This window comes from Podarcis liolepis (assembly GCF_965112155.1).
Source record: "Podarcis liolepis genome assembly, chromosome: 7".
Taxonomy (NCBI): Eukaryota; Metazoa; Chordata; class Lepidosauria; order Squamata; family Lacertidae; genus Podarcis; species Podarcis liolepis.
In genome coordinates, this window is record NC_139561.1 from 81,020,328 (window position 1) to 81,164,506 (window position 144,179).

The 144,179-nt window shown below is 45.1% G+C and overlaps 2 protein-coding genes across 3 annotated transcripts; both read right to left on the reverse strand.

Annotated features, from left to right (window-relative positions):
- Positions 1–2,354: 2,354 nt before the first annotated feature.
- On the reverse strand, positions 2,355–40,761 carry LOC310711765 (protein RoBo-1-like). Of its 2 annotated transcripts, none has more exons than XM_083514015.1 (5): positions 40,595–40,761; positions 39,921–40,028; positions 36,115–36,261; positions 3,163–3,294; positions 2,355–2,794 (listed from the first exon to the last, which is right to left on the reverse strand). In XM_083514015.1, exons 1-5 carry the CDS (start codon positions 40,641–40,643, stop codon positions 2,631–2,633), a joined length of 600 nt encoding a protein of 199 aa, XP_083370141.1. In that variant the 5' UTR covers positions 40,644–40,761; the 3' UTR covers positions 2,355–2,630. The 2 variants fall into 2 exon arrangements, with proteins under 2 accessions (XP_083370141.1, XP_083370140.1); XM_083514014.1 differs by lacking the exons at positions 2,355–2,794; positions 3,163–3,294 and adding exons at positions 32,564–32,940; positions 33,309–33,440.
- A 66,772-nt stretch (positions 40,762–107,533) lies between these two features.
- On the reverse strand, positions 107,534–120,176 carry LOC310712522 (phospholipase A2 inhibitor gamma subunit B-like). Its single transcript, XM_083515671.1, has 6 exons — positions 120,085–120,176; positions 118,250–118,350; positions 117,236–117,355; positions 112,073–112,216; positions 108,400–108,531; positions 107,534–107,860 (listed from the first exon to the last, which is right to left on the reverse strand). Exons 2-6 carry the CDS (start codon positions 118,296–118,298, stop codon positions 107,697–107,699), a joined length of 609 nt encoding a protein of 202 aa, XP_083371797.1. The 5' UTR covers positions 118,299–118,350; positions 120,085–120,176; the 3' UTR covers positions 107,534–107,696.
- Positions 120,177–144,179: the final 24,003 nt, after the last annotated feature.

The following is a 144,179-nucleotide window of genomic DNA, read 5'->3' on the forward strand; positions in this document are numbered from 1 at the left end:
ATTAAACAGGATTTACACTCGGCACTAATAATCTGAGGGATCTTGACAAATTTCATTCACTCAACAGAATAGAAAAAATATCACAAGAATGCTTATCAATTGCCCTCATTGACTCCCATTGCCTTAGCAACCTTCCCTGACAGATCACAGCATATGTGACTTCACGCCTTAGCGAGAATGTCAGTGGTGTACTATACAGAAGTGTACTATATTTTTGGAGCCTTATTATATAGGAAAACCCTTTAAAAAACAAAGCATTTAGAATACATTCCCATTGATAAACCATTGGTTCATTCATAAAAGCAGGGTAAAATGGCTATTTCTGAAAGCATGTGATGCTCCATGATGAGGCTTGCTACAAGGTAAGAAAAGGTTTCTAGATAATCTTTGGGTACAGTAGGAAGACTGGGATGGAAGTGTTTGTTTTAAACAACAGCAGAGATTTGAGTAAAGCGGAGATGGAGGACACTTAAAAGAAAATGGAGGTAAAAGAGTGATGGAGAGACACTGAGGATTTTAATAATGATGATAAGGAGGGGAAAGGGGAGGGGGAGGGGGAGGAGGATGAATACCAGAGATGGGTAACACACAAAAGATAACATGAACAAAGTAACACAAGACAGCCTTTCCAAACTCCCTTCTTGCTGCATTTGAATACAGTGGTACCTCGGGTTAAGTACTTAATTCTTTCCAGAGGTCCATTCTTAACCTGAAACTGTTCTTAACCTGAAGCACCACTTTAGCTAATGGGGCCTCCTGCTGCCGCCGTGCCACCGGAGCATGATTTCTGTTCTCATCCTGAAGCAAATTTCTTAACCGGAGGTACTATTTCTAGGTTAGCGGAGTCTGTAACCTGAAGCGTATGTAACCCGAGGTACCACTGTATTCTGTTCAGTTGCCACATCTCTTTATGGAAATCTGTGACAGTCTTCCAGAAGCCCCTTCCATGCCATCCTGCTCTCACTTTAATAACACAGGAATTGTAAGTCAATGAGTGCCTTTCTGGAACTCCATGAAATTTCACCAAATGCCCTTCCAGTCTACAACCACCTCAGTTTTACCACAATGGCCATGAGGCCAAGAGGTTCACTGTTAGGTACAAAGTCACAAACAATTGGTACATCACATGAACGTATATTTATCTTCCCAGTGATCTTGTGATGCTGGAACCTGTTTACATTGCTGGATCCAGCGAAGTTTACGTTTTTCATTTTATGATCTCCATAGTTTAACTATGCACACTTTGAAAACCTTCCTTGATCTGTCCTGAATATTCCAGGATTCCATTTCCTTCTGTGTCTAGCATTATCAGAGAAGCTGAAGAAGTCTTCTATATCCCTTTTTTCTGTGGCATGCATAATCTTAAATAGGTTTCTCACCTTTCTTTTTTGTCTTTCCTCTAAGCTAAAATGTCTCAAATTTTGTAATCTTTCCTTGTGTGGGCGTTATTCCACCCCCTTCAGCATCATGATTCCCCTTTTCTGCAACTTTTCTAAATCTAAAATACCCTTTGTGAGTTGAGGTCAATGTACACAATAATGCAAATATGGTCACAGCATATATTTCTATATGTCAATGATATTGACATTTTTATATTCAATTCATTTCCTGATGAGCCTAGATGTGGAATTTGCCATTCTCAGAACTGCTGTATGGAGAAATGTTGAAGGGTATGGATGGATGGATGGATGGATGGATGCATTTTTAAGTATGTTTTTGTAATGTTTGTTTTTTTAAAGTTGTATTTTTTTGATGTGTTTGTGTACACACACAGTTGCATTTATTAATCTAGGGCTTTCTTTCCCCTTCATGCTTCTCTAATTGCAATACATAAATTAAAACATTTCTGCACTTAAAATACTGCAGTTTCCTCTATTGGCTATTAGGCTCATGCCTTGTTTTCTGGGGTTAGGCACTCTGCAAGCAGAATGCTGGACTAGAGGGGCCTTTGATGCAATCCAGCAAAAATCCTCTTATGTTCCTGACTCCTGAATCTCTCACTGGCTCTCCAGAATTCTGCCAAACAGTAGTAGTCTGCACTGGGTGCCTAGTGCAGCGTGGCAAATCTCAAAAAAGCAGCTGCAAATGCAAACAATGGACTGCATTTTAGAGCTTCCTTCAATGTTTCCTCATGATAAGTTGGGTGGGGAGCTTTTCATTGTATTTGTTTGAACTTTTGTGATGCCCTTCTGATATTGTAAGCAACTCAGATTTCTTTGAAATATAGAGTGGTATAAATATATCATAAATCAATAAAATAACTAATCATTACCCATTTGTTCTTTTTATAAACACTCCTCTTTGCCACCGCAGATAACAAATATTCTTAATTTGATGAATACAGAGACAGAACATGGTTTTTATTTGCCACACCAATTTATTTTGATTATGAACAAAGATAAATTTAACCCCTATACCATATTTTCATGAGCCTGCAAGCCCCCCTTTCCTACTTTAGCTTCTCTATTCCCTGCATCCCATTCACCCTGCACTACAAGCCAAATAAAAGACTCAGGAGTCCTGTGAATGGCAGTCGCTCTTCCTCTCCCACCACCAGGCAAGCACCCTCCACCTTAGCTGCTGCGAGAAACAGTGTGATCCAAAACGAAGAAGACATTGCTCTCTCCTAACTATCCTTCAAAGTTGAGCTGCTTTAGGGGAGGCAGAGTATCACTGCATCGTGCTCTGGTTATAGTGCCTGAAAGGATACCACTATGCATTAAATTCTTGGCCCATTTACAAAACGTTGGTGATGCACAGCCGTAGAAATGCTTGTCAGGAATTGCACTGTCATCTAGTAAAGAAAAAGAGACATTTTCACATGAGTGCCTGGGCAGTAACAGGTGAGTTTGTGTGCAGAAGAGAGAATCGGAGCATTTTATTGTTTATAAAGTGTATTGAGCAAGTATAGAAAGCATCTCAGAACCATACATGTGATCCATTTGACATGGATGTTTAAAATGTAGATATTCCCACCCCTGGAATATAGAGTCTCATCTATATACATGCAAAGCAAAGATCGTTACCACAGTTATGGTTTCAGAAAAATAGAACTTTCCCCTACCAATACACATAGAGCATTTTCTGGCAGAAAGCCACAAACAGAGCAAGAGAGCAGTCCACCACCCTGTCTCCACCTCATTGGTTGGCAGTGCTACTTACCATGAGCAACAACAAACTCAGCGCACTGGGTCTCAGCATTAAAACACTTGATGGTCTTTGAGCCCTCACAGGCTTTTGAGAGAGAAGGAAAACAGGTCGGACACACCTTCCCATTTAACTTACGTTTCCGCCCTGTGGAAAACAACCCCAAAATCAACATACGGTTTCAGCCCATTTCTCCTCCCTCTCTTCCTTTTGTTACAGTGTAATAATTTCTTATTAAATTTTCAAAAAATTGATATAATCAATGCATAATCAATTTTTCAGACTCCCCACCCTATTTTCCACAGTCTTTTTACTTCTTTCCCTCTGCTGCACATTACCTTCTATTTCTTATACCAACGCATCAATACTTTATTCTTTAATTTCTTATGCTGCTCATATTTCAAATCCTGCTTGTGACTTCATCATACAATAATTTCCTTAAATAGTCTGAAATGGGCTTCCATTTTTCCACAAAGCAATCATCCTTAGATTCTCTTATTTTGCCTGTTAACTTTGCCAATTCTGCATAATCCATCACCTTACTTATCCATTCTTTGGTGGTAACTTCTACTTCCTTCCATTTTTGTTCTTAGAGAATCCTAGCCACTGTTGTTACATACATAAACAACTTAAAATACTTCTTTTTGGAACTTCTTCCCCCATAATCTCTAAGAGAAAATTTTCTGCTTTTTTGTTTTTGTTTTTTTTATATAATCACTTTAGACATCTTTTATAACTCATCATATAACATTTGCCAAAAAACCTTCACCTTCTTAAAAGTCCACCACATATAAAAGAAAGTTCCATTTACCATTTATGCTTCCACAATTATTTACAACCTTTAGCCAATTTGTTAGGTGATAAATACCATCTATACATTATTTTCATACTATTTCCTTTGGGAGTATAACAGGAAGTATATTTCATATCAATTTTTCACAACCTTTCCCATCCATTTCTATTTTATGTCCTAGTTCTTTAGCCCACTTTATCATTGCAGGTTTAACCAGCTCATTTTTTGTTTCCCATTCTAATAACATTTTATATCTTTTTTATAATCAATTTTTCTCTTCCTTCAAGCAGAACCTTTACAAAGTCAAAACTTTGATCCCTAAAACCTTTTAATACATGTTTTCAAAAATACACATTAATTGGAAAATATTGGAAAAGTCAGAAGGATTATGAGCTTGAGTATCACCCATCTTGGATTTCTTCTAACTTTTTCAATTAAACTTGCATTTCCTAAAAAAAAACCCGATATGTTTTTCATTCATGTAAGACTTGATATCAGGTCCACACACTATACAAACTTCTCCTTATACAATTATTTAAAAATTCTCAATGTGCCTTTACCTTCCCATATCACAGGTAAGCGTACCACCCATACCGATTCCCATGTCCTTCCAAATTTAACAAATTTGTATTCTGTAAAGATATCCATTTCTTTAACCAAATCAGCCAGGTGCTTCATAATATAATTTTAAATCTGGCAATGAGAATCCATCTCTTTCCTTCACATCCATTAGTATTTTAAATTTGATCCTTGGTCTTTCCCCCTGCCGGATGACTTTTCAAAAATTTATATTTCTATGATTCCTAGGCCTCAGTTCGCAGTCCTGTGAGATGGTTGCGACATTTCCACTTCATTCTGTTTCAGGAATTCATTATGCTGATGATGTAGATCTAGCTATTATCTCTAAAGATGAGACATAACACTTAAGGAACACTTAAATAGCCAAATACCCTGCATGGCTTCTTGTGCAACTATCCTGCATCTTCAAGCAGGGGAGGGAGAATAGGAAAGTGACCCATCCTCTTTTCTCAGCCTGCATTAGTTGCTGGTTTAGGCTTGGACTTCAAGCTATTCTTTGTCTTTTACTCCCTTTTATTTGCTTGGGTTAGTTTGGGAGACTTCCCTTCCTTCCCTAGCAATGCAAAGTGTCAATAGAAGTTAAACCTGTTATTTGAGGCCTTTGCATTTTTAATTGGCTTTTGCTTTCTTGTTATGAATTAATTATTAATTAATTATTTGTACTCCGCCTATCTGGCTTGGTTTCCCCAGCCACTCTGGGCAGCTTCCAACAAAGATTAAAAATACATTAAAATGTTACACATTAAGAACTTCCCTAAATGGTGCTGCCTTCAGATGTCTTCTAAATGTCAGGTAGTTGTTTATCTTTTGTCCTTTTCACTTTATTTCCTTCAATCTGTGGAGCATTACTGAAAGTTTTCAGCTTCCTGTTCCCCAAGGTCATGGTTGAGGGGTCCTGCCACACCATATTAGAAGAGCCAGGATGTCACCCTGGAGCTGGTGTTCCAGATAGTACTAGGGAAACTATCTGAAGAAGTGTGTATGCACACAAAAGCTCCTAACAATAACAAACTTAGTCTCTAAGGCGCTACTGGAAGGAATTTTTTTATTTTGTTTCTATTAGGGGAACACTGTTTCCATGAGCCCTAGCTTCCATCACAGTGTCCCGTTGCACCAGAAGTAGTTTAGTCATGCTGGCCATATGATCTGGAAAGCTGTCTGCAGAGAAACATCATCTCCCTCTGCCTGAAAAGCGAGATGAGTGCTGAACTCCATAGTTGATTTCGACTGGACTCAACCATCCAGGGGTCCTTTACCTTTACCTTTTATCTTACTAAGAGACAGCATGGGGACCACCTTTAGTGTCCTCTAACCAGCTGCAGGGAAGCTTCATCTTGGGCTTCATCTAAGATTTCCACTGTCAGCTATATGATATCATTTGTCTAAGGGCAATCATGCAAAACCCCTAAAGCCTCAATGCTATTTATGCCCTACGGTATATACAAATATGCATATACTTACGTTTTAGAAATTTCTTGAGGCAGTCTATACCAAAACAACACTCCCTGAAATTAAACATGTAATGACCATCTTCTCTGGTGAAACTATAGTTCTGCATGCTGCAATCTGTAGTACATCCCTCTTCAGAGTCGACCTTAATAGAGCCATCTGTGAGAGAATATTAGAAGGAATACCTAGATCAGCAAAAATTCAAATCATTACTCTCCTGAACGAAATGTTTGTGATGCTCCCTTATATACATACATTGAGCAAATGGGTGAATAAAGAAAAAAAGTATCTCACAAGCACTGAATTTAGCAAGCTAATCCTTAAAGTAGTTTCTTCCAGAATCACCTGATAATTACAGTATAATTTCTTCTGCCAACCATGTGAATATTCCAGGATCGTTCCTTTAAAAGTTGCACTTAAATGAGACATGATAGACTGTATTTTCTGCACAAACAAAATGGCAAGGGCCTGGAATAGGTTGATCTGCCACCCAATGGATATCCAGCTAGTTGACCCATTGGCTGACTCAAGAAGCTGTCTTATACTATGTAATATATATCTCTGAGAGTGGAGAATACAGACTTCTCTTTCCTCTATTTTTCTCCTTCTTTTGATCTCACTTCTGACCGGCTATCTTAAGGGAATAAACCTTTTCCCATGCATCTTGCTACAGGGAAATGTCTGCAAAGGTTTTCCTTTTTCGTGTGTGTGTGTGTGTGTGTGTGTGTGTGTGTGGCTTCAGCTGCTGCCAGGGTGTAACCAAAAGGGTTTGAGGTTTCGGTTGTTTCTATGTACTGCAGGCCTATTTGACAGCAGCTGCTTGCTTTCAGAACGAGTGGTGGGGCATTGTACAATGTTCATTTGATGGGGCTAGGATCAGGTAAATTCTTTCTGATTGATCTGAGAATCTCCATTCCATCCCTCCTTTCCAGGAGTGCAGAATTGTTTATCTCCTGTGATATTGTACCATTCTGTGTGCCAGAATATGGGGGGAAATGAAGAACATGAAAAGAACATGAAAAGGAAAAAAATGTTAAATATTGAATATTGTTATGCATTATGCTTCAGATAATAGTATTTGCAGCTTAATTTTCTTGAGTTGTGGGTTTAAATGTTTTCCCTACAAACATGAGAAAGCCAATAGATTAAATAACAGTTAAAAATGATGATACACTTTGCCATTGAAGCAAGAAAGAAAAGCAATAGAAACCACCTAACACAAAGTAATTGCTTCATTTTGCTAATTACACTAGTCAAGGAAGGGTAAGTTGTGAGCAATGTTCAAGTTATGTAAAAATAAATCTTAAATTGCGACTTTAATAAAATCACTGCAAACACTACCCATAAATCAAACATAGGGTGCATTAAATACTTTTCAGGGTGGCATAAGCAGCATAGTAATTCCGTGTTGTCCAGCCCTTATATGGTTGCTGCAAGCTGGAAAGTATTGAGATGTCACTATTAGATATGTGGGGAGTGAGTCTGAGTTTCCCCCCCATACTGGTATAGCACTTGTTATTGAAAGTAGGTAATTCCTCCTGTGTGGGTATAAAATATTCTACCTGAGAGATTAAATAAATTTGAAGAAATTTGGACACATTTGACTGATTGGTTGCAGTATTTTTAGCTAAATGAAACATTCCGAAAGGACAAACAGAAAGGCTTTTCCACAGAAATTTCAAGACTTGAGAAAGACACACACACAAAAAAAACACTTTTACTTGTACAGACTGGGAGGTGAAGGAGGAAGGAGTAACATCTGTCATGGTACAATGGGCCAGAGATTTTGGGTACAACATCCAGATGGAATCATGGGAGAGGTTGTGGAGGGAGGACCTAAAATTCACAGCGTGCTATGATTTGAAAGAGAATTGCATAAAGATGCTCTACAGATGGTACTTAACACCTGTAAAACTAGCCAGAATGTATAAATCTAGATCAAACATCTGTTGGAGATGCAGGGAGATGGACAGCACCATGATCCACATGTGGTAGCACGGCAATAAAACCAGGGAATTTTGGGAAATGATTTACAATGAACTTATGCTTAAATATTCCTTCCCAAAGAAGCCCAAAGCCTTTCTGCTAGGTATAATGAGCAATGAAATTCCAAAAAGGGTAAGGAAAATCTTTATGTATGCGGTAGCAGCAGCTAGGATTCTAATTGCTAAGGTATGGAAAGGGGATTCTATCCCCTCAAAATTAGATTGGCAAAATAAAAAGCTAGAATATACAGAACTAGCAAGATTAACAGCGAGATTCCAAGAACCTACAGATCAAAGATTCAATAGAGAGTGGAATGTCTACAGAGAATATTTAAAAGAACATTGTAATGATATAAATTCTTTGGCAGGCCTGGAATAATTTGTGCATGAATTAAGAAATCGTTACATAATTAAAATAACAGAGGAATTTAGGAGAGAGTTAAGTGCACAGAGTAATGAAACTTAGGAACCACAGTGGGGGAATTGGAAGTCATGTCAGAAATAGTGATGGATGAACTTAAACTTTTCTTTTTCAGTATGTATGTACGGTGTGTAGAGTGTTAATTACTCAATTGCCTTTTGATGGTTGATGCATATTGTTTTGTTTTCTATTTGTTTTGTTATGTTTCTAAAATTAATAAAGCATTAAAAAATATAAAATATTCTACCTAAGAAAGGTACCATGTTGAAATGAATATGGAACCATTTTCCTTTTTTAAAAACGGGAGAAGGATAGAGAAAATAGTAATTCCATAGAATTGTATCATTTGGATTATACCTCCAGTCTCTGAACCATTTGAATTTACCCAGCAATGGGATGGCAAGCCCCTGTCCCCCAAAACCTCATGCCATCTGGGAAGACTATAATCTTTGTCCCTACACCCAGCTCAGGGGCAACACTTACCAGTAAATTCTTGGGGTTTGCTAGATGTTGCCATAGGTGAACCCTAACATTGGTAAACCCCAACTGTCTTTCAACCAGCAGGTGGACTGATTGATCATTGGTTACATACTCAATGCCTGCACCAAACCTGTTTTCAACTATAATCTATAAAGTTGTGGACTAATCTGAAACCAACACATGTCTCCTTGTATTCAACATTGGCTGCACACCTGACCACTGTATCACTTGTGTCTGAACCCACAAAGAGTAGACTCTGATTATGTTGGGTGCTAATGAGTGGAGAGTGACCTGCCAGTGAGGTATTATTACTTAGGATTTGGCCATTGGGAAAAACAGTTGGTGATGGAGCTGTAAGGCAAAAGCCAGAGAAAGCTGAGGCCTGAATATTCATTCAGAATGTATTAAATTTAATCAGTTGGCAAAGCTCAGAAGAAGGTTGCCAGTGGTTCTCCAAGGCTAAGAGGCTGACCTTTGTAAAGGTGTGGGGGGGGGAGGTGGCACACTTTATTAGTTATTGACATGGAAAAGAACCATCTCAGTGCCTCCTTCCCAACACTGGAACTCCCTCCCAGGAGAAGCTATATTGCCTCCCGTCTTGTCCTTCTCCTGGCAGGTGAAGACCTCCTTGTCCCAACAGGCTTTTGGGGAATTCCTGTTTTTATTGAAAAGGATGCTACCACTTTTTATTGTAATCATTGGTACATTTTACACACACACACACACACACACCTATATAATTCTACTAATATTTAATTAATTGTTGAAAAAAATGAATTCTACAACATTGGGTGAGATCAGCATTCTGCGGCTTCCCCCTAGATATCCCAGGGTCCAAATGTTGGACCCGCACACTTAGGTATAATCTTACACAAAGGCTTTATACTCACCCATATTACTGAAAGTACTACGAACATAGCAACTGCCACCTTTGGTAGTTTCACAAGTTCCTGGTGTTTTTTGATTTGATTTCATTTCTTGACATTGCGTAGCTATTACTGCAAAGAGAAGAGAAGAAGAAATATTCAGTGCCAAATACATCAGTTCCTCAGTTGTGGAAAAATGAAATCTACATTCCCACCTGGATACAATCTTCCAAGCCAGACATGCACAATCTTACTGGTCTCAAGAGCCACATGAGCGGGTTGGAGGCTGCATGCACACTGACACACATCTTCCCCCTATCTCGCACACAGGAACATCTCCAGACACAAAGATGGAGAGACACACAGTCTTCATCCGTTTTACTATTATGAATGCATACACTAAAGCAGGGACGTCCTCCCCCACAACACACAGTGAGGTGTACAATGGGATTTTAGCAGTCCCATTGAATACTTTCACATGCAGCACTCATGTTGTATGTGAAGAAAGCCAACCTCATGAAACAGAAGTACACTCCACAAGGCTGTCTTCCAAAATTTGGAGTCCAGATTCCCACTATTCTAATAGTTTTAGCTTCATTTATCCTTCCTAGAGCCAATATCAGTTTGCCTTCTCTAGCCCACTGCATATCCCCCCTCTCCATTTGAAAAAGCAATTCAAGATTGCAGCTTCCTACTCACCTTCAGAAAGGATGGCCAAGAAGAGACAAGTACTCAGGAAGATCTTCATAGTGCTGGAGAGATCAAAAGCTGAGGAGAACTCAGTTCAAAGAAGCAGGCAACTGATGGAGGAAGAGGCTGCCTTGGAGGATTTATAGGCTAAGAAGAGGAGCCCTAGGCAGAACTGGTCCAGTGAGGGGGTGGGAAATGATGACAGTAGAGATTGCATGCTTTCCCAAACATCTTGTAATTTCATATTGGAACACAAAGCATGGAGTAGAAATTGCATTAAGTCATTTTTGGGAACTGTGTGAAATTCTGCCAGCTACCTCTTCTTTTGCATTCTCAGGGATAAGAAACATATATTTTAAATCCTTAAATCACCTTTGGAAAGCCCATGAAAATTCACCAAATAACTTTCCAATCTATCCCACCCCAATTTCACCACAATGGGAGCCACTGTTACAGAACCACTCTTCTTCAGAAAGTACACTGGATGAACACTCCTTTGAGGCAATTGGAGTTTGACTGCTATTAGAATATTTCCTTCTAGGTTCAAGTGGCTAGAACACACATCATCTTGGAAATACTGAGCAAAGAATCAAAGGTGTTAGTTACATAGTATAGCCACTCATGTTGTTTATGCACAGCAAAATAATTTCCCTACCTTCATTAATCGCATCATGACTCCACTAATACAAGGCTATATTTTTAATGAGGAATGCTGAGTCATACCAGGAATTTAGTTATCTTAAAAATAATAATAATAATAATAATAATAATAATAATAATAATAATAATAATTTATACCCTGCCCATCTGGCTGGGTTTCCCCAGCCACTCTGGGCGGCTTCCAACAAAATATTAAAATACAATAGTCTATTAAACTTTAAAAGCTTCCCTAAACAGGGCTGCCTTCAGATGTCTTCTAAAAGTCTTGTACAGTGGAACCTCAGGTTACATATGCTTCAGGTTACAGACTCCGCTAACCCAGAAATAGTACTTCAGGTTAGGAACGTTGCTTCAGGATGAGAATAGAAAACGTGCTCCGGCGGTGCGGCAGTGACAGCAGGCCCCATTAGCTAAAGTGGTGCTTCAGGTTAAGAACAGTTTCAGGTTAAGTATGAGCCTCCGGAATGAATTAAGTACTTAACCCGAGGTACCACTGTAGTTGTTTTTCTGTTTTACATCAGGTGGGAGGGCATTCCACAGTGCAGGTGCCACTACCGATAAGGCCCTCTGTCTGGTTCCCTGTAGCTTGGCTTCTCGCAGTGAGGGAACCGCCAGAAGGCCCTTGGCACTGTACCTCAGTGTCTGGGGAGAACGATATGGGTCGAGACGCTCCTTCAGGTATACTGGACCGAGGCCGTTTAGGGCTTTAAAGGTCAGAACCAACACTTTGAATTGTGCTTGGAAATGTAATGGGAGCCAGTGTAGGTCTTTCAAGACCAGTGTTATGTGGTCCCGGAGGCCACTCTCAGTAAGCAATCTAGCTGCCGCATTATGGATTAGTTGTAGTTTCCGGGTCACCTTCAAAGGTAGCCCCACGTAGAGCGCGTTGCAGTAGTCCAAGCGGGAGATGCACCACTCTGGCGAAACAGTCCACAGGCAGGTAGTGTCTTAGCCTGCGTACCAGGAGGAGCTGATAGACAGCTGCCCTGGACACAGAGTTAACCTGTAACCTCCATGGACAGCTGTGAGTCCAAAATGACTCCCAGGCTGCGCACCTGGTCCTTCAGGGGCACTGTAACCCCATTCAGGACCAGGGAGTCCTCCACACCTGCCCGCCTCCTATCCCCCCAAAACAGTATTTCTGTCTTGTCAGGATTCAACCTCAATCTGTTAGCTGCCATCCATCCTCCAACCACCTCCAGATACTCACACAGGACCTTCACTGCCTTCACTGGTTCTGATTTGAAAGAGACGTAGAAATGGGTATCATTTGCATACTGTTGAAAACCTAGCCCGAACCCCCTGATGATCTCTCCCAGCGGTTGCATGTAGATGTTGAAAAGCATGGCGGAGAGGACAGAACCCTGAGGCACCCCAGAAGTGAGAGCCCAGGGGTCTGAACATTCAGCCCCACCACCACTTTCTGAACATGGCCCAGGAGGAAGCAGCGGAGTCACTGTATAATAGTGCCCCCAGCTCCCAGCACCTCTAGATAGTCCAGAAGGATGTTATGGTCAATGGTGTCAAAAGCCACTGAGAGATCCAGCAGAACTAGGCAACAGCCCTCACCTTTGTCCCTAGCCTGCCAGAGATCATTGTATAGAATTTGGGTATTTAGCCAGTGATGAGCACCACAGAGGCAGATTTAGAGGATCATGGACTGCAAGAAAATCAAACCTATCCATTCTAAAGGAAATCAGCCCTGAGTGCTCACTGGAAGGACAGGTCCTGAAGCTGAGGCTCCAATACTTTGGCCACCTCATGAGAAGAGAAGACTCCCTGGAAAAGACTCTGATGTTGGGAAAGATTGAGGGCACATGGAGAAGGGGACGACAGTGGATGAGATGGTTTGACAGTGTTCTCGAAGCAACTAACATGAGTTTGACCAAACTGCGGGAGGCAGTGGAAGACAGGAGTGCCTGGCGTGCTCTGGTCCATGGGGTCATCAATAGTTGGACACAACTAAATGACTAAACAACATAGAATGCAAGGAGAGAGATGGGGCGGGTGACAAATTTTGGTGTCTCACAGGGTGCCACTGAAATTTGACCCCCAAGTCTGCCAGTGGCCACCAGATTATACAGAGAGCAAGTGAAGGGGAGATATCTGAGGTCAGAACTTCCAAAGCATTAGATATATATAGTCGTGTTTCTATTCCTCCAAAATAATGAAAAGGGGGGTGGGTGGGAGGAATGATGCCTCTTTTTCTGAAGCAGATTTAACTTTAGACCCCCCCCCCAGAAGAATTGTTTCACAACAAAGAGGCCTGTTTTCTTGAATGTAAATGAGCACTAAACCCTTGACAGGGAGTGCCTTTCTGCTGAAGGAAATTCATCTCCTTCATTGTGCATTTTCTGGAGGATTTTGAAAATTCCTATTTTCCCAGGCATTTAAAAGCTGAAAAGCACTGCTCCTAGTAGCCTTGAATTTACTGTATTATCTGGAACCAGTTATTGCTAATTTTCAATGTTTCTCAACCTTTTCAGATTTTTTAAAAAAACAGTTTCTTAATATACATTTTACTTTTATATTTACTAGAGTCTTTTTCTGTTGTCACCTGTCCTGGTTCCTTCGGAGGAATGGTGGGGTTGCAATACATGTTAATAAATGAATATGGCTGAAAACAAAATACTGATCCTTTAAGGATTGTACGTCTAACACCTAATTCTGCTTCCTGCAGATTTTTAACAGATCTGGCTTCTTATCCAATGACAGCTAGGCACCCTTAGGAGTCTTGCACTATGAAAAACCAGTTGAATATTCAGCCTGAGTTCCTTTGCGAGGAATGATGGGATGGAACTTTAATAAATAAAATCAAATAAAAAATGAAGTGTCAACAGTCCTGCTCCATGTAGATTATAAAAGGTGTGCATAGACTGTCAAAGTCTCCTCTCTTATGGTTTATTGAGACCCCAGATAGAGAGATATGGAGCTGCATTTGGTTCCCAGGACAGGGGATCCCAACCCTAGGTACATATTATAAAAGGGCCCCATAGTTTCTCAAACTGCTGTCTCTTTTGGCTTCCCTCTCTCAGGCACATGAGCAATTGTATCCAATTAGAGAAAATTATGAAAGCACAGTTTTTTGGCAGGTACATTATGGCACACTTGAAGCCAATAAGGAGTTTCGCTGCTGTAAGAAGATTTGCTGTAAATTTCAGCTGACCAGAACTTGCATCAGCCTGCTAAATCAGGTCATCTGTTCAAGAAACAATTTTCATAGTGGCCAACCAGATGCCTGTCATAGCCAGCAAGCAGAACCTGAGAACAACACCACTCTCCCCACAACTGGTTTCCAGAAGGAGACATTAAGTGCCAAATTGCCCCAAATGGCAGACATAGAACTTAACCATCAAGTTTAGTAGCCATCAATCCACAAATTCATGGAGGATGAGGGTAATCCACAATTTAGCACATTCAAGTTGTTGGCCACCATTACTTCTTCTTCTTCTTTTTTAAAAAAAAATGATATTTATTAAGTTTTCAAAGGGAAAAAAGTTACATAAATAAAAAGATTAGAAGAAAAGACAAAAATAAAATAAAATAAAATAAAAAGAAATACAAAATACAGAAAAAAGATAAAAATATTTAAAAAGAAAAAACATCAATCTTTCCATGTCATATATTAATATCCTTGCTTCCCTGACCTCCTCACACCTCCCTTTTTTCTTTCCAGTTCAGTTAGTTAATTCAGCAATTTCTTTCCCTCTTTGTTTTTATCTTAATCCTTTAACTTAATATAATATAACTTTGAGTTCTCACCTGTTAATAATCCATTTTTCATACACCTTTAAAACATTGCTGCATAAACCACTTAACTTCATTCTGACATCATTCTAGCATTCATTAATTTTGCAATATTTCTGTAAATAGTCTTTAAATTTCTTCCAATCTTCTTCCACCGACTCTTCTCCCTGGTCTCGGATTCTGCCAGTCATTTCCGCCAGTTCCATGTAGTCCATCACCTTCATCTGCCATTCTTCCAGGGTGGGTAGATCTGGCGTCTTCCAATACTTTGCAATAAGTATTCTTGCTGCTGTTGTGGCATACATAAAGAAAGTTCTGTCCTTCTTTGGCACCATTTGGCCGACCATGCCCAGGAGAAAGGCCTCTGGTTTCTTCATGGCCACCATTACTTCTTCTGAAACCCAATTCCAAAGATTAATTGCTTGCTGTGTGAGGCAGTTATTGCCTCTATTTGTCCTGAATTTACCCTCCTTCCATTTCATTGCTTGTCCACAGGTTCTATTGTTATGAGAGAAGGCTTGTAGACACAATGGCTGCATTTCCTCTGATATGAAAGCCAAGAAGCCTCTGGGAGTCTGCTCTACTCCTGCTTTTTTTTTCAGGTTGTCCCAACGGCATCTGCTTCAATTCTCTGAGAACAGGATGCTGAACTAGATGAGCTTTTTGGGTGGTCCAGAAGGGATCCTCTTATGTCCCTGACTCCTCAATGCATCTCCAGTGGCCTATCAAAGAATACTGATCTGCCCTGGTTGCCAAAAATTGTTATGGGTCATTGGACCACTAAAGATTATTATTATTATTATTATTATTATTATTATTATTATTATTATTCAGTATCAACCTCTTGATATGTAGATAGGGTGGGTAGATTTTAGGACTTCTTTGTGACATTTCCATGATGTTATTCAGGCTTTCCGTAGCTCCCTCTGCTCATCAGATATGCTAGACCTCCCTATTCCCACCCCATGCAGCTACTACTAGCCATGAGTTTAACCTGTCAATGGCCCATGTCTGAAACCACTTCTCTCTTCTATTCTGCAGGCCTGCTTTGCACCCATTTTCCCTTTTACACCCTATGTGTCCTCCCCTTCTTTTTGTGCAACCCACTTGGAAGGGAAGCCAGCGTGTGGTTGCCTCCTGTATCTTCCTCCTGGCACAGATTACAACTAATCTGCCCCTTCTCACCTTCCACACAATTTGGAAGCCACCCCCTCCTATTCTGCAGACTCTTTCATGCCTCTGCTTTTGTCTTCACTATGTCCCCAGGCCACCTCTGCACCAGCTCTGCCTCCCCACCATCATGCTTGGTTGTGCCCAACCCGCCTTCCTGCTCTGCTCATGGGTGCAATTAGAGCCACGGTGACACTGGCAAGCGAGCGCAAGGCTGGGCGAGTGTTGGGTTTTGATGTGCCTGGGCCTCGTGCCAGTATGTTGGTCCTACTCGGGAGCAGGGCTGTAGCTTGGGGGTGGTGTGGAAGGCCCCCACCAAATTAAATATTGACACTAAATGGGTTACGTATAGAGAATTGTTACTTGAATCAAAACCAATTAAAATTGAAAGAATTTAATGAAATTAGAAAGAACATAACAGACTGGTTACATTACTTTCAGCTAAATGAAATATTTAAAAATGATAAAAAGTTAAGATTTTCGTATGAAATTTCAACTTTTCAGAGAGAAATAATAGAAAATGACACAAAATTGACCTTGAAATTGTACAATCTGCTGCTAGAATGGGAAACGAAAGATGAAGAGGTTCAGTCTGTTATGATTAAATGGGCACAAGATGTGGGTCATAATATCCATATGGTGGAATGGGAAAAACTATGGAAGAATGACATAAAGTTTACGATCAAAGAAAATTATATAAAAATGATGTATAGATGATATCTAATTCCTGTTAAATTAGCAAAAATGTATAAGTCTAAGGAAAGCAAGTGTTGGAAATGTAAAATTACAGAAGGGATATTTTTTCATATGTGGTGGGATTGTAAAATCATAAAGAAATATTGGGAAATGATTTATAATGAAATAAAGAAGATGTTTAAAATAACCTTTGTTTAAAAAAAGACCAGAAACCTTCCTATTAGGTATTATAGGAGCGGACCTACCAAAATCACAAAAGAATTTGTTTATGTATGCAACTACATGTCCTAGTTAAAGAAGATTGGCAAGTTAAATTAATGGAATATGCTAAAATGGCAAAACTGACAATGAAATTAAGAGGAAGAGATGACAACAAATTTAAGGAAGAATGGAAAATGTTTTTTACATATATACAGAAGCATTGTATATGCTGCTGTTGGTGCTCCTGTGAGTGTTTGGGATGACCACTCCCTCCTTCAGCCAATTCCCTTGGACCCAAGGGGCAGGGTCTACACTCACACATACTCTGAACAGCTCTCTGCAGCAAGTGGCAAAAATGGTTTTAAATGTTTTTTAAGTGTTCTTAATCCACTGCACCTCGAATGGTGGTATATATAATTTTATTATTTTCTTTCTGTTTGGGGTGGGACAAATGTTTAGTTGGGGCTTAGTTTAATTTTAGCTTAATTGTTTCTTGCTTTGTTTTTATTTTCATTATTTTGTTAAGTTATTGTTTGTATAGTTGTATAGTTTGCATATTGCTTTTTAAAACGAAAGGGTCAGGGCTGCCTGGGAGTGGGCCTCAGCTAACAGAATGGCTGGGGCAGGTTCCACAGGAGGTATGTATTGGGACAACCGATCTGTGATCACGGGCAGGAGAAGGAGTTAACCTAAGACCAGACCATGTCATTACCAAGGAGGCAGGCTTAGTCGTTGTTTGAGGACTATCCCTACCTCCAGGTCTGGTCCTGACCAGAAGGATACTGGGATCAGCAAGAGAAACCCACATGACCTGAAAGTGTTGCTGTGCAATGCCAGGTCAATTATGAAGAAAACCACTGCCATCCACAACCTGATTGTGGAGGGAGGATTTGACCTGGCATGTGTGACAGAGACTTGGTTGGATGAAGCAGATGGGCTTGTTCTTGCTGCTGCTTGTCCACCAGGTTTCTCTTATGCACAACAACTCTGGTCATGTGGGTTGGGAGGAGGGGTTGCAGTGATTTTTAGGAAGACATTAGTTTACACCAGGAGTCCTATTGGGAAGACCCAGTTTTCTGAGTGCATGTTCTGGAAGTTGATCAATGGGGCAATAGGAGTAGTACAGGATTCCTTTTGGTGTACCGACCTTCCCGCTGCACCCCCCGGTGATAAAGTCACTCAAATTCGGGAGGTAAACTCCACTGTGGGAGCAGGGCCGGGAGAGTGCTAGAGTCCTGTCTAGTCATGTTACATGGGATCAATTCCAATCTGTTATCTCCACCATGGGACTGAAACTGCCTTGGTTGCATTGGTTGATGATCTCCGGTGGGCTAGGGACAAAGGTGAGAGCTGTTTCCTACTTCTGCTGGATCTCTCAGCAGCCTTTGACACCATTGACCATAACGTCCTTCTAGACTGTCTAGAGGGGCTGGGAGCTGGGGACACTGTTATACAGTGGTTATACACTCTTATACACTGTCATACAGTGGCAGTTTGGCTCTTAATGTCTGCTTCTGGGAACCAGCTGTGGGGAGAGTGGTGTTGTTCTCAGGTCCTGCTTGCTGGCTATGCCAGGCATCTGGTTGGCCACTGTGAAAATGGTTTTCTTGAACAGATGGCCTGATTTAGCAGGCTGATGTAAGTTCTGGCCAGCTGAAATTTCCTGCATATCTTCTTACAGCAGCCAAACTCCTAATTGGCTTCAAGTGGGGCTCACCCAGTGTACCTGCCTCAGAAGAGTCTTTCCATAATGTACCTGCCAAAAAACTGTGTTTTCATAATTTTATCTAATTGGATACAATTGCCCATGTGCCTGAGTGAGGGAAGCCAAAAGAGACAGCAGTTTGAGAAACTATGGGGCCCTTTTATAATATGTACCTAGGGTTGGGATCCCCTGTCCTGGGAACCAAAAGCAGCTCCATATCTCTCTATCTGGGGTCTCAATAAACCATAAGAGAGGATACTTTGACAGACTATGCACCCCCTTTATAATCAACATGGAGCAGGACTGTTGACACTTCATTTTTTATTTGCTTTTATTTATTAAAGTTCCATCCCATCATTCCTCGCAAAGGAACTCAGGCTGAATATTCAACTGGTTTTTCATAGTGCAAGACGCCTGAGGGTGCCTAGCTGTCATTGGATAAGAAGCCAGATCTGTTAAAAATCTGCAGGAAGCAGAATTAGGTGTTAGACGTACAATCCTTAAAGGATCAGTATTTTGTTTTCAGCCATATTCATTTATTAACATGTATTGCAACCCCACCATTCCTCCGAAGGAACCAGGACAGGTGACAACAGAAAAAGACTCTAGTAAATATAAAAGTAAAATGTATATTAAGAAACTGTTTTTTAAAAAAAATCTGAAAAGGTTGAGAAACATTAAGAACATTGAAAATTAGCAATAACTGGTTCCAGATAATACAGTAAATTCATGGCTGCTAGGAGCAGCGCCTTTTAGCCTTTAAATGCCTGGGAGAACAGGAATTTTCAAAATCCTCCAGAAAATGAAGAATGAAGGAGATGGATTTACTTCAGCAGAAAGGCACTCCCTGTCAAGGGTTTATTGCTCATTTACGTTCAAGAAAACAGGCCTCTTTGTTGTGAAACAATTCTTCTTGGGGGGTCTAAAGTTAAATCTGCTTCAGAAAAAGAAGGCATCATTCCTCCCCCCTCCCTTTCATTATTTTGGAGGAATAGAAACATGGCTATATATAACTAATGCTTTGGAAGTTCTGACCTCAGATATCTCCCCTTCACTTGCTCTCTGTATATTCTGGTGGCCACTGGCAGACTTTGGGGTCAAATTTCAGTGGCACCCTGTGAGACACCAAAATTTGTCGCCTCCCCCCATCTCTCACCTTGCATTCTATGTTGTTTAGTTATTTAGTTGTGTCTGACTCTTCATGACCTCATGGACCAGAGCATGCCAGGCACTCCTGTCTTCCACTGCCTCCCGCAGTTTGGTCAAACTCATGTTAGTAGCTTCGAGAACACTGTCAAACCACCTCATCCTCTGTCGTCCCCTTCTCCATGTGCCCTCCATATTTCCCAACATCAGAGTCTTTTCCAGGGAGTCTTCTCTTCTCATAATGTGGCCAAAGTATTGGAGCCTCAGCTTCAGGACCTGTCCTTCCAGTGAGCACTCAGGGCTGATTTCCTTTAGAATGGATAGGTTTCATCTTCTTGCAGTCCATGTTCCTCTAAATCTGCCTCTGTGGTGCTTCATCATTGGCTAAATACCCAAATGCTATACAGCATACAAGGATGCTCGGTGATTCTGCTATTTCTGCTTTTTATAAGCCTTGAATCACACGAGGATCTGAATAGGTATCCTTTAGCTTTTCTTCTACAATTTTGTGAAAGAACTCATCAAAATTGGATCCATTTGCTCATAATTTGAGAGGGGGACAAAAACACAAAATCTCCCCTCCTTCCTTTTCAAATATATATAATTAGGATATTCTGGGATCAAATCAGAAACTTCTGAAAATCTTGGACAGCCCCTGGAAAATAGGGACACTTGGAGGGTCTGAAACATTAGTCGTGCCTGTGAACTAATTTTGGAAAGGATCCAGGATAGATGGGCCCTAAGTTTGTGGGGCTGGACTGTGGCCCAAGTTCAGTTCCGTTGTGTATGCATTTTCTGGCGTGTATGTATTAAATCATCCAGGGTGAGTGTCTGGAGGTGGCTGCTGGATGGATGGCAGCTGACAGATTGAGGTTGAGTCCTGACAGGACAGAAGTACTGTTCTTGGGGTATTGGGTGTGGGGGGGGGTGACTCCCTAGACCTGAATGGGGTAACTGTGCATGCCTGGAAGAAGTGGACTGTTTGGATCCCTTCCAGTCGGGATTCAGGCATCATCATGGGACTGAAACTGCCTTGGTTGCACTGGTCAATGATCTCTGGCAGGCTAGGGACAAAGGTGAGAGCTGTTTCCTACTTCTGCTGGATCTCTCAGCAGCCTTTGACACCATCAACCATAACATCTTTCTAGACTGTCTAGAGGGGCTGGGAGCGGGGGACACTGTTATACAGTGGTTCCGATCCTTTCTCCTGGGCCATATCCAGAAAGTGGTGTTGGGGGATGAGTGTTCAGACCCCTGGGCTTTCACTTGTGGGGTGCCTCAGGGTTCCGTCCTCTCCCCCATGCTTTTTGACATCTATATGAAGCTGCTGGGAGAGATCACCAGGGGGTTTGGGCTGGGTGTTCATCAGTATGCAGGTAACACCCAGCTCTACCTCTCTTTTAAATCACAACCAGTGAAGGCGGTGAAGGTCCTGTGTGAGAGACAGAAGTACTGTTTTGGGGGGACAGGGGATGGGCGGGTGTAGGGGACAACCTGGTCCTGAATGGGGTATTGGTGCCCCAGAAGGACCAGGTGCGCAGCCTGGCAGTCATTCTGGACTTCTGGTGGTTCCCTCATTGCGAGAAGTGAGGTTACAGGGAACCAGACAGAGGGCCTTCTCAGTAGTGGTGCCCACCCTGTGGAATGCCCTCCCATCTGAAGGCAGCCCTGTTTAGGGAAGTTTTTAATATTTAATGCTGTATTGTTTTTAAGGCTCGATTGGGAGCCTCCCAGAGTGGCTGAGGGAACTCAGCCAGTTGGGCGGGGTATAAATAATAAATTATTATTATTATTATTATTATTATTATTATTATTATTATACACAAGTTAATACATTAGCAGGGTTTTAAAAAATATTTAATAAGTAATTTAAATAAGGTTCAAACTGAACAGTAGAAATGCAGTATATTGAAAAGGAATGGAACCAAAGAAGGGACTACAGGGAAGTCAATTTGTTTTGTTTTGTTTTTGTATTGTTGTTGTTATGTTTTTTTGTCATTTTTGAAGATTAATAGTTAGAAAGAAAGAAAGAAAGAAAGAAAGAAAGAAAGAAAGAAAGAAAGAAAGAAAGAGGAATGGCCCCCCACCAGGGTTGCAGGCGAGGGGGCATGCAGAATTGTGGGATCAGGTAGCCCCCCAACAACATTACCCCCCTTAATAACCCCAGATCTGAGGGAACGGGATGAGCCTTCGCCTTCTGCACTCCAAAGTGCAGACTCTTGGGGGGGGAGCGGGGGAGGGAGTTGCAGCCCCCACAGAGTTATCGTGCAGCGACCGGGCGCTCCCTTATCTCCCCCAAGGAAGAAGGCAAAGAGGTGAGATATGCACGGCTGCCCCCCTCTCCAGGAGGATGCCCCCCACCCACCAGCCCCGTCTGCCACCAGCCACCCCCAAAGGTTTTGCCCGCCATTGCCCCATGGGAAGTGGAGGGCTGGCAAAAGTGCAACAGGCTTGTTAAGGCGCAAATGAAGCCTACCCCTTTCCGGGCTCCAGATTCCCACACCCTCGCATTTAATGTGAACTTAAAAGAAACAAGCAAGCGGCAGCCTTGTCGCTTCCCACTTGATTTCGTAGGTACTCTTCTGCTTTATAAGAGGGCTATGGAAGGGGGGCACAGCATGTTACCTGCGTGGATTAATGCCACCATGAAGTGCTTTCAGGGCAAACCCCGGGGACAGGAGCGAAATGCCACCCATTGCTTTGGATCACAGAAAAGATGGTGGAACGGGGGGGGGGGTCTTTTCCCCAGGGTAGCATTTTGAGGTAGAAGGCCAGGTCAGCACCACTTGGGAATAAACAAGAGGGTCACCAGATACCGTATTTTCGCTCTATAGGACGCACCCGACCATAGGACGCACCTTGTTTTAGAGGGGGAGAACAAGAAAAGAAAATCTCCCCTCTCTGCTCAGCGCCCCTTCAGCAAAGTGGCAGGAGAAATGGAGCCCCTTCCACTTCTCCTCCCGTTCGCTGAAGGGGCGCTGCGCAGCTCTCCCTCTCTGCTGAAGCCAGGAGAGTCTTGGTCTCCTGGCTTCAGCAAAAGGAACCCGAAGCCTCCAGAGTGCAGCAGGACCTCCCGCTGCGCTCCGGAGGCTTCAGGTGGCTATCCCTGAAGCCTGGAGAGCGAGAGGGTTTCAGCTCTCCAGGCTTCAGCAAAAGCAATGTGAAGCCAAGGAGTGTGGAGGGAGTGCTCCCTCTGCGCCTCGGAGGCTTCGCGTTGCTATTGCTGAAGCCAAGGAGCCTGCATTCGCTCCATAGGACGCACACACATTTCCCCTTAATTTTTAGAGGGGGAAAAGTGCATCCTATAGAGTGAAAAATATGGTATCTTAGAGAGTTTCTTAAATGTATCAATTTTACAAATAACAAAATTCCCTTTATGGTTTTTTGTTGTTGTTTTTAAAAAAGTGTTATCCAACAATTAATTAGAACTGAAGTTTCCTTAGAGAATTATCAAAGGGGAGAGAAAATGTTGGTGCAATTTTTGCGATATAGGGTTGCCACCTATCCTGTTTAATACAGGGTTGTCCCTCATTTCAAAGTAAAATGTTGTGTCCTATATTGATTCAATACAGAACAGTTTGCCCTTTATTTCTCCTATTTCTGCTTCTCTGTTTCTCTTGTGTGCCAACTTAAGGATCCTCTTCAATTGCTTGCCTCTGCTCATGCAGTGAAGGTTTTGCCAGCTTGGCCAGAGAAACTTATCCTCCTTTCCTTTCTTCTCCTTTCCTTTCGTTTCTGCTCCCTCTCCGCATTCCAGCCCCAAGGAGGACCAAACAAGGACAAAGCCTTCATGCTGTCCCTTCCAGTTCCCTGAAGCTTTGGCTGGGTAAAGGTGGCCATCTGCAGAGTTGCAGCCTGGGAGCACTGGACTCCGTCCTGCCATTTTACATCATGTTTTCTTCTTTGGCGACTCCTTGTAGCCGAGTAAGGTTGTTTTACATAAACACGGTTTTAACAGTGGGTCCGTAAGTGACTATGGAGGCCAATTCTGGATCCACATGCCCTTCCAAAGTGAGGACATAGGTTTGCAGGGAGGAGTTGATCATGGTGAGGGTTTGCCAAGCGTGGCTTCCTCTTAGCACATTTCTCCCTTTTGTCCTTAGTTCGAGCGTCTTCAAAGTCCATGACACCTTTGGTAAAGGCTGTTCTGCAACTTGAGAGCTCACAGGCCTGTGTTTCCCAATTGTTGGTGTTTATACTACCTTTTTTTTTTTTTTTGAAAGATTTGCCTTGAGAGATTCTTTAAACCTATTTTGTTGATGACTGGCATTACGCTTTCTATTTGTAAGTTTGGAATAGAGTTGCTTTGGAAGATGATAATCAGTCATCCTGACAACATGACCAGTCCAACAAAATAAAAAAAAATCCTTCAAGTAGCACCTTAAAGACCAACTAAGTTAGTTCTTGGTATGAGCTTTCGTGTGCATGCACACTTCTTCAGATACACTGAAACAGAAGTTGCCAGATCCTTCTATATAGTGAGAACGTGGGGAGGGGTGTTACTCAGAAGGATGGTGGGAATGGGAGATAGGCAGATAGCTGAGAGAGCCTGTTGACGACTCTTAACGACTGTAAGACATTCTATACAAGATCTCAAAGTAGCTGTTTTACTGCAAAGGAATTTCAGAAATAGACTGGAAAGAGAAGCTGCTGAATTACAACTCATTACCAAACTTAAAACCATGGAGAGACCTGGGCTGAACAAAGACATTGGATTCTTATCTCACTATACATGACTTAACCATTTCTCACCTTCTCAACCCTTGCCTTTTCCTGTAAGACCTATTACAGTCGTTAAGAGTCGTCAACAGGCTCTCTCAGCTATCTGCCTATCTCCCATTCCCACCACCCTTCTGAGTAACACCCCTCCCCACCTTCTCACTATATAGAAGGATCTGGCAACTTCTGTTTCAGTGTATCTGAAGAAGTGTGCATGCACACGAAAGCTCATACCAAGAACTAACTTAGTTGGTCTTTAAGGTGCTACTGGAAGGAATTTTTTTTTATTTTGACTATGGCAGACCAACACGGCTACCTATCTACAACCAGTCCAGCAAAGTTGGTGTAGAAGAATCATCGTTTCGACATTGATGAACTTTGCTTCTTCCAGTACAGTGGCATTACTTCGCCTGTTTCACAAGCATACAGTAAGGTTGGTAGGCAGCTACAAATGCCCCCAGTGGACTGTGTTTTAGAATTTTATTCAATATCCCCCTCTTAATAAGTAGGGTGGTAAGTTTTCATGGTGTACAGTATTGTTTTAACTTTTTGTGATGTCCTTATGATATTGTAAGCCACTTGGAGATTTCTTTGAAATATGAAACATAAAGTAGTATATAGGTATGCAGGGGCTGCACTTGACTCCTAGGCCAGGGGTTCTCAACCCCAGGTATAGATTATAAAAGTTCTCCATGGTGTCTCAACCTGTTTTCTTTTTGGCTTCCCGCATTCAGCCACATGAGCAGTTGGCTCAAATGAGATGAAATTATGAAACAAACTTCTTCAGCAGGTACATTATGGCAGTGTTTCCCAACCACTGTTCCGCGGCACACTAGTGTGCCGCGAAATGTTGCCTGGTGTGCCGCGGGAAAAATAAAAAAATTCGAAAGATAAAGTCAAATTTTCGATTGGGGCGCCGTCACTAGATGACCCCTGGGGTTCCCTCCCTCCCTCCCACTCTGCGCCTCCCTCCTCCTCCTCCGGGGAGGCCCTTCCTGGCTCTCGGCCAAGGCTTGGCGGCTGCCACTCACTCACTCGCTCGCCCACCCGTCCCTCCATCCCTGCACCCGGCCTCTCCCCCTCCGTCAACGGCGCGGGGGCTGCCGGGATCCGTAGTCCCCTCACCCTTGGGCTCCGCGCCCGCGCGGTGTGCGCGAACTACGTTTCCCAGTGTGGCCTGGTGGGCCGGGCGTTTTGTTTGAAGCGCTCTTCTCCCGGCCATGGAATGAGCACGGCGGCGGCGGCCGGGCGGGCAGGGGCTCTTCCGCGCAGACCCCGCGCAGCCTGCCTGCGCCCCCGCGGAGATCAGGCGGCAGGATGGAGCCCGGGGATCCCCGCGGAGGCGGAGCAGCGGAGGCGGAGGCTGCCCCCCAGGTAGGGCTGCATCGGGGGGGGTGTTATTTTTGCAATGCTGCATCCGCGCCGGAGGGGACGCATCGGACCGCGGGGAGACCCCTTGGCGGGCGTGCAAGGCAATGCATGCGTGCAGGCGTTGCATGGAGTGCAGTGCAATGCAATGGCAACGCGGCGCCCTGCATGCATGCATGCAACTTCCACCGGCGCTCCGGACTTGGCAGGTGAGGGGGGTCCCCAGTGGGCGGCAGAGAGAGCCGGGAGGGCGAAGGGGAGCCGGGGGGGAGCAGCGCTGCTCCCCGAGCCGAGCCCGGGGGGAAACTTCGGCGTTGTTGCGCCGGGTGTTGGAAGCGGAGGCTGGCGGGGGCCCCTCACCTGCAAAACCTGGTCGCCTCTCATATATTTCGTGCATTGCATTCATCGCCCGCTTTCTCCTCCAAGGAGCTCCCAGGGGCGCGCGTGGTTCTCCCCGTGTTATCCTCGCAACAACAGCCCTGCGAGGTGGGTCAGGCAAGTGGCCCAAGGGAGCACCCAGGGATTGTCCTGGCCAGGTGGGGTGATTTGAACCCTGTTCTCTGCCTGGTCTTCGTCCTCATTTAGCCCCCACATGTGCATGACTGTGAATGACTGAGGTTTTCCCCCCTCGTCTTGGCTATGGTGTGAGTCTGTGCTGTTAATTAATGGGGTTCTGCCTTCGGAGAAGATGAGCCAGCCCTCAAGGAGGTGATTATGTAATTTGCTAGCAATTCATGTCCCTCCCGGCGTGACGCTGCGCGCTGACGTCATGGGGCTGTAATGGTGGTGTGCCTCGAGATTTTTTTCATGAAACAAGTGTGCCTTTGCCCAAAAAAGGTTGGGAAACACTGCATTATGGAAACACTCTTCTTCAGCCGGTGCACTGTGTGGGCAGCACTTAGAGCTAATTAGGAGTTTGGCTGTTGAAAGCAGATTTTCCAGAATCTTCAGCTGGCCAGAACTTACATCAGTCTCTTGAATCAGGCCATCTGCTCAACTAAACTGCTTTCACAGTGGCCAACCAGATGCCTGTGCATACCCTGAAAGCAGGAGCTAAGGGCCACACCACGCTCTCCACTACTGGTTCCCAGCGACAGACATTCAGAGCCATGCTGCCCCAACAACAGATGTAGAACATATCCATCAGCTTTACTAGCCATCCATGGGCAAATTCATGGAAGATAAGGGTAATCCTTTTTCATGTTCACACCCATGTCCAAGTCCTATCACTCCCTCCTTTTGTACAAACCCACCCACCCCCCAGAGAAAAACCAGCCTGTGGTAACTTCCTCCCTCACACTGCAACTACAAAGGCTTCTTCCCATCTTTCTCCAATATATGAAGCCACCAACCCCTCCTCTTCTGCAGCCTCTTTCACGCTCCTGCTTTTGATTCACTATGTCCCCAGGCCTGCTATGCCTTCCATTTTCACAACCCCCCTTACACACCTGTTTTCAGCTGCACTCCTTTTCCTCTCCTCCTCCCATTTCCACCCCTTCTCCCCTGTCTTATTCTGCAGCCTCCTTTGAACACACATCATTATCCGTTTCACTCTCTTTTTTTCTTCCTGCCTGGCTTTGAAAATTGCCCTTAAGGAAACAATTCGTCAAACCCTTCCCTAATAATAATAATAATAATAATAATAATATAAGAATAAAAATGTCACTCTTAGACAGGTCCAGTCCTTGCTAGATCATTTCAACTTCGCATGTAGAGTAGTTTCACCAGGCCGCCCATTTTGCTCCCGCTTAGCCAGGCTGTCAGCGGGCCTCAAGCATCCACACCATAGAGTAAGACTCCCCAAGTCGGTCAAGGCAGACCTTGAGATGTGGATCAGATTTCTGGAACACTACAACAGAGTCTCCCTATGGCAGGAAATCCTTAATTTGGCCTCTGATTTCCAGGTCCACTCCAATGCGGCAGGGTCCCTGGGCTTTGGTCTGTTCTTTAAGGGACATTGGTGTGCACAACAATGGGCAGCAGAGTGGCAAGGGAAGGCCATCATGCAGGATCTCACTTTTCTAGAGTTTTTTCTCATAGTTGTGGCTGTTCACATATGGACCGAGGAGTTCCGGAATCACCGGGTGTGATTCAGAACTGATAACCAGGTGGTGGTTAACATACTGGCTTAGCAGTCATTGTGTTCCAAGAGGGGTCTCACCTACTTCGATCATTTGTGCTCTGATGCCTTGCTTCCGGTTGTTAACACCTTGGGCTCAGCTGCTGCCAGAACTCTTTCCGGATCACCTACGGAACCTTGGAGACGCGAAGTGATCAAGGGAGTATTAGCGTTTGTTGCATCCTCTACCCTCAGGTCTTATAAGAAAGTATGGTGCAACTTTACGGGTTTCAGGTCCAAAGTATCGTCCCTTTCCCCTAACGTATGAAACTTAGGTCAATTTGTTGGTCGAAGTTTGAGGCCCGGCTGTTCTCTGTGGCATACACTATAGCCTTCTTTGGTGTTTGAGGTATAGCTGTTCTTTGCGGCATACGCTATAGCCTTCTTTGGTGCCTTTAGGGTTGGCGAGGTGGTAGCAGAAGCTACCTCAAGTGGAAGAACGTGCAGCCTTCTCCTGGAGGACGTGCAGGTGTCCAGTTCAGGCAGGATGGTGCGGGTGCATCAGTCTAAGATGGACCAGGGCGGTAAGGGCACCATAGTCCAACTCACCGCCTCCAGCCAGAAGGGCCCATGCCCAGTAAAGAACACCAGGCAATACCTTTACCTCAGACCTCCCGGCCCTGGCCCGCTCTTTATTCATGAGGATGGATCCCGATTGATGAGGCACCAGTTCACCAGGGTACTTCGCAAAGCTATAGATGCCTGCGGTTTCCCTTCCAAAGACTACGCAGCACATTCATTTAGGATTGGTGTGGCCACAACGGCTGCACACATGGGCCTCCCAGCAGACAGGATCAAGGAGATGGGCCGCTGGAAATCTAATGCCTACAAAATTTGCATCCGATAGTATTCTGAGAATGCTCCGCTTACCCGTCTTTTCTTTTATTTCTTTATTCTTAGCTGTCTTCGGTAGTCAAGTGTGGATTTGCGGCCACAGTATCGTGCATTGAGCCTGCCTCCGGTCAGCAAGTTCTGGCTTCATGCCTAACCTGGGCTACCATCGTGGTTGCGAGTTTCCTGGTTTTCAAGAAGGAGCATGCACTGGCAAGAACTCATGCCACTGCTGAAGGCAAAAGCTGCACTGATGGGGCCCCCTAACATTCTAATCATTCAGCTGGGGGCTAGCAGGAAGAGTGTTGACTTGTTGTGGAACATGAGAAAGGACTTGGACGAGTTGGCTGCCTTATTTCCCAGAACAACCCTGTTCTGGTCCTCTCTCTTGAAGAGAAAGGTTTGGCGCGGTGCGCATAACATTATGGCCATTGAGAAATCCAGGAAACTCTGGAATTGCGCGCAGTAGCACGCAAAGTGCGTTTTATGAATGGCCTAGTTATATCTCATGATGATATCCGGATTGGCGACCAGACCCTATTCCGGGATGACGGCGTTCATCTTTCAGATCGGGGAAATGACATATGGCTGGCTAACGTATCCAATAGTCTTAGGGATTGGTTGCAGCTGTGAGGGTATTGGTGGCGAGCCTTTGGGCTCGGGTGGCGGTTAGGCATTGGAATGTGTTGTTGGTGTTTCGGGGGGCAAGTTGTGGCCATTGCCTTCCCCGACAATTTTGGGTATTCCGCTAAAGGAATCCAGCGGTCGTGGATCCTGTCCGATGCCTGTGTGGTGGGAGGCCATGGCACGACCCTCGGTGACATTAGGAGAGAGCCTATAGTTGTATTAGCATCAACATAACATTCACCTTCTGGTGAATAAACCCCCTTAGCACAGGCTAAGCTTCTTACAAAAATATTTAAAACATTATAGCAGACCAAAAATTAGAGATCTGTCTCTCTGAACATCGACACCATTGGCCTTCATTCCAGCCCAAAGCTGTTTGCTCCAAGAGTGCATCCTTTGTCTTTGGCTGCTTGAGAACAAAAACCTCACACAAAATGGAGACCCGTAGATTAACAAGTGCATAGAAGGTGATTCTTTCTGTGATTGAAGTCAGGCATCTGACAGAACTGAGAACATCAACAGCTAACCTTCAACCTGCTAAACAGCTAGAGAGCTTTCCTTGCTCTTCTTTAGCTTCTATGGAATTGTCCATGTTAAACTGTTGGTAATATACATCTATTCTCCACCTCAGTCTCAATTAAACAAGATTTACACTGGGCACTAATAATCTGAGGGATCTTGACAAGTTTCATTCACTCAACAGAATAGAAAAAATATCACAAGAATGCTTATCAATTGCCCTCATTGACTCCCATTGCCTTAGCAACCTTCCCTGACAGATCACAGCATATGTGACTTCACGCCTTAGCGATAATGTCAGTGGTGTACTATACAGAAGTGTACTATATTTTTGGAACCTTATTATATAGGAAAACCCTTTAAAAAACAAAGCATTTAGAATACATTCCCATTGATAAACCATTGGTTCATTCATAAAAGCAGGGTAAAATGGCTATTTCTGAAAGCATGTGATGCTCCATGATGAGGCTTGCTACAAGGTAAGAAAAGGTTTCTAGATAATCTTTGGGTACAGTAGGAAGACTGGGATGGAAGTGTTTGTTTTAAACAACAGCAGAGATTTGAGTAAAGCGGAGATGGAGGACACTTAAAAGAAAATGGAGGTAAAAGAGTGATGGAGAGACACTGAGGATTTTAATAATGATGATAAGGAGGGGAAAGGGGAGGGGGAGGGGGAGGAGGATGAATACCAGAGATGGGTAACACACAAAAGATAACATGAACAAAGTAACACAAGACAGCCTTTCCAAACTCCCTTCTTGCTGCATTTGAATACAGTGGTACCTCGGGTTAAGTACTTAATTCTTTCCAGAGGTCCATTCTTAATCTGAAACTGTTCTTAACCTGAAACACCACTTTAGCTAATGGGGCCTCCTGCTGCCGCCGTGCCACCGAAACACGATTTCTGTTCTCATCCTGAAGCAAATTTCTTAACTGGAGGTACTATTTCTAGGCTAGCGGAGTCTGTAACCTGAAGTGTATGTAACCCGAGGTACCACTGTATTCTGTTCAGTTGCCACATCTCTTTATGGAAATCTGTGACAGTCTTCCAGAAGCCCCTTCCATGCCATCCTGCTCTCACTTTAATAACACAGGAATTGTAAGTCAATGAGTGCCTTTCTGGAACTCCATGAAATTTCACCAAATGCCCTTCCAGTCTACAACCACCTCAGTTTCACCACAATGGCCATGAGGCCAAGAGGTTCACTGTTAGGTACAAAGTCACAAACAATTGGTACATCACATGCACGTATATTTATCTTCCCAGTGATCCTGTGATGCTGGAACCTGTTTACATTGCTGGATCCAGCGAAGTTTACGTTTTTCATTTTATGATCTCCATAGTTTAACTATGCACACTTTGAAAACCTTCCTTGATCTGTCCTGAATATTCCAGGATTCCATTTCCTTCTGTGTCTAGCATTATCAGAGAAGCTGAATAAGTCTTCTATATCCATTTTTTCTGTGGCATGCATAATCTTAAATAGGTTTCTCACCTCTCTTTTTTGTCTTTCCTCTAAGCTAAAATGTCTCAAATTTTGTAATCTTTCCTTGTGTGGCCGTTATTCCATCCCCTTCAGCATCATGATTCCCCTTTTCTGCAACTTTTCTAAATCTAAAATACCCTTTGTGAGTTGAGGTCAATGTACACAATAATGGAAATATGGCCACAGCATATATTTCTATACCGGTGTCAATGATATTGACATTTTCATATTCAATTCATTTCCTGATGAGCCTAGATGTGGAATTTGCCATTCTCAGAACTGCTGTATGGAGAAATGTCGAAGGGTATGTATGTATGGATGCATGCATGTATGTATGTATTTTAAAGTTTGTTTTTGTAATGTTTGTTTTTTTAAAGTTGTATTTTTTTGATGTGTTTGTGTACACACACACAGTTGCATTTATTAATCTAGGGCTTTCTTTCCCCTTCATGCTTCTCTAATTGCAATACATAAATTAAAACATTTCTGCACTTAAAAAACTGCAGTTTCCTCTATTGGCTATTGGGCTCATGCCTTGTTTTCTGGGGTTAGGCACTCTGGGAGCAGAATGCTGAACTAGAGGGGCCTTTGATGCAATCCAGCAAAAATCCTCTTATGTTCCTGACTCCTGAATCTCTCACTGGCTCTCCAGAATTCTGCCAAACAGTAGTAGTCTGCACTGGGTGCCTAGTGCAGCGTGGCAAATCTCAAAAAAGCAGCTGCAAATGCAAACAATGGACTGCATTTTAGAGCTTCCTTCAATGTTTCCTCATGATAAGTTGGGTGGGGAGCTTTTCATTGTATTTGTTTGAACTTTTGTGATGCCCTTCTGATATTGTAAGCAACTCAGATTTCTTTGAAATATATGGTATCTGAAGAAGTGTGCATGCACACGAAAGCTCATACCAAGAACTAACTTAGTTGGTCTTTAAGGTGCTACTGGAAGGAATTTTTTATTTTGAAATATAGAGTGGTATAAATATATCATAAATCAATAAAATAACTAATCGTTACCCATTTGTTCTTTTTATAAACACTCCTCTTTGTCACCGCAGATAACAAATATTCTTAATTTGATGAATACAGAGACAGAACATGGTTTTTATTTGCCACACCAATTTATTTTGATTATGAACAAAGATAAATTTACCCCTATACCATATTTTCATGAGCCTGCAAGCCCCCCTTTCCTACTTTAGCTTCTCTATTCCCTGCATCCCATTCACCCTGCACTACAAGCCAAATAAAAGACTCAGGAGTCCTGTGAATGGCAGTCGCTCTTCCTCTCCCACCACCAGGCAAGCCCCCTCCACCTCAGCTGCTGCGAGAAACAGTGTGATCCAAAAGGAAGAAGACATTGCTCTCTCCTAACTATCCTTCAAAGTTGAGCTGCTTTAGGGGAGGCAGAGTATCACAGCATCGTGCTCTGGTTATAGTGCCTGAAAGGACACCACTATGCATTATATTCTTGGTCAATTTACAAAACGTTGGTGATGCACAGCCGTAGAAATGCTTGTCAGGAATTGCACTGTCATCTAGTAAAGAAAAAGAGACATTTTCACATGAGTGCCTGGGCAGTAACAGGTGAGTTTGTGTGCAGAAGAGAGAATCGGAGCATTTTATTGTTTATAAAGTGTATTGAGCAAGTATAGAAAGCATCTCAGAACCATACATGTGATCCATTTGACATGGATGTTTAAAATGTAGATATTCCCACCCCAGGAATATAGAGTCTCATCTATATACATGCAAAGCAAAGATCATTACCACAGTTATGGTATCAGAAAAATAGAACTTTCCCCTACCAATACACATAGAGCATTTTCTGGAAGAAAGCCACAAACAGAGCAAGAGAGCAGTCCACCAACCTGTCTCCACCTCATTGGTTGGCAGTGCTACTTACCATGAGCAACAACAAACTCAGCGCACTGGGTCTCAGCATTATAACACTGGATGGTCTTTGAGCCCTCACAGGCTTTTGAGAGAGAAGGAAAACAGGTCGGACACACCTTCCCATTTAACTGACGTTTCGGCTCTGTGGAAAACAACCCCAAAATCAACACACGGTTTCAGCCTCTTTCTCCTCCCTCCCTCTCTTCCTTTTGTTACAGTGTAATAATTTCTTATTAAATTTTCAAAAAATTGATATAATCAATGCATAATCAATTTTTCAGACTCCCCACCCCATTTTCCACAGTCATTTTACTTCTTTCCCTCTGCTGCACAATACCTTCTATTTCTTATACCAACGCATCAATACTTTATTCTTTAATTTCTTATGCTGCTCATATTTCAAATCCTGCTTGTGACTTCATCATACAATAATTTCCTTAAATAGTCTGAAATGGGCTTCCATTTTTCCACAAAGCAATCATCCTTAGATTCTCTTATTTTGCCTGTTAACTTTGCCAATTCTGCATAATCCATCACCTTACTTATCCATTCTTTGGTGGTAACTTCTACTTCCTTCCATTTTTGTTCTTAGAGAATCCTAGCCACTGTTGCTACATACATAAACAACTTAAAATACTTCTTTTTGGAACTTCTTCCCCTATAATCTCTAAGAGAAAATTTTCTGCTTTTTTGTTTTTGGTTTTTGTATATAATCACTTTAGACATCTTTTATATCTCATCATATAACATTTGCCAAAAAACCTTCACCTTCTTAAAAGTCCACCACATATAAAAGAAAGTTCGATGTACCATTTATGCTTCGACAATTATTTACAACCTTTAGCCAATTTGTTAGGTGATAAATACCATCTATACATTATTTTCATACTATTTCCGTTGGAAGTATAACAGGAAGTATATTTCATATCAATTTTTCACAACCTTTCCCATCCATTTCAATTTTATGTCCTAGTTCTTTAGCCCATTTTATCATTGCAGGTTTAACCAGCTCATTTTTTGTTTCCCATTTTATAATCAAATTTTCTCTTCCTTCAAGCAGAACCTTTACAAAGTCAAAACTTTGATCCATAAAACCTTTTAATACATGTTTTCAAAAATACACATTAATTTGAAAATATTGGAAAAGTCAGAAGGATTATGAGCTTGGGTATCACCCATCTTGGATTTCTTCTAACTTTTTCAATTAAACTTGCATTTCCTAAAAAAAAACGATATGTTTTTCATTCATGTAAGACTTGATATCAGGTCCACACACTATACAAACTTCTCCTTATACAATTATTTAAAAATTCTCAATGTGCCTTTACCTTCCCATATCACAGGTAAGCGTACCACCCATACCGATTCCCATGTCCTTCCAAATTTAACAAATTTGTATTCTGTAAAGATATCCATTTCTTTAACCAAATCAGCCAGGTGCTTCATAATATAATTTTAAATCTGGCAATCAGAATCCATCTCTTTCCTTAACATCCATTAGTATTTTAAATTTGATACTTGGTCTTTCCCCCTGCCGGATGAATTTTCAAAAATTTATATTTCTATGATTCCTAGGCCTCAGTTCGCAGTCCTGTGAGATGGTTGCGACATTTCCACTTCATTCTTTTTCAGGAATTCATTATGCTGATGATGTAGATCTAGCTATTATCTCTAAAGATGAGACATAACACTTAAAGAACACTTAAATAACCAAAGACCCTGCACGGCTTCTTGTGCAACTATCCTGCATCTTCAGGTAGGGGAGGGAGAATAGGAAAGTGACCCATCCTCTTTTCTCAGCCTGCATTAGTTGCTGGTTTAGTCTTGGACTTCAAGCTATTCTTTGTCTTTTACTCCCTTTTATTTGCTTGGGTTAGTTTGGGAGACTTCCCTTCCTTCCCTAGCAATGCAAACTGTCAATAGAAGTTAAACCTGTTATTTGAGGCCTTTGCATTTTTAATTGGCTTTTGCTTTCTTGTTATGAATTAATTATTAATTAATTATTTGTACTCCGCCTATCTGGCTGGGTTTCCCCAGCCACTCTGGGCAGCTTCCAACAAAGATTAAAAATACATTAAAATGTTACACATTAAGAACTTCCCTAAACGGTGTTGCCTTCAGATGTCTTCTAAATGTCAGGTAGTTGTTTATCTTTTGTCCTTTTCACTTTATTTCCTTCAATCTGTGGAGCATTACTGAAAGTTTTCAGATTCCTGTTCCCCAAGGTCATGGTTGAGGGGTCCTGCCACACCATATTAGAAGAGCCAGGATGTCACCCTGTAGCTGGTGTTCCAGAGGTGGAGTTACTACTAGGAAAACTATCTGAAGAAGTGTGTATGCACACAAAAGCTCCTAACAATAACAAACTTAGTCACTAAGGCGCTACTGGAAGGAATTTTTTTATTTTGTTTCTATTAGGGGAACACTGTTTCCATGAGCCCTAGCTTCCACCACAGTGTCCCGTTGCACCAGAAGTAGTTTAGTCATGCTGGCCACATGATCTGGAAAGCTGTCTGCAGAGAAACATCAGCTCCCTCTGCCTGAAAAGCGAGATGAGTGCTGAACTCCATAGTTGATTTCGACTGGACTCAACCATCCAGGGGTCCTTTAACTTTACCTTTTATCTTACTAAGAGACAGCATGGGGACCACCTTTAGTGTCCTCTAACCAGCTGCAGGGAAGCTTCACCTTGGGCTTCATCTAAGATTTCCACTGTCAGCTATATGATATCATTTGTCTAAGGGCAATCATGCAAAACCCCTAAAGCCTCAATGCTATTTATGCCCAATGGTATATACAAATATGCATATACTTACGTTTTAGATATTTCTCGACACACTTTTTACCATGACAACACTCCCTGAAATTAGTCATGAAACGACCATCTTCCCTGGTGAAACTATAGTTCTGCGAGCTGCAATCTGTAGTACATCCCGATTCAGAATCGACCTTAACAGAGCCATCTGTGAGAGAACATTAGAAGGAATACCTAGATCAGCAAAAATTCAAATCATTACTCACCTGAACGAAATGTTTGTGATGCTCCCTTATATACATACATTGAGCAAATGGGTGAATAAAGAAAAAAAGTATCTCACAAGCACTGAATTTAGCAAGCTAATCCTTAAAGGAGTTTCTTCCAGAATCACCTGATAATTACAGTATAATTTCTTCTGCCAACCATGTGAATATTCCAGGATCGTTCCTTTAAAAGTTGCACTTAAATGAGACATGATTGACTGTATTTTCTGCACAAACAAAATGGCAAGGGCCTGGAATAGGTTGATCTGCCACCCAATGGCTATCCAGCTAGTTGACGCAAGAAGCTGTCTTATACTATGTAATATATATCTCTGAGAGTGGAGAATACAGACTTCTCTTTTCTCTATTTTTCTCCTTCTTTTGATCTCACTTCTGACCGGCTATCTTAAGGGAATAAATCTTTTTCCATGCATCTTGCTACGGGGAAATGTCTGCAAAGGTTTTCCTTTTTCATATATGTGTGTGTGTGTGTGTGTGTGTGTGTGTGTGTGTGGCTTCAGCTGCTGCCAGGGTGTAACCAAAAGGGTTTGAGGCTTAGGTTGTTTCTATATACTGCAGGCCTATTTGGCAGCAGCAGCTTGCTTTCAGAACGAGTGGTGGGGCATTGTACAATGTTCATTTGATGGGGCTAGGATCAGGTAAATTCTTTCTGATTGATCTGAGAATCTCCATTCCATCCCTCCTTTCCAGGAGTGCAGAATTGTTTATCTCCTGTGATATTGTACCATTCTGTGTGCCAGAATATGGGGGGAAATGAAGAACATGAAAAGAACATGAAAAGGAAAAAAATGCATTATGCTTCAGTTAGATAATAGTATTTGCAGCTTAATTTTCTTGAGTTGTGGGTTTAAATGTTTTCCCTACAAACATGAGAATGCCAATAGATTAAATAAAAGTTAAAAATGATGATACACTTTGCCATTGAAGCAAGAAAGAAAAGCAATAGAAACCACCTAACACAAAGTAATTGCTTCATTTTGCTAATTACACTAGTCAAGGAAGGGTAAGTTGTGAGCAATGTTCAAGTTATGTAAAAATAAATCTTAAATTGTGAGTTTAATAAAATCACTGCAAACAGTACCCATAAATCAAACATAGGGTGCATTAAATACTTTTCAGGGTGGCATAAGCAGCATAGTAATTCCATGTTGTCCAGCCCTTATATGGTTGCTGCAAGCTGGAAAGTATTGAGATGTCACTATTAGATATGTGGGGAGTGAGTCTGAGTTTCCCCCCCATACTGGTATAGCACTTGTTACTGAAAGTAGGTAATTCCTCCTGTGTGGGTATAAAATATTCTACCTGAGAGATTAAAGAAATTTAAAGAAATTTGGACACATTTGACTGATTCGTTGCAGTATTTTTAGCTAAATAAAACATTCCAAAAGGACAAACAGAAAGGCTTTTCCACAGAAATTTCAAGACTTGAGAAAGACTTGAGAAAGACACACACACACACACACACACACACACACACACACACACAAAAACACTTTTACTTGTACAGACTGGGAGGTGAAGGAGGAAGGAGTAACATCTGTCATGGTACAATGGGCCAGAGATTTTGGGTACAACATCCAGATGGAATCATGGGAGAGGTTGTGGAGGGAGGACCTAAAATTCACAGCGTGCTATGATTTGAAAGAGAATTGCATAAAGATGCTCTACAGATGGTACTTAACACCTGTAAAACTAGCCAGAATGTATAAATCTAGATCAAACATCTGTTGGAGATGCAGGGAGATGGACAGCACCATGATCCACATGTGGTAGCACGGCAAAAAAAAATCAGGGAATTTTGGGAAATAATTTACAATGAACTTATGTTTAAATATTCCTTCCCAAAGAAGCCCAAAGTCTTTCTGCTAGGTATAATGAGCAATGAAATTCCAAAAAGGATAAGGAAAATCTTTATGTATGCGGTAGCAGCAGCTAGGATTCTAATTGCTAAGGTATGGAAAGGGGATTCTATCCCCTCAAAATTAGATTGGCAAAATAAAAAGCTAGAATATACAGAACTAGCAAGATTAACAGCGAGATTCCAAGAACCTACAGATCAAAGATTCAATAGAGAGTGGAATATCTACAGAGAATATTTAAAAGAACATTGTAATGATATAAATTCTTTGGCAGGCCTGGAATAATTTGTGCATGAATTAAGAAATTGTTACATAATTAAAATAACAGAGGAATTTAGGAGAGAGTTAAGTGCACAGAGTAATGAAACTTTGGAACCACAGTGGGGGGATTGGAAGTCATGTCAGAAATAGTGATGGATAAACTTAAACTTTTCTTTTTCAGTATGTATGTACGGTGTGTAGAGTGTTAATTACTCAATTGCCTTTTGATGGTTGATGCATATTGTTTTGTGTTCTATTTGTTTTGTTATGTTTCTAAAATTAATAAAGCATTAAAAAATTTAAAAAGTATAAAATATTCTACCTAAGAAAGGTACCATGTTGAAATGAATATGGAACCATTTTCCTTTTTAAAAAACAGGAGAATGATAGAGAAAATAGTAATTCCATAGAATTGTATCATTTGGATTATACCTCCAGTCTCTGAACCATTTGAATTTACCCAGCAATGGGATGGCAAGCCCCAGTCCCCCAAAACCTCATGCCATCTGGGAAGACTGCAATCTTTGTCCCTACACCCAGCTCAGGGGCAACCCTTACCAGTAAATTCTTGGGGTTTGCTAGATGTTGCCATAGGTGAACCCTAACATTGGTAAACCCCAACTGTCTTTCAACCAGCAGGTGGACTGATTGATCATTGGTTACATACTCAATGCCTGCACCAAACCTGTTTTCAACTATAATCTATAAAGTTGTGGACTAATCTGAAACCAACACATGTCTCCTTGTATTCATCATTGGCTGCACACCTGACCGCTGTATCACTTGTGTCTGAACCCACAAAGAGTAGACTCTGATTATGTTGGGTGCTAATGAGTGGAGAGTCACCTGCCAGTGAGGTATTGTTACTTAGGATTTGGCCATTGGGAAAACCAGTTGGTGATGGAGCTGTAAGGCAAAAGCCAGAGAAAGCTGAGGCCTGAATATTCATTCAGAATGTATTAACTTTAATTAGTTGGCAAAGCTCAGAAGAAGGTTGCCAGTGGTTCTCCAAGGCTAAGAGGCTGACCTTTGTAAAGGTGGGGGGGGAGGTGGCACACTTTATTAGTTATTGACATGGAAAAGAACCATCTCAGTGCCTGCTTCCCAACACTGGAACTCCCTCCCAGGAGAAGCTAGATTGCCTCCCGTCTTGTCCTTCTCCTGGCAGGTGAAGACCTCCTTGTCCCAACAGGCTTTTGGGGAATTCCTGTTTTTATTGAAAAGGATGCTACCACTTTTTATTGTAATCATTGGTACATTTTACACACACACACACACACACACACACACACAAACAAACACCTATATAATTCTACTAATATTTAATTAATTGTTGAAAAAAATGAATTCTACAACATTGGGTGAGATCAGCATTCTGCGGCTTCCCCCTAGATATCCCAGGGTCGAAATGTTGGACCCGCACAATTAGGTATAATCTTACACAAAGGCTTTATACTCACTCATATTACTGACAGTAGTACGAGTATAGCAACTGCCACCTTTGGTAGTTTCACAACTTCCTGATGTTTTTTGATTTGTTTTGCTTACTTTACATTGCTTAGCTATTACTGTAAAGAGAAGAGAAGAAGAAATATTCAGTGCCAAATACATCAGTTCCTCAGTTGTGGAAAAATGAAATCTACATTCCCACCTGGATACAATCTACCAAGCCAGACATGCACAATCTTATTGGTCTCAAGAGCCACATGAGCGGGTTGGAGGCTGCATGCACACTGACACGCATCCTCCCCCTATCTCGCACACAGGAACATCTCCAGACACAAAGATGGAGAGACACACAGTCTTCATCCATTTTACTATTATGAATGCATACACTAAAGCAGAGACGTCCTCCCCCACAACACTCAGTGAGGTGCACAATGGGATTTTAGCAGTCCCATTGAATACTTTCACATGCAGCACTCATGTTGTATGTGAAGAAAGCCAACCTCATGAAACAGAAGTACACTCCACAAGGCTGTCTTCCAAAATTAGGAGTCCAGATTCCCACTATTCTAATAGTTTTAGCTTCATTTATCCTTCCTAGAGCCAATATCAGTTTGCCTTCTCTAGCCCACTGCATATCCCAACCTCCATTTGAAAAAGCAATTCAAGATTGCAGCTTCCTACTCACCTTCAGAAAGGATGGCCAAGAAGAGACAAGTACTCAGGAAGATCTTCATAGTGCTGGAGAGATCAAAAGCTGAGGAGAACTCAGTTCAAAGAAGCAGGCAACTGATGGAGGAAGAGGCTGCCTTGGGGGATTTATAGGCTTAGAAGAGGAGCCCTAGGCAGAACTGGTCCAGTGAGGGGGTGGGAAATGATGACAGTAGAGATTGCATGCTTTCCTAAACATCTTGTAATTTTATATTGGAACAGAAAGCATGGAGTAGAAATTGCTTTAAGTCATTTTTGGGAACTGTGTGAAATTCTGCCAGCTACCTCTTCTTTTGCATTCTCAGGGATAAGAAACATATATTTTAAATCCTTAAATCACCTTTGGAAAGCCCATGAAAATTCACCAAATAACTTTCCAATCTATCCCACCCCAATTTCACCACAATGGGAGCCACTGTTACAGAACCACTCTTCTTCAGAAAGTACACTGGATGAACACCACTTTGAGACAATTGGAGTTTGACTGCTATTAGAATATTTCCTTCTCGGTTCAAGTGGCTAGAACACACATCATCTTGGAAATACTGAGCAAAGAATTCAAAGGTGTTAGTTACATAGTATAGCCACCCATGTTGTTTATGCACAGCAAAATAATTTCCCTACCTTCATTAATCGCATCATGACTCCACTAATACAAGGCTATATTTTTAATGAGGAATGCTGAGTCATACCAGGAATTCAGTTATCTTAAACATAATAATAATAATAATAATAATAATAATAATAATAATAATAATAATAATTTATTTATACCCTGCCCATCTGGCTGGGTTTCCCCAGCCACTCTGGGCGGCTTCCAACAAAATATTAAAATACAATTGTCTATTAAACTTTAAAAGCTTCCCTAAACAGGGCTGCCTTCAGATGTCTTCTAAAAGTCTGGTACAGTGGAACCTCAGGTTACATATGCTTCAGGTTACATACGCTTCAGGTTACAGACTCCGCTAACCCAGAAATAGTACTTCGGGTTAGGAACGTTGCTTCAGGATGAGAACAGAAATCGTGCTCCGGCGGCGCGGCAGTGACAGCAGGCCCCATTAGCTAAAGTGGTGCTTCAGGTTAAGAACAGTTTCAGGTTAAGTATGAGCCTCCAGAATGAATTAAGTACTTAACCCGAGGTACCACTGTAGTTGTTTTTCTGTTTTACATCCGGTGGGAGGGCATTCCGCAGTGCAGGTGCCACTACCGATAAGGCCCTCTGTCTGGTTCCCTGTAGCTTGGCTTCTCGCAGTGAGGGAACTGCCAGAAGGCCCTCGGCACTGTACCTCAGTGTCCGGGCAGAACGATATGGGTCGAGACGCTCCTTCAGGTATACTGGGCCGAGGCCGTTTAGGGTTTTTAAGGTCAGAACCAACACTTTGAATTGTGCTTGGAAATGTAATGGGAGCCAGTGTAGGTCTTTCAAGACCAGTGTTATGTGGTCTCAGAGGCCACTCTCAGTAAGCAATCTAGCTGCCGCATTCTGGAATAGTTGACAGCCTTCCGCAGGGCCTGCAAGACAGAGCTGTTCCACCAGGCCTTTGGTAAGGGCGCAGCCTGACCCCCTCCTCTGGCAATCTGCACAAAATTTTGCTTGATGGTTGCCATTAATTTGATTTTAATTTGATTTAATTAATTTTATAATGAATGTTTTAGAATGTTGGACTATTTTGATTGTTGTTAACCACCCTGAGCCCAGCTTCGGCTGGGGAGGGTGGGATATAAATAAAAATTATTATTATTATTATTATTATTATTATTATTATTATTATTATTATTATTATTTCTGGGTCACCTTCAAAGGTAGCCCCACGTAGCGCGCGTTGCAGTAGTCCAAGCGGGAGGTGCACCACTCTGGCGAGACAGTCCATGGGCAGGCAGCGTCTTCGCCTGTGTACCAGGTGGAGCTGATAGACAGCTGCCCTGGACACAGAGTTAACCTGCACCTCCATGGACAGCTGTGAGTCCAAAATGACTCCCAGGCTGCGCACCTGGTCCTTCAGGGGCACTGTAACCCCATTCAGGACCAGGCAGTCCTCCACACCTGCCCGCCTCCTATCCCCCCAAAACAGTATTTCTGTCTTGTCAGGATTCAACCGCAATCTGTTAGCTGCCATCCATCCTCCAACCACCTCCAGATACTCACACAGGACCTTCACCACCTTCACTGGTTGTGATTTGAAAGAGACGTAGAAATGGGTATCATTTGCATACTGTTGAAAACCTAGCCCAAACCCCCTGATGATCTCTCCCAGCGGTTGCATGTAGATGTTGAAAAGCATGGCGGAGAGGACAGAACCCTGAGGCACCCCAGAAGTGAGAGCCCAGGGGTCTGAACATTCAGCCCCACCACCACTTTCTGAACATGGCCCAGGAGGAAGGAGCGGAATCACTGAATAACAGTGCCCCCAGCTCCCAGCACCTCTAGATAGTCCAGAAGGATGTTATGGTCAATGGTGTCAAAAGCCACTGAGAGATCCAGCAGAACTAGGAAACAGCTCTCACCTTTGTCCCTAGCCCGCCGGAGATCATCGACCAGTGCAACCAAGGCAGTTTCAGTCCCATGATGAGGCCTGAATGCCGACTGGAAGGGATCCAAACAGTCCGCTTCTTCCAGGCGAACACACTGTTACCCCATTCAGGTCTAGGGAGTTCCCCCCCCACACACACACCATCCCCCAAGAACAGTCCTTCTGTCTTGTCAGGATTCAACCTCAATCTGTCAGCTGCCATCCATCCAGCAACCATCTCCAGACACTCACCCTGGATGATTTAATACATACACACCAGAAAATGCATCTGTGTACACAACTGAATTGAACTTGGGCCACAGTACAGCCCCACAAACTCAGGGCCCATCTATCCTGGATCCTTTCCAAAATTAGTTCAGAGGCATGACTAATGTTTCAGCCCCACCAAGTGTCCCTATTTTCCAGGGACTGTCCCAGATTTTCAGAAGTTTCTGATTTGATCCCAGAATATCCTAATTATATATATCTGACCAGGAAGAAGGGGAGATTTTATATTTTTGTCCCCCTCTCAAATTATGAGCAAATGGATCCAATTTTGCTGAGTTCTTTCACAAAATTGTAGAACAAAAGCTAAAAGATACCTATTCTAATCCTCGTGTGATTCAAGGCTTATAAAAAGCAGAAATAGCAGAATCACCGAGCATCCTTGTATGCTGTATAGCATTTGGGTATTTAGCCAATGATGAAGCACCACAGAGGCAGATTTAGAGGAGCATGGACTGCAAGAAGATGAAACCTATCCATTCTAAAGGAAATCAGCCCTGAGTGCTCACTGGAAGGACAGGTCCTGAAGCTGAGGCTCCAATACTTTGGCCACCTCATGAGAAGAGAAGACTCCCTGGAAAAGACTCTGATGTTGGGAAAGATTGAGGGCACATGGAGAAGGGGACGACAGAGGATGAGATGGTTTGACAGTGTTCTCGAAGCAACTAACATGAGTTTGACCAAACTGCAGGAGGCGGTGGAAGACAGGAGTGCCTGGCATGCTCTGGTCCATGGGGTCATGAAGAGTCAGACACAACTAAATGACTAAACAACATAGAATGCAAGGTGAGAGATGGGGGGAGGTGACAAATTTTGGTGTCCCACAGGGTGCCACTGAAATTTGACCCCAAAGTCTGCCAGTGGCCACCAGATTATAAAGAGAGCAAGTGACGGGGAGATATCTGAGGTCAGAACTGCCAAAGCATTTGTTATATATAGCCATGTTTCTATTCCTGCAAAATAATGAAGGGGGGGGGAGAGGAATGATGCCTTATTTTTCTGAAGCAGATTTAACTTTAGACCCCCCAAGAAGAATTGTTTCACAACAAAGAGGCCTGTTTTCTTGAACGTAAATGAGCAATAAACCCTTGACAGGGAGTGCCTTTCTGCTGAAGTAAATCCATCTCCTTCATGCTTCATTTTCTGGAGGATTTTGAAAATTCCTATTCTCCCAGGCATTTAAAAGCTGAAAGGCGCTGCTCCTAGCAGCCTTGAATTTACTGTATTATCTGGAACCAGTTATTGCTAATTTTCAATGTTCTTATGGTTACTCAACCTTTTAAGATTTTTTTTTTTAAAAAAAAACAAACAGTTTCTTAATATACATCTTTCTTTTATATTTACTAGTGTCTTTTTTCTGTTGTCACCTGTCCTGGTTCCTTCGGAGGAATGGTGGGGTTGCAATACATGTTAATAAATGAATATGGCTGAAAACAAAATACTGATCCTTTAAGGATTGTACGTCTAACACCTAATTCTGCTTCCTGCAGATTTTTAACAGATCTGGCTTCTTATCCAATGACAGCTAGGCACCCTCAGGAGTCTTGCACTTTGAAAAACCAGTTGAATATTCAGCCTGAGTTCCTTTGGGAGGAATGATGGGATGGAACTTTAATAAATAATTAAAAAAAACACACGAAGTGTCAACAGTCCTGCTCCATGTTGATTATAAAGGGGGTGCATAGTCTGTCAAAGTCTTCTCTCTTATGGTTTATTGAGACCCCAGATAGAGAGATATGGAGCTGCATTTGGTTCCCAGGACAGGGGATCCCAACCCTAGGTACATATTATAAAAGGGCCCCATAGTTTCTCAAACTGTTGTCTCTTTTGGCTTCCCTCAGTCAGGCACATGAGCAATTGTATCCAATTAGAGAAAATTATGAAAGCACAGTTTTTTGGCAGGTACATTATGGAAAGACTCTTCTTCAGCAGGTACACTGGGTGAGCCCCACTTGAAGCCAATTAGGAGTTTGGCTGCTGTAAGAAGATATGCAGGAAATTTCAGCTGGCCAGAACTTGCATCAGCCTGCTAAATCAGGCCATCTGTTCAAGAAAACCATTTTCACAGTGGCCAACCAGATGCCTGGCATAGCCAGCAAGCACGACTTGAGAACAACTCCACAGCTGGTTCCCAGAAGCAGACATTAAGAACCAAACTGCCCCAGATGGCAGACATAGAACATAACCATCAAGTTTAGTAGCCATCAATACACAAATTCATGGAGGATGAGGGTAATCTGCAATTTAACACATCCAAGTTGTTGGACACCATTACTTCTTCTGATACCAGATTCCAAAGCCTAAATACATGCTGTGTGATGCAGTTATTGCTTCCATCTGTCCTGAATTTTCCCTCCTTCCGTTTCATTGCTTGTCCACGGGTTCTATTGTTATGAGAGAAGGTTACTTGACAGAATGGCTACATTTCCTCTGGTATGAAAGCCAAGAAGCCTTTGGGAGTTTGCTCTGCTCATGCCTTGTTTTGAGGTAATCCCAAGGGCATCTGCTTCAACTCTCTGAGAACAGGATCCTGAACTAAATGAGCTTTTGGTGTAGTCAGTGGCGTAGCGTGGGGGGTGCCAGGGGTGCCAGCCGCACCGGGCGCAACATCTGCGGGGGGCACGAGTCCAGAGGGAAGGGACAAGTTCCTTCCTCGGCCGGGCTCCCGCTGCCGCCACCGCCAGCCTTGCGCCCTAGCACGCGCGCCCCCCGCCGCCGCTGCGGCTGCGCTCCACTCACTGCTCGCAGGAGGAGCAGCCGCTGCAGCAGCGCTGACGCCGCCACCGACGCCTGGCCGGGCACGGGCAGCCTCCGCACCCTGACGCCGACGCCATCCCCTTCCCCCTTTTTTTCCCGAGCTGGGGGAGGGGGAGGTTTTAAAAGGGGGTCTTGCATTGGCGATCCTGCAGCACTTTGGGCCGCACGACGCGAGGGCGCAGCACGGATCAGCCACGACCCCACCCCGTGCATTTCCCGGGGAAAAGTGCTCCGCGTGGGAGGCGCGTTTCCCCTTCATTCCCTCTCGTGCAAATCCTCCTTGGGTTCCCTCCCCCGTCTTTCCTCTCCCTACCTCACAAAAGCCTCACCTCGTCGCCTCCTCGCTGCCTCTCGCCTCCGCAGGAGCGTTTCCCTCCGCGGAAGAAGGAGCAGGGCCCTTCTGCAACTTTGGATTGCAACTTCCTGCTTCCCTGGGAAACAGAGCCCGGCCGGGTCAGTTGTCCAGCGGAGGGCCAGTTCCCCCTCCCTCCCTCTCTCTGCAACCCTTGCGCCCCCCCTGCGTACTACTTGCAATGCAACTTCCGCGCTCCATGCGCTTTCATAAAATTTGTCAAGCTGGAAGGGAGCCGAGGGTCATCTAGTCCCACCCGCTACAATGCAGTAATACGCCGCTGCCCCCTACAAGGGATCGAACCTGCAACCTTGGCCTTATCAGCGCCGTGCTCTTAAACTGAGCCATCCGGGCTCCCCTTTCCCCTACCTTCTTGCGTGCCTGAACCTGTCCGCGTTTTGCATTCTAACACTTGCAAGCTCCATCCTCCAGCAGTTCCCTGACGCCGGCTGCGCTTCCTTTTAGGCCAATACTTGGCAGCCATAAACTCGCACCGTGTCCAATATCCTATAAAAAGCATTAATCGGAATACCTTGCAACATTTCATCAAAGAAAATTGAGACGCCCTATTCCATAATAATAATAATAGTAATAATTTTATTATTTATACCCTTCCCATCTGACTGGGCTGCCCCAGTCACCTTGGATAAAAATATAATAAAACATGAAACATTTAAAAAAACTTCCCTTCAGATGACTTCTGAAGTTGTAGTTACTTATCTCCTTGGCTTGGGGGGTGTCTAATAAAAATAAAAACAAATTATTTATACCCTGCCCATCTGGCTGGGCTTCCCCAGCCACTCTGGGCGGCTTCCAAAAAAATATTAATACGTCAAACATTAAAAGCTTCCCTAAACAGGGCTGCCTTCAGATGTCTTCTAAAAGTCTGGTAGTTGTTCTTCTCTTTGACATCTGGTGGGAGGGCGTTCCACAGGGCAGGTGCCACTACTGAGAAGGCCCTCTGCCTGCTTCCCTGTAACCTCACTTCTTGCAGGGAGGGAACCGCCAGAAGGCCCTCGGCGCTGGACCTCAGTGTCCGGGCAGAATGATGGGGGTGGAGACGCTCCTTCAGGTCTACTGGGCCGAGGCCGTTTAGGGCTTTAAAGGTCAACACCAACACTTTTGTGCTCAGAAATGTACAGGGAACCAATGTAGGTCTTTCAATGTAACTTCATACATTATTGTTGTTGTTGTTGTTGTTGTTGTTGTTGTTTAGTCATTTAGTCATATCTGACTCTTCGTGACTCCCTGGACCAGAGCACGCCAGGCACTCCTGTCTTCCACTGCTTCCCGCAGTTTGGTCAGACTCATGTTTGTGGCTTCCCCTCCCCATCCAGCTTGGTTTCCCTAGCCACTCGGAAACCCGAACCCTATGGAAATAGGGATGTCAAGGTTGCAGGTTCGATCCCCGCACGGGACAGCTGCGTGGTCCTGCATCTTTCCTCAGGGCCTGCAAGACAGAGCTGTTCCGCCTGGCCTTTGGTTTGGACTCAGTGGGACCCTTATGTCTTCCCTCCCCTTACAGTTTTGATTTGTGGGCTACTTTTAAAATGAGGCTGCTTTTCAAATTGCATTTTAGCCTGTATTTTAAATTGGTCCCTCCCCCCATTATGTTTCTATTGTAATTTTACCGGTGTTAGCCGCCCTGAGCCCGGCTCTGGCTGGGGAGGGCGGGGTATAAATAAAATGTGTCATCATCATCACCACAGGGGGTTGGACTAGATGACCATCGGGTCCCTTCCGACTCTATGATTCTATGATTCTATAAAGTCAAGTGTTACCGGAAAAATCCGAGGGCGTGCTCGCACTCGAGTGCTAAAATCCACGGGTTAGGGGGCGCAAATTACTTGCCTTGCCCCGGGTGCTGACAACCCACGCTACGCCACTGGGTGTAGTCCAGAAGGGATCCTCTTATGTCCCTGACTCCTCAGTGCATCTCCAGTGGCCTATCAAATAATACTAATCTGCCCTGGTTGCCATGAACTGTGTAGCAAATTTCCAGAAGAATTGTGCACTATAGCCCAAAGTCAGCTGCAGTTAAATACTTTATTCAGTATCTTTATTGCGGTCCATCGACCCATAACATGGATTCAGAATAAAATACAGATACATACAGACAACCCCCCAGGGAAGGAAGACCAAAGCGTTATTTGTTTAGTCAACATACCCATGACTAAACAAAGAACACTTTCGTCTTCCTTCCCTGGGGGTTGTCTGTATGAATCTGTATTTTATTCTGAATCCATGTTATGGGTCGTTGCACCACAATAAAGATTATTATTATTATGCATTATCAACCTCTTGATAAGCAGATAGGTGGGTAGATTTTTGGAATTCTTTTTGACATTTCCATGATGTTACTCAGGCTTTCCTCTGCTCCCTCTGCACATCAGATTCGTAGACCTCCCCAGTCCCACCCCATGCAGCTACTTCTAGCCACGAGTTTAACCTCTCAAGGACCCATGTTTGAGACCACTTCTCTCTTCTATTCTGCAGGCCTGCTTTGCACCCATTTTCCCTTTCGCACCCCATGCCCCCTCCCCTTCTTTTTGTGCAACCCACTTGGAAGGGAAGCCAGCGTGTGGTTGCCTCCTGTATCTTCCTCCTGCCACAGATTACAACTAATATGCCCCTTCTCACCTTCCACCCAATTTGGAAGCCACCCCTCCTATTCTGCAGACTCTTTCATGCCCCTGCTTTTGTCTTCACCAGGTCTCCATGCCAGCTGCTCCATTCTTGTTTGTTTGTTTGTTTGTTTTGCAACCCTCCTGGCACAGTCTTCTTGTACTTTACCTCCTTTTCCACTCCTTCTCTTTGCTCATCTCAACTTTCCCTTGCACACAGGTCCCCCACTTCCACTCCTTCACCTCTCTCCCACTTTGCAGTCTCCTTTGCGGAAATGAACATGCACACGCACTATTATCACCTTCACTCCTAACTTCCCCCTTCCTCATTTTATAATGCTCCCTGGCACACAAGCCTTCTCCCTTTCTAGGTTTCCTCTTCTCTGCTTTTCTGCAGCCTGTTTTAGCCACACACATAAGGCTGATATGCTTATTTGACTCTTATCCTGTTGGCTGGTTGTTCAGTTAGAGACAATTAACTTCAGCTTATTGCAGTTGTGTGTTTCTGAGTGTTCCCATTTTAGCAGTTTCATAGTGTGGGAGCATGGGGGGCATGCCCCTGGGCACATGTTTGTGAGGGGGCAAGACCAGGTGCCCCCATGACACAACAATCAAAAGTGTCTTTACACACAGAGAGAGACATTCACACAAACACATCCTTCAGAGCAAGCAAGGGATATAAGCAATTTGTCATTTTAGATAATATGATGAAACCATGCTTCTTCAGCAGGTACATAATGGAACCACTCTTCTTCCAAGGTATACTGGGTGATCACCACTTCAGCACAATTAAGATTATGGCTGCCCTCAGATTTCATAACAACTTCAAGTGGCAAGAACTTAGCCTGCAGGATCAGGTCATCTCTCCATCTCCTCTGAGGACACGTCAGCCCAAAATCTACTCTAATTTGCTGTCATGAGCACATGCTGCCGCAGTAAAGGCCAAAAAAATTTCCCAAAAAAACCCCCACAAGAGTTAGGTAATAATTTGAAATAGTCCACAACTTTATTGAATACAGAAGTAAGTAGGATTTCGCCAAGGCATTGGGTATCAATGTGGTATCAAGCAGCCCATCTGTTGGTTGATAAATAGGGAGTCACCCCTAACATGGACCAAGTGCACTGACCCCACTTGGGCTGCCAATGGGAAAGCTGCTAAAGCCCAATGTTCCCCGTGTGTAATTCTGGACAGAGACACCCTTCCTGGACCTATATTGAAAAAGGTGGGGGAGTGAATACCCAGATAGAAAATGCTGGATTGTTTTTTAAAGATAATTTTGATTTCCAATTTTCTCTATTAATTCTTCTAACTGATTTATGTTGTAATTGTTATATTCAATTATGTTACTATTATTAATTGCTTGTAAGCCACTTTGTGACTCGTGGGAGTGAAAAGCAGCATAGAAATAAAATAAATGAAATAAAATGTAGCTCAAAGTGTGGCTAGGCAGGTCTCAAGTTTCTGTATCTTCTCTTCCAGCATGGCAACCATTTTGCAATTGCACTTGGGCTGATGAAATATGATGCCATATGTCGCAATCAGGAGTTCAAAATACAGTGAAGTACACTGTTGCCAATGAAATGATGTACTCAATGGGTACTGGGTTATCTATAAATGACCATCTTTGTATCTCCAAAACAGGATAGAATCATAGAATCATAGAGTTGGAAGAGACCACAAGGGCCATCGAGTCCAACCCCCTGCCAAGCAGGAAACACCATCAGAGCACTCCAGACATATGGTTGTCAAGCCTCTGCTTAAAGACCTCCAAAGTAGGAGACTCCACCACACTCCTTGGCAGCAAATTCCACTGTCAAACAGCTCTTACTGTCAGGAAGTTCTTCCTAATGTTTAGGTGGAATCTTCTTTCTTGTAGTTTGGATCCATTGCTCCGTGTCCACTTCTCTGGAGCAGCAGAAAACAACCTTTCTCCCTCCTCTATATGACATCCTTTTATATATTTGAACATGGCTATCATATAACCCCTTAACCTCCTCTTCTGCAGGCTAAACATGCCCAGCTCCCTTAGCCATTCCTCATAAGGCATCGTTTCCAGGCCTTTGACCATTTTGGTTGCCCTCCTCTGGACACGTTCCAGTTTGTCAGTGTCCTTCTTGAACTGTGGTGCCCAGAACTGGACACAGTACTCTAGGTGAGGTCTGACCAGAGCAGAATACAGTGGCACTATTACTTCCCTTGATCTAGATGCTATACTCCTATTGATGCAGCCCAGAATTGCATTGGCTTTTTTAGCTGCCGCGTCACACTGTTGGCTCATGTCAAGTTTGTGGTCAACCAAGACTCCTAGATCCTTTTCACATGTACTGCTCTCAAGCCAGGTGTCACCCATCTTGTATTTGTGCCTCTCATTTTTTTTGCCCAAGTGCAATACTTTACATTTCTCCCTGTTAAAATTCATCTTGTTTGTTTTGGCCCAGTTCTCTAATCTGTGAAGGTCGTTTTGAAGTGTGATCCTGTCCTCTGGGGTGTTAGCCACCCCTCCCAGTTTGGTGTCATCTGCAAATTTGATCAGGATGCCCTTGAGTCCATCATCCAAGTCGTTGATAAAGATGCTGAATAAGACGGAGCCCAAGACAGAACCCTGTGGCACCCCACTAGTCACTCTTCTCCAGGATGAAGAGGAACCATTGATGAGCACCCTTTGGGTTCGGTCAGTCAGCCAGTTACAAATTCACTGAGTGGTAGCATAGTCAAGACCGCATTTTACCAGCTTCTTTACAAGAATATCATGGGGCACCTTGTCAAATGCCTTGCTGAAATCAAGGTAGGCTACATCCACTGCGTTCCCTTCATCTACCAGGCTTGTAATTCTGTCAAAAAAACGAGATCAGGTTAGTCTGACATGACTTATTTTTCAGAAATCCATGCTGACTATTGGTGGTCACAGCATTCCTTTCTAGGTGCTCACAGACTGTTTGCTTAATGATCTGCTCCAGAATCTTCCCTGGTATTGATGTCAGACTGACTGGGCAGTAATTATTTGGGTCCTCTCTTTTCCCCTTTTTGAAAATAGGGACAACATTTGCCCTCCTCCAGTCTGCCAGGACTTCGTCTGTTCTCCAGGAATTCTCAAAGATGACTGCCAGTGGTTCTGAGATCACACCTGCCAGTTCTTTTAATACTCTTTGATGCCGTTCATCTGGCCCTGGAGACTTGAATACATCTAGACTAGCCAAGTATTCTTGTACTATCTCCTTAGTTATTCTGGGCTGTGTTTCCTCTGCTGAATCATTTGCTCCAAATTCTTCAGGTCGGGCATTGTTTTCTTTATTGGAGAAGACTGAGGCAAAGAAGGCATTGAGGAGTTCAGCCCTTTCTGTGTCCCCTGTTTGCATTTCACCATCTTGACAACCATATGTCAGGAGTGCTCTGATGGTGTTTCCTGCTTGGCAGGGGGTTGGACTCGATGGCCCTTGTGGTCTCTTCCAACTCTATGATTCTATGATTCTATGATTCTATCTTCTCCTCTGAGTGACCCCACTGTTTCTTTGTTCTTCCTTTTGCTACGAACATACCCATAAAAGCCTTTTTTGTTGCTTTTAACCTCTCTAGCAAGCCTGAGTTCATTCTGTGCTTTAGCTTTTCTGACTCATCATCAATCTTTTTATTCGACCGTCAGTCAGGAAAAAGTACATTTGTCAATACACAGTTAAAAAAAACTCCAAGAAGATTTTAGAACTTAGCCAACACTAAAATGGGCTAAACAAATAGCCCCATATCAATACAGTCAATTTTAGTCTTGCGACGCTTAAAAGCTAAAAAAAGAAATTTGGCCACCAAGGAAGGTATAGCTCTAGTGACGTTATTCAGCAAATGTAAAACCTGGTTTTCTCTGGGTAGGAAGCTAGATTGACATAGGAGTGGGTCTATAAAATTTTGTCTAAGCGCTGCATAAGAAGGGCAAGTCAAGAGAATGTGTTCGGTGGACTCAACCACACCCATGGCACAATGACAGGTTCTCTGGGTGTATGGTACTCCCCTGTACCTTCCCCACAATATCGCAGAGTCGAGGACATTTAATCTAGCCGCTGTAAGAAGTCTACGGTATTCCACATAGTGAATTTCTGCAAGGTAGGGGGCTGGTATGGTCCGATAAATCTGGTCCCCTAGGAACATCCCTGGTTTTATCTGGGCTATGTCCTCTTGTCTGGCAATGTCACTCAATCTCTGGGAGATCACAGCTCTAGCTTGATTGTACGTCATAGACTCAAGGTAAAGGTGAGACAATCCGCAGGATTGAACCTCGTTAGTGACCTCCCTTTCCCACGATGATTGGAAATCGTCCCTCAATATCAAGGGGGCAATACCCACTGGTTTAAAACAAAGCTTGAGCCATAGCCAGAGCTTCGTCTTCAAGGCCACATACCGTAGAGCTTGCCAGCCGACCTCTAATCTCATAACCGCACCCACTACCGAGGGGGGAATCCTAAGGATGGCTCTAAGGAATCGCATTTGGATAGAATCCAGTTTCAAAAAATCCCTACGGGAGCCTAAAGAGATGCCCACCAAAAGAAGGGGGAGGACTTTCATTTGAAAGAGTCTCAAAGCTATCTTCAGTGATTGAGCCTGATTCTTAGCGTATAGGGATCTAATCTGGATGGCTGCTTTAGATGCGTTGGTTGTTATGTAGTCTCTATGGGCCAGAAAAGACCTATTTGACCGTATTACTTGTCCCAGATATTTAAAGCAGTTAACCTGCTCTAAGGGAATCCCGTTCATCGACCATTGATGGAGTCTTGGTCGGGCAGAGAAGACCATGATCTTGGTCTTAACATAGTTGGGTTGAAGCTCATGCTGATCACAGTATTCATGTAGAGCTTGCAGCATTCTCCTTAGTCCAATAGGGGATCTGGCAAGAAGTGCGGCGGCGTCCGCATACAGAAGAACATTCAGAGATCGGCCTGCTAATTTGGGGGAGGGGGTGGAAAGCATCATTGGAAATGTGGGTCACCAGTGAGTTAATGTAAAAATTAAACAATGCTGGGGCCAATAGACAACCCTGTCTTACCCCTCTAGTGGTGGTAACAGGGTTGGAGACTAGGCCTTTATTGTCTAGCCTGATTCTCAGAAAGGTGTTTGTATGGAGCCTGATAATCAGATGACGATCGATCTTTGTAGCAGCCAGTTTTGTCCATAGCTGCTTTCTAGAGATTCGATCAAATGCATGCTTAAGGTCAATGAAAGCCACATGAAGAACCTTTGGGGCTTTACCGGCATACTTTTCCGCCAGGTGATTCAAGGTTAATATTTGGTCTATGGTAGATCTTCCAGGGCGAAAACCCGCCTGTTCGTCAACAATGATATTGTCGTCCTCCATCCATTTCGATAGTTTGTTTAGCAGGTACCCCGAGTAAATCTTCCCAATGACATTTAGCAGGCTGATTGGCCTAAAGTTGCTCGGCTCTGTACGTGGGCCTTTCTTATGTATTAATACAATCAACGCAGAGCTCCAGCTTGAGGGAAATTTTGCTGTTTTGTTTATGTGCGTGTAAAGTGCTGCTAAAAGTGGGATCCACCAATCTTTATTTGCTTTGATGGCATCAATGGATATAAGGTCATCACCGGGGGCCTTGCCTGCTTTAAATCGATCTATGAGAATTTCAACTTCAGGGCATGTAACTGGGTCCCAATCGGGCAGTGCTTCCGGCTCCACCATATCTCCGCAGGCATCATGAGCTGCATACAGATCGGCGAAGTATCTTTCCCAAGTGTCCACTGAGATGTGGGGTTCTATTCTTGCAAGCGGCCTACCCAGGTATCTGGAAATTAACTGCCAAAAAGAAGCTGGATTTCTATTCTCTGCAGCTATCAAAAGGTTGTTCCAATTGCTTCTTTCTGCCTCGAGCTTCTTTTCCTTTAGTAGGGCTTTATAACTTCTCCTGAGGGTGATAAGACGGTTATTTGGCATGGGGACATTTGATGCTCTGTATGCCAACCATTCATCATACAGATGATTCTTGAAGTTTTTGCATTCCTCATCGAACCATTTTTTGTGGAAAAACTGTTTACCATGCTTGGTGGGGGGCCGAGCTAGTGTTGGTTTTAGAAGTTCTACTAAATCGTCATACATTGGTAGAGGCTCATCCGCCTGCATAAGGGAAGCCCTTTTCATTTGGAGCTGATCAGACCAGAGAAGTTCGTTCAACTGCTGGGCCGAATTGGAGGTCCATTTAAGGGCTGTAGGTCTTATCTCCAGATGATCATTTGATAGGTGCACAAAGGAGTGCCTATCAAGTTCGTCAGCCAGAGTCAGGGAAATTTCTAGAGGGAAGTGATCACTCTCCAATCTTGAAGCCACCTTAAAGCTGGATATTTTTGGGGTAAGGTCAGGAGATATCCATACAAAATCAATAGTGGATGCGCGTGAACCTGACCAATAGGTGAATTCGGCAGGGTAGTCCGAGCTGACTGCCCCATTTAGCAGGAGGAAATTGAGGGCCAGCAGGGTTTGCCTGCATTTGAAACCTGCGTAAGTGGCTATGTTATCTTTGAATTTCCTTGGTAAAAGATCTGTAGTCATAAGAGGTGAAGAAGGGTACTTACTAAATTTAGAGAATAAAATTTGGTCAGTATGTGACAGGCATCCATTAAAATCTCCCGCCAACAGAAAAGTGGCTTCGGGATATTTATCAAAAAGCGTTTCCAATGTCACTTGGATTTCCTGCCATCTCAGATCAACCAAATTTCTCTTATAAATTGGACATAAGTAGATATTGATCACTACTATCGTTTCTTCTGCTGTTTCCAACTTTATAATCAGCATGAGTGACCACTGGATGTCAATTTTTTCCGCCTGAAGATTTATGGCTAAGGAAACAAAAGTAGCCAAGCGTCCTTGCAGTCTACCATGTGATAACGAGTTCTGCGTGGCATTCAGGTAGAAGCCCTTGTATCCTGTTAGATAGAAGTCCTCACAGGCCCATGACTCTTGAAATAGAAGGATGTGGCTGCCATTTATATAAGCAACAAATGATGGATCTGTCAGTTTAGATTTAATACCAGCCACATTCCATGAGAGTAGTGTAAGAGGCCGCTTTGTGTTTCCCTCAAGTCATGATTTCTCTTGCGTGGTTAATCCTGGAGAATCCAAATGGGGGTGCACGCTGCGTGAAGGGGCAGTAGGGTGAAAAAAAGCAGTGATTTTTTATTGTTTGCATATCAGATTCAAGTTATCACATGTCACAGGAGCAGCCAGTGGCTGGGGCGAATTTATAGATCGCTGTAAGAGAAAATCTTGGTACGAGGGGGTGTTACTAACCGGCAAGTCCATAGACTCGTCGTTTGCCGTATGCTCTGTAGTTGCAGGAGTCGTGCCTTGAGGATCGAGGCTTGTTGATGGGAAAGCACTATGTAAGACAGAAGGAAGACATCCTTTTCGGTTAGCTTCCAGTAGCTTGTTTAGCCCTGCCACTGCCTCAGTGTTTGTGCAAAGGGCTACTGGATCTCCCAGTGTCTCTTGCATCGTCATGGTATCAGCACAAGGAATGCAGCCATTTTGAGGATTGGAGATCGTTATCGCTGCAGGGGGGTCCACATAGGCTTGTGTCTGCCAATCTTTAGAAGCATCTATAATGGCCAAAGCTGGACCCGTCAAAGCTCTACACCTTAAGGCAGTCCCTTCTTGCCGGTGGGATGGTCAGCTAGTAAGTCGTGGGGAGGGGTTCATAGAAGGGTCCGTTGCTGCCAATTCCGGTCATAATCCTCAGTCCTCCTTGTAGACCGGCTACCCAAATTTGCTGAGTTTGGGATTCTCCCAATAATGCCCCTACAGTTGTTAAAGAAGCATCTTTGTGGAAAGATTCCAAACCAGTTGAGGCGATTTCGAAGTTTGCTCAAAAGTGCAGGAAGCCTGGGCGAGTCGAACTTGAGCAACAAGCACTTAAATTTTGGAGTCTCTGGCAGCCATTCTAATGATAGGAGACCACCCTGGGCCAAGTAGGACCTGGTCAACATTCGCAATGAGATCACAGCAGCTTTACAATTTCTCCAGGCATAATGGGGGAAGCAGGAGTGAGCGATGTTCAAGCATATATTGTTAGGGGTGAGTTGGAGGTTTACTAGCTGCTGCCCCCTACTTAGGCTCTGTGCCTCATGATTACCAGGTCCCTGATGATTTAAGGACGGATTCAAAATCGAAGCAGGGGTTTTGGTGAAGGCATTTAGTTTTTCCTCTAACATATTGATGGAAGCTGATAGCGCCTTTATTTCGTCAGCCAAGTGCAGGCAATATTTCTGCAAAGTCCTCAGCTCCACTGATCGTACTATATCACATAAAGATTTACGATGAGGATCAGGGTAGGGAGAGAGGCCATCTGGGCTGGAGGTCATGTCCAACAGCGATTTGTCTCCTGGCAAGGGAGTATTAGAAGTCGTTGTGGGGTCGTATGGACAATCTACCTGCTTGGAGGTGTTTAAAAGGTTGTTTGTAGTCATTGCAGGATCATGTAGGCAATCTAACTGCTTGGAAGTAACAGGTGAAGGAGGCACAAGATTGCAGAAAAACTCCTCCAATGATGAGATAGAAGGCTCTAAGATCTTAGGTGGTGAATCCAGCTCAGTAGGCTTCAAAACCTTAGACATAGGTTCTGAGGCATTAAAGGAACAATCTTCCACAGAAGAGGTACGGCCACATTTTAGGTTCGTCATGCTAAACCCCTTGAGTGGCTCGGTTATCTAAGAGTCCTTCAAAGGGTAAGCAAGAGCTGGTGGAATGCCAGGGAAGCGCGGCCGGTGGCTGCCCAAGTTACAGCTAATCAGGTTGTTAGTGAAGCTCATTATGGAGATTTATGGCGCTGGCTTTGCAAGCTTCCACAGGGTGAATTCCTGGCGTTATCATCAAAACATTATTGTGCCAACTTCCAGAGAAAAATAGGAGCGGAGTAACTTACAGCATGAACTTAGAAAGGGAGGAGAGCTCCGGCAAGCGTGTCTTACTTCGTCGCCATCTTGGCAATTGAACCCGCTTTTCTGACTTTGTGTCTACACGTGCTGGCTATTTGTTTGAATTCCTCTTTGGTGGTTCCCCCCTTTTCCATTTTTTGTACACATCCTTTTTTAATCTTTACTCAGTTAAAAGTTCTTTAGATAGCCACCCTGGCTTCTTTAGGAACCTTCCATGTTTCCGTCTCATTGGTATTGCCTGAAGTTGTGCTTTTACTATCTCCCTCTTAACAAACTCCCAGCCATCATGAACTCCCTTTCCTTTTAATATTACTGTCCATGGGATCTCACCCAGCACTTCCCTAAGTTTTATGAAGTCGGCTTTCTTAAAGTTAAGAAATTGAGTCCTAGTATGCTTGGCTGCTCCCTTCCGCTGTATAGTAAACTTCAGAAGAGCATGATCACTCGCGCCTAATGATCCTTCCACTTCTACCCCACTAACCAGGTCATCAACATTGGTTAGGACCAGATCTAAAATGGCTGTTCCTCTTGTTGCTTCTCCCACTTTCTGGACAATGAAGTTGTCTGCAAGGCCAGTGAGGAATCTGTTTGACCTTATGCTCTTGGCTGAGTTTGACATCCAACAAATATCCGGGTAATTGAAGTCCCCCATTACTGCTATCTCCCTTCCTTTTGCATGCTTGGCCATCTGTTCCAGGAAGGCATCATCTATGTCCTCCGTTTGGCTTGGGGATCTATAGTAAACTCCCACAATGAGGTCTCTTGTTATTCTTCTCTCCCTTAATTTTGACCCAAATGCTCTCACTTTGGCTTTGAGGTTCTAAATCTTGGATCTCTTCACAGGTATACACATCCCTGACATATAACACCACTCCTCCTCCTTTCTTGTCTGGTCTGTTTCTCTGAAATAGATTGTATCCCTCCATTATTACATTCCAATCGTGGGACTTATCCCACCAGGTTTCAGTGATGCCTATTATGTCATATTTTGTTTGCTGTACCAAGAGCTCAAGCTCATCTTGTTTATTTCCCATGCTTTGCGCATTAGTGTACAGACATTGAAGTCCATTAATCATTCCCCCGTGTCTCTTATTTAAGGATTTTTTCCTCCCACCACTAGGTCTGCGTGCTGTTTTCTCCATTTGGTCTATGACATTTGGATGATCATCTTCATCAATTGATAGACTCCTACCTTCAGGAGCGCTGTCTCCCTCCCCCACATTAGTCAGTTTAAAGCCCTCCTGATGAGGTTTCTGAGATTTTTGGCAAAAACATTTCTCCCAACCGTTGTGAGGTGCAGCCCATCGCTTGCCAGAAGTCCATCTTCAAGAAACTGCAGTCCGTGATCTAAGAATCCAAACCGTTCCTGTTTACACCATTTGCGAAGCCAGCTGTTCACTTCCACTATTTTCCCCTCTCTCCCTGGGCCATGTCATTCAACTGGGAGGACAGATGAGATGACAATTTGTGCATTTAATTGCTTCAATTTCCTGCCCAGAGCCTCGTAGTCTCTTTTGATGTTCTGGAGGCTATTGCTTGCAGTGTCATTGGTTCCCACATGAACCAAGAGGAAGGGGTATTTGTCAGTGGGTTTTATGATTCCTTGCAGTCGTTCAGTTACATCTTGGATCTTAGCCCCAGGGAGATAGCACACTTCCCAAGACATCTTGTCAGGCCCACAGATCACTGCTTCTGTTCCCCTCAGTAGGGAATCCCCTATCACCACTACACGCCTCCTCTTAGGTTTGGTCGGGGTTCTTCCGTGAGCTGTCTGTTCCAAGGTCGCCTGCACATTCCCTGAGGACTGACTTTGCTGCTCATCTTCATATACCTGATCGACTGTAATGAGGGAGAGATCCTCAAATGGAGTCTGCTCTTCATCTTCCATGCTAGGGGAGAGAACCTCAAAGCAATTGTGTATTTCTAAACAATCAGAGTGAACCCTGGGCCTCCTACTTCTTTGAGTCACATTTCTCCATATATCTGGCTCCTATGTTGGTGAACTATCCTCCTTCTCAGGGGAGTCCCCTGTCTCCTCCTTGGTGGAGACAGTGTGCTCTGTTGCTTCCAAGAAGAGCTCCAGTTCTCTAATTCTTTGGAGCGTAGCTACACGTTCCTCCAGTTGCTGCAATTGCTGCAGGTAAAGCTGCCTGCAACCTTTGGCAAGATGGCAAACATTGCGCAGGAACCGCAGGCAACTGCAGCTGTTCCCTCACCCTCCATCTTGAGAACGTGTCATTGGGGGTGGCTACAGCGGTCCTCCATCATAAAAAGCGTGAAGACAGGACAAATATCTTCCCCCCAAAAAAACCTAGGTCTCCCCCAACAAACGTTTGAGACTAGCTCCCCTAAATCTAAAAGATGGATCAAACTGCTGCCCTGCAAGCTCTGATAAGCTCCTCCCACAGCTAATCACCTGCCTCAACAGAAACCCTGCCCCCTCTGACCTTTGCACAGGGAGAGCAGCTAATCAGCCACAAAGAAACACACACACAAGAAAACCCTTTTTGCTCCTTCTTCAGCTGCTTCCCTGCAAGCTTCGATAGCCACCCTTATAGTTGCTCAAGGAGAGCATACAGTTGCTCTTCAAGGCTATTCAGTGTCACAATTGTGGAATTGTCTGCTATCTACAGAAAAACTGTCAAAAAGCCCAGATTTCCAAATAGCCAAGGGGAGCTCAGAGAAAGGAGCGGCCAGTAGCAGAGAGCATGCTAAGCCCCAGTCCAAGCATGGTCTTGTTTTGATTACACCAGAGACATCAGCGTTGACTTGGAATGCTTTTGTTGTCGACACAGGAGCTACAGCCCATCTGACTGGATGCAAGGGATTGTTTACCACTTTTGAGGATCGGCGTTACACTGTCAAGCAAGTGGACGGTCATGAGTTGGAAGCCACTGGGTTTGGAGCTGTGTTTCTTGAGAGTCTCCAAATCACTGTGTGCTGGTCCCGGGGGTAAGGTACCTTGGGTGTAGCAGAGTCCACACGAAGAGGGGCAAGGTCCGAGGCAGAGAGCCGGGCGGGGAACAGGTACGCTGGAACAGGAGGCTGTGCAGGGAACAGGAACACCGGATGGTCGGGAACAGGAGGCCGAGCAGGGAACAGGAGTACCGGATAGTCAGGAACAGGAGGCCGAGCAGGGATCAGGAACACAGGAAGGTCCGAAGCCAACAACGACGTTGCTCCCGCAACCTGGGGCCGGGCTGACTGGGCTTTTATCCTCTTCTAAGGCCAGGGGCGGTCCCGGCCCCCAGGAGCCCCGCCTCCTCTGGCCTTAAGGCGAGCACTCCTCCTGGGGGCAACCAGTTCCCTTCGCCTCTCTGCCCTAAGCCTCTGCAGATCAGGAGAGGCCGAAGGGTTACTGGGCCCTGGAGGAGGCTCACCTGTGGCCACTGAGTCGTCAAGCCTCTCTGGGGCCAGAAGGGTTTCACCTGGGGCCAGCTCCTGATGCACTGCCACAGGTGCAGGTTCTTCAGCATCTAGGCCTTGCCCCAGTTCAGCCGGCCCTGGAGGCGGGGACTCTTGTGCAGGCTGGGATTCCTCTGTTTCATCCTCCGAATCGGAATCCCAGGCCATCACACCATCCCCCCTCCCAGGCCCCCCCCTCAACCGAGGGTCCGGACCCGGCTTGCCGGGGTACGTCGCATGGAACTCTCGGAGGCAGGCAGGTGCGTGGACGTTGGCCGCTGGTTCCCAGGAACGGTCCTCCGGTCCGTACCCCTTCCAGTCAATGAGATACTGCAGCTTTCCCCTGCGGTATCGGGAGTCCAGGATGCGTTCCACCTCGTACTCAGGCTCTCCCCGAACCAACACTGGCTGCGGTCGGGGACGGTTCGGGTGGAACTCGTCGGGTGGGGCCACCGGACTCAAAAGGGACCTGTGGAAGACCGGGTGAACCTTCAGGGTTGCGGGTAACCGGAGACGAAATGCCACAGGAGAGACTTGGTCTACGATAGGGAACGGGCCGGTGAAGCGGGCGTCCAACTTCCGCGAAGGTCGAGAGGGGTGGAGGTGGCGAGTGGAGAGCCAAACCAGGTCACCGACACGAAGTTCCGGCCCCACCTGGCGGTGGCGGTCGGCCTGGGCTTTGTACGCTTCCTTGGCCTGGTGCACTTGCTCCACCAAAAGCTGTTGCTGGGACTGGAGCTCTTGAAGCCACTCCGTCACCGCCGGGACCGCGGACGCCGGCAGCACCTCTGGAAACAGCCGTGGATGATAACCATAACTGGCCTGGAACGGGGTCTGCTGGGTGGACGCATTCACCGCGTTGTTATAGGCGAACTCTGCCAATGCCAGGTGGTCGACCCAGTCATCCTGCTGGTAGCTGCAGTAACACCGGAGGTACTGCTCCAGCACCGCGTTCGCCCGTTCCGTCTGGCCATCGGTCTGTGGGTGGTAGGCTGACGAGAGGCAGACCTCTGTCCCGAGGGTCTGGTGTAATGCTCGCCAGAACCGGGATGTGAACTGAACGCCCCGGTCGGACACCACACGCTCAGGTAGGCCATGCAGGCGGAAGACATGCTGAAGGTACAGCTGAGCAGTTTCCTTGGCTGTGGGTACAGATGGACAGGGAGCGCAGTGCACCATCTTGGTGAAATGGTCGGAGAAAACCAGAAGGCAGGTACAGCCACGAGACGAGGGTAAGTCCACTATAAAGTCCAATGAAACCGTGTGCCAAGGACGCGGTGGAACTGGCAATGGCTGAAGTAGGCCGGGGGGTCGCCCGGTAGGTCCCTTGGAGGCGGGGACTCTTGTGCAGGCTGGGATTCCTCTGTTTCATCCTCCGAATCGGAATCCCAGGCCATCACACACTGTCAACAATGTTTATTTTGTTCCAGGTTTGAAGTACAACCTGTTGAGTGTGTCACAGCTGACTGAGCATGGTTTTGTGATATCCTGCAACAAAGAGAGATGTGTAATCTCCAGAGATGGGACACCACTTATTTATGCCTACAAAGAAGATGGGCTTTATTTGCTTTCCTTTGATAGTACTGATTATAAGGGTGTTGCTGTATCTTGTGTTACAGGTCCCACAGGCAAGAAGCCCGGCAAAGTCACCAGAGTTTTACAGCGTGTGTATGCTGATGTGGTTGGACCTCTACCACTTTCTAGAGGCAAAGCCAAGTACTACCTGATAATGGTTTATTGTTTTTCTCAATGTGTTTGGATGTATATGTTGCAGAGACCGCAGCAAACCTTAACAAAGTTCAGAGAATTTTGTGATAAGGTGAAATTTGTTCATAATGCTAATGTTGAATGTCTTTTCACTGATGAAAATCAGGTTTTTGTTTCACAGGAATTTCAGGATTTCCTAGGTGAACAGGAGATTGAGCACAAGGCTGCTGTCTCAGAGGCTTCATGGAACAAGAGTGTATGTGTCAAGGTGAACACAGAGTTGCAACAAGGCATGATAGCACAACTGCTAAGTGCAGGTTTGCCCCAGAAATTTGGGGCTGAGTTGCTGAATGCTTTTTCTTACACATGGGTAAGAAAGGTTTCAGCTGGTATGGAAAGTTCTCCTTTTGAGAAACTGTTCCAGAGAAAACCTTCTGTCAAGCACTTAAAGGTTTTCGGGTCTCACATGTAGGTAGAAACACCACAAGGTGTGAAAGGTGCACGGGGCATTTTCATGGGTTATGAGAAAGGTCAATACAGAGTTTTATTGCCTGATTCTGACACAGTGATTCTTACTAGGAATGTAGAATGCACTGCACAACAGTAGAGAGAGGTTCTCCACAGTTTCCCCATCAATGCCAACACACATGTAGATTCTGACATTGAGAGTGACACTGAAAGCACCGCTGAGAGGTCTAATACCGATGACACAGTCATTGAGAGAGGTACACAAGCAATGTCCAGGCCATCATCCGTGGCTGAACTGGAATTGCCATAGCCACAGTTTACTGTTGATCGTGGTTCTCCCAAAAGTCCCAAGGAAGAACCAGCCAGCAAAGAGAATCTGCACCTACTACATAGATCTGAGAGAGTCACAAATGGACTGCCACCCCAGTGGTACTCCAGGGAGTTTGCTAACACAGCTGTTGCATGCATAGGTGTGGCTAGCAGCTCAAATCAGGTTTCAGACACTGAGGTCTTGAATGAGGTACAGGGTTTTTCCACAGGAGAGACAAAGCCACACCTGAAGGTTGCAAGAGCCAACACTGTTTCCTCAGACCAATGTAGAGCAAAAGCTCTAATCCCATGGAAGAAAGGTAACCAGAAGTTTGAACTGGTCAGTCCAGTTGCAGGTAGTTCCAAACATGGAACTCGTACAACAGAGGTATACTATGTGTATGACAACTGTTTATGTCTCTTAATGCTGCACTAGCTTTCGCAGCAAGGGTTACCTAAAAATGGAGGAGTGATGTTAGGATTTTTATCCACCCCGAGCTGCTCAGCAAGTAGCACTGTGTTTTTTATATCATGTGAGTGTCTGAGAGTATGAGACAGGAAGTCTCAGTACTATTGGAGTATTGCTGAGAAGTTAATTTCACATCTGTGTGAGATGCTTTTCTGTACTGCTGCTGAGAGAGCACAAACATGCTGGTGGATTCTTTGTACATGGACTGTAAATAAAGTAGTTTATAGCTACTGATTGTCTTTTTCTTTTGCTGTGAGATGCCAGAAGACGAGTGGGCTCCTCTCAGGAGAGAGGGCTCACTTATCACCAGTCTCTCTGGACTGAGGGAGATTTACAGCCAGAGAGTGACCACCGGAGAGACGCCCCGGTGTCTTGGGAAGGTGGCGGCCTTCCTGGGCGTTTTTCCAACAGAATGTACACAATAATGCAAGTATGGTCACAGCATATATTCCTATACTAGTGTCAATGATATTGACATTTTTATATTCAATTCCTTTCCTGATGAGCCTAGGTGTGGAATTTGCCTTTTTTACAACTGCTGTATGGAGAAATGTTGGAGGGATGCACACATGCACACATGTATGTATGTATTTTAATGTTTGTTTTTATAATGTTGTATTTATTGTTTAATGTGTTTGTGTACAAACACACACACACACACACACACACACACACACACACAAACACTTAGTTGCTTTTATTAATCTGGGGCTTTCTTTTCCCCGTCATGCTTCCCTAATTGCAAAACATAAATTAAAAGATTTATGCACTTAAAATGCTTTCGTACTAGACCAGGAGTAAACGCTCAAGCAGGGGGATAGATCACTTGGCAGAGCATGAGACTGGTTTGTGGGTGTGAACCCCATGCTGGGCTAAAGATTCCTGCATTGCAAAGAGCTGGTTGGTCAGAGAATAAGGGATTGCCAGAAATGGAAATATAAAATGTGTGTGGGACAAGAAAGATTGTGTAGCTTTGAGATTTCTGGGAATGCCTTTTTAAAATTGTTTGACATTTTCAGAGGGAGGGTTATGCCACACATGGTGACCAGCCTCTACTGCTCTTTAAACTAGTTAGTGGAGATCCCAGGTGAGAGAGGGCTATTGGGCTCATGCCTTGTTTTCTGGGGTTTGGTCTCTGGGAGCTGAATGCTGAACTAGAGGGGCCTTTGATGCAATCCAGACAAAAATCCTCTTATGCTCCTAACTCCTGAATCTCTCGCTGGCTCTCCAGAGTTCTGCCAAACAATAGTAGTATGCACTGGGTGCCTAGTGCTGTGTGGCAAATCTCCAAAAAAGCAGCTACAAATGCAAACAGTGGACTGCATTTTAGAGCTTTCTTCAATCTTTCCTCTTGCTAAGTTGGGTGGGGAGCTTTTTATTGTATTTGTTTGAACTTTTGTGATGCCCTTATGATATTGTAAGCCACTCAGATTTCTTTGAAATATAGAGTGGTATAAATATATCATAAATCAATAAAATCATTGTCCATTTGTTCATTTTCAAAGCACTGCCCTTTGCCACTGCAGCTAACAAATATTCTTAATTTGATGAATACACACAGAACAGTTTTGTTTGCCACACCAATTTATTTTGATTTTGAACAAAGATAAATTTAACCCATATACCATATTATCATGAGACAGAGTCCCCAAGCCGCACATTCCTACTTTAGCTTATCTATTCCCTGCATCCCATTCACCCTCCATTAAAAGCCAAATAGAGGATTCAGGAGTCCTGTGAATTGCAGTAGCTCTTCCACTCCCACCACCAGGCAAGCAACTTCCACCTCCACTGCTGCAAGAAACAGTGGGATCCAAACGGAAGAAGACATTGTTCTCTCCTAACTACACTTCAAAGTTCAGCTGCTCTAGGACAGGCAGAGTATCACAGCATCGTGCTTTGGTTATAGTGCCTGAAAAGACATCAAAATGCATTGAATTCTTGGCCATTGCACAAAAGGTTGGTGATGCACAGCCGTAGAAATCCTTTTCAGGAATTGCACTGTCATCTAGTAAAGAAAAAGAGACATTTTCACATGAGTGCCTGGGTAGTAACAGGTGAGTTTGTGTGCAGAAGAGAGAATAGGAGCATCTCAGAATCATACATGAGATCAATTTGACACAGATGTTTAAAATTTAGAAAAAGAAATATCCATTTTTTATTATGTTACAGGGGCCCATCTTCATCAATATTGCTTTCCAGATTGGTGGTCCATGGCTGCCTTTACTTCTTCTAAAAGGTTAGTGAAAACTTTCTTTTAAAAGGCAGTTTTACACATGATTAAGCAAACAGATTATTTTGCTTTCTTTCTCATACCCCTACCCCAGAAATATGGTGTCTCATCTATATATATGCAGAACAAAGATAATTTAACGCAGTTATATTTTCAGAAAAAGAGAATTTCACCCTACCAACACATATAGTGCATTTTCTGGCAGAAAGCCACCAATAGAGGAAGAGAGCAGCCCACCACCCTGTCTCCACCTCATTGGCTGGCTGTGCTACTTACCATGATCAACAACAAACTCTATGCACTGGGTCTGATCATTATAACACTTGATGGTCTCTGAGCCCTTACAGGCTTTTGAGAAAGAAGGAAAACAGGTCGGACACTCCTGCCCATTGAACTCAGGTTGTTCCACTGTGGAGAACAAGCACTAAAATCAACACACGGTTTCGGCCCATTTCTCCACCCTCCCTACCTTCCTTTTGTTGCAGTGTAATAATTTCTTATTACCTTTTCAAAAAATTGATATCTATACATCAATGCATAATCAATTTTTCAGACTCCCCACCCCATTTTTCATGGTGTTGTTACTTCTTTCCCTCTGCTGCACAATACCTTCTATCGTATATACCAACACATCAATACTTTATTCTTTAATTTCTTATATCTCTAAATCATCTTTACCACCATGATATCATCTAGAATAATATATGAACAATTCCATAGTTAATGCTTTTTATCCAGCCCATATATTTCTCCGAATCCTAAGCCTCAGTTCCCTAGTTCTGTGAGAGGGCTGCAACATCTCCATTGTATTCTGTTTCAGGAATTAATTATGCTCACAATACAGATCTAGATATTATCTCTAATGATGAGACAGAGGTGCTGGCAGCTGGGTTATCAAAAGGGAGCAATTTTAGTTGCCACTGTGCAAATACAGTCCAGAGAGACTCCACCCAGTCTGTTGTTAAATATGTATTTTGTTTCATAGTTCAACCTGAGAGGAGTAGGCAAGTAGCAGTATTTTTAGGGAGTGAGTTGTGGAATTTATTGCTGGGTTGTCTATGTGATTAATTTGCCTTTTCTATGTTTTGTCCATTACTTAATATGCACGGTGATTCATCATGCATTATGTATTCTTATATATTGCTTAATACTGTGAAATAGATTTATGTTCACTAGTCTCAAAATCTGTAAAAGATGCAATTTGCACTCCACCTGTGATATCATCCCTTTGGGTCTAGGATAATTGCACAGGAACACTTGATGTTTCATCGGGACTAAGAAAAAAGATTGTTCACTGTATAGCTGCTTCTTTCTGTAGTACAGTGGTGCCCCGCAAGACGAATGCCTCGCAAGACGGAAAACCCGCTAGACGAAAGGGTTTTCCGTTTTGGAGGCGCTTCGCCAAACATTTTCCCTATGGGCTTCCTTCGCAAGACGAAAGCCCATAGGGAAATCTCCGGGACAGCGGGGAAGGCTGCTCCGAAGGCTGGCGGCAGGGCGGAGAGACCTCCTCCCACCGCCCGCCTTCGGAAGGCTGCTCCGAAGGCTGGCGGCGGGGCGGAGAGACCTCCTCCCGTCGCCAGCCTTCGGAAGGCTGCTCCGAAGGCTGGCGGTGGGGCGGAGAGACCTCCTCCCGCCGCCCGCCTTTGGAAGGCTGCTCCGAAGGCTGGTGGTGGGGCGGAGAGACCTCCTCCCGCCGCCAGCCTTTGGAAGGCTGCTCCGAAGGCTGGCAGCGGGAAGAGGTCTCTCCGCCCCACCACCAGCCTTCGGAAGGCTGCTCCGAAGGCTGGCGGCGGGAGGAGGGTTTTCCTTCCCACCGCCAACATTCAGAATGCTGTTCTGAATGTTGGCGGTGGGGAGGAAAAACCCTCCTCCCACCGCAAGCCCCCGGGAACAGAGGAGAAGCGCTGTGTGCCTTCCCCTCTGTTCCCGTACCTGTCCTGAAGGCTTGCGGTGGGGAGAAAAGCCCTTCTCCACACCGCCAGCCTGGCAAACGGTCTCCATAGGAACGCATTAATTGATTTTCAATGCATTCCTATGGGAAACAGTGCTTCGCAAGATGAAAAACTCGCAAGAAGAAAAAACTTGCGGAACGAATTAATTTCGTCTTGCGAGGCACCACTGTATTATTACACATAGGAGGGGGAGCCTTAGCCATGGGGGATCAGGGACACTTAAATAACAAAAGATCCTGGATGGCTCCCTGTGCATTGGCATCTTCATGCAGGAGAGGGAGAATAGGACAGTCACCCATGCTCTTTTCTCAGCCTGCATTAGTTGCTGGTTTAGGCATGGACTTCAAGCTATTCTTTGTCTTTTTCTCCCTTTTATTTGCTTAGGTTAGTTTGGGAGACTTCCCTTCATTCCCTAGCAATGGAAACAGTCTATGGAAGTTAAGCCTGTTATTTAAGACCTTTGCATTCTTAATTGGCTTTTGCTTTCTTGTCCTTTTCACTTTACTTTCTTTGATCTGGGGAGCATTACTGAAAGTTTTCAGCCTCCTGTTCCCCAAGGTCATGGTTGAGGGATCTTGCAACGCCATATTCAAAAAGCCAGGATGTCACCCTGTAGCTGGTGTTCCAGAGGTGGAGTTACTACTAGGTAAACAGTGCTTCCATGTACTCTGGATTCCGTCACAGTGTCCCAATACTTGAGGTGCTATACATGCTACCAGCAAGACGATTGGGTAGAGAAGTTGAACCTGGCCGAGTTAGCGGATAACAATGCAGTGCACACATCCATGGACATGGCACCTTTTGTGGTGAACTACGATGTGCATACCAGGGCATTTCCGGGTAGGGAAGAGGTGCTGTTAGTACCAGCAGCTGAGGAGTTTGTGGAGGAAATGGAGTACTTGCATAAGATAGTGAAAGAAAACCTGGAAACATCGAAGGCAGCTTACAAAAGGACCTCAGGCGCAGGGTATGACAATAGATTTGGCTGGCATGCATACATATGGTATGACAAGGTAAAATCGCATAAAGGCTTTAAAAACCATATTGTTAGGAAAGCACTGTATAACGTTTGGATAAGATATAAGGATTTGCTGGAAAGTAAAACCCCCAGGTGGTTATCACCAATGGAGGCTAATGAGTCAAAGAAACTAAATATGGAGTCCAAATGGCCAAAGTACTGTGAAATTTTAGAACAAGATGGTGAAAGAGTTAAATTGCAGAGTTTTGACAAATTAAAGTCTAAGGTACGAGATTGGTTTCACTACCGTCAGATAAATGAGGTATTTAAACAGGACAGGAAAATAGGTTTCCAGATGGAGAGGTCGAAAATAGAGACAGAATTGTTAGAACCCAGTACTAAGAACTTGTTGAGAATGTACAATTTGCTGCTGAAGTGGAATACACAAGATGAAACAGTAAAATCAGCTATGATCAAATGGGCACAAGACATAGGTCATGACATAATGTTTGATGATTGGGAACAGTTGTGGAATACAGGTATTAAGTTTACAGCTTGTAACGCATTGAGAGAGAATATAATGAAAATGATTTATAGATGGTACATGACCCCAGTCAAACTCGCAAAAATCTATCATTTGCCCAGCAACAAATGTTGGAAATGTAATGAGACTGAAGGTACTTTCTATCACCTTTGGTGGACCTGCCCAAAGGTAAAGGCCTACTGGGAAATGATCTATAATGAAATTAAAAAAGTCCTTAAATGGACATTTTTGAAAAAACCAGAGGCCTTTCTCCTGGGCATGGTGGGCCAATTGGTGCCAAGGAAGGACAGAACATTTTTTATGTATGCTACTACAGCGGCAAGAATTCTTCTGGCAAAGTACTGGAAGACGCAACAGCTACCCACTCTGGAAGAATGGCAAGCGAAGGTGATCGAGTACATGGGAATGGCAGAGATGACCGGCAGAATCCGTGACCAGGGGAGTGAGACGGTGGAAGAAGATTGGAAGAAATTTAAAAAATATCTTAAAGACTGTTGTAAGATTGATGATGGCTGAGATGTTATGGTTATAAGAAATAGAGAATTGCAGCTGTAAATCATAACTTTAAAGAATGTAAAATGAAAATGAGCGAATTAACTAAACTAAGGGTTGCTGAGAAAGGGCTAACATAAGGATGCAGAAAAAGGGAGGTATGAGGAAGTCCACGAAATAAGGCGTATGAAAATAAGTTTAAGAAATTATATGTGTTTATTTGTTTGTATGTTTTGTATTGTTTTGTTTTATTATTTGTTTTATATATGTTTGGAAAATTAATAAAAATTATTATAAAAAAAAAGGACCTCAGACGCACATAAGCAGGAGGGAGAGAAAATCCAGGTAGGAGACAAGGTGTAATTGTCCTCAAAGGGGTTGCTGTTCAAAGGGAGGTGCAAGAAGCTAGAGCCAAGAAAGCTGGGGCTGTTTGAGGTGGTACAGGAGATTAATCCGGTGTCCTTTAGGCTCCGGTTGCCAGAGACAATGAAGATACACCCAGTATTCCACAGGGCTTTGCTGTCTCCGCTTATTCCAGCACACAGGTACCAGGGGGAGAGGATGGAACATACTCCCCCTCCTACACTGGTAGAAGGAGAGAAGGATTACGAAGTTCAGGAAATCTTAGATTCCAGATGGCTCAGGAGGAAACTACAACACCTTGTAGCTTGAGAGCTTCATCAGCTGAGAACTCCTGGGAACCGTTGGAGCATGTCCATGTGCCATGGTTGCAGAGAGAGTTTCACAGGAGACACCCCCACAAGCCCAAACCTAGGAATTGGGCAGAGCCAGAGAGTAGTTTGGACAGTGACAAAGAGATAGAGCTACCGGAAGATTTGAACGCACACACACCCCGCAGACAGCGAGGAGGAAGGGGATTGGGGAGGGCTTAGAGATGGAGGGTTATGTCAAGAAGGATTTGGAGGAGCAAAGGACAGAAGAGGCAGAACAGGGGCTTGGGGATGCTGAAGAGCCCCGCAACCACCCAGAGACAGAGGAAGTGGAAGAGGGGGGTGGAGAGTAGCCAGGGAGAGCAGGGGCTCAGGGATGCTGAAGAGCCCTGCAACCACCCAGAGGCTTTGGAAGGAAGCTCAGACTCAGGAAGGGAGGGGGCTTTCAAATCAGCACAGACAAGGAGAGAAATGAAACATAAGGATCAAAGATGTCTCACGCAATTCCCACACCTACTTTGTTGGCATGGGAATCATAGGAAGCCACTCCGCAAATCTGACTCAACGGGTTTGGAAGTGTAATTCTGAACTGTAGCTGTTTCTTGTATATATGTAATAAAGACTGTCAATACGAAGCTGACTGTGCTGGAGTGTTACTGCGAAGGGGAAACACCACCTTTACAGGCTTCCATCAAAGTGTCTCATTGCACCAGAAGCAGTTTAGTCATGCTGGCCACATGATCTGGAAAGCTGTTGCAGACAAATGTCAGCTCCCTCGGCCTGAAAAGTGAGGTGAGTGCTGCATTACATAGTTAATTTCAACTGGACAACTGTCTAGGGATCCTTTACCTTTACATTTTTCCTTACTATGAGTTATCATGGGGACCACCTTTGGTGTCCTCTAACCAGCTACAGGGAAGCTGTGATCTATCTTGGGCTTCATCAAAGATCTCCATGCCATCTGTTTGATATCGTTTGTCTAAGGGCAACCAAGGAAAACCCTTAAAGCCTCAAGGCTATTTATGCTTGAGGATATATACAAACACGCATATACTTACTTTCATACAATTTCTTGTAGCAGTCTGTAGCACGACAGCAGAACCTCATCTGCCGCAAGAAATGATCTTTTCCTGAAGTGAAAATGTAGTTCCTTGAGGTGCAATCTGTAGTACATCCCATTTCAATTTCAAACTTTGTAGGGCCATCTGTGAGAGATAATTGGAATACCTAGATCAGCTAAAATTCAAATCATTACTCTCCTGAATGATTTTTTTGTGATGCTCCCTTATAAACATACGTTGTGCAAATGGGTGAATAAAGAAAAAGAATCTGGCAAGTACTGAATTAAGCAAGCTAATCGTTAGTTTCTTCCTGAATCAGTATAAATTACTCTGCCAAACCATGTGAATATTCCAGGATAGTTCTTAGAGAGTGAAGAATGGAGAATACAGTTTTCTCTTTCCTCTAATTTTCTCCTTCTCTTGATCTAACTTCTGACTGCATATCTCAAGGGAATAAATCTTTTTCCATGCATCTTTCTATGGGGAAATGTCTGAATAAGTTTTCCTTTTTCATGAAAAATATTTTTGTAGGTTCAGCTGCTGTCAGATTGTAACCAAAAGGGTCTGGAGTTTTGTGCTGCTTCTATATATTACAGGCCTATTTGACAAGAGGTGGGGTGGCCTGGATCGGGTAAATTCTTTCTGATTGGTTTGAGAATCTCCATTCCATCCCTCCTTTCCAGGAGTGCAGTTTGCAGCCCAGCATGACTGTGGATGGGTTTGGTTTGGTTGTCTGATGGGTTTCTTGCAGACATTCCTGTGCAAGGCGAAACTCAAAAGAACAAGGGAGCCAATCAGCCTGTCTTTACTTTTGGGTATGATATGTAGCAAATGTGCTTTCCATAACAGTGAAAAGGACAAATTGTTAGAATCTATTGTGGCCATTGTATGAACAGAAAGAGAATTGGTTTCAACTATTAAGATTCCTTTGATCCTTTGATTGGTGAAATGAAATCACGTGTAATCTAGAAGTGTATAAAAAAACCCAACATTGATTTGGATGTGGTTCTTTACAGTCTCCTTATTTTTGAGGCTGTGCTTATGCAGATTTGCATTTCATTACAGGCCTATCTTTTCACTTGGAGCCTACATCCTTTCCTTTTAGGTTTCTGGGAGGAAAACCTCCATTCTAAGAAACTCGTTTGAAATGTCAAGCATCTGATAACTGTGATAGAGAGCTTTGTATTTCTTCTTCATTTCTTGTTCCTTCACTTTTTTATTTTATTCCTTTCTTATTCTTGCTTTTATGTATCCTTTTTCTTTAGATTAGCTTGGCTTTTATTGTATTTTATGCTGAAAACTTTCAATAAAAATGATTTAAAAATAACAAAAGGCAAAACTAATTAAAACTAATTAGGTTTTGGTTTCCGGCCTGACATCATGGTCATGGTGGTTGAGCTCTTCTGCCCTCCAGGGCAGGGTAGCTGCCTGGACAGGGGAAAGCCAGGATTTATGAGGTAAAATTCCTGGCAATGCTTCCCAGGGGTCTGGGGAGTGCACGGTATTTCACGGTGTCACTTAAACTCATATCTCCCAGCTTGAAAGGCAGTGCGGGTGCAGCCTGGGAAATGTGTCCCTGCCATGGACAAACCTCCATTTCTGGCATGATCTGTGATCAGTTCCTCAAGAATTCAGAATATTAATTATGGGGCACTCCTGTAATGGCATATGGTAAAGGGCTGTAACTAATCAGCTGCCAAAAGGACTGGACTTGAGCCCTGAAGTTATCTTAATGATTTTCAACAAGCGCAAAAAGACTTACAATAGCCAGAATGGGAGGGGAGGCAAAGCAATGTTTACTCTGAAGGTTTCTAAATGGCTCCCCCCCCCCCATTGACCTTTCCTGCAACACGAAAGAATAATGTGCAGACATTTAGAGGTTATCTGTTATCTGGAGGAAGAGAGAGGACCAATGATTTATGCCCAATTAAGGGTTTTACAAAAAAATAATATCTTCCCCTCTCGACTGAAGAGGAATGGATTTTATATACAGTTTCTTTGAACTGTATGAAGAAAGAGTGGATGAGAGAGTGGTTTCCTAAGGACTGCTACTGTATTTTTCGCTCTATAACACGCACATCGTTTTTAGAGGAGGAAAACAAGGGGGGGGGATTCTGAATGAAACAGTGGGTGTATCATTTTTGTGCCTCATGCTGTGGCCACAGACATGTGATCTGATGGTGAATTTGGGGTTACCCAATGCAAAGATCCTGAGGATCCATGTGGATCCATGCTTTGTAACCATGTTTTTGCACCATTGCAGCCCCAGTCAACAGTGGGTGTGTGATTTTTTTGGTGCAGGCTGTAGCCATGGACATGTAATGTGATCTGATGGTGAATTTGGGGTGACCCAATGCAAAGATCCTGAGGATCCATGTGGATCCGTGCTTTGTAACCATGTTTTAAGTGGGGAGGGAAGGAAAAACATAGAAGGGACAAGGAGCATGAGAGGGGTGTGCAGAGAAGTAGCTGGCTAAGAATGCAGGAGAGGGGTTTAACAGGAGGGAGGAAAGGAAGGCAAAAGTTTCCCCCCACCCACCCAACCAATCTCTCTCTCTCTCTCTCTCTCCCACCTGCATGTTTTCCGGCTGCCTGCGAGTCCCTAAAATGCTTCCCTGGACGCAGCAGCACCGGAGCACGGAGAGGAATTAGAAGGAAGGACGCGATCCTTTCCATTCCCCTCTGCTTGCCTGGAGGGGAGGGGACTTCCCTGCTCTTTGTTCCGTTTGAGCGAACAGCAACCAAAACAGAAGAGGGTGGGCATTAAGACACTGAGGCAGAATGCAGGAAAGCAACAGCTTCCTCTTCAGGCGTCCCTCCTCCCTGACGCGTGCGCGGTCAGATTTTTGCCTGATTTTTGCCCCTGCACTCGGGCCAGTTGGCTCAAGGGACCACACATTCGCTCAATAACATGCACAGACATTTCCCCTTACTTTTTAAGAGAAAAAATATGCGTGTTATAGAGAGAAAAGTACGGTAATTAGACTTCCCAGGAGTTTATAAATATGATTTTGATTTTTAACTGCGAGCTGTGGAAAACAATCCCCAGGATTTTAATGGCAGAGAAGGCATCTTTTCGGGAGTTATTTATAACACGGAACGTCCTTGAAAAATGGAAGGGATGTTTTCAAAGGAATGGAATGGACTGAGAAAGTTGGCAATTAATCTCTCTCCACACTAAGTCTGTGAACAGACTTCTGAAAAGGCTGCACATGTGAGATGGTTATTTTATATGTTTGGAAAATAACAATGGTACTGTGTGTAAAAAAACCATGAATGTTAGCTAGGAAAATGGATTATGACTAATAGAAGGAGGTGATTAAAAAAGAAGAATGAATGTGGCAATATCAGGAAGCAATGGACATATGTTTGTGAAAGGAGCAGGAAACCTTTTTTGTAAAAAAATTGTATTAAATCTAAATGATCTGGATTGATTTGTTAAAATTCTGAAAACTAATAAAAATAAATTTAATTTTTTTGTTAGCTTTTACTACTGTAACCACTGTTTGCTGGATCAGCCTATTCTTGCAACTCCCCCCCCCCCATGAAATTTAGTTCTTTTTCCATTTCTTGTTTTTACCCTGAACCTGATTTGGTTTATAGATTAATAGCTCCTGTAAAAGTAGCAAACAAGGTTCCGATTCAGTGTCACACCTCATCCATATCTTAATGATGTTCCTTTCTTCAACTTGATTCTGTATATTGATGACTTTTGTAAAACAAATGACCGTGATAAATTCATGTCTGGCTATGTTGTGGTATCTGACTATGAAATTCTTCAAGTTTATTTCCTTTCAGATATTAAAAGGTGCCCAAATTCCTGAGGTCATCACTTCTATTCATGCCTACACCAAGCCTGGAGAATTGTTTATCTCCTGTGATACTGTACCATTCTGTGTGCCAAAATGTGGGGGGAGATTAATTTTCTTATTTCTGTAGATTTTTCTATGCATACTTTGGTTCCTCATTTATTCCCTTTTTCTATATCTTAAAATGAAAATATTTTGCTTTTAGGAAATAGGAGAGCCAAACATGCAGCTCCTCTTGGCTCTGTTCCTGGCTGTTTCATGATTTTTTTTATACTTTATAACTAAAAAGATTTCTATTCCTTAGTGATTGCAGTTTTCTCCCCCAAAGTGAAAAAATAAAGAAAATGCTGTTGTTAATTTAGTCCTAGTGATGTTTATATAAACCTAAATGTTATTCCTGCTCTTGGTTCATAAGCATGCTCAGGTGTCTCATAGGCCACAAGAGTGGGAAAAGGGAGAAAATGATAAATATTGAATATTGTTGTGTGTTATGCTGGGTTTGTCAATAGATGCCACATAACACAAGGTAATTTCTTGGTTTTGCTAATTATATTAGTCAAGGAAGGGTTAATTGTGTGCAGTGTGCAAGTTATGCCCCTGGGTTCATCCCAAATAAAGTCTTAAATTGTGTGTGTGTGTGTGTGTGTGTTTGTTTGTGTGGCTTCAGCTGCTGCCAGGGTGCAACCAAAAGGGTTTGAGGCTTAGGTTGTTTCTATATACTGCAGGCCTATTTGGCAGCAGCTGCTTGCTTTCAGAACGAGTGGTGGGGCATTGTACAGTGTTCATTTGATGGGGCTAGGATCAGGTAAATTCTTTCTGATTGATCTGAGAATCTCCATTCCATCCCTCCTTTCCAGGAGTGCAGAATTGTTTATCTCCTGTGATATTGTACCATTCTGTGTGCCAAAATATGGGGGGAAATGAAGAACATGAAAAGAACATGAAAAGGAAAAAAATGTTAAATATTGAATATTGTTATGCATTATGCTTCAGTTAGATAATAGTATTTGCAGCTTAATTTTCTTGAGTTGTGGGTTTAACTGTTTACCCCTACAGACATGAGAATGCCAATAGATTAAATAAAAGTTAAAAATGATGATACACTTTGCCATTGAAGCAAGAAAGAAAAGCAATACAAACCACCTAACACAAAGTAATTGCTTCATTTTGCTAATTACACTAGTCAAGGAAGGGTAAGTTGTGAGCAATGTTCAAGTTATGTCCCTAGGTTAAAAAAAATAAATCTTAAATTGTGAGTTTAATAAAATCACTGCAAACACCACCCATAAATCAAACATACTTTTCAGGGTGGCATAAGCAGCATAGTCATTCCATGTTGTCCAACCATCATATGGTTGCTGCAAGCTGGAAAATATTGAGATGTCACTACTAGATATGTGGGAAGTGAGTCTGAGTATTTCCCCCATATTGGTTGGCATTTGTTATGTAAAGTAGGTACTTCCACCTGTGTGAGTATAAAATATTCTGCCTTAAAATGAATATGGAATCATTCCTTTCCAAAAAAAAAAAATGGGGGAACGATAGAGAAAATATTAATTTCATGGAACTGTATCATTTGGATTATTCCATATTCTTTTGAGCCTAGGACCTATGGTTTTCTGAGAGACATACCTCCAGTCTATGAACCCTTTCAATTTTCCCAACAATGGGATTGGAAGCCCCTTTCCCCCAAAACATCATGCCATCTGGAAAGACTGCAATCTTTGTCCCTACACCGAGCTCAGGGGCTCAGAAAAAGAGCAACCCTTATCAGTAGCTTCTTGGAGTTTGCTAGATGTTGCAATAGGTGAACGCTAACGTTGGTCATTCCCAACTGTCTTTCAACCAACAGGAGGACTGGTTGATCATTGGTTGAACACATGTCTTCTTGTATTCATCACCGGCTACACACTTGACCACTGCATCACTTGTGTTTGAACCCACAAAGAGTAGACTCTGATTATGTTGGGTACTAATGAGTGGAGAGTGACCTGCCAGTGAGGTATTGTTACTTAGGATTTGGCCATTGGGAAAACCAGTTGGTGATGGCAAAGGCCGGAGAAAGATGAGGCCTGAATATTCATGCACAATGTGTTAACAGTAATCAGCTGGTAAAGCTCAGAAGAAGGTTGCCAGTGGTTCTCCAAGGCTAAGAGGCTGCCCTATGGAAAGGTGTGGGGGAGGTTGCACACTTTATTAGTTATTGACATGGAAAAGAGCCATCTCACTGCCTGCTTCCCAACACTGGAAATCCCTCCCAGGAGAAGCTAGATAGCCTCCCTTCTTGTCCTGGCAGGTGAAGACCTCCTTGTCCCAACAGTCTTTTGAGGAATTACTGTTTTTATTGAAAAGGTTGATACCACTTTTATTGTAATCATTGATACATTTTACACATATTTTATATAGTTTTAATTCTACTAATATTTAATTAACTGTTGGAAAAAAAGAATTTCTCAACACTGGGTGAGATCCGCATTCTGTCCCCCCCCCCCCCCGGATATGTCAGGGTCCAAATGATGGACCCACACACTCAGGTTTAATCTGACAGAAAGGATTTATACTCACTAAATGTTCTGGCAATAACACGAAAAAAGCAACTGCCACCTTCGGAAGTTTCACAGGTGCCATTTGAAACACTGTCATTTAGTTTCTTTACTTTACATGTCTCAGCTGTCGCTGTAGAGACAAAAGAAATATTCAGCACCAAATACATCAGTTCCTCAGGCATTGAGAAATGGAATCTACATTCCCACCTGGATACAATCTTCCAAGCCGGACATGAGCAACCTTATTGGTCTCAGGATCCACATGTAGTGGTGGGTTGATGTAGGTATGCACACTGACACATATCTTCCCCCTATCTAACACACAGGAACATCTCCAGACACAAAGATGGAGAGAGACACAGTCTTCATCCATTTTACTATTATGAATGCATACATTAAAGCAGGGATACATTAAAGCATATATTAAACACACAATGAGGTGCACAATGGGATTTTAGCAGTCCCATTGCATACTTTCACAGGCAGCACACATATTGTATGTGAAGAAAGCCAACCTCATGAAACAGAAGTACACTCCACAAAGCTGTCTTCCAAAATTTGGAGTCCATATTCTCAGTATTCCAATATCTTTAGCTCCCTTTATCCTTCCTAGAGCCAATATCAATTTGCCTTCTCTAGCCCACTGCATATCCCCTCCTGCATTTGAAAAAGCAATTCAAGATTGCAGCTTCCTACTCACCTTCAGAAAGGATGGCCAAGAAGAGACAAGTACTCAGGAAGATCTTCATAGTGCTGGAGAGATCAAAAGCTGAGGAGAACTCAGTTCAAAGAAACAGGCAACTGATGGAGGAAGAGGCTGACTTGGAGGATTTATAGGCCAAGAAAGGAACCTGAGGGTTTCAGGTACATGGAACTGGTCCAGTGAGGGGGTGGGAAATGATGACAGTAGAGATTGCACGCTTTCCCAAACATCTTGTAATTTTTATATTGGAACACAAAGCATGGAGTAGAAATTGCATTAAGTCATTTTTGGGAACTGTATGAAATTCTGACAGCTGCCTCTTCTTTTGCATTCTCAGGGATAAGAAACATATATTTTAAATCCTTAAATCACCATTGGAAAGCCCATGAAAATTCACCAAATAACTTTCCAGTCTATCCCACCCCAATTTCACCACAGTGGGAGCCACTCTTATGGAACCACTCTGCTTCAGAAAGTACACTGAATGAATACCACTTTGAGACAATTGACTGCTATTAGAATATTTCCTTCTAGGTTCAAGTGGCTAGAACACACATCATCTTGGAAATACTGAGCAAAGAATTCAAAGGTGTTAGTTACATAGTATAGCCACTCATGTTGTTTATGCACAGCAAAATAATTTCTCTACCTTCATTAATCGCACCATGACTCCACTAATACAAGGCTATATTTTTAATGAGGAATGCTGAGTCATACCAGGAATTTAGTTATCTTAAACATATTATTATTATTATTATTATTATTATTATTATTATTATTATTAATTTATTTATACCCTGCCCATCTGGCTGGGTTTTCCCAGCCTCTCTGGGCGGCTTCCAACAAAATATTAAAATACAATTGTCTATTAAACTTTAAAAGCTTCCCTAAACAGGGCTGCCTTCAGATGTCTTCTAAAAGTCTGGTACAGTGATACCTCAGGTTACATACACTTCAGGTTACATACGCTTCAGGTTACAGACTCCACTAACCCAGAAATAGTATCTCGGGTTAAGAACGTTGCTTCAGGATGAGAACAGAAATCGTGCTCCGGCGGTGCAGCAGTGACAGCAGGCCCCATTAGCTAAAGTGGTGCTTCAGGTTAAGAACACTTTCAGGTTAAGTATGAACCTCTGGAATGAATTAAGTACTTAACCCGAGGTACCACTGTAGTTGTTTTTCTCTTTTACATCCAGTGGGAGTTCATTCTGCAGTGCAGGTGCCACTACTGAGAAGGCCCTCTGTCTGATTCCTTGTAGCTTGGCTTCTCGCAGCGAGGGAACCGCCAGAAGGCCCTCGGCACTGTACCTCAGTGTCCGGGCAGAACGATATGGTTCGAGACGCTCCTTCAGGTATACTGGACCGAGGCCATTTAGGGCTTTAAAGGTCAGAACCAACACTTTGAATTGTGCTTAGAAATGTAATGGGAGCCAGTGTAGGTCTTTCAAGACCAGTGTTATGTGGTCTTGGAGGCCGCTCTCAGTCACCAGTCTAGCTGTCGCATTCTGGATTAGTTGTACTTTCTGGGTCACCTTCAAAGGTAGCCCCACGTAGAGTGCGTTGCGGTAGTCCAAGCGGGAGATGCACCACTCTGGTGAGACAGTCCACGGGCAGGTAGCGTCTTAGCCTGGGTACCAGGTGGAGCTGATAGACAGCTGCCCTGGACACAAAGTTAACCTGCACCTCCATAGACAGCTGTGAGTCCAAAATGACTCCCAGGCTGTGCACCTGGTCCTTCAGGGGCACAGTAACCCCATTTAGGACCAGGGAGTCCTCCATACCTGCCCGCATCCTGTCCCCCCAAAACAGTATTTCTGTCTTGTAAGGATTCAACGTCAATCTGTTAGCTGCCATCCATCCTCCAACCACCTCCAGATACTCACACAGGACCTTCACCACCTTCACTGGTTCTGATTTGAAAGAGACGTAGAAATGGGTATAATTCGCATACTGTTGAACACCCAGCCCAAACCCCCTGATGATCTCTCCCAGCAGTTGCATGTAGATGTTGAAAAGCATGGCGGAGAGGACAGAACCCCGAGGCACCCCAGAAGTGAGAGCCCAGGGGTATGAACATTCACCCCCACCACCACTTTCTGAACATGGCCCCTCTAGATGGTCCAGAAGGATGTTATGGTCAATGGTGTCAAAAGCCACTGAGAGATCCAGCAGAACTAGGAAACAGCTCTCACCTTTGTCTCTAGCCCGCCGGAGATCATCAACCAGTGCAACCAAGGCAGTTTCAGTCCCATGATGAGGCCTGAATCCTGACTGGAAGGGATCCAAACAGTCTGCTTCTTCCAGGCGTGCACAGTTACTCCATTCTTGTCTAGGGAGTTCCCCCCCACACACACCCCATCCCCCAAGAACAGTACTTCTGTCTTGTCAGGATTCAACCTCAATCTGTCAGCTACCATCCATCCACCAACCACCCCCAGGCACTCACCCTGGATGATTTAAAACATACACACCAGAAAATACAGCTATGTACACAACTGAACTGAACTTGGGCCACAGTCCAGCCCCACAAACTCAGGGCCCATCTATCCTGGATCCTTTCCAAAATTAGTTCAGAGGCATGACTAATGCTTCAGACCCTCCAAGTGTCCCTATTTTCCAGGGACTATCCCAGATTTTCAGAAGTTTCTGATTTGATCCCAGAATATCCTAATTATATATATTTGACCAGGAAGGAGGGGAGATTTTGTATTTTTGTCCCCCTGTCAAATTATGAGCAAATGGATCCAATTTTGCTGAGTTCTTTCACAAAATTGTACACAAAAGCTAAAGGATACCTATTCTGATCCTCGTGTGATTCAAGGCTTATAAAAAGCAGAAATAGCAGAATCTCTGCGCATCCTTGTATGCTGTACAGCATTTGGCTATTTAGCCAATGATGAAGCACCACAGAGGCAGATTTAGAGGATCATGGACTGCAAGAAGATGAAACCTATCCATTCTAAAGGAAATCAGCCCTGAGTGCTCACTGGAAGGACAGGTCCTGAAGCTGAGGCTCCAAAACTTTGGCCACCTCATGAGAAGAGAAGACTCCCTGGAAAAGATTCTGATGTTGGGAAAGATTGAGGGCACATGGAGAAGGGGACGACAGAGGATGAGATGGTTGGACAGTGTTCTCGAAGCAACTAACATGATTTTGACCAAAGTGCGGGAGGCAATGGAAGACAGGAGTGCCCTGGCATGCTCTGGTCCATGGGGTCATGAAGAGTCGGACATGACTAAGTGACTAAACAACATAGAATGCAAGGTGAGAGATGGGGGGAGGCGACAAATTTTGGTGTCTCACGGGTTCCCACTGAAATTTGACCCCAAAGTCTGCCAGTGACCACCAGATTATACAGAGAGCAAGTGAAGGGGAGATATCTGAGGTCAGAACTGCCAAAGCATAAGCTAAATAAAGCCATGTTTCTCATCATCCAAAATAATGAAAGGGAGGGGGGGGGAATGATGCCTTCTTTTTCTGAAGCAGATTTAACTTTAGACCCCCCCCCCCAAGAAGAACTGTTTCACAACAAAGAACGTAAATGAGCACTAAACCCTTGACAGGGAGTGCCTTTCTGCTGAAGTAAATCCATCTCCTTCATTCTTCATTTTCTGGAGGATTTTGAAAATTCCTATTCTCCCAGGCATTTAAAGGCTGAAAGGCGCTGCTCCCAGCAGCCTTGAATTTACTGTATTATCATCTTTCTTTTATATTTACTAGTGTCTTTTTTCTGTTGTCACCTGGTTCCTTCGGAGGAATGGTGGGGTTGCAATACATGTTAATAAATGAATATGGCTGAAAACAAAATAATGATCTTTTAAGGATTGTACGTCTAACACCTAATTCTGCTTCTTGCAGATTTTTAACAGATCTGGCTTCTTATCCAATGACAGCTAGGCACCCTCAGGAGTCTTGCACTATGAAAAACCAGTTGAATATTCAGCCTGAGTTCCTTTGGGAGGAATGATGGGATGGAACTTTAATAAATAAAATCAAATAAAAAATGAAGTGTCAACAGTCCTGCTCCATGTCGATTATAAAGGGGGTTGCATAGTCTGTCAAAGTCTCCTCTCTTATGGTTTATTGAGATCCCAGATAGAGAGATATGGAGCTGCATTTGGTTTCCAGGACAGGGGATCCCAACCCTAGGTACATATTATAAAAGGGCCCCATAGTTTCTCAAACTGTTGTCTCTTTTGGCTTCCCTCAGTCAGGCACATGAGCAATTGTATTCAATTAGAGAAAATTATGAAAGCACAGTTTTTTGACAGGTACATTATGGAAAGACTCTTCTTCAGCAGGTACACTGGGTGAGCCCCACTTGAAGCCAATTAGGAGTTTGGCTGCTGTAAGAAGATATGCAGGAAATTTCAGCTGGCCAGAACTTGCATCACCTGCTAAATCAGACCATCTGTTCAAGAAAACCATTTTCACAGTGGCCAACCAGATGCCTGGCATAGCCAGCAAGCAGGACTTGAGAACAACTCCACAGCTGGTTCCCAGAAGCAGACATTAAGAGCCAAACTGCCCCAGATGTCAGAAATAGAACATAACCATCAGGTTTAGTAGCCATCAATCCACAAATTCATGGAGGATGAGGGTAATCTGCAATTTAACACATCCAAGTTGTTGGACACCATTACTTCTTCTGATACCAGATTCCAAAGCCTAAATACATGCTGTGTGATGCAGTTATTGCTTCCATCTGTCCTGATTTTTCCCTCCTTCCGTTTCATTGCTTGTCCATGGGTTCTATTGTTATGAGAGAAGGTTACTTGACAGAATGGCTACATTTCCTTTGGTATGAAAGCCAAGAAGCCTCTGGGAGTTTGCTCTGCTCATGCCTTGTTTTGAGGTAATCCCAAGGGCATCTGCTTCAACTCTCTGAGAACAGGATCCTGAACTAAATGAGCTTTTGGTGTAGTCCAGAAGTGATCCTCTTATGTCCCTGACTCCTCAGAGCATCTCCAGTGGCCTATCAAATAATACTAATCTGCCCTGGTTGCCATGAAATGTGTAGCAAATTTCCAGAAGAATTGTGCACTATAGCCCAAAGTCAGCTGCAGTTAAATACTTTATTCAGTATCTTTATTGCGGTCCATCGACCCATAACATGGATTCAGAAAGCGTGTTCTCCATAACAGAGAGCACGTGTTGCGGTTGGGAAGAACAGGCCACCCTGCAGTGACTAGGCAAATTTGGTGAGGAACCCAAGCCTTTAAGTGGTTAAATTGGGTTGCTGGGCCAATTTGGGGGAGGGGTCAGAGTCCTTAAATACAGGGGCCAGACGTTGGACGCTCTCTTGGCCGTTTTGCATCGGATCACATGGAGCACTTGGACAATCTTCTCATTGTCTGGTTACATTTCTTATTTCTTTATTTTCCCCTTCTTTTTAATCCTCTCTAGTCCCTTAAATAATTTAATTCCCCCCTTTTCCTGTTCAATTTCCCACCCCACCCCTTACCCTGCCCTGTAGGAAGATTCTCCCTGTATCTGTGGTTTGCCTTTCCCAATAGGGAGAGAGCCCCCGTTAGGGGCTTTCTTTCGCAAAAAGGTTTCCCCCATTTCTCTTGTTGAAATTGTGGGGCTAGTCAGTGCTGTTCCCAGCTTAGCTGGTATCACTTTCGTTATAGTATCCCCGAAGGTTGGCTTTATGGCTCCCTGTGCCTCCAAGGACTATGAGCACTCTGTATATGCTCTTGAACTATGCTGTTTCTAAACAAGTTTATTTTCTTTAAGTTTGTTTTGCCCTGATAGTGGCGACTGCCATTTTAGAGATGAGCCATTGTGGCTTAGTGGCTAAAGTGTAGGACCAGGACCTGGGAGACAGGGTTCATATACTCCTCTTAGCCATTGTTATAACAAAACAAAACAAACTGCTCCTTAGGAGCTATTCTGTTGCTGGGTAGTTCGGCCCATTTGTGATAAAAGAACTTTGGGTTTCTTGAAGGGGTGTTTCCCTCTAAAAGGGCAAGCAGGGGTACCTGGACAAGCTGTGGGCTACCTCAACTCTGCTATTTCACTGGAAACATTTATGCTTGGCCTAGCAGGTGATCCTAGGGCTTTGCCCTAGAATTCGATGGCCTGGAAGCGTTTCCGGCCTCAATAGTGTCCCCATGTGGTCCATGAAGCATTGGTTTCACTGGGTCAGCGGATAGTGCCGGTAATGCCTAGGTTACAGGATTGGTCCCTGTATGGGACAGCTGCATGCTCCCCCATTGCTCTACCTGGACACTTAAGTCCTTTTGGTGGTTACCTCACTGCGAGGGATGTAACGGGCACCATGTTTGCAATATGCAACTGGGAAAAAGCACCTTTGCGTGCCCGCATTGCAGTTTGCTCTGTGCATTGCAGAGCACGGCGCTGCACGGGCTGCAATTGCATTGCATTGCTAGGAGATTTGCAGTTGCATTGCACGGAGGGTGTGTGCATTGCATGGAGGGTGTGTGTGCATTGCACGGAGTGTGTAGTTGCATTGCACGGAGTGTGTAGTTGCATTGCACGGAGTTTGTTGTTGCATTGAACAGAGGGTGTGCAGTGCACGGAGTGTGTAGTTGCATTGCATGGAGTGTAGTTGCATTGCATGAAGGGTGTGTGCATTGCAGGGAGTGTGTAGCTCCATTGCATGGAGTGCGTGTGCATTGCATGGAGGGTGTAGTTTTATTGCACAGAGTGTGTTGTTGTTGTTTTTTGCATTGCACGGAGTGTGTGTGCATTTGCACGGAGTATGTAGTTGCATTGAACAGAGGGTGTGCAGTGCACGGAGTGTGTAGTTGCATTGCATGGAGTGTAGTTGCATTGCATGAAGGGTGTGTGCATTGCAGGGAGTGTGTTTTGCATTACACGGGGTGTGTAGTTGCATCGCACGGAGGGTTTGTGTGTGCATTGCACGGAGTGTGTAGTTGCATTGCACAGAGCGTGCTTTTTGCATTGCACGGAGTGTGTAGTTGTATTGCATGGAGAGTGTGTGCACTGCACGGAGTGTGTTTTTTGCATTGCACAGAGTGTGTGTCTGAAAAGGAAGCTGGCTTGGCGGCAGCTTGGTTGGAACTTCTTTAGGGGTTCCGGCCAGCGTCGGCCCTGTAAATTTACATATCATGATGGCAGCACAAGATGCCCCCTGCCCAAGCGGGGGCTGGAAGTTGGCAAGCAATAGCTCAATACCTTTTGCCCATTATTCCCATTTTATTTAGGGATCCAGTTGGATATCGTTGCTAAAACATACCACTTGTCTATGGAGAAGCTGTCTGCCTTGTAGGAAGTTAATTTGTAATACTTCCTCTGTAGCAAGTGATGCTTCACCAGATCCGATCTTGCTGGGTCACTTAACTAATCTTCCCACTAGGCCAGGCTGCCTAGATTTCACCCCTCCCATATCCAAGAATCACCTGAGGAGTCTGCTGATTCTCCAGAGAGGAGGAGGCGTGTTCTGGTCTCTACTTATTCTGCTCCAGCACCAAGTCAGTCAGTCAGTGTCGGAGAGGGAGAGAGACTGAGTGTTAGAGATCATGTGTAGAGATAAGGTTGCTGCTAAGGGCAGCTGCAGACACTCAGTGCAGTGCAGCATTTATTTATACTTAGACCTATTAAGCTCTGTATATAGTTTGTATAGTTGTAGATAGAATAAAGAAGATATTCTACAGAGCTGCTCTTCGAGTTGTTTATATACTCTGCTGTACTCTGCTGTGCAACGACTGTCTTTTTGTTGGAGTGAATCCGGTGCTCACAACTCTAAGCTGTGAGTCCAGCACTTTGACCTGTTCCTGTGCAGAAGGTGGTCTCTGGAAGTGCTACCCAGCTCGCCTAGCCCAGTTGGGGCTGAAGTGGATGAGTCCAGTTGGTGCCACTGGCTCAAGGGCGATGCTGACAGAGGTCCCCTTACCTTTGTGTATGCCTACCAAGTGTGGTGAAGGCAGATATCAGGCGATGGTAGCAATTCCTGAATGTATGCAATAGTAGTTCGCCATGGCAGGATACCTTGAACCTGCTCAGGGATTTTCAGGTTCATGCTGGTGCTGCTGGATCTTTGCCCTTTGGTTTTTATTTCAAGGGCTGCTGGTGTGCAAAGCTATGGCCTCAAGCCTGGTGTGGTGAGGCAATCATGTGACATAACTTTTCTTGAGTTTTCCCCATTGTAGTAGCAGTTCACGTGGCCCGAGGAGTTCAGTGACCATCGGATCTGCTTTTGGTCTGATAACCAGGTAGTGGTGAGCGTCTTGGCAAAACAGTCCTCATGCTGTAGCACAGTCTCTGCCCCTCCACTCATGCTTTCGAGCTGCGCCACTTAAGGTTTAATATTGTGCTTTCTACTCTCCAAATTACGCTGACACTATCCGATTTTCAGATAAAGCGCTTCAGATCCTGGGCTCCAGACTCAGCTATTGCCAGACTTTTCCAGACCTGTGGCATTTTGACAACAATTAGTAATTTCAGAGAGCGGCAGCTTCCATTTCCCCTTCTGCTTTTACCTCTTATGGGAAGGCCTGGATGGATTTCTTAGCCTTAAGCTGGCAGTTCTCAGCCATTCAGAAGAATTGGCCCCCACCCTCTGAGCAGATCCTGCAGTATTTGGTCCACCTGCTGCAGATTGGGCATGTGGTTATAACTATCCGAATTCAGTCCGCTGCAATGTCTGTTACATTGAAGCTTTATTTTTCAGAGACCCTTGTATAAAGTTTGCAGTGCGCAGGGCCTTGGAAGGTTGGAACAGGCTCCAACCTCATAGGACAGTGGGCAGGAAGTCGGTCAATTTTTACCTATGCAGTATCTGCAACAAGTTAAAACTTGTCTGCGGGTTAAAGATCAAGGTGAGACTCCTTTCAGTAGTCCATTGCATTTTCGCACTGAGGGTTGGGGAAATGGTTGTTGGAGCCAGCACGGGGCTGAGAGTCTGGAGGCTTATTGCTTCAGGACTTTTCCTTATCCTTTGGAGCTTGTCATTAGAGTTGGTAACTCAAAAACAGACTTAGTGGGCAGGAGTGCCACAATCAGGCTTCCCGCCACAGGTGAGGAGGGCCCTTGCCCGGTTATGGATAACAGAATATTTGGCTTTTTATTCCCTGGGGGCTGGCCCGCTCCTAGTGCATGAAAATGGGTTCCCGTTAGCCCGGCATCAATGTGCTTACGTCGTGCACCAGTTATTACAGCCTGCGGCTTGCTTACCGCTGAACACTCCTCATTCCTTACGATTAGGTGCTGCTGCAAAGGCTGCACACTGGGGGCCTGTCAGTAGACAGGATTGTGAATACGGGTCATCGGAAGTCTGACGCTGACAAGGGTTATATCAGGAAGTGTCACAATGATGTCTGTGCTGATGCTTGTCTGTTATTTCCTTTTTTCATAGGAGCAGCTGTGCACATTTGAGCCACAGCATTGTACACTAGGCTGGCAAGCATGTTGACGAGTTTGGACTGGGGCGCCATCTCAGTCTTCCTGCCCATGTGAACATATACTGGATGTCCAGATGGGGAATGCTTTGGGAGGAGATCCTTCCTTTGGTGCGGTCGAGTGTGACGTGTGCAGGTCCTCCCGCAGTGCTGGTGGTACAGCTGGGCGAGAATGTTTGCTGTCTTCCTCCAGCATAAGTTTGCATTCCTGCATGCAAGAGGGCTTGGATTGAGTTGATGGCAGCTCTCCCTGGACTCAAAATAATTTAAGGCATTGGTTCAAGGTGGTTTGGAGGGGGGGCTGGAGCACCTGTCCCCTCCAATGCGCAAAGAGGTTCCATTAAGGGAATCCAAGTATTCACCATGCTTTTGTCGACCCCTTTTGAGGGGTAGGGCCGTGCAAGAGTCCCTGGGAGCATTTGGGGTGAGCTTGAGTCTGATCCTGGTTCATTGCTCCCCCATGCTGTTTACTGGAACTGACGATATGGTGGGGCCCAGTCGTCAGTGCTGCCCTGCTGAGGTCAGGTGCAGCTAGTCGGGAACCAATGCCTAGACAAACTACCACCGAGCAGGCCAGAAAGCATGTTAATAAGGCGGTGGATAATAGAATAAAATAAATAAAGTAAATAAAATAACAAATAAAATAAAATAGGTCCTTGCTTTAGGTGGTTCTGTAATATTGCACCTTGCTATTTTTCTTCAAGGCTGTTGCCCTCTTTAGGGCAGATGGGGTGCATCTTTCCCCTATGGGGAACGACACCTGGCGGGATGCGATTGCCTTGGGATTCATTGCTCCCACACAATGTTTGCTGGTACTGACGATATGGTGGGGCCCAGTCGTCAGTGCTGCCCTGCTGAGGTCTGGTGCAGCTAGTCGGGAACCAATGCCTAGACAAACGTACCACCAAGAAGGCCGGAAAGCATGTTAATAAGGCAGTGGAAATAAAATACAGGTCGTTGGAAATCGAATGCATTCAAAGATTATGTTCGTTAACATTATTGGTGTCTTACAATTTTTGCTTGTTTTATCTTATTTATCAGGTTTAGCGGTGACCCGTGTTTGGATTGTGGGGCACAGTATCGTCCATTGGGCTGGCGTCGCAGCACGGCAATCTGGATTGGGTCCAGATTTCGGCTTTCCTCCACATATTCACTTGTCTTGGCTGTCCAGACGTGGGATGCGCTGGTCAGAGTTCCTGCCAAGTATCCGGAGGCAGTTGCTCTTGGAGGGGCCGCCAGCTGCTATTGTGGTGCAGCTTGGTGAGAACGACCTGGTGCCCATGGACTGTTTGTCACTACGTGCTGCAATTTTGGGTGACCTGGAGACGCTGCGTGCAGTGGTGCCGACAGCGAAATTTTTTTTGTCAAAGCTTTTGCAACGCTGCGTTTGGAAGGGCAGTCGTTGCCCGGCTGCCACTGAAAGGGCCAGAAAACGCATCAATTCTGCTGTGGTCAAAAAAGTTTTGGAGCTGGTGGAGATGCAATTTCCCACCCCGAGATTCTTTTTGAGAGGCCATCCTTTTTCCGAGCTGATGGCATGCACCTTTCCGCTTCAGGGAATGAGGCTTGGATTGGTGCGGTGGTGACCAAGCTGAGGTCTTGGTTGGGGCTGTGAGTGGTTTGGCGGTGAGCTGAGGGCTCCATGGCGGTTAGGCATTGGTTAAATTGGTGCTTGGAGGGGTAAGTGCCTATCCCTCCAAATGATGCGAAGGGAATTCCGTTAAAGGAATCCAGGGGCTTGCCATACAATTTGTCCTTGTCCCCGGAGTCGGACCTGCGGCCGTGCAAGCCCCACCGGAACATGAGGGTGAGAAGTGAGGGACTGTTACCCAGCTTCATTTTCTCACCCAATACTTGTTTCCCACGCTGGCTTCCGTTGGTGTCCGGAAGGGCCAGCTCTGTCCTTGAGGGCAAGGACAGATAGTCATAACCAATGCCTAAGCAACCACTCACATTTTTTGTATTTAAATAAAGTTGTGGCCAAAATTATGCCAAAAACCTTAAACAAAATTCACGTGTGAAGTGTGAATTTTTTGGTGGGTGGCACTGTGGGACTCAACACGCAATAAAATACAGATACATACAGACAACCCCCCAGGGAAGGAAGACCAAAGTGCTATTTGTTTAGTCAACATACCCATGACTAAACAAAGAACACTTTCGTCTTCCTTCCCTGGGGGTTGTCTGTATGAATCTGTATTTTATTCTGAATCCATGTTATGGGTCGTTGCACCACAAAAAAGATTATTATTATGCATTATCAACCTCTTGATAGCAGATAGGTGGGTAGATTTTTGGAATTCTTTTTGACATTTCCATGATGTTACTCAGGCTTTCCTCTGCTCCCTCTGCACATCAGATTCGTAGACCTCCCCAGTCCCACCCCATGCAGCTACTTCTAGCCACGAGTTTAACCTCTCAAGGACCCATGTTTGAGACCACTTCTCTCTTCTATTCTGCAGGCCTGCTTTGCACCCAATTTCCTTTTTGCACCCCATGCCCCCTCCCCTTCTTTTTGTGCAACCCACTTGGAAGGGAAGCCAACGTGTGGTTGCCTCCTGTATCTTCCTCCTGCCACAGATTACAACTAATATGCCCCTTCTCACCTTCCACACAATTTGGAAGCCACCCCCTCCTATTCTGCAGACTCTTTCATGCCCCTGCTTTTGTCTTTACCATGTCCCCATGCCAGCTGCTCCCTTCTTGTTTGTTTGTTTGTTTTGCAACCCTCCTGGCACAGTCTTCTTGTACTTTACCTCCTTTTCCACTATTTCTCTTTGCTCATCTCAACTTTCCCTTGCACACAGGTCCCCCGCTTCCACTCCTTCACCTCTCTCCCACTTTGCAGTCTCCTTTGTGGAAATGAACATGCACACACACTATTATCACCTTCACTCCTAACTTCCCCCTTCCTCATTTTATTATGCTCCCTGGTACACAAGCCTTCTCCCTTTCTAGGTTTCCTCTTCTCTGCTTTTCTGCAGCCTGTTTTAGCCACACACATAAGGCTGATATGCTTATTTGACTCTTATAAGGAATCCTGTTGGCTGGTTGTTCAGTTAGAGACAATTAACTCCAGCTTATTGCAGTTGTGTGTTTCTGAGTGTTCCCATTTTAGCAGTTTCATAGTGTGGGAGCATGGGGGGCATGCCCCTGGGCACATGTTTGTGAGGGGGCAAGACCAGGTGCCCCCATGACACAACAATCAAAAGTGTCTTTACATACAGAGAGAGACACTCACACAAACACTTCCTTCTAAGCAAGCAAGGGATATAAGCAATTTGTCATTTTAGATAATATGATGAAACCATGCTTCTTCATCAGGTACATAATGGACCCACTCTTCTTCCAAGGTATACTGGGTGATCACCACTTCAGCACAATTAAGATTATGGCTGCCCTCAGATTTCATAACAACTTCAAGTGGCAAGAACTTAGCCTGCAGGATCAGGTCATCTCTCAATCTCCTCTGAGGACACGTCATCCCAAAATCTACTCTAATTTGCTGTCATGAGCACATGCTGCCACAGTAAAGGCCAAAATTTTTTTCCCAAAAAACCCCCACAGGAGTTAGGTAATAATTTGAAATAGTCCACAACTTTATTGAATACAGAAGTAAGTAGGATTTCGCCAAGGCATTGGGTATCAATGTGGTATCAAGCAGCCCATCTGTTGGTTGATAAATAGGGAGTCACCCCTAACATGGACCAAGTGCACTGACCCCACTTGGGCTGCCAATGGGAAAGCGGCTAAAGCCCAGTGTTCCACGTGTGGACTTCTGGACAGAGACACCCTTCCTGGACCTATATTGAAAAAGGTGGGGGAGTGAATACCCAGATAGAAAATGCTGGATTGTTTTTTAAATATAATTTTAATTTCCAATTTTCTCTATTAATTCTTCTAACTGATTTATGTTGTAATTGTTATATTCAATTATGTTACTATTATTAATTGCTTGTAAGCCACTTTGTGACTCGTGGGAGTGAAAAGCAGCATAGAAATAAAATAAATGAAATAAAATGTAGCTCAAAGTGTGGCTAGGCAGGCCTCAAGTTTCTGTATCTTCTCTTCCAGCATGGCAACCATTTTGCAATTGCACTTGGGCTGATGAAATATGATGCCATATGTCGCAATCAGGAGTTCGAAATACAGTGAAGTACACTGTTGCCAATGAAATGATGTACTCAAGGGGTACTGGGTTATCTATAAATGACCATCTTTGTATCTCCAAAACAGGATAGAATCATAGAATCATAGAGTTGGAAGAGACCACAAGGGCCATCGAGTCCAACCCCCTGCCAAGCAGGAAACACCATCAGAGCACTCCTGACATATGGTTGTCAAGCCTCTGCTTAAAGACTTCCAAAGAAGGAGACTCCACCACACTCCTTGGCAGCAAATTCCACTGTCGAACAGCTCTTACTGTCAGTAAGTTCTTCCTAATGTTTAGGTGGAATCTTCTTTCTTGGAGTTTGGATCCATTGCCCCGTGTCCGCTTCTCTGGTGCAGCAGAAAACAACCTTTCTCCCTCCTCTATATGACATCCTTTTATATATTTGAACATGGCTATCATATAACCCCTTAACCTCCTCTTCTGCAGGCTAAACATGCCCAGCTCCCTTAGCCATTCCTCATAAGGCATCGTTTCCAGGCCTTTGACCATTTTGGTTGCCCTCCTCTGGACACGTTCCAGTTTGTCAGTGTCCTTTTTGAACTGTGGTGCCCAGAACTGGACACAGTACTCTAGGTGAGGTCTGACCAGAGCAGAATAAAGTGGCACTATTACAGTGGTGCCTCGCAAGACGAAATTAATTCGTTCCGCAAGTCTCTTCGTCTTGCGAGTTTTTCGTCTTGCGATGCACGGTTTCCCATAGGAATGCATTGAAAATCAATTAATGTGTTCCTAGGGAAACCGCCTTCAGACCAGGTCCGGGGACCTCTTCTGAAGGCTGGGGGGGGGACAAGGGCTTTTCTTCCCACCCCCCAGCATTTTAAAAAACCCCGGGACAGCGGAGGACTTCTCCGCTGTCCGGGCGATCTTAAAATGCTGGCGGGCGGCATTTTAAAATCGCCCCGGACAGCGGAGGACTTCTCCGCTGTCCGGGGCGATTTAAAAGCCCCTGGGAAGGCAGGCAGGGGGGGACAAAGACTTTCGCCCCCTGCCCGCCTTCAGAAGGTGTTCCCGCCCCTCTTCGGAACAGCGTTCCGAAGTGGGGCGGCTGGGGCAGGTGTTCCCGCCCCCCTCCCCCCTTCGGAACAGCGTTCCGAAGTGGGGCGGCTGGGGCAGGTGTTCCCGCCCCCCTCCCCCCTTCGGAACAGCGTTCCGAAGTGGGGCGGCTGGGGCAGGTGTTCCCGCCCCCCCTCCCCGCTTCGGAACAGCGTTCCGAAGTGGGGCGGCTGGGGAACAGCGTTTTAAAATCCTGGGGGTCGGCAGCGAACGCTTCGCTCCCGACCCCCAGCATTTAAAAATCTCCCCGGGACAGCAGAGACTTCTCGTTCTGTCCCGGGGAGATTTTAAAATGCTGGGGGTCAGCAGCGAACGCTTCGCTCCCGCCCGCCAGCATTTTAAGATCGCCCGGGGCAGGCGGGGGGAAGGCAGGCGGGGGGGGAGCAAAGACTTTTGCCCCCCGCCGGCCTTCAGAAGAGGTCCTCTTCTGAAGGCCGGCTGTGGGCGAAAGTCTTTGCTCCCGACCGCCAGCATTTCCCTATGGGCTTTCGTCTTGCGATGCAAGCCCATAGGGAAATTCGTCTTGCGAAGCGCCTCCAAAACAGAAAACCCTTTCGTCTTGCGGGTTTTCCATCTTGCGAGGCATTCGTCTTGCGGGGTACCACTGTACTTCCCTTGATCTAGATGCTATACTCCTATTGATGCAGCCCAGAATTGCATTGGCTTTTTTAGCTGCCGCGTCACACTGTTGGCTCATGTCAAGTTTGTGGTCAACCAAGACTCCTAGATCCTTTTCACATGTACTGCTCTCAAGCCAGGTGTCACCCAATTTGTATTTGTGCCTCTCATTTTTTTTGCCCAAGTGCAATACTTTACATTTCTCCCTGTTAAAATTCATCTTGTTTGTTTTGGCCCAGTTCTCTAATCTGTGAAGGTCGTTTTGAAGTGTGATCCTGTCCTCTGCAGTGTTAGCCACCCCTCCCAGTTTGGTGTCATCTGCAAATTTGATCAGGATGCCCTTGAGTCCATCATCCAAGTTGTTGATAAAGATGCTGAATAAGACTGGGCCCAAGACAGAACCCTGTGGCACCCCACTAGTCACTATTCTGCAGGATGAAGAGGAACAATTGATGAGCACCCTTTGGGTTCGGTCAGTCAGCCAGTTACAAATCCACTGGGTGGTAGCATAGTCAAGACCGCATTTTACCAGCTTCTTTACAAGAATATCATGGGGCACCTTGTCAAATGCCTTACTGAAATCAAGGTAGGCTACATCCACTGCGTTCCCTTCATCTACCAGGCTTGTAATTCTGTCAAAAAAACAAGATCAGGTTAGTCTGACATGACTTATTTTTCAGAAATCCATGCTGACTATTGGTGATCACAGCATTCCTTTCTAGGTGCTCACAGACTGTTTGCTTAATGATCTGCTGCAGAATCTTCACTGGTATTGATGTCAGACTGACTGGGCGGTAATTATTTGGGTCCTCTCTTTTCCCCTTTTTGAAAATAGGGACAACATTTGCCCTCCTCCAGTCTGCCAGGACTTCGTCTGTTCTCCAGTATTTCTCAAAGATGACTGCCAGTGGTTCTGAGATCACATCTGCCAGTTCTTTTAATACTCTTGGATGCAGTTCATCTGGCCCTGGAGACTTGAATACATCTAGACTAGCCAAGTATTCTTGTACTATCTCCTTAGTTATTCTGGGCTATGTTTCCTCTGCTGAATCATTTGCTCCAAATTCTTCAGGTCGGGCATTGTTTTCTTTATCGGAGAAGACTGAGGCAAAGAAGGCATTGAGGAGTTCAGCCCTTTCTGTGTCCCCTGTTTGCATTTCACCATCTTGACAACCATATGTCAGGAGTGCTCTGATGGTGTTTCCTGCTTGGCAGGGGGTTGGACTCGATGGCCCTTGTGGTCTCTTCCAACTCTATGATTCTATGATTCTATCTTCTCCTCTGAGTGACCCCACTGTTTCTTTGTTCTTCCTTTTGCTACGAACATACCCATAAAAGCCTTTTTTGTTGTTTTTAACCTCTCTAGCAAGCCTGAGTTCATTCTGTGCTTTAGCTTTTCTGACTCATCATCAATCTTTTTATTCGACCGTCAGTCAGGAAAAAGTACATTTGTCAATACACAGTTAAAAAAAAAAAACTCCAAGAAGATTTTAGAACTTAGCCAACACTAAAATGGGCTAAACAAATAGCCCCATATCAATACAGTCAATTTTAGTCTTGCGACGCTTAAAAGCTAAAAAAAGAAATTTGGCCACCAAGGAAGGTATAGCTCTAGTGACGTTATTCAGCAAATGTAAAACCTGGTTTTCTCCGGGTAGGAAGCTAGATTGACATAGGAGCGGGTCTATAAAATTTTGTCTAAGCGCTGCATAAGAAGGGCAAGTCAAGAGAATGTGTTCGGTGGACTCAACCACACCCATGGCACAATGACAGGTTCTCCGGGCGTATGGTACTCCCCTGTACCTTCCCCACAATATCGCAGAGTCGAGGACATTTAATCTAGCCGCTGTAAGAAGTCTACGGTATTCCACATAGTGAATTTCTGCAAGGTAGGGGGCTGGTATGGTCCGATAAATCTGGTCCCCTAGGAACATCCCTGGTTTTATCTGGGCTATGTCCTCTTGTCTGGCAATGTCACTCAATCTCTGGGAGATCACAGCTCTAGCTTGATTGTACGTCATAGACTCAAGGTAAAGGTGAGACAATCCGCAGGATTGAACCTCGTTAGTGACCTCCCTTTCCCACGATGATTGGAAATCGTCCCTCAATATCAAGGGGGCAATACCCACTGGTTTAAAACAAAGCTTGAGCCATAGCCAGAGCTTCGTCTTCAAGGCCACATACCGTAGAGCTTGCCAGCCGACCTCTAAACTCATAACCACACCCACTACCGAGGGGGGAATCCTAAGGATGGCTCTAAGGAATCGTGTTTGGATAGAATCCAGTTTCAAAAAATCCCTACGGGAGCCTAAAGAGATGCCCACCAAAAGAAGGGGGAGGACTTTCATTTGAAAGAGTCTCAAAGCTATCTTCAGTGATTGAACCTGATTCTTAGCGTATAGGGATCTAATCTGGATGGCTGCTTTAGATGCGTTGGTTGTTATATAGTCTCTATGGGCCAGAAAAGACCTATTTGACCGTATTACTTGTCCCAGATATTTAAAGCAGTTAACCTGCTCTAAGGGAATCCCGTTCATTGACCATCAATGGAGTCTTGGTCGGGCAGAGAAGACCATGATCTTGGTCTTAACATAGTTGGGTTGAAGCTCATGCTGATCACAGTATTCATGTAGAGCTTGCAGCATTATCCTCAGTCCAATAGGGGATCTGGCAAGAAGTGCGGCGGCGTCCGCATACAGAAGAACATTCAGAGATCGGCCTGCTAATTTGGGGGTGGGGGGGTGGAAAGCATTATTGGAAATGTGGGTCACCAGTGAGTTAATGTAAAAATTAAACAGTGCTGGGGCCAATAGACAACCCTGTCTTACCCCTCTAGTGGTGGTAACAGGGTTGGAGACTAGGCCTTTATTGTCTAGCCTGATTCTCAGAAAGGTGTTTGTATGGAGGCTGATAATCAGATGAAGGAGACGACGATCGATCTTTGTAGCAGCCAGTTTTGTCCATAGCTGCTTTCTAGAGATTCGATCAAATGCATGCTTAAGGTCAATGAAAGCCACATGAAGAACCTTTGGGGCTTTACCAGCATACTTTTCCGCCAGGTGATTCAAGGTTAATATTTGGTCTATGGTAGATCTTCCAGGGCAAAAACCCGCCTGTTCGTCAACAATGATATTGTCGTCCTCCATCCATTTCGATAGTTTGTTTAGCAGGTACCCCGAGTAAATCTTCCCAATGACATTTAGCAGGCTGATTGGCCTAAAGTTGCTCGGCTCTGTACGTGGGCCTTTCTTATGTATTAATACAATCAACGCAGAGCTCCAGCTTGAGGGAAATTTTGCTGTTTTGTTTATGTGTGTGTAAAGTGCTGCTAAAAGTGGGATCCACCAATCTTTATTTGCTTTGATGGCATCAATGGATATAAGGTCATCACCGGGGGCCTTGCCTGCTTTAAATCGATCTATGAGAATTTCAACTTCAGGGCATGTAACTGGGTCCCAATCGGGCAGTGCTTCTGGCTCCACCATATCTCCGCAGGCATCATGAGCTGCATACAGATTGGCGAAGTATCTTTCCCAAGTGTCCGCTGAGATGTGGGGTTCTATTCTTGCAAGCGGCCTACCCAGGTATCTGGAAATTAACTGCCAAAAAGAAGCTGGATTTCTATTCTCTGCAGCTATCAAAAGGTTGTTCCAATTGCTTCTTTCTGCCTCGAGCTTCTTTTCCTTTAGTAGGGCTTTATAACTTCTCCTGAGGGTGATAAGACGGTTATTTGGCATGGGGACATTTGATGCTCTGTATGCCAACCATTCATCATACAGATGATTCTTGAAGTTTTTGCATTCCTCATCGAACCATTTTTTGTTAAAAACTGTTTACCTTGCTTGGTGGGGGGCCGAGCTAGTGTTGGTTTTAGAAGTTCTACTAAATCGTCATACATTGGTAGAGGCTCATCCGCCTGCATAAGGGAAGCCCTTTTCATTTGGAGCTGATCAGACCAGAGAAGTTCGTTCAACTGCTGGGCCGAATTGGAGGTCCATTTAAGGGCTGTAGGTCTTATCTCCAGATGATCATTTGATAGGTGCACAAAGGAGTGCCTATCAAGTTCGTCAGCCAGAGTCAGGGAAATTTCTAGAGGGAAGTGATCACTCTCCAATCTTGAAGCCACCTTAAAGCTGGATATTTTTGGGGTAAGGTCAGGAGATATCCATACAAAATCAATAGTGGATGCGCGTGAACCTGACCAATAGGTGAATTCGGCAGGGTAGTCCGAGCTGACTGCCCCATTTAGCAGGAGGAAATTGAGGGCCAGCAGGGTTTGCCTGCATTTGAAACCTGCGTAAGTGGCTATGTTATCTTTGAATTTCCTTGGTAAAAGATCTGTAGTCATAAGAGGTGAAGAAGGGTACTTACTAAATTTAGAGAATAAAATTTGGTCAGTATGTGACAGGCGTCCATTAAAATCTCCCGCCAACAGAAAAGTGGCTTCGGGATATTTATCAAAAAGCGTTTCCAATGTCACTTGGATTTCCTGCCATCTCAGATCAACCAAATTTCTCTTATAAATTGGACATAAGTAGATATTGATCACTACTATCGTTTCTTCTGCTGTTTCCAACTTTATAATCAGCATGAGTGACCACTGGATGTCAATTTTTTCCACCTGAAGATTTATGGCTAAGGAAACAAAAGTAGCCAAGCCTCCTTGCAGTCTACCATGTGATAACGAGTTCTGCGTGGCATTCAGGTAGAAGCCCTTGTATCCTGTTAGATAGAAGTCCTCACAGGCCCATGACTCTTGAAATAGAAGGATGTGGCTGCCATTTATATAAGCAACAAATGATGGATCTGTCAGTTTAGATTTAATACCAGCCACATTCCATGATAGTAGTGTAAGAGGCCGCTTTGTGTTTCCCTAAAGTCATGATTTCTCTTGCGTGGTTAATCCTGGAGAATCCAAATGGGGGTGCACGCTGCGTGAAGGGGCAGTAGGGTGAAAAAAAGCAGTGATTTTTTATTGTTTGCATATCAGATTCAAGTTATCACATGTCACAGGAGCAGCCAGTGGCTGGGGCGAATTTATAGATCGCTGTAAGAGAAAATCTTGGTACGAGGGGGTGTTACTAACCGGCAAGTCCATAGACTCGTCGTTTGCCGTATGCTCTGTAGTTGCAGGAGTCGTGCCTTGAGGATCGAGGCTTGTTGATGGGAAAGCACTATGTAAGACAGAAGGAAGACATCCTTTTCGGTTAGCTTCCAGTAGCTTGTTTAGCCCTGCCACTGCCTCAGTGTTTGTGCAAAGGGCTACTGGATCTCCCAGTGTCTCTTGCATCGTCATGGTATCAGCACAAGGAATGCAGCCATTTTGAGGATTGGAGATCGTTATCGCTGCAGGGGGGTCCACATAGGCTTGTGTCTGCCAATCTTTAGAAGCATCTATAATGGCCAAAGCTGGACCCGTCAAAGCTCTACACCTTAAGGCAGTCCCTTCTTGCCGGTGGGATGGTCAGCTAGTAAGTCGTGGGGAGGGGTTCATAGAAGGGTCCGTTGCTGCAAATTCCGGTCATAATCCTCAGTCCTCCTTGTAGACCGGCTACCCAAATTTGCTGCGTTTGGGATTTTCCCAATAATGCCCCTACAGTTGTTAAAGAAGCATCTTTGTGGAAAGATTCCAAACCAGTTGAGGCGATTTCGAAGTTTGCTCAAAAGTGCAGGAAGCCTGGGCGAGTCGAACTTGAGCAACAAGCACTTAAATTTTGGAGTCTCTGGCAGCCATTCTAATGATAGGAGACCACCCTGGGCCAAGTAGGACCTGGTCAACATTCGCAATGAGATCACAGCAGCTTTACAATTTCTCCAGGCATAATGGGGGAAGCAGGAGTGAGCGATGTTCAAGCATATATTGTTAGGGGTGAGTTGGAGGTTTACTAGCTGCTGCCCCCTACTTAGGCTCTGTGCCTCATGATTACCAGGTCCCTGATGATTTAAGGACGGATTCAAAATCGAAGCAGGGGTTTTGGTGAAGGCATTTAGTTTTTCCTCTAACATATTGATGGAAGCTGATAGCGCCTTTATTTCGTCAGCCAAGTGCAGGCAATATTTCTGCAAAGTCCTCAGCTCCACTGATCGTACTATATCACATAAAGATTTACGATGAGGATCAGGGTAGGGAGAGAGGCCATCTGGGCTGGAGGTCATGTCCAACAGCGATTTGTCTCCTGGCAAGGGAGTATTAGAAGTCGTTGTGGGGTCGTATGGACAATCTACCTGCTTGGAGGTGTTTAAAAGGTTGTTTGTAGTCATTGCAGGATCATGTAGGCAATCTAACTGCTTGGGAGTAACAGGTGAAGGAGGCACAAGATTGCAGAAAAACTCCTCCAATGATGAGATAGAAGGCTCTAAGATCTTAGGTGGTGAATCCAGCTCAGTAGGCTTCAAAACCTTAGACATAGGTTCTGAGGCATTAAAGGAACAATCTTCCACAGAAGAGGTACGGCCACATTTTAGGTTCGTCATGCTAAACCCCTTGAGTGGCTCGGTTGTCTAAGAGTCCTTCAAAGGGTAAGCAAGAGCTGGTGGAATGCCAGGGAAGCGCGGCTGGTGGCTGCCCAAGTTACAGCTAATCAGGTTGTTAGTGAAGCTCATTAAGGAGATTTATGGCGCTGGCTTTGCAAGCTTCCACAGGGTGAATTCCTGGCGTTATCATCAAAACATTATCGTGCCAACTTCCAGAGAAAAATAGGAGCGGAGTAACTTACAGCATGAACTTAGAAAGGGAGGGGAGCTCCGGCAAGCGCGTCTTACTTCGTCGCCATCTTGGCAATTGAACCCGCTTTTCTGACTTTGTGTCTACACGTGCTGGCTATTTGTTTGAATTCCTCTTTGGTGGTTCCCCCCTTTTCCATTTTTTGTACACATCCTTTTTTAATCTTTACTCAGTTAAAAGTTCTTTAGATAGCCACCCTGGCTTCTTTAGGAACCTTCCATGTTTCCGTCTCATTGGTATTGCCTGAAGTTGTGCTTTTACTATCTCCCTCTTAACAAACTCCCAGCCATCATGAACTCCCTTTCCTTTTAATATTACTGTCCATGGGATCTCACCCAGCACTTCCCTAAGTTTTATGAAGTCGGCTTTCTTAAAGTTAAGAAATTGAGTCCTAGTATGCTTGGCTGCTCCCTTCCGCTGCATAGTAAACTTCAGAAGAGCATGATCACTCGCGCCTAATGATCCTTCCACTTCTACCCCACTAACCAGGTCATCAACATTGGTTAGGACCAGATCTAAAATGGCTGTTCCTCTTGTTGCTTCTCCCACTTTCTGGACAATGAAGTTGTCTGCAAGGCCAGTGAGGAATCTGTTTGACCTTATGCTCTTGGCTGAGTTTGACATCCAACAAATATCCGGGTAATTGAAGTCCCCCATTACTACTATCTCCCTTCCTTTTGCATGCTTGGCCATCTGTTCCAGGAAGGCATCATCTATGTCCTCCGTTTGGCTTGGGGATCTATAGTAAACTCCCACAATGAGGTCTCTGTTATTCTTCTCTCCCTTAATTTTGACCCAAATGCTCTCACTTTGGCTTTGAGGTTCTAAATCTTGGATCTCTTCACAGGTATACACATCCCTGACATATAACGCCACTCCTCCTCCTTTCTTGTCTGGTCTGTTTCTCTGAAATAGATTGTATCCCTCCATTATTACATTCCAATCGTGGGACTTATCCCACCAGGTTTCAGTGATGCCTATTATGTCATATTTTGTTTGCTGTACCAAGAGCTCAAGCTCATCTTGTTTATTTCCCATGCTTTGCGCATTAGTGTACAGACATTGAAGTCCATTAATCATTCCCCCGTGTCTCTTATTTAAGGATTTTTTCCTCCCACCACTAGGTCTGCGTGCTGTTTTCTCCATTTGGTCTATGACATTTGGATGATCATCTTCATCAATTGATAGACTCCTACCTTCAGGAGCACTGTCTCCCTCCCCCACATTAGTCAGTTTAAAGCCCTCCTGATGAGGTTTCTGAGATTTTTGGCAAAAACATTCCTCCCAACCGTTGTGAGGTGCAGCCCATCGCTTGCCAGAAGTCCATCTTCAAGAAACTGCAGTCCGTGATCTAAGAATCCAAACCGTTCCTGTTTACACCACTTGCGAAGCCAGCTGTTCACTTCCACTATTTTCCCCTCTCTCCCTCGGCCACGTCATTCAACTGGGAGGACAGATGAGATGACAATTTGTGCATTTAATTGCTTCAGTTTCCTGCCCAGAGCCTCGTGGTCTCTTTTGATGTTCTGGAGGCTATTGCTTGCAGTGTCATTGGTTCCCACATGAACCAAGAGGAAGGGGTATTTGTCAGTGGGTTTTATGATTCCTTGCAGTCGTTCAGTTACATCTTGGATCTTAGCCCCAGGGAGATAGCACACTTCCCAAGACATCTTGTCAGGCCCACAGATCACTGCTTCTGTTCCCCTCAGTAGGGAATCCCCTATCACCACTACACGCCTCCTCTTAGGTTTGGTCGGGGTTCTTCCGTGAGCTGTCCGTTCCAAGGTCGCCTGCACATTCCCTGAGGACTGACTTTGCTGCTCATCTTCATATACCTGATCGACTGTAATGAGGGAGAGATCCTCAAATGGAGTCTGCTCTTCGTCTTCCATGCTAGGGGAGAGAACCTCAAAGCAATTGTGTATTTCTAAACAATCAGAGTGAACCCTGGGCCTCCTACTTCTTTGAGTCACATTTCTCCATATATCTGGCTCCTATGTTGGTGAACTATCCTCCTTCTCAGGGGAGTCCCCTGTCTCCTCCTTGGTGGAGACAGTGTGCTCTGTTGCTTCCAAGAAGAGCTCCAGCTCTCTAATTCTTTGGAGCGTAGCTACACGTTCCTCCAGTTGCTGGACTTTGTCTTCTAAGAGGGCAATCAACATGCAATTGCTGCAGGTAAAGCTGCCTGCAACCTTTGACAAGATGGCAAACATTGCGCAGGAACCGCAGGCAACTGCAGCTGTTCCCTCACCCTCCATCTTGAGAACGTGTCGTTGGGGGTGGCTACAGCGGTCCTCCATCATAAAAAGCGTGAAGACAGGACAAATATCTTCCCCCCCAAAAAAACCTAGGTCTCCCCCAAAAAACGTTTGAGACTAGCTCCCCAAAATCTAAAAGATGGATCAAACTGCTGCCCTGCAAGCTCTGATAAGCTCCTCCCACAGCTAATCACCTGCCTCAACAGAAACCCTGCCCCCTCTGACCTTTGCACAGGGAGAGCAGCTAATCAGCCACAAAGAAACACACACACAAGAAAACCCTTTTTGCTCCTTCTTCAGCTGCTGCCCTGCAAGCTTCGATAGCCACCCTTATAGTTGCTCAAGGAGAGCATACAGTTGCTCTTCAAGGCTATTCAGTGTCACAATTGTGGAATTGTCTGCTATCTACAGAAAAACTGTCAAAAAGCCCAGATTTCCAAATAGCCAAGGGGAGCTCAGAGAAAGGAGCGGCCAGTAGCAGAGAGCATGCTAAGCCCCAGTCCAAGCATGGTCTTGTTTTGATTACACCAGAGACATCAGCGTTGACTTGGAATGCTTTTGTTGTCGACACAGGAGCTACAGCCCATCTGACTGGATGCAAGGGATTGTTTACCACTTTTGAGGATCGGCGTTACACTGTCAAGCAAGTGGACGGTCATGAGTTGGAAGCCACTGGGTTTGGAGCTGTGTTTCTTGAGAGTCTCCAAATCACTGTCAACAATGTTTATTTTGTTCCAGGTTTGAAGTACAACCTGTTGAGTGTGTCACAGCTGACTGAGCATGGTTTTGTGATATCCTGCAACAAAGAGAGATGTGTAATCTCCAGAGATGGGACACCACTTATTTATGCCTACAAAGAAGATGGGCTTTATTTGCTTTCCTTTGATAGTACTGATTATAAGGGTGTTGCTGTATCTTGTGTTACAGGTTCCACAGGCAAGATGCCTGGCAAAGTCACCAGAGTTTTACAGCATGTGTATGCTGATGTGGTTGGACCTCTACCACTTTCTAGAGGCAAAGCCAAGTACTACCTGATAATGGTTTATTGTTTTTCTCAATGTGTTTGGGTGTATATGTTGCAGAGACCGCAGCAAACCTTAACAAAGTTCAGAGAATTTTGTGATAAGGTGAAATTTGTTCATAATGCTAATGTTGAATGTCTTTTCACTGATGAAAATCAGGTTTTTGTTTCACAGGAATTTCAGGATTTCCTAGGTGAACAGGAGATTGAACACAAGGCTGCTGTCTCAGAGGCTTCATGGAACAAGAGTGTATGTGTCAAGGTGAACACAGAGTTGCAACAAGGCATGATAGCACAACTGCTAAGTGCAGGTTTGCCCCAGAAATTTTGGGCTGAGTTGCTGAATGCTTTTTCTTACACGTGGGTAAGAAAGGTTTCAGCTGGTATGGAAAGTTCTCCTTTTGAGAAACTGTTCCAGAGAAAACCTTCTGTCAAGCACTTAAAGGTTTTCGGGTCTCACATGTAGGTAGAAACACCACAAGGTGTGAAAGGCGCACGGGGCATTTTCATGGGTTATGAGAAAGGTCAATACAGAGTTTTATTGCCTGATTCTGACACAGTGATTCTTACTAGGAATGTAGAATGCACTGCACAACAGTAGAGAGAGGTTCTCCACAGTTTCCCCATCAATGCCAACACACATGTAGATTCTGACATTGAGAGTGACACTGAAAGCACCGCTGAGAGGTCTAATACCGATGACACAGTCATTGAGAGAGGTACACAAGCAATGTCCAGGCCATCATCCGTGGCTGAACAGGAATTGCCAGAGCCACTGTTTACTGTTGATCGTGGTTCTCCCAAAAGTCCCAAGGAAGAACCAGCCAGCAAAGAGGATCTGCACCTACTACATAGATCTGAGAGAGTCACAAAGGGACTGCCACCCCAGTGGTACTCCAGGGAGTTTGCTAACACAGCTGTTGCATGCATAGGTGTGGCTAGCAGCTCAAATCAGGTTTCAGACACAGAGGTCTTGAATGAGGTACAGGGTTTTTCCACAGGAGAGACAAAGCCACACCTGAAGGTTGCAAGAGCCAACACTGTTTCCTCAGACCAATGTAGAGCAAAAGCTCTAATCCCATGGAAGAAAGGTAACCAGAAGTTTGAACTGGTCAGTCCAGTTGCAGGTAGTTCCAAACATGGAACTCGTACAACAGAGGTATACTATGTGTATGACAACTGTTTATGTCTCTTAATGCTGCACTAGCTTTCGCAGCAAGGGTTACCTAAAAATGGAGGAGTGATGTTAGGATTTTTATCCACCCCGAGCTGCTCAGCAAGTAGCACTGTGTTTTTTATATCATGTGAGTGTCTGAGAGTATGAGACAGGAAGTCTCAGTACTATTGGAGTATTGTTGAGAAGTTAATTTCACATCTGTGTGAGATGCTTTTCTGTACTGCTGCTGAGAGAGCACAAACATGCTGGTGGATTCTTTGTACATGGACTGTAAATAAAGTAGTTTATAGCTACTGATTGTCTTTTTCTTTTGCTGTGAGATGCCAGAAGATGAGTGGGCTCCTCTCAGGAGAGAGGGCTCACTTATCACCAGTCTCTCTGGACTGAGGGAGATTTACAGCCAGAGAGTGACCACCGGAGAGACGCCCCGGTGTCTTGGGAAGGTGGCGGCCTTCCTGGGCGTTTTTCCAACAGAATGTACACAATAATGCAAGTATGGTCACAGCATATATTCCTATACTAGTGTCAATGATATTGACATTTTTATATTCAATTCCTTTCCTGATGAGCCTAGGTGTGGAATTTGCCTTTTTTACAACTGCTGTATGGAGAAATGTTGGAGGGATGCACGCATGCACACATGTATGTATGTATGTATTTTAATGTTTGTTTTTGTAATGTTGTATTTATTGTTTAATGTGTTTGTGTACAAACACACACACACACTTAGTTGCATTTATTAATCTGGGGCTTTCTTTTCCCCGTCATGCTTCCCTAATTGCAAAACATAAATTAAAAGATTTATGCACTTAAAATGCTTTCGTACTAGACCAGGAGTAAACGCTCAAGCAGGGGGATAGATCACTTGGCAGAGCGTGAGACTGGTTTGTGGGTGTGAACCCCATGTTGGGCTAAAGATTCCTGCATTGCAAAGAGCTGGTTGGTCAGAGAATAAGGGATTGCCAGAAATGGAAATATAAAATGTGTGTGGGACAAGAATGATTGTGTAGCTTTGAGATTTCTGGGAATGCCTTTTTTAAATTGCTTGACATTTTCAGTGGGAGGATTATGCCACACATGGTGACCAGCCTCTACTGCTCTTTAAACTAGTTAGTGGAGATCCCATGTGAGAGAGGGCTATTGGGCTCATGTCTTGTTTTCTGGGGTTTGGTCTCTGGGAGCTGAATGCTGAACTAGAGGGGCCTTTGATGCAATCCAGACAAAAATCCTTTTATGCTCCTAACTCCTGAATCTCTCACTGGCTCTTCAGAGTTCTGCCAAACAGTCATATTCTGCACTGGGTGCCTAGTGCTGTGTGGCAAATCTCCAAAAAAAGCAGCTACAAAGCAGCAAACAGTGGACTGCATTTTAGAGCTTTCTTCAATCTTTCCTCTTGCTAAGTTGGGTGGGGAGCTTTTCATTGTATTTGTTTGAACTTTTGTGATGCCCTTATGATATTGTAAGCCACTCAGATTTCTTTGAAATATAGAGTGGTATAAATATATCATAAATCAATAAAATCATTGTCCATTTGTTCATTTTCAAAGCACTGCCCTTTGCCACTGCAGCTTACAAATATTCTTAATTTGATGAATACAGACACAGAACACAGTTTTTATTTGCCACACCAATTTATTTTGATTTTGAACAAAGATAAATTTAACCCATATATCATATTATCATGAGACAGAGCCCCCAAGCCCCACATTCCTACTTTAGCTTATCTATTCCCTGCATCCCATTCACCCTGCATTAAAAGCCAAATAGAGGATTCAGGAGTCCTGTGCAGTAGCTCTTCCTCTCCCACCACCAGGCAAGCAACCTCCACCTCCACTGCTGCAAGAAACAGTGGGATCCAAACGGAAGAAGACATTGTTCTCTCCTAATTACTCTTCAAAGTTGAGCTCCTCTAGGCGAGGCAGAATATCACTGCATCGTGCTCTGGTTATAGTGCCTGAAAGGGCATCAAAATGCATTGATTTCTTGGCCATTGCACAAAATTTTGGGGATGCACAGCCGTGGAAATGCTCGTCAGGAATTGAACTGTTATCTAGTAAAGAAAAAGAGACATTTTCACATGAGTGCCTGGGTAGTAACAGGTGAGTTTGTGTGCAGAAGAGAGAATCGGAGTGTTTTATTGTTTATTAAGTATATTGAGCAAGTATAGAAAGCATCTCAGAACCATACATGTGATCAATTTGACACAGATGTTTAAAATTTAGAAAAAGAAATATCCATTTTTTATTATGGGACAGGGGCCTATCTTCATCAATATTGCTTTCCAGATCTGGGCTCCATGCTTGCCTTTATGTCTTCTAAAATAGTGAAAACTTTCTTTTAAAAGGCAGTTTTACACATGATAAAATGAACAGATTATTTTGCTTCCTTTCTCAAATCCCCACCCAAGAAATATGGAGTCTCATCTATATACATGCAGAGCAAAGATCATTTAACGGAGTTATAGTTTCAGAAAATTAGAACTTTCCCCTACCAACACGTATAGTGCATTTTCTGGCAGAAAGCCACAAACAGAAAAAGAGAGCAGCTCACCACCCTGTCTCCACCTCATTGGCTGGCAGTGCTACTTACCGTGAGCAACAACAAACTCTATGCACTGAGTCTCATCATCGTTACACTTGATGGTCTTTGAGCCCTTACAGGCTTTTGAGAGAGAAGGACAACAAGTTGGACACTCCCGCCCATTCAACTTAGGTTTTGCCTCTGTGGAAAACAACAACTAAAATCAACACAAGGTTTCAGCCCATATCTCCTTCATTCCTTCCTTTTCCTACATTGTAATAATTTATTAAATTTTCAAAAAATTGATATATACACACATCAATGCATAATCAATTTTTCAGACTTCCCACCCCATTTTCCATGGTGTTTTTACTTCTTCCCCTCCGCAGCACAATACCATCTGTCTCTTATACCAACACATCAATACTTTATTCTTTAATTACTTATATTGCTCATAGTTTAAATCCAAGAAAAAAGCACATCAAGAACTCAGGCCAATGTAAGTTTCAATAGTGGGAGTGGTCCCTAATCACAAGTCAATAGTCAATAGTAACAAAAACTAATCCATTCAGAAGTATGTATTCTGACAAGAATTACAAACTCAAATAAAGATTACAAATTCTAATAGAGATTACAAACTCTAACTCATAAAGATATGTATAAAGAGAAAATCTTTGTAATGAATTATTGACTTGTGAGTAGGGATCACTCCCACTATTGAAACTTACCTTGGCCTGAGTTCTTGGTGTGCTTCTTTCTTGGTATATTTAATAACAAGAACTCCAATTTATTAAACATAGTTCAAATCCTGCTCGTGAGTTCATCATACAATTTCCTTAAATAGTCTGAAACAGGCTTCCATTCTTCCACAATGCAATCATCCTTAGATTCTCTTATTTTGCCTGTTAACTTTGCCAATTCTGCATAGTTCATAACCTTACTTATTCATTCCTCTTTGGTGGTAACTTCTACTTCCTTCCATTTTTGTGCATAGAGAATCCTAGCCACTGTTGTTACATACATAAACAACTTAATCATGATTTTTTTGGAACCTCTTTCCCTATAATCTCTAGGAGAAACCTTTCTGGGTTTTTTTGTGTATAATCACTTTAGACACCTTTTTTATCTCATTTTTTTTTAAAAAAAACAAACACCATCACTTTCTTACATGTCCACCACTTATAAATGAAAGTTGAATGTAGCAGTTTACATTTCCAACAATTATTTACAACATTTAGCCAATTTGTTAGGTTAAAAATACCATCTATACATTATTTTCATGTAATTTCCTTTTAGAGTATAACAGGCAGTACATTTCATATTAATTTTCCACAACCTTTCCCATGCATCCATTTCTATATTATGTCCTAGATCTTTAACCAGCTCATTATTTTCCCCCCCATTAAACTTGCATTTCTTGAAAAACATAATATGTTTTCCTTTCATGTGAGTCTTGATATCAGGTCCACACACGATACAAACTTCTCCTTATACAATTATTTAAAAATTCTCTATGTACCTTTATCTTAGCATACCACAGGTAAGCATGCCACCCATACCAATTCCCATATGCTTCAAAATCTAACAAATTTGTATTCTGTAAAGATATCCATTCCTTTAACCAAATCAGCCAGACTGCTTCATAATATAATTTTTAAATCTGGCAATGAGAATCTATCTCTTTCCTTAACATCCATTAGCATTTTAAATTTGATCCTTGGTCTTTCCCCCTGCCACATGAATTTTGATAATTATTTTTTTCCATTACTTGAAGCAGTCCATGTATTACCGGGATTGTGTGAAGGAGAAATGACATCTTAGGCAAAATATTCACTTTTATCACTGAGATTCTTCCCAAAAGAGAAAGTTTCATTCTACTCCATCTCTTCATGTTTTGTTTAATCTTACTTCATACTATCAGCTAATTATTTTAAACAGATTTGCATTCGTATTTTTTATCCAGATACCCAGATATTTCACCTTCTTTTCCACCTTAATACCCATTATTTCTTTCAGTTTCTCTTTACCTTGCTGGTTTATATTTTTTGTTAACTTTTTAGTTTTATTCTTATTTATATAAAATTCCTGCTAAATTACCAAACTGCTTTATTACATCCAATACCTTAACCACATTTTCTATCAGGTTTTCCAGGAACAATACCACATCAACTGCAAAAGTCCTCAGTTTGTAACTTTGACGGCCCACTTGGAGGCTTCATATATCATTATTTTCTCTAATATCCCTACACAGCAATTCTAACCCTAGAATAAACATTAACGGTGAAAGCAACCTTGTTTTTTTCCCCTTAGCATTAATGCATTTTTCTGATAGAACACCATTTACTCTTATGTGTGCAAATTGCTATTTATATAATGCATTTATTCTTTTCACATATCTATCCCCAAACCCCATTATAATCAGTAGTTTCCCCCTAAAACTCCAAGAAATATTATCAAATGCTTTCTCTGCATCTAAAAGCATAGCTAATTGCTAATCACTTTTTCTTTTTCAAATAGCATTCCGTACAAATCTACCTTTATCTTTTATCTGTCTTGTTGGCAGAACTCCTGTCCGATCTTCATGTATCAAATTTCTTAACACTTGTTTAAGTTGTCTTGCTAATATTGTAGCCAAAAAAATGTATATTTCAATTATTCCTCAGCTTCAGTTCCCTAGTCCTGTGAGAGGGTTACAACATCTCCACTGCATTCTGTTTCAGGAATTCATTGTGCTGATGGTGTAGATCTAGATATTATCTCTAATGATGAGACAGAAGTGCTGGCAGCTGGGTTATCAAAGGGGAGTGATTTTAGTTGTCACTGTGCAAATACAGTCCAGAGAATCTCCACCCAGTCTGTTGTTAAATATGTATTGTGTTTCATAGTTCAACCTAAGAGGAATAGGCAAGTAGGATTATTTTGGGGAGTGGGTTGTGGAATTTATTGCTGGGTTGTCTATGTGATTAATTTGCCACTTCTATGTTTTGTCCATGGCCTAATATGCATTATGATCCATCATTGTTTATGTAGTCTTATGTATTGCTTATTACTGTGAAATAGATTTATGTTCACTAATCTCAAAATCTGTAAAAGTAGTAGGGGGAACTTTAGCCATGGGGGATCAGGGACACTTACATGGCAAAAGAGCCATTTGTATTTTCAGTTGGCTTTTGGTTTCGTATCCTATTCACTTTACTTTCTTTTTATCTGGGGGGAATTATTGGAACTTTTCAGCCTCCTGTTCCCCAAAGTTATGGTTGAGGCATCTTGCAACACCATATTAGAAGAGCCAGGATGTCATCCTGTAGCTGGTGTTCTGGAGGTGGAGTTACTACTAGGTAAACTGTGCTTCCATGTGCTCTGGCTTCCATAACAGTTTCCCATTGCACCAGAAGCAGTTTAGTCATGCTGGCCACATGATCTGGAAAGCTGTCTGCAGACAAACAGCCGACTCCCTCACCCTGAAAAGCGAGATGAGTGCTGCACCCCATAGTCTATTTTGACAGGACTTAACCTTCGAGGGGTCCTTTACCTTTACCTTTTTCCTTACTATGAGGTATCATGGGGACCACCTTTGGTGTCCTCTAACCAGCTACAGGGAAGCGGTAACCTATCTTGGGCTTCATCAAAGATCTCCAATGACTTCTGTTTGATATTGATTGTCTAAGGGCAACCAAGGAAAACCCTTAAAGCCTCAATGCTATTTATGCTCAAGGATATATACAAATATGCATATACTTACTTTCACCAACTAGACCGCCACAGCTTGTAGAACGACAGCAGGACCTGAAACTCCGCAGGTAACGACCATCTTCTCTGGTGAAAGTATAGCTCTCTACAGTGCAATCTGTAGTACATCCCTGTTCACGGTCGAAATCATAGGCACCTGTGAGAGAGCATTAGAAGAAATACCTAGATCAGCAAAAATTCAAATCATTCCTCTCCTGAATGATTTTTTTTTTTTTTTGTGATGCTCCCTTATATACATACATTGGGCAAATGGGTGAATAAAGAAAAAAAATCGGCACATACTGAATTTAGCAAGCTAATCATTAAAGTAGTTTCTTCCTGTATCAGTATAATCTTTTCTGCCAAACCATGTGAATATTCCAGGATAGTTCCTTAAATGAGAAATTGTTGACTTGTTTTTCCTGCACATACAAAATGGCAAGGGCCTGGAGTAGGTTGATCTGCCACCCATCTGATCTCCAGCTAGTTGATCCATTGGCTGATTCAAGAAGCTGTCTTATACTATATACAGTGGTACCTCACAAGACGAATGCTTCGCAAAACGAAAAACTCGCAAGACGAAAGAGTTTTTCATTTTTTGAGTTGCTTCGCAAGACGAATTTCCCTATGGGCTTGCTTCGCAAGATGAAAACGTCTTGCGAGTTTGTTTCCTTTTTCTTAAAACCACTAATACCGTTAAAACCGTGCTTCACAAGACGAAAAATTTGCAAGACGAAAAAACTCACAGAACGAATTAATTTCGTCTTGCGAGGCACCACTGTAATATATATCTCTGAGAGTGGAGAATTCAGTTTTTTCTTTCCTCTAATTTTCTTTTCCCCTTCATCTAACTTCTGACTCACTATCTCAAGGGGATAAATCTTTTTCCATTCATCTTTTTATGGAGAAATGTCTGAATAAGTTTTCCTTTTTCATAAAAAAAAGATTTCTGAGGGTTCAGCTGCTGTCAGATTGTAACCAAAAGGGTTTGGAGCTTTGTGTTGTTACTATATATTGCAGGCCTATTTGACAGCCACTGCAGTGCTCACAAGTTCTGAAATGAGAGGTGGGGTTTCAGTTTCCGGCCTGACGTCGTGGTCATGGTGGTTGAGCTCCTCTGCCTTCCTGGGCAGGGGAGCTGCCTGGAGAGGGGAAAACCAGAATTTATGAGGTAAAATTCCTGGCAATGCTTCCCAGGGGGTCTGGGGAGTGCAAGGTATCCCATGGTGTCGCTTAAACTCGTATCTCCCAGCCTGAAAGGCAGTGCGGGTGTGGCCTGGGATGTGTGTCCCTGCCATGGGCGAACCTCCATTTCCGGCATGATCTGTGATCAGTTCCTCAAGAATTCGGAATATTGCATTAATTATGGGGCACTCCTGTAATGGCATATGATAAAGGGCTGCAACTATTCAGCTGCCAAAAGGACTGGACTTGAGCCATGACTGGACTTGAGCCTGCAACAGGAAAGAATTATGTGTAGGTGTTTAGAGGTTATCTGTTATCTGGAGGAAGACAGAAGACCAATGATTTATGCCCAATTAAGAGTTTTACATTTTTTAAAATATATCTTCCCCTCTCAACTGAAGACGAACCGATTTTATATAAAGTTTCTTTGAACTGTATGAAGAAAGCGTGGATGAGAGAGTGGTTTGCTAAGGACTGCTAATTACACTTGCCATGAGTTTATAAATGGGATTTTTATTTTTGACTGTGAGCTGTGGAAAACAATCCCCAGGATTTTAATGGTGGAGAAGGCATCTTCTCAGCAGTTATTTATAACTCGAAATGTCATTGAAAAACTGAAGGGATGGTTTCAAAGGAATGGAATGGACTGAGAAAGTTGGCAATTAATCTCTCTCCACTCTAAGTCTGTGAACAGCTGGAAAGGCTGCACATATGAGACGGTTATTTTATATGTTTGGAAAATAACAATGGTGCTGTCTGTAAAAAAAACAAGAATGCTAGCTAGGAAAATGAATTATGACTAAGAGAAGGTGATTAAAGAAAAAGAATGAATGTGGCAACATCAGGAAGCAATGGACATTTGTTTGTGAAAGAGCAGCAAACCTATTTATTTATTTAAAATATGTATTAAATTTAAAGGATCTGGATTGGTTAAAATTCTGAAAACTAATAAAAATTGATTTTAAAAATATATTTTAGGTTTCACTACTGTAACCACGGGACGTGGGTAGCGCTGTGGGTTAAACCACAGGGCCTAGCACTTGCCGATCAGAAGGTCGTCGGTTTGAATCCCCACGACGGGGTGAACTCCCGGTGTTTGGTCCCTGCTCCTGCCAACCTAGCAGTTTGAAAACACATCAAAATGCAAGTAGATAAACGGTGTTTCCGTGCGCTGCTCTGGTTTGCCAGAAGAGGCTTAGTCATGCTGGCCACATGACCCAGAAACCTCTGCCAAGAAAGCGAGATGACCACCACAACCCCAGAGTCGGTCACAACTGGACCTAATGGTCAGGGGTCCCTTTACCTTTACCTTTACTGTAACCACTGTTTGCTGGATCAACCTGTTCTTGCAATTTTTCCTCCATGGAATTTAGTTCAGATTCCTTTTCTTGTTTTTACCCTGAACTTGATTTGATTTATAGATTAATAGCTCCTCTAAAAATAGCAAACAAGGTTCCTTCCACAATTCAGTGTCACACCTCATCCAGATCTTAATGATATTTCTTTCTTCAACTTGAGTCTATATATTGATGGATTTTGTAAAACAAATGACCATGATAAATCCATGTCTGGTTATGTTGTGGTATCTGACTATGAAATTCTTGAAGCTCATTTCCTTTCAGATATTAAAAGGTGCCCAAATTCCTGAGGTCATCACTCCTATTCATGCCTACACCAAGCCTGCAGAATTGTTTATCTCCTGTGATATTGTACCATTCTGTGTGTCAAAATATGGGGGGAGATGAATTTTCTTCTTTCTGTGGATTTTTCTATACGTAGTTTGGTTCCTCATTTATTCCGTTTTTCTATATCTTAAAATGAAAATATTTTGCTTTTAGGAAATAGGAGAGCCAAACATGCAGCTCCTCTTGGCTCTGTTCCTGGCTGTTTCTTTCTTTTTTATATACCTTGTAACTAAAAGATTTATAATCTACAGATTTATAAACTAAAACATTTATAATCTATTCCATAAAGGGAAAAAATAAAGAAAAAGCTGTTGTTAATTTAGTCCTAGTGAAGTTTATGTCAACCTAAATGTTATTCCTGCTCTTGGTTCATAAGCATGCTCATGTGTCTCATAGGCCACAAGAGTGTGAAAAGGGAGAAAATGTTAAATATTGAATATCACTATGCATTATGCTGGTTTTGTCAATAGATACCACATAACACAAAGTAATTTCTTGGTTTTGCTAATTCCATTAGTCAAGGAAGGGTTAATTGTGTGCAGTGTGCAAGTTATGCCCTGGGTTCATCCCAAATAAAATCTTAAATTGTGAGTTTAATAAAATCACTGCAAACACCACCCATGAATCAAACATAGGTCACATTACATACTTTTCAGGGTGGCATAAGCAGCATAGTCATTCCATGTTGTCCAACCATCATATGGTTGCTGCAAGCTGGAAAATATTGAGATGTCACTACTAGATATGTGGGAAGTGAGTCTGAGTATTTTCCCCATATTGGTTGGCATTTGTTATGTAAACTAGGTACTTCCACCTGTGTGAGTATAAAATATTCTGCCTAAAAATTAATATGGAATCATTCCTTTCCAAAAAAAATGGGGGAACGATAGAGAAAATATTAATTTCATGGAACTGTATCATTTGGATTACTCCATATTCTTTTGAGAATAGGGCCTATGGTTTTCTGAGAGACATAGCTCCAGTCTATGAACCCTTTACATTTACCCAACAATGGGATGGGAAGCCCACTTTTCCCAAAATCTCATGGCATCTGGAAAGATGGCAGTCTTTGTCCCTAAACCCACCTCAGGGGCTTAGGGGAAAGATCAGCCCTTAGCAGTAGCTTCTTGGGGTTTGCTAGATGTTTTTCTGGCCATAGGTGAACCCTAACATTGGTCATTCCCAACTGTCTTTCAACCAACAGGGGGACTGGTTGATCATTACAGTGGTACCCCGCAAGACGAATACCTCGGAAGATGAAAAACTTGCTAGACGAAGGAGTTTTTCGTTTTCTTAGCCGCTTCGCAAGACGCATTTCCCTATGGGCTTGCTTCGCAAAACGAAGCTTGCCCCACAAGCTCCGGGGATAGCAGGGAAGCGCAGTGCGTCTTCCCCGCTGTCCCCGGACCTCTTTTGAAGCAAGGGGCAGCGGGGAGAAGATCGCTTCTCCCCGTTGCCAGCCCCGCAATCTCCGGGGACAGAGGGGAAGGCGTGCGCGCCTTCCCCTCTCTCCCCGGACCCCTTTTGAACCAAGGGGCGGCAACGGGGAGAAGCGATCTTCTCCCCTCCACCCCTTGCTTCAAAAGAGGGGACATGATTTTCAATGCATTCCTATGGGAAACCGTGCTTCGCAAGACGAAAAACTCGCAAGAAGAAAAAACTTGCGGAACGAATTAATTTTGTCTTGCGAGGCATCACTGTAGTTGAACACATATCTCCTTGTATTCATCATTGGCTGCACACCTGACCTCTGCATCACTTGTGTCTGAACCCACAAAGAGTAGACTCTGATTATGTTGCTAATGAGTGGAGAGTGACCTGCCAGTGAGGTATTGTTACTTAGGATTTGGCCACTGGGAAAACCTTTGGGGATGGAGCTGTGAGGCAAAGGCCGGAGAAAGATGAGGCCTGAATATTCATGCACAATGTATTAAGAGTAATCAGCTGGTAAAGTTCAGAAGAAGGTTGCCAGTGGTTCTCTGAGGCTAAGAGGCTGCCTTGTGTAAAGGTGCGGGATGTGTGTGTGTTGCAGACTTGATTAGTGACTGACATGGAAATGAGCTATCTCAGTGCCTTTTCCCCAACACTGGAAGCTAGTTTCCCTCCCTCTTGTCTTTCTTCTGGCAGGTGAAGACCTTGTCCCAACAGGCTTTTGGGGAATTACTGTTTTTATTGAACAGGCTGGTGCCATTTTTTATTGTAATCATAGATACATTTTACACATATTTATATATATAGATATCCCAGGGTCCAAATGACAGACCCACATACTCAGGTATAATCTGACAGAAAGGCTTTATACTCACCTAAATTGCTGACAGTAAAACCATAAAAGCATCTGCCACCTTCGGTAGTTACACAAGTTTTTACTCCTCTTCCTTTGTCTATTTCTTTTGACTTCCTTACAATACATACCTCAGCTGCCACTGCAGAGACAAGAGAAGAAGAAATATTCAGTGCCAAATACATCAGTTTCTCAGTCGTTGAGAAATTGAATCTACAGTCCCACCTGGATACAGTCTTCCAAGCCAGACATGAGCAACCTTATTGGTTTCAGGATCCACATGGGTGGGTTGGAGGCTGTATGCAAACTGACACAAATCTTCCCCCTATCTCACACACAGGAGCATCTCCAGATACAAAGATGGAGAAACACACAGCCTTCATTCCATTTACTATTATGAATGCATACACTAAAGCAGGAACGTCCTGTTAGGATTCCTGCCCCGTGCTAGCAGTCATGGGATTGTGTGTTTTTTTAATCGCATGACAGTGTATGTTTTCATTCCACAGTGTGGGAAGTGACGGAGACAGGATGTTTGTGTTACTGTGTTCTGTGACGTGGGACTATTGTCCTTTGTTTCTTTCTCTTTGCTGTTTGATGAGAAAGAGATGTGCTGATGCCTCTTTGTATCAGTCGCTGTGATGTTCGGGCTGGAGAAAGCTTTTGAAGCTCCCGAAGGACCGAGCAGGAGTGAGAGAACATACCAGTCGGGCATGTGTCTCTATCGGAGTCCTACTCTCGTGTAGGATGATCCTGACACATCCTCCACACAGTGAGGTGCACAATGGGATTTTAGCAGTCCCATTGAATACTTTCACAGGCAGCACACATGTTGTATGTGAAGAAAGCCAACCTCATGAAACAGAAGTACACTCCACAAGGCTGTCTTCCAAATTGGAGTCCAGATTCCCAGTATTCCAATAGTTTTAGCTTCATTTATCCTTCCTAGCGCCAATATCAGTTTGCCTTCTCTAGCCCGCTTCATATCCCCTCCTCCATTTGAAAAAGCAATTCAAGATTGCAGCTTCCTACTCACCTTCAGAAAGGATGGCCAAGAAGAGACAAGTACTCAGGAAGATCTTCATAGTGCTGGAGAGACCAAAAGCTGAGGAGAACTCAGTTCAAAGAAGCAGGCAACTGATGGAGGAAGAGGCTGCCTTGGGGGATTTATAGGCTAAGAAGAGGAGCCCTAGGCAGAACTGGTCCAGTGAGGGGGTGGGAAATGATGACAGTAGAGATTGCATGCTTTCCCAAACATCTTGTAATTTTATATTGGAACGCAAAGCATGGAGTAGAAATTGCATTAAGTCATTTTTGGGAACTGTATGAAATTCTGCCAGCTACCTCTTCTTTTGCATTCTCAGGGATAAGAAACATATATTCTAAATCCTTAAATCACCTTTGGAAAGCCCATGAAAATTCACCAAATAACTTTCCAGTCTATCCCACCCCAATTTCACCACAATGGAAGCCACTCTTACGGAACCACTCTTCTTCAGAAAGTGCACTGAATGAATACCACATTGAGACGATTGGAGTTTGACTGCTATTAGAATATTTCCTTCTAGGTTCAAGTGGCTAGAACGCACAACACCTTGAAGATACCGAGCAAAGAATTCAAAGATCTTTGTTACATAGTATAGCCACTCATGTTGTTTATGCACAGCAAAATAATTTCCCTACCTTCATTACTCGCATCATAACTCTACTAATACAAGGCTATATTTTTAATGAAGAATGCTGAGTCACACCAGGAATTTAGTTATCTTAAACATATTATTACTATTATTACTAGTAGTAGTGGTATTATTAATAATTTATTTATACCCTGTCCATCATACAATAGTCTATTAAACTTTAAAAGCTTCCCTAAACAGGGCTGCCTTCAGATGTCTTCTAAAAGTCTGGTACAGTGATACCTCAGGTTACATATGCTTCAGGTTACATATGCTTCAGGTTACAGACTCCGCTAACCCAGTAATAGTACCTTGGGTTACGAACTTTGCTTCAGGATGAGAACAGAAATCGTGCTCCGGCAGCACGGCAGTGGCAGCAGGCCCCATTTGCTAAAGTGGTGCTTCAGGTTAAGAACAGTTTCAGGTTAAGTATGAACCTCCGGAACGAATTAAGTACTTAACCTGAGGTACCACTGTAGTTGTTTTTTTCTTTGACATCCGGTGGGAGGGCATTCCGCAGTGCAGGTGCCACTACCGAGAAGGCCCTCTGTCTGGTTCCCTGTAGCTTGGCTACAGCGAGGGAACCGCCAGGAGGCCCTCGGCACTGTACCTCAGTGTCCGGGCAGAACAATATGGGTGGAGAGGCTCCTTCAGGTATACTGGACCGAGGCCATTTAGGGCTTTAAAGGTCAGAACCAACACTTTGAATTGTGCTTGGAAATGTAATGGGAGCCTGTGTAGGTCTTTCAAGACCAGTGTTATGTGGTCTCAGAGGCCGCTCTCAGTCAGAAGTCTAGCTGCCGCATTCTGGATTAGTTTTAGTTTCCGGGTCACCTTCAAAGGTACCCCATGCAGAGCGCATTGCAGTAGTCCAAGCGAGAGATAACTAGAGCATGCACCACTCCGGCGAGACAGTCTGTGGGCAGGTAGGGTCTCAGCCTGTGTACCAGATGGAGCTGATAAACAGCTGCCCTGGACACAAAATTGACCTGTGCCTCCATGGGCAGCTGTGAGTCCAAAATGACTCCCAGGCTGCACACCCGGTCCTTCAGGGGCACAGTAACCCCATTCAGGACCAGGGAGTCCTCCACACCTGCCCGCCTCCTGTCCCCCAAAAACAGTATTTCTGTCTTGTCAGGATTCAACCTCAATCTGTTAGCTGCCATGCACCCACCAACCACCTCCAGATACTCACACAGGACCTTCACCGCCTTCAGGGCCTTCTTTTTTTCTGTTGTCACCTGTCCTGCTTCCTTCAGAGGAATGGTGGGGTTGCAATATGGCAATATGGCTGAAAACAAAATACTGATCCTTTAAGGATTGTACGTCTAACACCTAATTCTGCTTCCTGCAGATTTTTAACAGATCTGGCTTCTTGTTCAATGACAGCTAGGCACCCTCAGGAGTCTTGCAATTTGAAAAACCAGTTGAATATTCAGCCTGAGTTCCTTTGGGAGGAATGATGGGATGGAACTTTAATAAAGAAAATCAAATAACACCTAATTCTGCTTCCTGCAGATTTTTAACAGATCTGGCTTCTTATTCAATGACTGCTAGACACCCTCAGGAGTCTTGCAATTTGAAAAACCAGTTGAATATTCAGCCTGATTTCCTTTGGGAGGAATGATGGGATGGAACTTTAATAAAGAAAATCAAATAAAAAATGAAGTATCAACAGTCCTGCTCCATGTAGATTATAAAGGGGGTTGCATAGTCTGTCAAAGTCTCCTCTCTTATGGTTTATTGAGATCCCAGATAGAGAGATATGGAGCTGCATTTGGTTCCCAGGACAGGGGATCCCAACCCTAGGTACATATTATAAAAGGGCCCCATAGTTTCTCAAACTGCTGTCTCTTTTGGCTTCCCTCAGTCAGGCACATGAGCAATTGTATTCAATTAGATAAAATTATGAAAGCACAGTTTTTTGGCAGGTACATTATGGAAAGACTCTTCTTCAGCAGGTACACTGGGTGAGCCCCACTTGAAGCCAATTAGGAGTTTGGCTGCTGTAAGAAGATATGCAGGAAATTTCAGCTGACCAGAACTTGCATCAGCCTGCTAAATCAGGCCATCTGTTCAAGAAAACCATTTTCACAGTGGCCAACCAGATGCCTGGCATAGCCAGCAAGCAGGACCTGAGAACAACTCCACAGCTGGTTCCCAGAAGCAGACATTAAGAGCCAAACTGCCCCAGATGGCAGACATAGAACATAACCATCAAGTTTAGTAGCCATCAATCCACAAATTCATGGAGGATGAGGGTAATCTGCAATTTAACACATCCAAGTTGTTGGACACCATTACTTCTTCTTCTCATACCAGATTCCAAAGATTAAATACTTGCTGTGTGATGCAGTTATTGTTTCCATCTGTCCTGAATTTTCCCTCCTTCCGTTTCATTGCTTGTCCACAGGTTCTATTGTTATGAGAGAAGGTTACTAGACAGAATGGCTACATTTCCTCTGGTATGAAAGCCAAGAAGCCTCTGGGAGTTTGCTCTGCTCATGCCTTGTTTTGAAGTAATCCCAAAGGCATCTGCTTCAACTCTCTGAGAACAGGATGCTGAACTAAATGAGCTTTTGGTGTAGTCCAGAAGGGATCCTCTTATGTCCCTGACTCCTCAGAGCATCTCCAGTGGCCTATCAAATAATACTAATCTGCCCTGGTTGCCATGAAATGTGTAGCAAATTTCCAGAAGAATTGTGCACTATAGCTGCAGTTAAATACTTTATTCAGTATCTTTATTGTGGTCCATCGACCCATAACATGGATTCAGAATAAAATACAGATACATACAGACAACCCCCCAGGGAAGGAAGACCAAAGTGTTATTTGTTTAGTCAACATACCCATGACTAAACAAAGCACACTTGGGTCTTCCTTCCCTGGGGGTTGTCTGTATGAATCTGTATTTTATTCTGAATTCATGTTATGGGTCGTTGCACCATAATAAAGATTATTATTATTATGCATTATCAGCTTCTTGATAAGCAGATAGGGTGGGTAGATTTTTGGACTTCTTTTTGACATTTCCATGATGTTACTCAGGCTTTCCTCTGCTCCCTCTGCACATCAGATTCGTAGACCTCCCCAGTCCCACCCCATGCAGCTACTTCTAGCCACGAGTTTAACCTCTCAAGGACCCATGTTTGAGACCACTTCTCTCTTCTATTCTGCAGGCCTGCTTTGCACCCAATTTCCCTTTTGCACCCCATGCCCCCTCCCCTTCTTTTTGTGCAACCCACTTGTAAGGGAAGCCAGCGTGTGGTTGCCTCCTGTATCTTCCTCCTGCCACAGATTACAACTAATCTGCCCCTTCTCACCTTCCACCCAATTTGGAAGCCACCCCCTCCTATTCTGCAGACTCTTTCATGCCCCTGCTTTAGTCTTCACTATGTCCCCATGCCAGCTGCTCCCTTCTTGTTTGTTTGTTTGTTTGTTTGTTTGTTTGTTTTGCAACCCTCCTGGCACAGTCTTCTTGTATTTTACCTCCTTTCCCACTCCTTCTCTTTGCTCATCTCAACTTTCCCTTGCACACAGATCCCCCACTTCCACTCCTTCACCTCTCTCCCGCTCTGCAGTCTCCTTTGCGGAAATGTACACACACACACACACACACTATTATCACCTTGAAATATACTCAGAGTCAAGAGTGGATTTCATGCTCTTTATTCAGCTCATAGTGGTGAGGAGGAATGAATGTTTCCCCAAAGTATCTGCTTTATATACATTATTTACACAATGGGCTTACACGTGATTGGTTAATTCCAATTCTCCTGTAGGCCAATCAGGTTGTGGATTCACTTCCATCTGGAGCTGGATTGGGTGGTTCCTGCAGACCAATCAGACTCAAGGCCCTCACGCCGGGTCCTGTTCGCCCTGAAACCCCATATAGAAGAAGAATTGGACTGGCTTGTGGAGCAAGGAATGCTGGAGCCAGTGCCTAATGCCCCCTGGGAAACCCCGATTGTCACACCCATCAAGCCTAATGGTTCGGTCTGCATCTGCACAGACTACAAATGTACCATAAACAAGGCCCTCACGGCCCACACATACCCAGTGCCAGTGGTCAGCCATGTCCTTGCCAACCTGGCTGGCAGATGATTGTGACGCACAGAGGAGCATCCAGGGTAAAGCGGCTGCAATTCGGTGTCAGCGTGGCACCAGGCATATTCCAGAATTCTCCTGTAGGCCAATCAGGTTGTGGATTCACTTCCATCTGGAGCTGGATTGGGTGGTTCCTGCAGACCAATCAGACTGCTGCATTGTTCTAGGACCAATCAGACTGCTGCATTCTGAATCCTATTATTCTAGGAGCAATCAGACTGCTGCATTTTGGATCCTATTCAACTCAGTACATAACACACCTTCACTCCTAATTTCCCCCTTCCTCATTTTATTATGCTCCCTGGCACACAAGCCTTCTCCCTTTCTAGGTTTCCTCTTCTCTGCTTTTCTGCAGCCTGTTTTAGCCACACACATAAGGCTGATATGCTTATTTGACTCTTATCCTGTTGGCTGGTTGTTCAGTTAGAGACAATTAACTTCAGCTTATTGCAGTTGTGTGTTTCTGAGTGTTCCCATTTTAGCAGTTTCATAGTGTGGGAGCATGGGGGGCATGCCCCTGGGCACATGTTTGTGAGGGGGCATGACCAGGTGCCCCCATGACACAACAATCAAAAGTGTCTTTACACACAGAGAGAGACATTCACACAAACACATCCTTCAGAGCAAGCAAGGGATATAAGCAATTTGTCATTTTAGATAATATGATGAAACCATGCTTCTTCAGCAGGTACATAATGGAACCACTCTTCTTCCAAGGTATACTGGGTGATCACCACTTCAGCACAATTAAGATTATGGCTGCCCTCAGATTTCATAACAACTTCAAGTGGCAAGAACTTAGCCTGCAGGATCAGGCCATCTCTCAATCTCCTCTGAGGACACGTCATCCCAAAATCTACTCTAATTTGCTGTCATGAGCACATGCTGCCGCAGTAAAGGCCAAAAAAAATTCCCCAAAAAACCCCCACAAGAGTTAGGTAATAATTTGAAATAGTCCACAACTTTATTGAATACAGAAGTACGTAGGATTTCGCCAAGGCATTGGGTATCAATGTGGTATCAAGCAGCCCATCTGTTTGTTGATAAATAGGGAGTCACCCCTAACATGGACCAAGTGCACTGACCCCACTTGGGCTGCCAATGGGAAAGCGGCTAAAGCCCAGTGTTCCCCGTGTGGACTTCTGGACAGAGACACCCTTCCTGGACCTATATTGAAAAAGGTGGGGGAGTGAATACCCAGATAGAAAATGCTGGATTGTTTTTTAAATATAATTTTAATTTCCAATTTTCTCTATTAATTCTTCTAACTGATTTATGTTGTAATTGTTATATTCAATTATGTTACTATTATTAATTGCTTGTAAGCCACTTTGTGACTCGTGGGAGTGAAAAGCAGCATAGAAATAAAATAAATGAAATAAAATGTAGCTCAAAGTGTGGCTAGGCAGGCCTAAAGTTTCTGTATCTTCTCTTCCAGCATGGCAACCATTTTGCAATTGCACTTGGGCTGATGAAATATGATGCCATATGTCGCAATCAGGAGTTCGAAATACAGTGAAGTACACTGTTGCCAATGAAATGATGTACTCAAGGGGTACTGGGTTATCTATAAATGACCATCTTTGTATCTCCAAAACAGGATAGAATCATAGAATCATAGAGTTGGAAGAGACCACAAGGGCCATCGAGTCCAACCCCCTGCCAAGCAGGAAACACCATCAGAGCACTCCTGACATATGGTTGTCAAGCCTCTGCTTAAAGACTTCCAAAGAAGGAGACTCCACCACACTCCTTGGCAGCAAATTCCACTGTCGAACAGCTCTTACTGTCAGGAAGTTCTTCCTAATGTTTAGGTGGAATCTTCTTTCTTGTAGTTTGGATCCATTGCTCCGTGTCCGCTTCTCTGGTGCAGCAGAAAACAACCTTTCTCCCTCCTCTATATGACATCCTTTTATATATTTGAACATGGCTATCATATAACCCCTTAACCTCCTCTTCTGCAGGCTAAACATGCCCAGCTCCCTTAGCCATTCCTCATAAGGCATCGTTTCCAGGCCTTTGACCATTTTGGTTGCCCTCCTCTGGACACGTTCCAGTTTGTCAGTGTCCTTTTTGAACTGTGGTGCCCAGAACTGGACACAGTACTCTAGGTGAGGTCTGACCAGAGCAGAATAAAGTGGCACTATTACAGTGGTGCCTCGCAAGACGAAATTAATTCGTTCCGCAAGTCTCTTCGTCTTGCGAGTTTTTCGTCTTGCGATGCACGGTTTCCCATAGGAATGCATTGAAAATCAATTAATGTGTTCCTAGGGAAACCGCCTTCAGACCAGGTCCGGGGACCTCTTCTGAAGGCTGGGGGGGGGGACAAGGGCTTTTCTTCCCACCCCCAGCATTTTAAAAAACCCCGGGACAGCGGAGGACTTCTCCGCTGTCCGGGCGATCTTAAAATGCTGGCGGGCGGCATTTTAAAATCGCCCCGGACAGCGGAGGACTTCTCCGCTGTCCGGGGCGATTTAAAAGCCCCTGGGAAGGCAGGCAGGGGGGACAAAGACTTTCGCCCCCTGCCCGCCTTCAGAAGGTGTTCCCGCCCCTCTTCGGAACAGCGTTCCGAAGTGGGGGGGGCTGGGGCAGGTCTTCCCGCCTCCCCTCTTCGGAACAGCGTTCCGAAGTGGGGCGGCTGGGGCAGGTGTTCCCGCCCCCCTCACCGCTTCGGAACAGCGTTCCGAAGTGGGGCGGCTGGGGCAGGTGTTCCCGCCCCCCTCCCCGCTTCGGAACAGCGTTCCGAAGTGGGGCGGCTGGGGCAGGTTTTCCCGCCCCCCTCCCCGCTTCCGAACAGCGTTCCGAAGTGGGGCGGCTGGGGCAGGTGTTCCCGCCCCCCCTCCCCGCTTCCGAACAGCGTTCCGAAGTGGGGCGGCTGGGGCAGGTGTTCCCGCCCCCCTCCCCCCTTCGGAACAGCGTTCCGAAGCGGGGCGGCTGGGGCAGGTGTTCCCGCCACCCTCCCCCCTTCGGAACAGCGTTCCGAAGCGGGGCGGCTGGGGCAGGTGTTCCCGCCCCCACTCCCCCCTTCGGAACAGCGTTCCGAAGCGGGGCGGCTGGGGCAGGTGTTCCCGCCCCCACTCCCCCCTTCGGAACAGCGTTCCGAAGGGGGCGGCTGGGGCAGGTGTTCCCGCCCCCCTCCCCCCTTCGGAACAGCGTTCCGAAGTGGGGCGGCTGGGGCAGGTGTTCCCGCCCCCTCCCCCCTTCGGAACAGCGTTCCGAAGTGGGGCGGCTGGGGCAGGTGTTCCCGCCCCCCTCCCCGCTTCGGAACAGCGTTCCGAAGCGGGGCGGCTGGGGCAGGTGTTCCCGCCCCCACTCCCCCCTTCGGAACAGCGTTCCGAAGGGGGCGGCTGGGGCAGGTGTTCCCGCCCCCCTCCCCCCTTCGGAACAGCGTTCCGAAGTGGGGCGGCTGGGGCAGGTGTTCCCGCCCCCCTCCCCGCTTCGGAACAGCGTTCCGAAGCGGGGCGGCTGGGGCAGGTGTTCCCGCCCCCCTCCCCGCTTCGGAACAGCGTTCCGAAGTGGGGCGGCTGGGGCAGGTGTTCCTGCCCCCCCTCCCCGCTTCCGAACAGCGTTCCGAAGTGGGGCGGCTGGGGCAGGTGTTTCCGCCCCCTCCCCCCTTCGGAACAGCGTTCCGAAGTGGGGCGGCTGGGGCAGGTGTTCCCGCCCCCCCTCCCCGCTTCCGAACAGCGTTCCGAAGTGGGGCGGCTGGGGCAGGTGTTCCCGCCACCCTCCCCCCTTCGGAACAGCGTTCCGAAGCGGGGCGGCTGGGGCAAGTGTTCCCGCCCCCCTCCCCGCTTCGGAACAGCGTTCCGAAGTGGGGCGGCTGGGGCAGGTGTTCCCGCCCCCCTCCCCGCTTCGGAACAGCGTTCCGAAGTGGGGCGGCTGGGGCAGGTTTTCCCGCCCCCTCCCCGCTTCCAAACAGCGTTCCGAAGTGGGGCGGCTGGGGCAGGTGTTCCCGCCCCCCCTCCCCGCTTCCGAACAGCGTTCCGAAGTGGGGCGGCTGGGGCAGGTGTTCCCGCCCCCCTCCCCCCTTCGGAAGAGCGTTCCGAAGTGGGGCGGCTGGGGCAGGTGTTCCCGCCACCCTCCCCCCTTCGGAACAGCGTTCCGAAGCGGGGCGGCTGGGGCAGGTGTTCCCGCCCCCACTCCCCCCTTCGGAACAGCGTTCCGAAGCGGGGCGGCTGGGGCAGGTGTTCCCGCCCCCCCTCCCCCCTTCGGAACAGCGTTCCGAAGGGGGCGGCTGGGGCAGGTGTTCCCGCCCCCCTCCCCCCTTCGGAACAGCGTTCCGAAGTGGGGCGGCTGGGGCAGGTGTTCCCGCCCCCCTCCCCGCTTCGGAACAGCGTTCCGAAGTGGGGCGGCTGGGGCAGGTGTTCCCGCCCCCCTCCCCGCTTCGGATCAGCGTTCCAAAGTGGGGCGGCTGGGGCAGGTGTTCCTGCCCCCCCTCCCCGCTTCCGAACAGCGTTCCGAAGTGGGGCGGCTGGGGCAGGTGTTCCCGCCCCCCTCCCCCCTTCGGAACAGCGTTCCGAAGTGGGGCGGCTGGGGTAGGTGTTCCCGCCCCCCTCCCCCCTTCGGAACAGCGTTCCGAAGTGAGGCGGCTGGGGCAGGTGTTCCCGCCCCCCCTCCCCCCTTCGGAACAGCGTTCCGAAGTGGGGCGGCTGGGGCAGGTGTTCCAGCCCCCCCTCCCCGCTTCGGAACAGCGTTCCGAATTGGGGCGGCTGGGGAACAGCGTTTTAAAATCCTGGGGGTCGGCAGCGAACGCTTCGCTCCCGACCCCCAGCATTTAAAAATCTCCCCGGGACAGCAGAGACTTCTGTCCCGGGGAGATTTTAAAATGCTGGGGGTTGGCAGCGAACGCTTCGCTCCCACCCGCCAGCATTTTAAGATCGCCCGGGGCAGGCGGGGGGAAGGCAGGCGGGGGGGGGAGCAAAGACTTTTGCCCCCCGCCGGCCTTCAGAAGAGGTCCTCTTCTGAAGGCCGGCTGTGGGCGAAAGTCTTTGCTCCCGACCGCCAGCATTTCCCTATGGGCTTTCGTCTTGCGATGCAAGCCCATAGGGAAATTCGTCTTGCGAAGCGCCTCCAAAACAGAAAACCCTTTCGTCTTGCGGGTTTTCCATCTTGCGAGGCATTCGTCTTGCGGGGTACCACTGTACTTCCCTTGATCTAGATGCTATACTCCTATTGATGCAGCCCAGAATTGCATTGGCTTTTTTAGCTGCCGCGTCACACTGTTGGCTCATGTCAAGTTTGTGGTCAACCAAGACTCCTAGATCCTTTTCACATGTACTGCTCTCAAGCCAGGTGTCACCCAATTTGTATTTGTGCCTCTCATTTTTTTTGCCCAAGTGCAATACTTTACATTTCTCCCTGTTAAAATTCATCTTGTTTGTTTTGGCCCAGTTCTCTAATCTGTGAAGGTCGTTTTGAAGTGTGATCCTGTCCTCTGCGGTGTTAGCCACCCCTCCCAGTTTGGTGTCATCTGCAAATTTGATCAGGATGCCCTTGAGTCCATCATCCAAGTTGTTGATAAAGATGCTGAATAAGACTGGGCCCAAGACAGAACCCTGTGGCACCCCACTAGTCACTATTCTACAGGATGAAGAGGAACCATTGATGAGCACCCTTTGGGTTCGGTCAGTCAGCCAGTTACAAATCCACTGGGTGGTAGCATAGTCAAGACCGCATTTTACCAGCTTCTTTACAAGAATATCATGGGGCACCTTGTCAAATGCCTTGCTGAAATCAAGGTAGGCTACATCCACTGCGTTCCCTTCATCTACCAGGCTTGTAATTCTGTCAAAAAAACGAGATCAGGTTAGTCTGACATGACTTATTTTTCAGAAATCCATGCTGACTATTGGTGATCACAGCATTCCTTTCTAGGTGCTCACAGACTGTTTGCTTAATGATCTGCTGCAGAATCTTCACTGGTATTGATGTCAGACTGACTGGGCGGTAATTATTTGGGTCCTCTCTTTTCCCCTTTTTGAAAATAGGGACAACATTTGCCCTCCTCCAGTCTGCCAGGACTTCACCTGTTCTCCAGGAATTCTCAAAGATGACTGCTAGTGGTTCTGAGATCACATCTTCCAGTTCTTTTAATACTCTTGGATGCAGTTCATCTGGCCCTGGAGACTTGAATACATCTAGACTAGCCAAGTATTCTTGTACTATCTCCTTAGTTATTCTGGGCTGTGTTTCCTCTGCTGAATCATTTGCTCCAAATTCTTCAGGTTGGGCATTGTTTTCTTTATCGGAGAAGACTGAGGCAAAGAAGGCATTGAGGAGTTCAGCCCTTTCTGTGTCCCCTGTTTGCATTTCACCATCTTGACAACCATATGTCAGGAGTGCTCTGATGGTGTTTCCTGCTTGGCAGGGGGTTGGACTCGATGGCCCTTGTGGTCTCTTCCAACTCTATGATTCTATGATTCTATCTTCTCCTCTGAGTGACCCCACTGTTTCTTTGTTCTTCCTTTTGCTACGAACATACCCATAAAAGCCTTTTTTGTTGCTTTTAACCTCTCTAGCAAGCCTGAGTTCATTCTGTGCTTTAGCTTTTCTGACTCATCATCAATCTTTTTATTCGACCGTCAGTCAGGAAAAAGTACATTTGTCAATACACAGTTAAAAAAAAAACTCCAAGAAGATTTTAGAACTTAGCCAACACTAAGATGGGCTAAACAAATAGCCCCATATCAATACAGTCAATTTAAGTCTTGCGACGCTTAAAAGCTAAAAAAAGAAATTTGGCCACCAAGGAAGGTATAGCTCTAGTGACGTTATTCAGCAAATGTAAAACCTGGTTTTCTCCGGGTAGGAAGCTAGATTGACATAGGAGTGGGTCTATAAAATTTTGTCTAAGCGCTGCATAAGAAGGGCAAGTCAAGAGAATGTGTTCGGTGGACTCAACCACACCCATGGCACAATGACAGGTTCTCTGGGTGTATGGTACTCCCCTGTACCTTCCCCACAATATCGCAGAGTCGAGGACATTTAATCTAGCCGCTGTAAGAAGTCTACGGTATTCCACATAGTGAATTTCTGCAAGGTAGGGGGCTGGTATGGTCCGATAAATCTGGTCCCCTAGGAACATCCCTGGTTTTATCTGGGCTATGTCCTCTTGTCTGGCAATGTCACTCAATCTCTGGGAGATCACAGCTCTAGCTTGATTGTACGTCATAGACTCAAGGTAAAGGTGAGACAATCCGCAGGATTGAACCTCGTTAGTGACCTCCCTTTCCCACGATGATTGGAAATCGTCCCTCAATATCAAGGGGGCAATACCCACTGGTTTAAAACAAAGCTTGAGCCATAGCCAGAGCTTCGTCTTCAAGGCCACATACCGTAGAGCTTGCCAGCCGACCTCTAATCTCATAACCGCACCCACTACCGAGGGGGGAATCCTAAGGATGGCTCTAAGGAATCGCATTTGGATAGAATCCAGTTTCAAAAAATCCCTACGGGAGCCTAAAGAGATGCCCACCAAAAGAAGGGGGAGGACTTTCATTTGAAAGAGTCTCAAAGCTATCTTCAGTGATTGAACCTGATTCTTAGCGTATAGGGATCTAATCTGGATGGCTGCTTTAGATGCGTTGGTAGTTATATAGTCTCTATGGGCCAGAAAAGACCTATTTGACCGTATTACTTGTCCCAGATATTTAAAGCAGTTAACCTGCTCTAAGGGAATCCCGTTCATCGACCATCGATGGAGTCTTGGTCGGGCAGAGAAGACCATGATCTTGGTCTTAACATAGTTGGGTTGAAGCTCATGCTGATCACAGTATTCATGTAGAGCTTGCAGCATTCTCCTCAGTCCAATAGGGGATCTGGCAAGAAGTGCGGCGGCGTCCGCATACAGAAGAACATTCACAGATCGGCCTGCTAATTTGGGGGGGGGGGAAGCATCATTGGAAACGTGGGTCACCAGTGAGTTAATGTAAAAATTAAACAATGCTGGGGCCAATAGACAACCCTGTCTTACCCCTCTAGTGGTGGTAACAGGGTTGGAGACTAGGCTTTTATTGTCTAGCCTGATTCTCAGAAAGGTGTTTGTATGGAGGCTGATAATCAGATGAAGGAGACGACGATCAATCTTTGTAGCAGCCAGTTTTGTCCATAGCTGCTTTCTAGAGATTCGATCAAATGCATGCTTAAGGCCAATGAAAGCCACATGAAGAACCTTTGGGGCTTTACCAGCATACTTTTCCGCCAGGTGATTCAAGGTTAATATTTGGTCTATGGTAGATCTTCCAGGGCGAAAACCCGCCTGTTTGTCAACAATGATATTGTCGTCCTCCATTTCGATAGTTTGTTTAGCAGGTACCCCGAGTAAATCTTCCCAATGACATTTAGCAGGCTGATTGGCCTAAAGTTGCTCGGCTCTGTACATGGGCCTTTCTTATGTATTAATACAATCAACGCAGAGCTCCAGCTTGAGGGAAATTTTGCTGTTTTGTTTATGTGTGTGTAAAGTGCTGCTAAAAGTGGGATCCACCAATCTTTATTTGCTTTGATGGCATCAATGGGTATAAGGTCATCACCGGGGGCCTTGCCTGCTTTAAATCGATCTATGAGAATTTCAACTTCAGGGCATGTAACTGGGTCCCAATCGGGCAGTGCTTCTGGCTCCACCATATCTCCGCAGGCATCATGAGCTGCATACAGATCGGCGAAGTATCTTTCCCAAGTGTCCGCTGAGATGTGGGGTTCTATTCTTGCAAGCGGCCTACCCAGGTATCTGGAAATTAACTGCCAAAAAGAAGCTGGATTTCTATTCTCTGCAGCTATCAAAAGGTTGTTCCAATTGCTTCTTTCTGCCTCGAGCTTCTTTTTCTTTAGTAGGGCTTTATAACTTCTCCTGAGGGTGATAAGACGGTTATTTGGCATGGGGACATTTGATGCTCTGTATGCCAACCATTCATCATACAGATGATTCTTGAAGTTTTTGCATTCCTCATCGAACCATTTTTTGTGGAAAACTGTTTACCATGCTTGGTGGGGGGCCGAGCTAGTGTTGGTTTTAGAAGTTCTACTAAATCGTCATACATTGCTAGAGGCTCATCCGCCTGCATAAGGGAAGCCCTTTTCATTTGGAGCTGATCAGACCAGAGAAGTTCGTTCAACTGCTGGGCCGAATTGGAGGTCCATTTAAGGGCTGTAGGTCTTATCTCCAGATGATCATTTGATAGGTGCACAAAGGAGTGCCTATCAAGTTCGTCAGCCAGAGTCAGGGAAATTTCTAGAGGGAAGTGATCACTCTCCAATCTTGAAGCCACCTTAAAGCTGGATATTTTTGGGGTAAGGTCAGGAGATATCCATACAAAATCAATAGTGGATGCGCGTGAACCTGACCAATAGGTGAATTCGGCAGGGTAGTCCGAGCTGACTGCCCCATTTAGCAGGAGGAAATTGAGGGCCAGCAGGGTTTGCCTGCATTTGAAACCTGCGTAAGTGGCTATGTTATCTTTGAATTTCCTTGGTAAAAGATCTGTAGTCATAAGAGGTGAAGAAGGGTACTTACTAAATTTAGAGAATAAAATTTGGTCAGTATGTGACAGGCGTCCATTAAAATCTCCCGCCAACAGAAAAGTGGCTTCGGGATATTTATCAAAAAGCGTTTCCAATGTCACTTGGATTTCCTGCCATCTCAGATCAACCAAATTTCTCTTATAAATTGGACATAAGTAGATATTGATCACTACTATCGTTTCTTCTGCTGTTTCCAACTTTATAATCAGCATGAGTGACCACTGGATGTCAATTTTTTCCACCTGAAGATTTATGGCTAAGGAAACAAAAGTAGCCAAGCCTCCTTGCAGTCTACCATGTGATAACGAGTTCTGCGTGGCATTCAGGTAGAAGCCCTTGTATCCTGTTAGATAGAAGTCCTCACAGGCCCATGACTCTTGAAATAGAAGGATGTGGCTGCCATTTATATAAGCAACAAATGATGGATCTGTCAGTTTAGATTTAATACCAGCCACATTCCATGATAGTAGTGTAAGAGGCCGCTTTGTGTTTCCCTAAAGTCATGATTTCTCTTGCGTGGTTAATCCTGGAGAATCCAAATGGGGGTGCACGCTGCGTGAAGGGGCAGTAGGGTGAAAAAAAGCAGTGATTTTTTATTGTTTGCATATCAGATTCAAGTTATCACATGTCACAGGAGCAGCCAGTGGCTGGGGCGAATTTATAGATCGCTGTAAGAGAAAATCTTGGTACGAGGAGGTGTTACTAACCGGCAAGTCCATAGACTCGTCGTTTGCCGTATGCTCTGTAGTTGCAGGAGTCGTGCCTTGAGGATCGAGGCTTGTTGATGGGAAAGCACTATGTAAGACAGAAGGAAGACATCCTTTTCGGTTAGCTTCCAGTAGCTTGTTTAGCCCTGCCACTGCCTCAGTGTTTGTGCAAAGGGCTACTGGATCTCCCAGTGTCTCTTGCATCGTCATGGTATCAGCACAAGGAATGCAGCCATTTTGAGGATTGGAGATCGTTATCGCTGCAGGGGGGTCCACATAGGCTTGTGTCTGCCAATCTTTAGAAGCATCTATAATGGCCAAAGCTGGACCCGTCAAAGCTCTACACCTTAAGGCAGTCCCTTCTTGCCGGTGGGATGGTCAGCTAGTAAGTCGTGGGGAGGGGTTCATAGAAGGGTCCGTTGCTGCCAATTCCGGTCATAATCCTCAGTCCTCCTTGTAGACCGGCTACCCAAATTTGCTGAGTTTGGGATTTTCCCAATAATGCCCCTACAGTTGTTAAAGAAGCATCTTTGTGGAAAGATTCCAAACCAGTTGAGGCGATTTCGAAGTTTGCTCAAAAGTGCAGGAAGCCTGGGCGAGTCGAACTTGAGCAACAAGCACTTAAATTTTGGAGTCTCTGGCAGCCATTCTAATGATAGGAGACCACCCTGGGCCAAGTAGGACCTGGTCAACATTCGCAATGAGATCACAGCAGCTTTACAATTTCTCCAGGCATAATGGGGGAAGCAGGAGTGAGCGATGTTCAAGCATATATTGTTAGGGGTGAGTTGGAGGTTTACTAGCTGCTGCCCCCTACTTAGGCTCTGTGCCTCATGATTACCAGGTCCCTGATGATTTAAGGACGGATTCAAAATCGAAGCAGGGGTTTTGGTGAAGGCATTTAGTTTTTCCTCTAACATATTGATGGAAGCTGATAGCGCCTTTATTTCGTCAGCCAAGTGCAGGCAATATTTCTGCAAAGTCCTCAGCTCCACTGATCGTACTATATCACATAAAGATTTACGATGAGGATCAGGGTAGGGAGAGAGGCCATCTGGGCTGGAGGTCATGTCCAACAGCGATTTGTCTCCTGGCAAGGGAGTATTAGAAGTCGTCGTCAGGGGTTTAGGAGCAGAGGCACGGGCAAGGGAGGAAACAGAGAGCGAAGGGGAGGAGGCAGAAGAAAAGATGAGTGATGACGACGACCCGAGATCTCCTAGTCTTTCCAGTGAATCAGAGGATTCACAGAAAGGAGCACCAGTGGCCAGGGCAAGGGGGGAGTCTAGGGGGGCACCCCAGGAAGATAGAGCCAGAGGGGACTCAGGGGGGAGCAGCTGGAAATCGGGACCAGCGTCACCGCCAGGAAGCAGGGAAGAGGAAGGGAGCCAGGGGGGAAGCGCTGGCAGCTCACCACAGGAGGGAGGACATGAGTCAGGAGTGGCCACACCTCCATCGGGGAGCGAAGAAACGGTTAAGAGGAAAGTGGAAGATTGGGCGCGCGCGCCAAGTTCAAATGCAGAGGAAGGCGGCGCAGTAAGCAGCCCCGAAAGGGAGCCAGGTCCTAAAGCCCGGCGCAAGGAGGCAGGAGGGTCCGGGTCAGCGTCAGAAGAATCCCGGAAGGAAGAAGCCCCGGGGGGTAGAGGGACCCAGAGGAGGACAGTCAGGCGGAAAAGGTGGAGCAAGGCTAGGATATTAAGTTGGTGCACACGGGGCGGAGACTCAGACGGAGCTTCGCCGATCTAGCTACTAGACGTAGAGTTGCGCGCAGCAGCGTGAGAATGGAAACTGTAATTCAATAAAGACTTTTACTTAATGATCGCTGGCTAGCGTGATCCTCTGTGAGCTAGGATCTTCAAGCAGCTCTGACAGTAAGCTCCGTCTCCCTCTTGTGGGCATCTACAGCCTCGAGGAGGGGAGAGAAACAGGTGCCTACTAGCGAGCTCACGAACGGCAGACGACATGACGGCTGAGCAGCAGATAGAGGAACTCAGAAACGCAGTGGCACAACTGAACGCCGAGGCTCTCGCATCCAGGAAGAGAGAGGAGGAGGCAGCTGCCGCCTGCAGGGATCTCCAGGTCAGGTTAGACGTGCTGACAAAGCAGACACCCCGGCAGGAGGGAATTGAGTTGGCGAGACGGACAGGCGGGCTGGTCTCTCACTTCGATGGGAACCTGCAACAGTATCCCAACTTTAGAGCCGACGTACTGTGCGCACTGCAACTGCTGCATAAAGACTTTAGAGATGAACAAGAGAGAGTGGGGTTCATCATGTCCCATTTGCATGGGGATGCGAAAGCATGGCTACGCAATTTATGGAGAGATAAGGATCCGGCGCTCCAGAATGCAGATGCCTTTATTAAAGCGATGGATGGGTGTTTTTTATCAAGTATTGACGTGGATCTTGCACGGAAGGAAGTGCATGGGCTGAGACAAGGGAGGGCCAGCGTCAGGCAGTATCATGCCCGCTTTTTCGCCTTGGTCAGTGCCCTGGAATGGGACAGAGATTCGGCTCCTGTAAGAGACCTCTTTTGGGAGGGGCTGCACAACTCGATTAAAGATGAGATCGCGAGGGGGGAGAGACCCCGAACCACCCAGGAGGTCGTTCAGAGGGCACTGGCAGTGGGGGTGAGGCTGGAAGGACGTCCGTGGAGCAGGGACGAAGGGCGTGGAGGGCGCGAACCAGCCAGGAGCCCCTCCTTCCTTCCCAGAGAAGCAGCGCGGGCGCAATCCACGCCTCCGCCAGGAGGAGGAGCCGAACCTATGGAGGTTGGAGGTGCAAGGGCTCAGTCAGCAACCAGAGCCCTAGCACCGGCAGCAGTGAAAGCGAAGCCTCCTAGAGGGAACAGGAAGTGTTACGTCTGTGAGGAGCCAGGGCATATGGCAAAAGAGTGTCCCCAGAGGCTCCACAAGCTTACTGCAGCCTCGGCAATGGTGACTGCAGCACCGCAGCAAGGGGGACCACAGCAGGGAAACGACGCAGTCTGGCTGGAGGAAGAGGCCCTGGGGCCCAGCCAGACGTGTTAGTGACGCAGTCCCCAGAGGTTTTACAGCCCGTGAACCCCCTCCCGCCCAAACCAGTGGTGAGGCTCACCGCATCTCTCCAGCTGCCCAATGGAATCACCACTGACGTGCCAATCACCATTGACTCAGGCAGCAATGCGGACTTTATAGGGCAGGACTTTGTCGACAAACACGCTATACAGTTGCTGCCGGCCACACTGCCCCTGCAGGTTGTCACGGTGGATGGCAGGGAGTTGCTAGGGGGGCAAGTGGTGAAGCAGACGCCGCCCATGGCGATGCGACTTGGAAATCACAAAGAAATCATCAGCTTCAATGTCACTCAACTATCGGATACGCCCATTGTATTGGGAATGAGTTGGCTGGACAAGCACAGCCCAACGCTGGCTTGGTACCAGAGGCAGCTGATCTTCGGCTCTTCCTTTTGTGCTGAACACTGCATCGTGCCCCGGCAGGAAGGAGAGGAAGAGGAGTCACAGCTGCTGCTAGGCACACTGCAAGCGATTCCCCACAAGTACGCAGAATTTTTGGAAGTTTTCTGCGAGAAGGAGGCGGACAGGCTGCCCCCTCACAGACCATATGACTGCAAGATTGACCTGCTGCCGGGGGTGGCGCTGCCTAAGGGGAAACTGTATTCCATGTCAGAGGACGAGCTGCAGGAACTCAAACAGTTCATAGATCATAATTTGGAGCGCGGTTTCATCCGAGAGTCCAAGGCAGCGGGGGGCAGTCCAGTATTCTTTGTTAAGAAGCGAGACACGCCCCAAAAAAGACTGGTCGTGGACTATCGCATTTTAAACAATGGGACCAAGCCGTCGGACTTCCCCATGCCCCGAATCGACGACCTCCTGGCGAAGGTGCGGAAGGGAAAAGTGTTCACCAAGTTAGACCTGCGAGGGGCGTACAACCTCATTCGTATGCGGGAGGGAGATGAGTGGAAGACGGCCATGTTCACGCCACTGGGTACCTATGAATACAGAGTTATGCCCTTTGGATTGCAAAATGGCTCCCACGTTTTTCAAGCTTTCATGCATCACGTGTTGGCGGGACTTCTCTACAAGACGTGCGTCTGTTTCTTAGATGACATCCTGATCTTTTCGGAATCGCAGCAGGAGCATGACAGACACGTCAAGGAAGTGCTGACCAGACTAAAGCAACATAGGCTCTACGCCAAGCTGGAGAAGTGCCAATTTGACGTGACGGAGGTGGATTTTCTGGGCTACAAGTTGTCTGACAAGGGGCTCGCCATGGACAGCGCCAAGGTTCGCGCGGTATTGGATTGGAAGAGTCCACGCAACCGGAAGGAGGTCCAGAGGTTTGTCGGCTTTGCGAACTTCTATCGCAAGTTTATCAAGGGCTTCGCGATGCAGACAGCGGCCATCACAGACACGCTTAGCTCCAAGAAAAAGAAGTTCGTTTGGACAGAGGAGGCGGAGCAGTCCTTTCAGGCACTCAAGCGTCTCTTCGCGTCGGAAGAGCAGCTGCTTCACGTCAACCCCAGCAGGCCGATGAGGGTGGAGACAGACGCCTCGGACAGAGCCGTGGGGGCGGTCCTGCTGCAAAAGGACCAGCAGGGGGTGTGGCGACCGGCAGCGTTTTACTCCAGGAAGCTCAGCAAGTCCGAGCAGAACTACACCATCTGGGACAGGGAGTTGCTGGCCATTCATGCAGCGTTCAAAGCGTGGAGGCACTTCCTGATTGGCGCCAAGCACACGGTGCAGGTTTGCACGGACCACAAGAATCTGGAGCACTGGCGCACGGCACAGTTCCTAAACCAGAGGCAGATACGTTGGGCGGAGTTTTTTGCGAACTTCGACTTCCGCATAGAGTATGTCCCGGGGGACACTAACATCATGGCGGACGCCCTCTCCCGTAAGCCACAGTATCTGGAGGACGCAACGCCAGCGGCCGCCATGCACATCTTCGCACCAACAGTATGGGCGTGCGCCGCGGCCACTGTGGACCTGGAGGCGGTGCGACGAGCGTTGCAGGATGACTCCTTTGCGCAAGCAAAGATGGCAGAGGTGCAAAGGGGCACGGCTGCGGCCGACGGTTTCCAGCTACGAGATGGTTTGCTCATCCGTAAGGGGGCCATCTACGTGCCGGGAGACGACCTTCGCGCCAAGGTGCTGCAGCAGCTGCACGACGCGCCCACGGCCGGGCACTTTGGCAAGGAGAAGACGGTGGAATTAGTAGCCAGGGATTTCTGGTGGCCTGGAATGAGAGGGGAGGTCGCAGACTACGTGGCGAGGTGTGACACCTGCCAGAGGGCCAAACCAGTGCACAAACCGCCGGCCGGACTGTTGGAACCGCTGCAAACTCCGGTCGAACCTTGGGAGAGGGTGGCCCTGGACTTTGTCACGGATCTGCCCAGCTCGAGGGGCAAGACGGCAGTGCTGGTGGTGGTGGACCTGTTTTCCAAGATGGCGCATTTCATTCCGTGTGCTAAGGTGGCCACGGCGGAGCAAACCGCCAAACTGTTCATAGACCACGTGTTCAAGGTTCACGGTCTGCCACGGTCTATTCTGTCCGACCGGGGGCGGCAGTTCATCTCGAATTTCTGGCAGAAGCTGATGGGCTTCCTGAACGTCAAGATCAACCTGGCGTCGGCGAGACACCCGCAGACCAACGGGCAAGCAGAGCGGGTCAATGCCATCATGCAGCAGTACCTGAGATGTTATGCAAATCAACAGCCTGCGACGTGGGTGGATTACCTGCCGCTTGCCGAGTTCGCCTACAACAACACGAAGCACGTGTCCACGGGGGTCACGCCGTTCTTCGCCAACAACGGGAGGCACCCCAGAACCTTCCCGGGACTGGAAAGAATGGGGGAGGGGGAGCCGCAGACAGCAGATGCGTTCGCGTCGGAGTTGCAGGAAGTCCACGATCAGCTGAGGCGCCACCTGGAGCTGGCCAAACACGCATACAAGGTACAAGCGGACAAGCACAGAAGGGTTGGCGAAGAGCTCCACGTGGGAGACTGGGTTTGGTTAGCAGCCCACGCAGTGCCGGCCAGGTCGTTGGCCAAGAAGAAACTAGGGCATAAACAACTGGGGCCCTACCAAGTCGAAGAGCAGGTCAACCCGGTAGCTTTCAGACTGGCACTTCCGGAGGGTTCCAGAATGCATCCGGTATTCCACAGATCGGTGCTCACTCCCTACAAGGCACCGCACAGGTTCCAGGAACCCGGAACAGCGCCGAGTCCGGTCAGAGACAGAACAGGGCACGCGGGAGTGGCACAGAAGGAGCGCATCAACGAAGTCACGGAGATTTTGGACTCCAGATGGGGGGAAGAGGGGGTAGAATACTTTCTCGCCAAGGAGGGCACCCCGGCCAGTGCGAACAGCTGGGTGCCGGGCTACGCCTTGGACGAACCTCTCCTCAAAGACGAGTTTCATGCCCTCTTTCCCCATAGACCTATGCCAGCAGACTTTTTCGACGACTGGCTTTTCACGCCCACGCTTTCGGCCAGCACTTTCCGGGGGTTCGACTCGGACGAGGACCCGACACAAGACGTCCGTTCCCCGGAGGGGTCACCCTCGGGATCTGCATCAGAACCCTCGTATTGGTGGGACGATAGACCAGAGGAGCAGTTCCGCAGACGGTGGCTGGAAGGCCCGGGACGAGCAACACCGCCAGGAGGAAGTGAGGGAGAGACGGACATGGACGTTTTCGGGGACGACCCTGGTTTCGAGCACGGCGGCACAGAGATGGAAGCGGAGGTGACCGTTGTCGACGAGAGCAGGGAGGAAGACCCGCGAGACTTCAGAGGGAGGCCCGCCACGGGAAGCGACCGATATCCGACGTTCGTCCCTTTGCAACAGCAGCCCCCAGCTCCGGCACCGGAAGGAGGGGAGGGGGGAATGGGGGGCTTCGAGGGGGGGATGGATGTCAGGGGTTTAGGAGCAGAGGCACGGGCAAGGGAGGAAACAGAGAGCGAAGGGGAGGAGGCAGAAGAAAAGATGAGTGATGACGACGACCCGAGATCTCCTAGTCTTTCCAGTGAATCAGAGGATTCACAGAAAGGAGCACCAGTGGCCAGGGCAAGGGGGGAGTCTAGGGGGGCACCCCAGGAAGATAGAGCCAGAGGGGACTCAGGGGGGAGCAGCTGGAAATCGGGACCAGCGTCACCGCCAGGAAGCAGGGAAGAGGAAGGGAGCCAGGGGGGAAGCGCTGGCAGCTCACCACAGGAGGGAGGACATGAGTCAGGAGTGGCCACACCTCCATCGGGGAGCGAAGAAACGGTTAAGAGGAAAGTGGAAGGTTGGGCGCGCGCGCCAAGTTCAAATGCAGAGGAAGGCGGCGCAGTAAGCAGCCCCGAAAGGGAGCCAGGTCCTAAAGCCCGGCGCAAGGAGGCAGGAGGGTCCGGGTCAGCGTCAGAAGAATCCCGGAAGGAAGAAGCCCCGGGGGGTAGAGGGACCCAGAGGAGGACAGTCAGGCGGAAAAGGTGGAGCAAGGCTAGGATATTAAGTTGGTGCACACGGGGCGGAGACTCAGACGGAGCTTCGCCGATCTAGCTACTAGACGTAGAGTTGCGCGCAGCAGCGTGAGAATGGAAACTGTAATTCAATAAAGACTTTTACTTAATGATCGCTGGCTAGCGTGATCCTCTGTGAGCTAGGATCTTCAAGCAGCTCTGACAGTACTATATCACATAAAGATTTACGATGAGGATCAGGGTAGGGAGAGAGGCCATCTGGGCTGGAGGTCATGTCCAACAGCGATTTGTCTCCTGGCAAGGGAGTATTAGAAGTCGTTGTGGGGTCGTATGGACAATCTACCTGCTTGGAGGTGTTTAAAAGGTTGTTTGTAGTCATTGCAGGATCATGTAGGCAATCTAACTGCTTGGAAGTAACAGGTGAAGGAGGCACAAGATTGCAGAAAAACTCCTCCAATGATGAGATAGAAGGCTCTAAGATCTTAGGTGGTGAATCCAGCTCAGTAGGCTTCAAAACCTTAGACATAGGTTCTGAGGCATTAAAGGAACAATCTTCCACAGAAGAGGTACGGCCACATTTTAGGTTCGTCATGCTAAACCCCTTGAGTGGCTCGGTTATCTAAGAGTCCTTCAAAGGGTAAGCAAGAGCTGGTGGAATGCCAGGGAAGCGCGGCCGGTGGCTGCCCAAGTTACAGCTAATCAGGTTGTTAGTGAAGCTCATTATGGAGATTTATGGCGCTGGCTTTGCAAGCTTCCACAGGGTGAATTCCTGGCGTTATCATCAAAACATTATCGTGCCAACTTCCAGAGAAAAATAGGAGCGGAGTAACTTACAGCATGAACTTAGAAAGGGAGGAGAGCTCCGGCAAGCGTGTCTTACTTCGTCGCCATCTTGGCAATTGAACCCGCTTTTCTGACTTTGTGTCTACACGTGCTGGCTATTTGTTTGAATTCCTCTTTGGTGGTTCCCCCCTTTTCCATTTTTTGTACACATCCTTTTTTAATCTTTACTCAGTTAAAAGTTCTTTAGATAGCCACCCTGGCTTCTTTAGGAACCTTCCATGTTTCCGTCTCATTGGTATTGCCTGAAGTTGTGCTTTTACTATCTCCCTCTTAACAAACTCCCAGCCATCATGAACTCCCTTTCCTTTTAATGTTACTGTCCATGGGATCTCACCCAGCACTTCCCTAAGTTTTATGAAGTCGGCTTTCTTAAAGTTAAGAAATTGAGTCCTAGTATGCTTGGCTGCTCCCTTCCGCTGTATAGTAAACTTCAGAAGAGCATGATCACTCGCGCCTAATGATCCTTCCACTTCTACCCCACTAACCAGGTCATCAACATTGGTTAGGACCAGATCTAAAATGGCTGTTCCTCTTGTTGCTTCTCCCACTTTCTGGACAATGAAGTTGTCTGCAAGGCCAGTGAGGAATCTGTTTGACCTTATGCTCTTGGCTGAGTTTGACATCCAACAAATATCCGGGTAATTGAAGTCCCCCATTACTACTATCTCCCTTCCTTTTGCATGCTTGGCCATCTGTTCCAGGAAGGCATCATCTATGTCCTCCGTTTGGCTTGGGGATCTATAGTAAACTCCCACAATGAGGTCTCTTGTTATTCTTCTCTCCCTTAATTTTGACCCAAATGCTCTCACTTTGGCTTTGAGGTTCTAAATCTTGGATCTCTTCACAGGTATACACATCCCTGACATATAACGCCACTCCTCCTCCTTTCTTGTCTGGTCTGTTTCTCTGAAATAGATTGTATCCCCCCATTATTACATTCCAATCGTGGGACTTATCCCACCAGGTTTCAGTGATGCCTATTATGTCATATTTAGTTTGCTGTACCAAGAGCTCAAGCTCATCTTGTTTATTTCCCATGCTTTGCGCATTAGTGTACAGACATTGAAGTCCATTAATCATTCCCCCGTGTCTCTTATTTAAGGATTTTTTCCTCCCACCACTAGGTCTGCGTGCTGTTTTCTCCATTTGGTCTATGACATTTGGATGATCATCTTCATCAATTGATAGACTCCTACCTTCAGGAGCGCTGTCTCCCTCCCCCACATTAGTCAGTTTAAAGCCCTCCTGATGAGGTTTCTGAGATTTTTGGCAAAAACATTCCTCCCAACCGTTGTGAGGTGCAGCCCATCGCTTGCCAGAAGTCCATCTTCAAGAAACTGCAGTCCGTGATCTAAGAATCCAAACCGTTCCTGTTTACACCATTTGCGAAGCCAGCTGTTCACTTCCACTATTTTCCCCTCTCTCCCTGGGCCACGTCATTCAACTGGGAGGACAGATGAGATGACAATTTGTGCATTTAATTGCTTCAATTTCCTGCCCAGAGCCTCGTAGTCTCTTTTGATGTTCTGGAGGCTATTGCTTGCAGTGTCATTGGTTCCCACATGAACCAAGAGGAAGGGGTATTTGTCAGTGGGTTTTATGATTCCTTGCAGTCGTTCAGTTACATCTTGGATCTTAGCCCCAGGGAGATAGCACACTTCCCAAGACATCTTGTCAGGCCCACAGATCACTGCTTCTGTTCCCCTCAGTAGGGAATCCCCTATCACCACTACACGCCTCCTCTTAGGTTTGGTCGGGGTTCTTCCGTGAGCTGTCTGTTCCAAGGTCGCCTGCACATTCCCTGAGGACTGACTTTGCTGCTCATCTTCATATACCTGATCGACTGTAATGAGGGAGAGATCCTCAAATGGAGTCTGCTCTTCGTCTTCCATGCTAGGGGAGAGAACCTCAAAGCAATTGTGTATTTCTAAGCAATCAGAGTGAACCCTGGGCCTCCTACTTCTTTGAGTCACATTTCTCCATATATCTGGCTCCTATGTTGGTGAACTATCCTCCTTCTCAGGGGAGTCCCCTGTCTCCTCCTTGGTGGAGACAGTGTGCTCTGTTGCTTCCAAGAAGAGCTCCAGCTCTCTAATTCTTTGGAGCGTAGCTACACGTTCCTCCAGTTGCTGGACTTTGTCTTCTAAGAGGGCAATCAACATGCAATTGCTGCAGGTAAAGCTGCCTGCAACCTTTGACAAGATGGCAAACATTGCGCAGGAACCGCAGGCAACTGCAGCTGTTCCCTCACCCTCCATCTTGAGAACGTGGCGTTGGGAGTGGCTACAGCGGTCCTCCATCATAAAAAGCGTGAAGACAGGACAAATATCTTCCCCCCAAAAAAACCTAGGTCTCCCCCAAAAAACGTTTGAGACTAGCTCCCCTAAATCTAAAAGATGGATCAAACTGCTGCCCTGCAAGCTCTGATAAGCTCCTCCCACAGCTAATCACCTGCCTCAACAGAAACCCTGCCCCCTCTGACCTTTGCACAGGGAGAGCAGCTAATCAGCCACAAAGAAACACACACACAAGAAAACCCTTTTTGCTCCTTCTTCAGCTGCTTCCCTGCAAGCTTCGATAGCCACCCTTATAGTTGCTCAAGGAGAGCATACAGTTGCTCTTCAAGGCTATTCAGTGTCACAATTGTGGAATTGTCTG

Coding starts and splice junctions, on each gene's coding strand:
- LOC310712522 (XM_083515671.1), bottom strand. CDS start 118,298: ATGAAGATCTTCCTGAGTACTTGTCTCTTCTTGGCCATCCTTTCTGAA. Junction 117,356..118,249: donor CTTGGCCATCCTTTCTGAAG/GTGAGTAGGAAG, acceptor TTGTCTCTGCAG/TGGCAGCTGAGGTATGTATT. Junction 112,217..117,235: donor TTTTACTGTCAGCAATTTAG/GTGAGTATAAAG, acceptor GCTCTCTCACAG/GTGCCTATGATTTCGACCGT.
- LOC310711765 (XM_083514015.1), bottom strand. CDS start 40,643: ATGAAGATCTTCCTGAGTACTTGTCTCTTCTTGGCCATCCTTTCTGAA. Junction 40,029..40,594: donor CTTGGCCATCCTTTCTGAAG/GTGAGTAGGAAG, acceptor TTCTCTTTACAG/TAATAGCTAAGCAATGTAAA. Junction 2,795..3,162: donor TGAGTTTGTTGTTGCTCATG/GTAAGTAGCACT, acceptor TTTCTTTACTAG/ATGACAGTGCAATTCCTGAC.